The 144,179-nt window shown below is 40.1% G+C and overlaps 1 protein-coding gene across 2 annotated transcripts; it reads left to right on the plus strand.

Annotated features, from left to right (window-relative positions):
* Nucleotides 1-11,121: 11,121 nt before the first annotated feature.
* Nucleotides 11,122-106,729, plus strand: LOC136885341 (zinc finger protein OZF). Of its 2 annotated transcripts, none has more exons than XM_068230371.1 (5): nt 11,122-11,253; nt 17,651-17,780; nt 22,001-22,096; nt 41,484-41,566; nt 106,540-106,729. In XM_068230371.1, the coding sequence occupies exons 2-5, from the start codon at nt 17,703-17,705 to the stop codon at nt 106,547-106,549; spliced, it is 267 nt and encodes an 88-aa protein (XP_068086472.1). In that variant the 5' UTR covers nt 11,122-11,253; nt 17,651-17,702; the 3' UTR covers nt 106,550-106,729. The 2 variants fall into 2 exon arrangements, with proteins under 2 accessions (XP_068086472.1, XP_068086471.1); XM_068230370.1 differs by lacking the exons at nt 11,122-11,253; nt 106,540-106,729 and adding exons at nt 14,866-14,939; nt 62,499-63,283.
* The last annotated feature ends 37,450 nt before the right edge of the window (nt 106,730-144,179 follow it).

Below are 144,179 nucleotides of genomic sequence, written 5' to 3' on the forward strand. Positions count from 1 at the left end.
CAGGCACGCTACCTCTACGCCACGGGGCCGGCTGTTGAGCCTCCCACTACTTTAATTGTGAGGAAGTCATCCACACTACCAGGCCATATGAATTCAGTGGATACAGCATGAATTTGTAATTACCACTTCATATTATGATGTATGTTGTCCTACTTGATCGGTTTTCCCCATGCTCCTGTTGCAAGCGAATCTCACCTGTAACAAAGAAATTTGTATTCCACACTCTTCTTTCCTAGTATCTAGAACTACTCTGTGGTGGGGAGACAGGCATAGACTTGGATGCTATCCAACGATGTTATCACTTCCCTAAACATCATCACATGGTCGTTGAAGTTGTTGAAATCAAAGGTATCCCCTTCCTTCCTTTATATAGCAGCAATATCCACTACGGTGCATTTGGATATCCTGTCATCTAAAATTTTTGCTCAAGCCTTGATTTTGATGCTCCTTTTAGCTGTAGTATTAAAGGAACACTTGTACGAATATTCAAGAACGTGATAGCTTGCATTTGGGTTCAGACTTTTCAGGATACCTAAACATAGTAATAAAACACTACAACCAAGCCATATTCTTTTTTTCGCCATCATAAATTCTATGATATCAATATCTGGAGGTGAAAGGAATGCATCGTGATTAGGAAAAATGCCGTCATCTGTATGCTGACTTTCAGCTTTTCGAGGATTTCATCAGGATTAGTGGTTTCCATGTTTCGTACGCCCTCTGTTAAACACAGCAATTAAGACGTAGACTGATGTAATAAATGGTAGTAAGTATGACCTTCCTTGTATAAACCTACCATCCTAAATGTAGGTTGGCTCTGTTTGATTGCGCATCAAAGCTGCGTAATTATAAATAACTAACCTGTGAGTAACAGAATGTTACACTGTCATGATAACAATGTACAAATACAGTACACATGTTTGCGCGAGAGTAAATAATATTTAAACGATTTCGTATGGTTCAGCAGATCTTGCTGACTGTCAGAAAACAATGTTCTCAACTTTATTAATATCCGCTACGCTGAGATTGTCTCAAACAACCTCAACAACATGGGCTTTTACAAAAAACATTACTCGCGTGTTATAAACTGCAGAGTGGTTGCATGTGATCAAATCTCCAAATCATGTGCCTGTACGTAGAGGAACAGATATACACTAGTGGACATAATTTTGGACACTTTTTGTTATAGGTTGGATTCAACCATATGTCACAGAATAAATAATTACTGAGAGTATATGGCTGATTTTCTTCAGTTGTTTATGACATCGTACAACACACCTAGATTTAGAATGAGGTCGTTTTCCACATCCGCTAAACGCTGTACTTTCAAGATCATTACCGGCCTGTTTCGTTGGAGTATCTTCGTGCTTCTTATCCTCACGCTTCTTCTTTCTCTTGTTCTGGATAGAAACTTTTCCCATTTTCCTTGATCTTCCTCCGAGTCATTTGTCACTGGTGATGTCCTGGACAATTCCCTGTTCTCCGTGGTAGTTGTGAACAAACACATCTACCATGCAATGGAGCTTAAAATAACCATTTTTTTTTTCGGTAAGTACCTTCACAGTATAAACCCGCTTTCTTCAGCTGTCTTGTAGCTGCGAAGTTCACGCGTACATTCATGTCCAACAACATAATAATAATAATTATAATTGTTCCGGGGTTACCCGTGAAGCAGTAAGAGGTTAAAGAAGGTGCTGGGGTGAATGGGTCTAACTACAGTGTCAAAATTAATTAAAAGATTAAACTGAAGATTACATTTTCTGAACTCAAAATTTAACAATTTTTACAGATAAAATTAGCGAACATTAAACAAGTCTAGTAAAGACATGATTAGTGGTATTAACAGATAGTGGGCTTCAAGCCCTCACTTTACTGTTCCTGAGCTCCTAGCTCAAATTGACAAAAGTGTACAAATTTATACAAGAGCAGAAATCCCCTATGTCAAAGAGCACTTGCTCCCAAAATTACAATATCTAGCCTTCAGGAAGCATTCATTAATCTTACGAAAACTTTGAAAAGCGCTAACCGACTCTCAGTTTTCCAAGCCTACTCAAGGCAACATCAACTTACAGTTTCCGGCCCCTAAAGGCACAATTCACAACAGGAAAATGATTATACAGGGGTATTTAATACCCAACCTACCGGGCCTTCATGGAACAAGAATAACGGTTAAATAAATGGCCCGAACACAAAATGAATGGAGGCGAATATTTGCATTCCTAGATACTGCCCCTTCTTACCGGGCTTGCTCAGATGAGAACGAGAGTCTCGCGGGTGGACCGTTCGTTGTCTGGCTTTGCTTATTTTTGAAGGCAGGGAAAGGGACAAGGACTAGCGAAAATAATACAAAAAATATCAAAACAACAGGATTTTGACATTTATTATCAACTAGCACTCAAACAATAACAGATTAAATTAAACAAATCTTGACGGAAAAAATATTTTCTTCTCTGCCAGTTCATTCAAATACAGCATTGATTTCCTCCAATAGCCTTGACGCCATTAACTCTATAAATATGCAGATGGATATTAGCCTCCTTCTAACGAACAGAAGAAAAAGTGAACTTTTTATGGGATAATCTTCTCTCTCTCTGTTTTTAATATTTACAAGTTCAAATATATTTCAGTCTCAAAAAAGACTGTCTGATTCATACTAGTTTTACACGTCTAAATATCAGATCCATTCATGTCTACATTCTCCATCTCAAATGAAATTTATAGTACCGAATTAAATGTCTTCTCCATTAAATTGTAAAAATAAATAAGCAAATTTTTATCGGAAATATTATTATTATTATTATTATTATTATTATTATTATTATTATTATTATTATTATTATTATTATTATTATTATTATTATTATTATTATTATTATTATTATTATATTACTCAAAGAAGTCTCTATCTGACTTAATTTCACAAAACCGTGCTTGTAAAATAATTATTACTCTGAAACTTCTTTAATATTCGATTGAAGAAAACATGACGTCTTGAGGATTTCTAGCATTGTAAGCTTTACATAATAATGATAATGAATCTCGTCCACTGAAATAATTCTTTCTTATTCATTACTGTATGAAACTCTGAACCTTTCTCAACTTAATTTCAAACTCAAATTTACTAAAGGTTCAAATCTCAAAAAGTTAAATCAACTCAAACAACGATGCTGATAACCAGGACCCAATGTATCGAACACGTCGCCGGGTCAAAACCACAGTCAAAAGAAACATGTCACAATTCCCTAAAATTATTACCACACACACAGCATTCACACTAAGGCACACGAGAATTATTTACATCATTTACAACGAATTCTAGACTTTGAATATTATATTTTTATTTTTATCCTGGGCATATGGATTCTCTCGATGATGGCATCGGGTAAAGAAAAATCCATTCACGTCTCTCAGATATGTTATGAAGTCTGGATGATCACTTGCTCAAAGATGGAATTTACAACGTTGGTCATGATAACATCGGCGGTTGATATCCGGAAAAATTGTCGTCTACAGAAACGCACATAGTACAGGTCAAATATTAGCATTCGCTTTCATGGTTCATGAGTCACGACATTATTATTACTCAACTCCACTTCTATCAACTAACACGTGCTCACACTTGAAGAAATTACGTCATACCACACACGTATTCTTCAAATAAAATTCAATAAAATGAATTCACAAGTCAATAAAAATACAGTAAATGATCCGTCACGATTCTGCCATATTCCAGGCTCATATTCATCCTAATTGAGCACACGTTAACCTCTTACACACAAGATCAAGCAATGTTTAGACCTTTATCCATTCATTTAACCCGAGGTGAAAATGTATTATTATTATTATTATTATTATTATTATTATTATTATTATTATTATTATTATTAGATGTGCTAGATCTCAAATTCGCGTAAACTAGGGTTCGACAATATGCCAGTTGACACTAACACGCCTTAAATCATACTTGAAGAAATTTTTATATAGAAATCCGGCGTAACAAAACAAAATCTGTCCCACACGACTTCCAAAATAATTCAAAATTAAATTATTAATTATCGGTGAGGACAATGACTTTTAAATCACACTAGACTATTAAATGGGACAGTTAGAATAATCGTTGAAGACGTTCTAACTATTCGAATAGACACCAATAATCACTCACGCACCAATGACAATACTACCATATCCCATGTAAAAGAAGGATGAAAAATATTTAAAACTACTGCAAGACATATTACCACTAATGAATAAGTAAGCTTTATTTCTACAAAGATGAACAGATAAACATTAGAAAAATGGTACTTAAATGAATGATGAAACTGGATCTCTGCCGGTGATCTGAGATCTCTGGATTACATGTAGTGGATTATCTGCTTCCGTTCGCTATTTCTCCATGTCTGAAGTCGCCTACATTTTTAACACTCCACTGTAGCCGTGATGTTCAATGCAGAGTTGTGGTAGGTCTCCTCTTCAAGGAGTAGTAACATATTGAGGCACTCGAATCAACACGTGGTGATCTTGTTTCTTCTGATACAGTAGAAGCTGAAACCAACAAGCAATTTTAGAAGATATTCTGCACACCCACGCGGTGAGTTTTAAAGACGAATGACACGTAACATCGCGTATGAAAATCTGCCAGACTCATTGACTAAGGTGTTCATGAAGGTAGTTGATTTGCACTGCCGAATAAAATAATCCAAGTCCAATGACGGAGCTTCTGCGTCGTGAATCAGCGTACGGCGGAAGGAGGAGCAAATGTAGCTCGTAAGTAAGAGCGTAAGTTAGGAATATAAGAAAATAAGAGAGTGATTCTTCAGAAAACTAGGCTTTTTAAGCACTTCAGAATGAGGGCGTGTCACGACAATGGTTCGTAATTGGTCGTCGTCTTGCCCCTGATAGGCTATTACAGTTCTCGAAAGTACTTTCATTTGAGACTAGGACAGGCGTAATTCAGATCGGGGCGACCTTGGCTCCACTCAGTGGGTCACGAGGGGACAGCTGACAGCTCGATAAAAAAATCAATACTTCGCTCCCTCGCTTGCCAGAACGGCTCCGTACAAATGAGAGAGTCTTTATAACACAGGGTTGAAAAATATCGTCCGTACTAATGAAATAATAGCCTTGCACTCGCAGACACAATAAAATACTTATCGTAGGCCAAATATGAAGGGGACAATACTATACGCGCACTTTTTCTTGAGCCCGGAGCTCCCTAGTGCTGAATCGGTAGACCTCGGTTATCTTCGACATCCATATCGGCAACCTTTGAAACACAAACTATGAATCGCTTATTCATCGCTGTGCGACATCTGGCGTACACTTTGCAAACTAGTACTGTTGTTCTTTACACAGCAAAGCCAAACTACATAACTCATGCTAGTAACAAGGTTCGCATAGAGAAATGTTATATAATGTTAAATAATGTATGTGTGACACAATTGTTGACGTAAAATAATAAATGTTTAGAAAATTCATATCGATCGATCATATTATCGATTCAATTCAGATTTCATTTCCATCCAGTTGGCAGTATAACCGGAACTGGCAGCACTCCCTCCTTGCTCCTCACCCCGTAAAAATAGGGCTCAAGAAAAAGGGCGCGTATAGTACGAACACTTAAAACCTAAAGGGCACTAGACCGATGAAACAGGGGCTATTCCCAAACTACCGAGGTGACTCGTGTAAGGATAAATTAATGCATTACAAAACGTAGTCACCTCAAACCAAGACGAAGGGGAGCTCGAGAGGATAAATTACTCTCTATCCAAATTTATAGTTAAAGACTTTATGAAGTTATTATATTAGCCGGCAGAAAGTTACATTTTTATAAAAGAAGGTTACATGTTAACGATTCGGACCTTTCCCTCGGGTTAAACTGTGGAGCTAGCAAGAACTAAAGATGTTATGTGGCCATTCACTTGTCGATGTACTGCTGCCTGATGAAAGAGGCCGCCTGCCTCCTGCCTTGACACACACACTTAGAAAGATGACGATCAATTGGCCAAGAAACGTGAAAATCCGCAGTTTATAAACCCTCGGGGAAAGTTCGAGACCACTCAAGATTAAACTAGCCACACCCTCTCATGTTTATTGGTCAGTTTAAAAGTTACACTCAAAATCGAAGAAGAAGGCTGTGATAGATTGAAAATTAATTACAGAAAGTTGAGATTGGCTACATTCAAAACTGACGGAAATAAAAAGGAATTATTGCCAACCCAAAAATAAATGAACTTCAATAAGTAAAGAAACTTATGAATACAAAACTTCTTTGAAAAATAACTTCTTATACCTCGCACCAGGGTGCATGAACATAGTTTTTAGTGGTGTCCTCTGTGGAAGAATATCCAGACTTCTTGATGGATAGCAAACAAAACTAGTAGAAATACAGTCAGTTCAGGAAACTTTACAATAATAAAATTACATCATATTTTAGTGGTGATATCTTCTGAGTAAATTTCTAAGTTGGAGTAGTTTCAGTTTCACGGTTCTGCCAATAGAGGAGTTCTTTCAGGCGCTAATTTTGAATGCGCGGCATAGAGGTGTTCCTCACGGTACAATAATAATAATAATAATAATAATAATAATAATAATAATAATAATAATAATAATAATAATAATAATAATAATAATAATAATAATAATAATAATAATAATAATAATAATCTGCCTTTGCTGGCGGGACCGAGTGTTTCAGTACACTAAGTCTTCGGGTATAGGCTAGAGCAATTTTGTTACTTTCATAGATCTGTCTCTGTCTTATCCTTGGCTTTGACAATATGAAAGTGACTGAGGTATGAGCAATGCTAGTAATGTCATTCCTTATGCAGCTAGCCCTGCTATGAATGGTGTAAAAATGTTGCTCATAGGGTCGGTTGGTGCATTCATTTCAGTGGGCTTGGCAGACTGATACGAAATAGCAACTTCTGACCCGCTGAGGAAAGCAACGGGAAACTACCTCACTCCTCATTTCCCTAGTACGCCTCTTCAGTGATTCCTAGGCCATCTATGTCAGCTGATGGTGGAGCTGTTGAGGATCCAACCAGCCTTAGAGCTAATGACTGAACGTACATATAATAATAATAATAATAATAATAATAATAATAATAATAATAATAATAATAATAATAATAATAATAATAATAATAATAATAATTTGATTTCTACCATTCGGTAGAACAAGCTGAATTTAGAAAAGTATGTATCTGCACTGACAACTCCGAAATATACGACAATTATTGAAAAAGTACAGATACTGGGTGCAAACTCCCGCTATGTCTGTCCCAAAGAGGATCTAATTATTATTATTATTATTATTATTATTATTATTATTATTATTATTATTATTATTATTATTATTGAAGTTCAGTCATTTGATCTCTTCTTCCATGGCTGGGCACATTCGTTACGACTTATGGACCCACTGTCGTATTATTTTTCTCCCTTGAAGTATCTGATGAGTTTGTGTATTCCCATCTGTTTATACCCGAAGAGGTTTCTTCTCTATTATAGATCCTCTTTGGGACAGACATAGCGGGAGTTTGCACCCAGTATCTGTACTTTTTCAATAATTGTCGTATATTTCGGAGTTGTCAGTGCAGATACATACTTTTCTAAATTCAGCTTGTTCTACCGAATGGTAGAAATCAAATTTGTTCTTCAAACGTTTGTTTGAAATGATTAAACTACATTAAAATATCCGGTTTTGTTTTGAAGTGGTAGGTACTGTATGTTGTTATATATAAGACGCGTATTAACCAGCTGTACACCTTGAACCGTTAATTGTGTTACAGATTTTCTTCTTTGTGGAATTGTGATTTCTGCCATTTTACACTGTGTTTACGTCCCCTAACATATTGTCGGTAATGTTCAAGTTTCTTTTTTTCTTTTTTTTTTCTTTTGCCAAACTTATCGATCTCAATTGGCAACCGTAATAAGTTTTTATACTGATCTTTCTCAGTTTCCGCGTTCTGGCCTACATACTTTATATATTTAATGTTTTTAATTTTCTTTATTTTTATTTTTAGATGGTTGTTTGAGAAAGAACTTACAAGATGTGGCAGTGAGTTGCATGGATTCGAATTCCACAATCAGCAGCCCTGCACATCGTTACCATTGTTTCCCCATTTTCTCATTCATTAACCTTAATTAACGTCTTTATATTCATAATCCCAGCCCTTCAATCAATCAGTCAATCAATCAATCAATCAGCATTTTGGACAGTAGCCCAGGTGGCAGATTTCCTATCTGTTGTTTTCCTAGCCTTTCCTTAAATTGCAAATTTATTGAACATCTCCCTTGGTAAGTTATTCCAGTCCCTAACTGCCCTTCCAATAAACGTATATTTGTCCCCTTCAATTCCAACTTTATCTTCATATTGTGATCTTTCCTACACTTAAAGACACACCTCAGACTTATTCCTCTCCTGATTTCCTCCCTCGCCATCTCTCCACTGACAGAAATCTTTTTACACACCAATAATTATCCGGAAATATGGTACGAAAGAGAGGCAGCCTACTGTTATGGAAAACATGAGGACTAAATACTGGATATAGCTATTGTGGGGTAATGATGCGATACAGAAGAATCTCCATAACAACAATTATATACCAACATACTTAACATTTACCAACTGATGAGCCCAACTTGGCACACTGGGGCAAAACGCTGGCAACCAGGAATGAGTTGGCTGGAAAATTTATTATGTCCAGTAATGGACCAACTCTATTGGTATTATAAATTTTGTCATTCGGAACAAGTATTTCAGGTTCCCTATGGGAATGAACATTTTTATCAACATAACACTTCGTCGAGCAGCTTGTCTTCTTTCTCTCAGTTCTTCCCAGCCCAAACTTTGCAACATATTTGTAACGCTAGTCTTTTATCGGAAATCACCCGGAGCAAATCGAGCGGCTTTTCTTTGGATTTTTTCCAGTTCTTGAATCAAGTAATCCTGGTGAGGGTCCCATACACTGGAACCATACTCTAGTTGGGGTCTTACCAAAGACTTATAATGCCCTCTCCTTTATATCCGTACTACAACCTCTAAATACCGTCATAACCATGTGCAGAGATCTGTACCCTTTATTTAAAATCATATTTATGTGATTACCCCAATGAAGATCCTTCCTTATATTAAGACGTAGGTATTTACAATGATCCCCAAACGAGAATATTTTTGTTAGTTGCTTTACGTCGCACCGACACAGATATGTCTTATGGCGACGATAGGACAGGAAAGGGCTAGGAGTGGGAAGAAAGCGGCCGTGGCCTTAATTAAGGTACAGCCCCAGCATTTGCCTGGTGTGAACATGGGAAACCATGGAAAACCATTTTCAGTGGGTTCGAACCTACTATCTCCCGAATACTGGATACTGGCCACACTTAAGCGACTGCAGCTATCGAGCTCGGTAAAAGGAAACTCACCCCATCAATGCAGTAATTAAAACTGAGAGGGCTTGTCCTACTTTGTATTTGTGAAACTCACAACCTGACTTTTAACCCCATTTATTCATACCATTGCCTACTGTCCATCTCACAACATTATCAAGGTCATTTTGCAGTTGCTCACTGTCTTGTCACTTATTACTCTGTACAGAATAACATCATCTGTAAAATCTTTATCTCTGATTCCTCTTCTTTGAACATATCATTGATTGATATATATAAGAAAACATAAAGGTCCATAATACTGCCTTGAGGAATTCCTCTCTTAATTATTACAGGGACAGATGAAGCTTCGCCTACTTTAATTCTCTGAGTTCTGTTTTCTAGAAGCATAGTGACCCATTCAGACACTCTTTCGTCAAGTCCAGTTGCACTCATATATGGCAGTAGTCTGCCATGATCTATCCTATCAAATGCCTTAGACACATTAATCACGATACAGTCCAATTGACCTGAATCCAAGGTATCTGCTATATCTTGCTGAAATCCTACAAGTTGAGCTTCAGTGGAATAAGCTTTCCTAGACCCAAACTGCCTTCTATCAAACCAGTTCTTAATTTTACAAACATGTCTTGTATAATCAGAAAGAATTTATTCCCAAAGCTTACATGCAATGCATGTCAAACTGACTGGCCTGTAATTTTCAACTTTATGTCTATCACCCTTTCCTTTATACACATTGGCTACTATAGCAACTCTCTATTCATTTGGTATAGCTCCTTCATGCAAACAATAATCAAATAAGTTCTTCAGATATGGTGCTATATCCCAAACCATTGTCTTTAGTATATCCCCCACAACCTTATCAATTGCAGCTGCTTTTTCTAATTTTCACCTTTTGTATCTTACTGTAAATGTCATTGTTATCATAGGCAAATTTTAATACGTCTTTAGTATTAGTCACCTCCATTATCAGGGCATTATCCTTGCAACGGCTCTGGTAAAGAAGTAGGGGACCGGAAATATTAATAATCAACTTCAGACAGGTGAGGAAAGCATGGAATTTACAATGCAAAGCATGGATGTTACAACATAAAGCATGGAAGTTACAGTGCAAAGATGTTATTCTCATGACAGAGCTTGGTCTGGATTTTGCAAAGATAGGTTATAGCTACTAAATTTTTTTTGTTCTTGCCGTGCAGGCAGTATTCGCCGCGGCGATAGTTAAGAGCCTCTCGAAGGGAGTGTGGCCCCCAAAGGGGGCCACTGTTCTCATGACAGAGCCTGGTCTGGATTTTGCAAAGATAGGTTACAGCTACTCAGTTATTTTTTTTCTCTTGCCGTGCGGGCAGTATGCGCCGGGGCGATAGTTAAGAGCCTCTCGAAGGGGGCCCACTGTTCTCATGACAGAGCTTGGTCTGGATTTCGCAAAGATAGGTTACAGCTACTGAATTTTTTTTTTCCTTGCCGTGCGGGCAGTATGCGCCGCGGCGATAGTTAAGAGCCTCTCAAAGGGAGTGTGGTCCCCAAAGGGGGCCACTGTTTTAATTACAGAGCTTGGCCTGAATTTGCAAAGATAAGTTACAGCTACTAAATTAGAGGAGTTGTAACATCCATGCTTTATGTTGTAACATCCATGCTTTGCATTGTAACCTCCATGCTTTCCTCAACTATCTGAAGTTCCATGCTTTGCTGTAAAGTCAAAGTAACCAGTCTATACCATAACATCTCTGGAAACAAAGATGGCTATCATAATAAATATATCCTCCTACTTCTTTAAGTGCAATTATTACCAATATTATGCACAAAATCGCTAATAAAGCAACATTTCAGGACCTAATAATATTTAAAATGGAGTCCTAAACACAAGTGAGTAATTTTCAATGCAATAGTATTATTATTTCCAGTCGCCTACTTCTTTACCACTGCCCTTGCAACCTACAATCTTTACTTTTGCCTTTTGAAGATCCTCACATACGCACTCCCCTTTTTCATTAATGATTCCTAGAATATCCTTCTTGGAACCTGTTCTTGCCTTAAAATACCTATACATACTCTTCCCTTTTTCACTAATTTTTTTGGCTGCCAATTATGCTTGCCATCCTGTTATCCTTAGCTGTCTTCTTTGCTAGATTCAATTTCCTAGTACACCCGTCGGTTGGGTGGTTAAATTTAGATTCTCAGGGTGAATATGACAATTCCATTCATGAATATGGTTTAAAGTATCCGTAGGTTCCGCTGAAGAGTGAGCATAATCGCTTGTAAGCCAATCTAACTCCCAAGTGATGGCAGATAATCCAATATCTCTTATATCAATCATCTCATAAATTATTACTATAATCATATATCGTATCTTAATACTGCATATCATTACCTACTTTCAGAAAGAAAAACGCAGGAATTGCCCTAATACTAGTTTATTAGCATGCTAATGTGGTATAAAACAAAATTATCTTGATTTGGAAATCGTAGAGAAAAGAAAAACATATAATGTTACCTATTTCATTTCAAATACAGTATTTTCTCAATTAACATAATTGAAGTTGGGATTTCTTTCATCCATAACTTTCCGTTCATAACTTGTTAACTCATTACAATCCATGATTATTACACAAAAGAAGTTCAAGGGGGTAAATGAGGTTTGATCCTTTATTATAGGAGGGTAGGGTATTCTTCATATTTATGTTTGTTGGGTTTTTGTGTTAGCATTTCGGAATGCGAGATAGTTAAAAAGTTCCCTTTTATGTGGTATCAACTGACCTTCCACATTAAATTATTACATTCATAGTAATACCAAGCAAATATAGTCATTTTTATACATTTACGCCAGTGAAACTCAAATATCTTATCATTAAGTGCCATTAATAGAATTATCAATCAGTATAAATTATCAAATTCGTGCTGTATATTCACATATTCATGTGGTACTAACATAGAAGAACACAGATATTATTTACCTCTGTGCTGTTACTTGATTCTCATTCAATACCAATCTACCTTCTCATTGGAAAACAATCATTCAGTACGGCGATGTCTCTTACTGTCCCTACATCTACTCCGTTAAATGTGTGAGACTCATATAAGCTTTCGTAAACTTTCATAACATACTACCATTCAACATTAATTCACTTGGACTGTACCTACATACTCATATAAATATAACTTAACCTTGCGGCTAGTGCCTTATTTACCATACAACATTCATAATTGACTTATGAATCCGTAACAGCCACTTCCTGCCATTACTCACACGATAAAATATATCATCTTCCCATACCATCATTATTTCACATTTCTCTTATATCTCTTCTTATAACTTCATTCGCATTCATAATTCTCAACTCATTCCTTCTAAAATAACATCTCTGTTACGGTATTCAAATCTATCGACGTCATATTCTTCTTATTTAACTGCGAATTGTCAACATACAATCCATTTATTCTTACAGTACAGCCGTAATTACCTTGTCTGCCGATCTGGTCTCTTCAGTCTGTAGGTTTTAGACTGCAATGCAATTATTCCGATGCTAATCTCACCTAGTTCCACGCTGATGACCTTTCTGAGTAGATTGATACATAACCATCATCAATATACACATTCCGTACAAGCTTACAATAACCTAACTTCACATTATAACTATCATTCAAATTGACACATGTTTGCGATTCACTTCTGAAAATCTAGCATTGTGAATCACATAATGGCACATATACATTATCTGTAGGCAATTTCACACTCCTACTATTTCATTTCAATATTATGAATAATTTTAGAATGAAAATCTGGGAATCGTATTGCTCATCTTGATCCGATTGTGTCATCTGCTTGCTTCTGCTGGTTTCACGCCATCTCTGCACAATCAGCTGCCGACTCCATCTACTTCACAGCTTGGCAATGGTCTGGGCATCTCGGCTCGAGCTACGGCATCCAGAGCGGCCTTCCTCCTCCATTTTAAGCGTACATCATATCGCCGGTTTCCATGCAATAAGAAGATAATATTAGTTGGGGGAAATGAACAGTTAGATCTTCCATTATAAGTCTTCTAACATATATGAATGGTTTTTGGCATTCCTTAATGTTTCAGAAATGTTCTCCAAATATATATACAATAAGGCTTTTTTTCATAAAATATATCGTCAGCTGAGTGTTGACTAAGGCTCCTAACTAATATTTCTGTTGTTCTTGATGGTATTATGCCGCTTATTTCCTCAGCTTTATACTGGATCATATCCTTTTCTGTCTCCGATATCTTAACATGCGATGTATGCGTATTTCCTTATTCTCGGTTTATCTTGCATGCGTAAATGACTAAATCCAGCGCTAAGATGAATATTATCTCTCGGGTTCTTCTTTCCGTACGTTGACACAACTCTTCTTGATTTGCAGTACAATTTTACTATCCTTTCCAAACTCGATCATATCTTACAAAAGTACTTAAGAATAGCCTCAATTCAACTATTTTCTTTTGGACCATAGTTATTTCATCAAAGAACCTCTTTTCTCGCCGGTCTTCATAAGTCTACACCTTCTAATTACGGTCAACTCGCATCTTGGATTCATCTCATAGATGTTCGCACTGTTTGAAGCTACTCCGCGCCATTTTCTCCGCTACATCTGCATGTCAACGATCATCTCGATTGTAACGTAATGGTATGGTACACTAGTAAGTTCCTTCAATTTCTTCTTACTTTCACAGCCATTTTTAGCTCTATTTCTGTCCAATCTGCACCTCCTTCTTAGTCTGTTTTCTTCTGTACTATAATATAGTGGATCTTTACCATTCTTTACCACCTTTAAAGGTACAAATCTATTTTCACATTCCTCATCAACTGCTTTAAACCCATCCCAGAGTCTGTTTACATTCTTATTTACTGTTTTCCACCGATCATAGTCACGTGTTAAAAACTCCCTCATGCCTGTTTTATCAGACATATGGTACTTCCTAATAGTCGTAATTTTAATATCTTCCTTTCTGTCACATTTATTTTTAACTACCACACAAACAACTTGGTGATCACTAATACCATCTGTTACTTCAGTTTCTGTATAGAGCTCATCTGGCTTTACCATCACCACATCCAGAATATTTTCCCCCCTAGTTGGTTCCATCACTTTCTGGATCCGATGCCCTTCCCATATTAACTTGTTTGCCATTTGTTGGTCGTGCTTCTTGTCATTTGCACTGCCTTCCCAATTGACATTTGGTAAATTGAGATCACCCACTACAATCACGTTCCTTTCCTTATCGTTTCCCACATGGCTGATTATCTTATGAAATAATTCTGAATCGGCGTCTGCGCTACCCTTTCACGGTCTGTACACTCCAAAGACATCAAGTTGCCTATTATCTTATAGAGGATCCTTACACCTAGAATTTCATTTTTGTCACCTTTAACTTTTTCGTAGCTTACAAATTCTTCTTTCACCAGAATGAATACTTCCCCTCCTACTATTCCTATGCTATATCTATGGTACATTCTCCAGTTCCATGAGAAAACCTCTGCATCCATTATATCATTTCTCAGCCGTGATTCAGCTCCTATTACAATATCTGGTAAGTTTATATCTTTTAAATTACTTAATTCTATTCCTTTCTTTATGATACTTGTACAGTTGAGCACTACCATTTTTATATCATCCTTACTTGATTTCAAGTTCCCCGTTCCCTTATCACCACTCCCTAGGCCACCCCTTTCCCTGAATGTACCTCCCTATAACCCTTCTATACAAATTTTCTAACTTATAGGTAGCACTGTTGTTTAAGTGAAGGCCATCTGAGCATACATCCCTATCTCCTACCAATCCATTATTATCTAGAAATCTCACTCCCAATTTCCCACTTACCCACTCCATAGTCTCATTTAAATCCCAATCATCTTCCAATCACTATCCCTCCTACACAATATTCCACTGATAACATTCTCCGCTTCCTTAAACTGCACCCGTGCTGCATTTACCAGGTCCCACCCATCCCCAGCTATGTTGGTACTTATACCTGCTTGTCTTACATTGTTAGTACAATGTGAAACACTACTGCCTTCTCCTTTCCCTCCTCCTCTTCTACTTTCCTTTCCCTTCAATGTGTTAGTGCAATATTGAACTACTACCGAGAAAGGAAGAAAAATCTTCAGGAATAGAATCTGTCTCTGGAAACTGTAAAGGGTAGTTACTTGAAAGTAAAACCAATAATGTATTAATAGAATAACCGGTGATGCCCAGGGGAAGTGAACGTGACACACTCTATTATAGTCCCTTACATTGAAATATACAAAATGAAATTGACCATAGTTTCCAGAATAGATATGTTTTTACATAAAAATCTATTTCCTGGCAGTGAGTAAGAATCTACGCAATTAGCCACAGGAAATGTAGTATTCACTGTTTGTGCAGTAAGTTTACTTTTACAGTAGAATATCACAAAGTGACTAATGAGCACTGCTATTGGCTGAAATGCTATTTCTTTTGCTATTGGCTTTACTTCGCACTGACACAGATAGGTCTCATGGTGACGATGGGATGGGAAAGGCCTAGGAGCTGAAAGGAAGCAGCCATGATCTTAATTAAAGTACAGTCTGGTGTGAAAGTGGGATACCACGGAAAACCATATTTGGGGCTGCCAACAGTGGTTTTCAAACCCACTGTCTCTTTGGTGCAAGCTCACAGCCGCGCGCCTCTAACCACATGGCCAACTCGCCTGGTTGACTGAAATTAATTTAGTGAGGCACCACTCACAGTATTCAACACAGACAGGTTTTGTACCACCCAAGGAACATTAACACACTGCTAAACATTTAAACCAGTTGTACCGGGTTAATTTCTCTGGCACAGGGGCTCCGTGTATGTGTCATCTTTATCATCATTTCATGCTCATGCCGACGCGCAGGTCGCCTACGGGAGTCAAATCGAAAAAGACCTGCACCTGGCGAGCTTGTCCTCGGACAATCCTGGCATTAAAAGCCATACACTATTTCATTTACCACTACTATTGTACATTTCTCCACACTTATTTTCATTCCATATTCCACTATTTCCTGATTCCATACAGTAACATGTACTTCCATTTCATCTTCTGCATATCACAGTGTGATCTGTAAATAGTAAGGTGTTTGCCTGCTTGGTCCTCATTTTTTGTTGTATACTCTTGTGGATTTAATTCATGACTGTAATGAAAAGTAGAGGGGATAATACACATCCTTTTCGAAGTCCTGCTTTACTTTGAATAAGTTTGTTTGTCCTATTGTAGTCTTCATACTACTTACTCACTTTATGTTTTTGGCATTTATAATTGGTTCTTCTCCTCTCCCTGCCTTTTTTCTTATCAAGGCATCGAAGACCACTTGCTGTGGGTCACGGTCATATGCCTCCTCAATATCTATAAATGTCATCACTAAATCCTGCCTAAACTCCATCATGTTCTGTAGGTTCAGTGGATTCAAAAGCTTAAAAATTGTGTTTACACCGAGTGTGGAGTATGGCACTGTATTTGTGAAACATGAATAATAACTGGTGCCAAGAAAACCAGAGTTGAAGCCTTTGAAATGCCATGTTGTCAGAAGTTGTTGATGATCAGATGTGTAGAACATGTCTCAAATAAAGGGATAATGAATCAGTTTGATGAGAGGAAAACAGTTTGTGAGAATTTGGTCGTAGGAAGGAAGAGTTTGATGGAACAAACCTCATGGTACTCTGAACTTGTTCAGTTAGTTTTGAAGTAAAGCATAGAAGTAAAACACAGAAGACAAAGACAAAGTGCCAGGAGGATTCCAAGATACGGACTCAGGTGAACAGAATAATATGCAAATGGAATAGTCACTGAACTTTCAAGAAATTTAGTTCATCTTGATCACAATCAGTGTATGTTGGATTTTTAACAAGAAAAGTCATGTGGTGTCAATTCTGTATAAAACTGTATGTTTTATAGCTATGAATGTGATATAATGTTTCATGTAAAACTAGGGGTCCTTTGACTATGTTCTTGATATCTACAGATATGTTAAATTAAATATTGTTTGGAAGTTATCATTGTATTAGAAGTCGTGTAAAACTGGAGGATTTAGCTATGATCGTTGCATCAGTCATAGAAAACTTGAAGTCCTATAGGTTTGATCACGATATCAACAGTTATCTAAAAGTTTTTATTTTTTCTGTATGATCATAATATTTACAATCATATAACATTACAAGCTTGTTGCTTAGTCTGTTGACAAAAAACCTAAGTAGCAATGTCAGAAAAAAGGTTATATATTTTTCTGTCCCGTGTTTCAGTGTAAGGTCTTTGGAAGCAATCAGCAACCCCAGTACCTTCTAACTACTTCAGATGCAGTGTGAAATGGATCTGGACATAAAGATCAAAGAGGAACCAGCCTGGCTTAAAGAAACAACAAATTTATCACTTGTAAGTCTCATTCCAGATAGCTTTATAACCCTTAGTAGCTGAATAAGTTTGACAGGGGCAAAATATACTATGTGCTTACCAAATATTAACAGCAGCAGTCTTCATTTGCTAAATGGGCATCTAGGCGTGGTAATTCTCTGTTTTGTTTCTTTGTCTGGGAAAACGCCATCGTGTGCTAAACAAGGTTGCCAACTCTTAGGAACATAAACTACAGTATTGATGTACATCTATGGATTGAGCTAGTGACATAAACATTGTTCGTGAGAAAGGGACAGGGGTTCTGGTGGTGTAAGCCCCCAGATTTGGGCTACTGTGTGGTCAGTTGGCCTGTAGCATTGACTAAGGAGACAGCAGTTCAGTTCTGTTTTATAATGGTGAAAGCTGTATTAATGTTGTGGCTTGACAGCAAAGGAGCCTTGGTTAAGTCCAGCTTGTGACAAATTTGGGATAGGCAGTGTCTCAAGATCAAGGCTTCAGGGCATTTCATGTGTTAAGTAACCTTTCTTTATTATTGAAATGGATCTCTGGATTGTGTGCAGTTATGAATTTATTCTGCCTGGTTTGGAAATGGAATCTTTGTGGGATTGTCATCATTTTCTGTAGTATGTCAGCCAATTGCAGTGCTAGTAATTGCTGAAGTGATGGAAAATGGTGGGTGCTAGATTAGGTTATGGTCAGTTGGTCCCTGGCTTTCATTGTGAACATATTTTTTCTCGAGAAGAAATTCCAGGTGAGATTTGCATCATTTAAACGTGTTTACAGTGTTACTAATGTTGTGTGAGCATGTAGTAAAATTCTGCTTTGGCAGTTTGCTGTGAGCATAGCTCATCTAAAGCAAATACCCTGATGAAGGCGGAGATGCAGTGGAATATTTACGAAAAGAAACAAGATATTTTCATGATCTTTCCTTGCTCTGTCTGTTGCTACTCTAATCACACCCATTGCAATCTTCTGAGTGTGTGGCTCTCAGTTCAATGGCTCGTCTCCTGATAGCTCAGAAAGTAAAATGGTGACATGCTAATTTCATGTTGGCAAGTGTGATTCAGGTTCTGTCCAGAGTTATTTGAAGAAGCTGAATTATTGCAGTACATGTCTGTAGCTATACTGGCATGAAAAGGAACTCCTGAACATCAGTCTGGCAACTCAGAGTCTTTGAAAACCTTGAAAGTTGGAAGAGAGACGTTTAATGAATAACTGTGACTTGACAGTAATAATCTATTGCAAACACTGTGAACTGCTAAATTATAGATGATATATTGCCAAAGTTGATTAAAGCTAAAATTCTACAATTAATGCACACTGTTCTCAGAATAAATATGTACTTGTTGAGTTCTAATTTACAGGTACTAGAATACTAGAGTAGAGAATGTTGTCTGAACATATTCAAGATGTGAGCATACTGCTGTTCCAGATCTCTACCTTTAATATTTTTTATGTTCTTTGTCAAACTTGAACCTTTGATATTTCTTATAATGCTGCTGCATCAAACTTGTTCAAATATCAAAATTATGTTAATGATAAGTGTGCCAATATCAGAAACTGTTTGTGACTTTGTTAAGGTTGGGGTTGGATTAGTCTGTACTTTTTACTGTCAGTATCGAAATTACTTGAGTTACTCTGATTATAAAAGAGGATCATTGGCCTATTGTACTTTTTTAAAAATTCTAATATCCTCCAACACTACTGCAGTACCATTGGCACCACATGTTAATAATTATTGCTCCTATCTTTACTAGTGTAGAAGAGGATAAATCACAAATCATTCATCAGTGTTTTTGAGACTGGATACACCAGTCTGCTAAACAGGATGTCAATACAGGTTTGATTACCCTGGGTTACCCTCACATCCACAATCTGTTGGAAGATATGCATGTAAAGGAAAGAGCAGATTTGCCTATGGCATATGAGAGATAAATTAGCTCGAAGTCTGAATATAATTTCTCTCAAAGTAAGTATTTTGCTCAGATGTTGAATTCATTTAAAAAGGCAAAAGAGTGCTTAGCTCATTTTATTCCTCAAATATAGATCAGAGTCTATGTTACGTAGAGAACCATGTCTAAGGACTCTTAGAATACATGATTTCTGCACATATTTTCTTTAATATGCCCCTTCTTAGTGGGCTCTGACACTTTCAAGGACTTAAGGCACATTAGAAATTAACATTTTGTTCCTCTTTGTCATTAATTCCCTCTCCGTTTTGTGCATCTCTTTTCATCCTTTCCTTTGTTCGGTTAATGTTCTCTTTCTTCTATTCTGAATGCGTTAAGTCGGTATATCCTAGAATTTTATACTTTAATACAATTTTATTGGTGAATGGACTTACATTACAACATATGCTTTTAATTACAGTCCCTCCCCCACCCCTTTAATCAGATGAGGTTTTTATGAATTCAAGTTAGAAATTTAAAGGTGTCATAGTAGATCATGAAGGAGCTTCTGAAACTATAGATGTACACTCCAACTCTGCCGGCTCTCCACTGATTTTATTATCCCCACAGTTCTACACAGAACACTACATAACATCTTTGTAGTGGTACAACAATTAATTTGTAGTTACTTACATGATACTCTATAGGCTTTTGGGCTTATGCCTTGTCAAGAAAATAAGGTGAAATTCTTAACATTTTGCAGGGAACTGTGCTCTGCGTCCTCAGAAGAAATCCCGACTGTCCACGAGAAGGGCTTCTTAAACAATGACACTTTAAATTTGGAACTTTATAATGGAAGTGGGAAATGGTACGTTCATTCGCCACCAGATGGCCCCCAGGAGGTGGCAGCGCTAGTGTTCGAAGCGGAAGGTGACTAAACCATCACAATCAGTCTAAGCGGTTCACATAACATGTTTGCGTGACACATAACATTGGCAGGTGCATGGCATAGACACACACCTGAAATGAAACATCTGGCGACAAGGAACGTACGAATTTGGAAAACACTGAGATGAAATAAAAATAGTGAAGGGACCGGTCCCTTAAGGGCCATGTCTTTAAGTACGGGCTGTGAAAGCATTAATGACTACATTAATTTGTAGTTGTTTGAGTTTGGAATAAATCACACCTTTCCCTTCACTATTGTTATTTCGTCTCAGTGTTTTCCAAATTTGTATGTTCCTCGTTGCCAGAAGTTTCATTCCAGGCTTCTGTCTATGCCATACACCTGCCAATATCTTGTGTTATGCAAACACATTATGTGAACCGCTTAGACTGATTGTGATGGTTCGGTCAGCTTCCGCTTCGAACACTAGCGTTGCCACATCCTGGGGCCGATCTGGTGGTGAATGAACATAAAATTTTCCACTTCTATTATAATGTTCCAAATTTAAAGTGTCATTGTTTAAGAAGTTTTTCTCGTGGACAGTCCAGATTTCTTCTGAGGACGCAGTGCACAGTTCCCTCAAAATGTTAAAATTTCACCTTATTTTCTTGACACGGCGTAAGCCCAAAAGCCTGTACAGTATCACGTCTTTAAATACGGGCCGTGAAAGCATTAATGACAACATTAATTTGTTGTGGTTTGAGTTTGGACTACATCACATCTTTCCCTGGTATCTATCTGTGATAAGCCTGAGTTTGACTACATCACACCTTTCCCTGGTATCTGACTGTGATAAGCCTGCATCTTTCATGTTTTTTTTTTTAAATTTTGACACTTGGAACCATTCAAATATGCTGTTTGAAACAGAACTGTCTCAATGCAGTAAGTAGTCCCTGTGAGCTCGGCAAAATTAGAGTAGAGAATGCGATTCAAATATTTCAAGGTATTTTAATCAGTCTGTAAACAAATTCTATACTGAGAATAATAAAAGATTTAGAAGTTTTAGCACTTGGGATTGGTTCAAACAACCTCTAAGTAGATTGATATGTTTGGGCATATGAAAACAGTCCATACGATTTAGTGTTTAAGTCCATGGCAACTTCCTTCCTAATTCTGTGCGAGATGGCCCTAATTCCATCCCTGGTAGGATATCTTCTGTTATCGCTAGAAAATGTGACTCGTTTTTTTATTTGGTTCTCAGACTCATCCTTTCTCTTACATAAGAAGTGAGTAGTAGAGCTTTTGGTTTTAACAATCCTCTGCTGGTAGAAATCTTCTTTTAACATTAGTGAAATTTTGAAAGCAACTGTAATACTGGCAGGTAATGAATTATCATGCCCATTTGTTGGTGACTCTAGTTGTAGATGTGTGTTATGTGCATAATTAATATATATTATTTTCCACAGGAAAATATTAAACATGTATCAGAAGTGATAGCTCTGAAACAAGAAGCCAAATCAGAGTTAACAGAGCCAGGGCCAACACAGGAAAACTCTCTTGAGGTAATGTATATGATTTGATAAGCCTTCGTCAGGTAATAGAAATAGTTAGAAAATGGCTCAAAATATATCAGACATAATTTTAATGCAGGCGATTGATAGTCCTACGGAAAGTATACTTTATATCAGTGTGAATGTTTACTTACCTAATTTTAACTTTTCCTTGTAGTTTTTCCACGGTCACGCATTATGTATTGTGTAGCCATTACGATTGCTCCAAGGACCAATACGATGTATCATTTGGGAGCTGGTATCATTTCTACTAATACTTTTGACTTTGTTAATATTTTGAAACACAGAGTTGCTTTAAGTTACATTTTTTTTACTGTTACTGGATATTTTACTAGTTGCTTTCAAATGAAACACCTTTGTAATTGATTATTATGAAATGTACCTATGATTCGCTACGGCATTGTACATTGTATACGGATATTGAAGTAAATGACTGTACATGCAGTGAATAAGAGTTTTTTTAAATTGCATGTCTCTCAGTGTTATCCAGAAACATTGTTTCCAATGTAAAGTGTGATTAACGGAGTTGTGATGATAACAGCATCCTCACTTCCCTACTGCCATTCACAATTGAGTAGGTAAGTTTCCATTATAATAGGAGGCCTCATTACCTACTACACAGTCACAATCAATTTGGGGAGTTTTTGTTACAATTGCAGGTGCCCTTTCCTACTTCCAGACACATTGCAATTGAGGAGTTTTTTTATTTCAAGTTAAAAACTTCATGATCGTTCCGTATTGAATAGAGAAAAAAGAAGATGTACAATATTAGAAGGATCCACCTTTCAATACTTCTTTGTAAGTTGAACTAAAAAGAAGTCACAACTTGTTTATTGGGACCGGTTTCGACACAATACAAGTGTCATCATCAGCCAAATAGTAAAGTAGGGCAAGATATAAAGATCTTAAAACAACTAATACATTGAACACAGGCAAAAAATTAACATTGATTCATATTGTAGCAATTCAGTTAATGTCCAAAACACAATGATCGCAGTCAAGAGAGTAAACAGAACATCATTGTCTTGCGCCGAAAACAAAAATAGTTGAAGTTCACAAGCAGGTCAAGTATGCACTTATGTAGAGTCGTTGCTAGGCAGGTCTTGTAGGCATTTGTTTCTCAGGCCGAAGAATAAAAGGTGACGTAATTGAAGTCTTAGGATAACAGTGTAGGATTTAATTTCGTCAAATTCAAAGTAGATGTATAAGTTTGAGAATAATTTGAAACATAAAGCCAAATAAAATATATTAAAAATAGGAAGAAATAATAAAAGAAAATTGCAATGTGAGGTTCAACTCGAAACAACTTGCCGTAGTAATTGATAGATGAATGGGAGATGATAGATAGAGAAAAGGTTGGGGAACGTTTATTAGAGGGTGTTGGTGGTGGTGGAGGTGATTATTGCTATTAGAGGAAGTACAAATGGGTAAATATCTTCTATAAAACACTAAACCGAGGAAAAAAGAGGAAGAGGTCCGACACTTCGAAAAATGAAGATATCGGTAAAGGGAGACAAGGGCCCACGAAGGGCGTGAAAATGAAAAGCTCCCTAGCCCTCACAAACCTAATGGCGTCGGGGTCGGAAAAGAACAAGACCTCTTCCTCTTTTTTCCTCGGTTTAGTGTTTTATAGAAGATATTTACCCATTTGTACTTCCTCTAATAGCAATAATCACCTCCACCACCACCACCACCCTCTAACAAACGTTCCCCAACCTTTTCTCTATTTATCATCTCCCATTCATCTATCAATTACTACGGCAAGTTGTTTCGAGTTGAACCTCACATTGCAATTTTCTTTTATTATTTCTTCCTATTTTTAATATATTTTTATTTGGCTTTATGTTTTAAATTATTCTCAAACTTATATATCTACTTTGAATTTGACAAAGTTAAATCCTACACTGTTATCCTAAGACTTCAATTACGTCACCTTTTACTCTTCGGCCTGAGAAACAAATGCCTACAAGACCTGCCTAGCAATGACTCTACATAAGTGCATACTTGACCTGCTTGTGAACTTACACTATTTTTGTTTTCGGTGCAAGACAATGATGTTCTGTTTAGTCTCTTGACTGCGATCATTGTGTTTTGAACATTAACTGAATTGCTACAATATGAATCAATGTTAATTTTTTGCCTGTGTTCAATGTATTAGTTGTTTTAAGATCTTTATATCTTGCCCTACTTTACTATTTGGCTGATGATGACACCTGTATTGTGTCGAAACCGGTCCCAATAAACAAGTTCTGACTTCTTTTTAGTTCAACTTACAACGAAGTATTGAAAGGTGGATCCTTCTAATATTGAGTTTTTTTATATAATAGCAGCTACCTTCCTTACCGCAGTCAAAATTGAGTTGTGCTGTCATCATTATAAGTCAGGCTCCATTTTTAATGACAATAACACAGTTGGTTAGTTTCCATTATAATAGCAAAGCTGATATGCCTAATGCCAGTCACATTTTAGATGGGTAAATTTGTTTACAATGGCGGACACACTTGCCTACTCCCAAACACAATCGGTTATGGGAGTTTTGAACAGAATTACATACTCCCTTGATTTCTGCCAGTCAAATCAAGAAGGGAATTATTCATTAAAATGGTAGCTCCTCCTTACTAATGCCAGTAACACAGGAGTTGGAAAAGGATCCCATTCCTACTGCCAGTCAAAGTCAATGTGGAGAGTAATGATTATTTTAGCAGATGCCCTTCTGCTGAAAGTCACTATCAGTTTGTAAAATATTAGTTATAATGGCAGGCACACCCTTTCTACATTGCTACAAATAGACTTCAATAAATATATATAGATTGATAGCATGTATACAATATTACAACCCTTCATTTACAGAATAACTGTTGCTAAACAGTACATCATATCGAAAAACAGATTGTACCATAACATGCCTCATTTAGTGGTCTAAATGGCTGGTCTTAAGATATATTATCCTCTCTGATATATTTATGGGTAAAATTTGAATTAGAAACAGTGAACGGGGTGAAATTTGGATAAGATTTTCTCACAGTTCATTACCGTTGGGTACTAATGTGATAGCTACAAACATAGAATTTGGCTCACTTGATTGGGTGGGCCAATATTTGTGTCGAATTAGATGATTCTATCTTTTGTGTAAGTCATTCATACTGTGAACTACTATATGTACAAAGAGCAAAATGTAGGTATATTCAATAAATAAAGACAAATGTAACATATAAGGAATAGAGATATGACAAAACATCATATGACCAAAGTTGTAGATCACTCCAAATTGAATGGAAATTGTGCCATTCATTTTGTGATAGGATTTACTGTTTAGCCATGAAATGCCTTGAATAATTATCTGCACCATCATTAAAATTGCCTCCATATTTCGATATTCTTCGGGGATAAAGGGTGAAAAATTCAAAGATCTTGGAAATTCTCTGTCAGTTACAAGCTAAATGTATAATTTTGCATAATTTCAATTTTCTAGCTCACCCAGCAGATTGTGATGCAATCCTGACTTAGGGTGAGGGGGCAAAATTTAGGACTTTCAGGAAACTATAGCTAAAAAATTGAAGACAGTCATTATTACACCTGAAATGGTTAACTGTACAAAAATTTTGCCAAAATAGTCAATATACAGACATACTTCTGTTGGTGAAGGAGAAGATAGGAAGAATGTAGGACAATATGGTCTTGGAGTAAGAAATGACAGAGGACAATAACTAATAGACTTTTGTGAAGCAAAAGGACTTGTAATTAAAAACACCTCGTTCAAACAACCCAAGAGAAGAAGGTATACCTGGACAGCACCTGGAGATAAAGCGAGATACCGCCGGGCTGAGTGGCTCAGACGGTTAAGGCGCTGGCCTTCTAAGCCCAACTTGGCAGGTTCGATCCTGGCTCAGTCCGGTGGTATTTGAAGGTGCTCAAATTCGACAGCCCTGTGTCAGTAGATTTACTGGCACGTAAAAGAACTCCTGCGGGAATAAATTCCGGCACCTCGGCGTCTCCGAAGACCCTAAAAATTTAGTTAGTGGGACGTGAAACAAATAATATTATTATTATTATTATTATTAAAGCGAGATACCAAATAGATTATATTATAGTAAGGGAAAATACCGTAACCAAGTCAAACAATGCAAATGTTATCCAGGGTCTGATGTAGCGAGTGACCACAACCTAGTATTGTTAAAATCTGATTTAAGACTAAGGAAGAAGAGGAAGAATGGTGAAAAGTATTGCAGATATAATTTTAGGAAACTAAAACAAGACAGAAGCAAGGAAAACTATCAAACACTGGTAAAACAGAACATCGCAGAAATACCAAATGGTACAATAAATGAGAAATGGATGGGCCTTAAACACTCTATCATAGGAGCTGCAAATCAGGTAATAGGGAAAACGACGAAACAAGCACGAGAACCATGGGTTACAGATTATATGCTTGAACTTATAGAGGAAAAGAGGAAATTTTAAAACTCAAAGAGTGAAGAACGAATCAGACATTATAAGAGACTCCGAAACCTAGTCAACAGAGAAGCAAAGAAGGCTAAGGAAGAATATATAATGAGACAATGCAAAGAAATAGGAGAAAGAATAGAGAAAGGAAACTGCTTATGAATTGATTAAGAAACAATTTAGAACAGTCACTGGCCGTAGTAACAGCATATTAGGTGAAAATGGAAAACTGTTGTCTGAGAGCAAAGAAGTGGGAGAAAGATGGAAGCGATGCATAGAAACATTATATGAAGATCCTACTGACATATATGACCTTGAAAATTAAGACAACATAACAAGTGATCAACTGGGACCCTCTTTAACAAAAGAAGAATATCTTAAGGCTGTGAAAGAATTGAAACCTAATAAAGTGCCAGGATGTGTTAAAATAACTGGAGAAATGATACAGAGACTGGATGATGAAACACACGGATATATTTTTAAACTGATCATGGAAATATATGAAACCAGAGAAATTCCAGAAGATTTTAAAAAGTCCCTCATAATCCCTGTACCAAAGAAACCTGGAACTCTAAAATGTGAAGAACATTGCACCTTGAATCTATTGGCGCACATGTCGAAAATATTGACGAGAATAATACATAACCGAATAAGCAATAAAATTGAACCACATTTGGCTGAAGATCAGTTGGATTTAGGCGGAATGGAGGCATACGAGAAGCTATTCTAACGTTACAACAGGTTATAGACAAAATGCTAGACGTTAGAAAACCTTTGTTTATTGCATTCGTGGATTTAGAAAAAGCTTTTGATAATGTGAACTGGAATATTTTAATGAAGATTATGACTAGTGTTGGTCCAGATTTTAGAGATAGACGAACAGTATATGAACTCTATAACAACCAAAGGGGCATCATAAACATAAACGGTGCAGTATGGGAGGCTTATATAAAGAAAGGAGTATGACGGGGATGTAATTTGTCACCACTGCTGTTCAACCTATATATTGAGAAGTGCATTGAGGAATGTAAAGGGGGTATGGAAGGGATAAAGATAAATGGAATAGAAATCAAAATGGTAAGATTTGCTGATGACATAGTTGTCATAGAGGAGAACAAAGAGAAATCACAAAGTGCATTAATAAGAATGAGTAAGATTTTGGGAGATAAATATAACATGAAAATTAATGCAAGAAAGACCAAAATTGTGGTATGCAACCATCAGCATATTGCAGTCGACATCAGAATTAATGATATACAACTAAGGAAAGTAAATGTCTTTACCTATTTAGGAAGTGAAATCACTCCAGATGGCAAAAGTTCTGTCGACATAAAGAGCAGAATTTCCCAAGCAAAGATTGCTTTTTACCAGAAAAGGATACTACTTACATCAAATGTGGAGACCAAGAAGAGATTTATTAAGTGTTTTGTCTGGAGTGTGGCCTTGTATGGTTCAGAAACTTGGACTATTAGTGCAGGTGATAAGAATCGTCTGAAAGCATTTGAGATGTGGTGCTGGAGGAGGATAGGAAAGATCTCATGGGCAGCAAAACTCACCAATGAAGTAGTTCTAAGATGAATAGTTGAAAAAAGATCCTTTTTAGCAACAATAAGAGAAGAGACCAATTAATTGGCCATCTCTATAGGCACAATTGTTTCATAGTTAATGTCATGGAAGGAATGATTCAAGGTAAAAGAGGAAGACCAAGACTGCAATATTCAAGACAGATCAGAGATGACGTAGGAACAGGCTTATAGGTGGAAATGAAGAGATTAGCGGATTACAGGGAAGAGTGGAGAAGACCAATTGCTGCCAACCAATCTTAGTATTGAGAATTGAGAAGAAGACTGTCATTACGATTCTATTTATACAGATAAGGAATCTGCTCTATGCACACTCAAAATCTTTAGTATCTCATGGTCAGAAATATTCATTTCAGGCAAGAAATCGGTACAGACCTCAGAACCTCCCTCTACCTGTTTATACACTCTCTCTCATTGGTCACATCCATTAGATGCGTTAACACATGCACACATCTGAAGAGTGAGGGGAGGTGGAGAAAACGAAGTACGAGGATATCTATCATGCATGAATCACACGTGGAGGGGAAGTTACTTGCTTGCCCGCCTACCCACTTACGACTGGCTTGACAGTGAAGGGAGGAACCACGTGCCCCCTTTAAGACAGCAGACATAATGTGTGCATCATCTCACTGAGGGCCAAATTCCCCAGCTTCTTCATATTTCTCGTGTGTGAAGTCTGACTGAAGTGGTAGCAGTCTTGACTAATACTTCGTTATCAACTGGCATCCACTGTAAGAAAGAATGACCTTTTTTTGTCAATATAGGCCTTGTTAAGTAATAAAAATAATAATAATAATAATAATAATAATAATAATAATAATTGTCATCCTCAAAAACCAAAGTAAAAATAACCTGGCATTTAATAATTATGATTATCAGAGATGCAAGTGCATTTGGAGAACCGTTCCTATGAAGTTCTTATGAGCACGGATCAAAAAATGAAATGCCATATATTGGGGTGGGATTTCATCATGCACACTTCATTGCAATTAAATTACAATTAATAGTTTTCCTTGATTAGGAAAAGCTGGTATAGCCAGAATATTTAACCATAGAAACACCTTGATCAGTTCCCAAAAGCATGGAGTTGAGAGTGACCTCTGAGTGCACAACATCATAAGCCACACCTCCTGGAAGATGAACACATGTGACGTTGCCTTAGTTACCTCTCATTCATCCTCAGGCTAGGCCAAAATATTTGCCCATAACTTAAAAATCTTGGAGGTCTTCCATTGGCTATCAGCTATCAGCTAAAGTGCACAATCTTGAAATGGGCAAGGGAGGAAAATTTATGGCTTACATAAACTAAAGCTACAAAATATGCAGATGGTCATTATTACCCCTTAAATGGATAGCTGTATGAAATTTTTGCCAAAATAGTCAATCACAGACAAACGGTCTTTATGGTTTTATTTATATGTCTTGAAAAGAAGTCTGCTCCACATACATCTTTTGGGCTATGTCCGTTGGACCTCCCTTATTAATCCTTCTGTGAAAAAAATGCCCATGAGTTTTAGAAATGGAACTCCATCATATAAGGTCGATTTCCAGTCAGGTTGATCTTGTATATACTGTGGGAGAGTAAAATCACAATTTTGGTTCCCTTTAAACCCTCTCTCCATTCCAGTAATTTAAAACGTTATGGACCCTAAAACATACCAGGTAGATGCTAAATATGAAGTATCTTCAGTAGTTTTCAAGTTATAAGAAATAGGCTTTACACACACCCACTCTTGAGTTAAGTCTGGTGGGACTTGCACTAGAAAACGGTCCGTTAATGAAATCTTCCATATTAATCCTCGTATCGAAATAATGCACATGAGAAAGGAAGGTTTAGAAATTGATTTCCATTGAGGCAGGTAAATTTCAAATGAGTTTGTTTGAGTATATTTTGTGGGAATGCAAAATCATTGTTTCAGGTTTGTACAAATCCCCAGTCATTTCAGGGATTTAGAATGAATATTGGCCCTCAAGCCTACCCAAGGACAGTTGGATTCAAAATATAAAGTTTGGTGGAAAGATATTCAGTAGGTTTCAAGTTAACGTCAAACACACAGGCATGTAGGTGGTCATTATTACACCTGAAACGGATAACTGTAGGGAATTTTTGCCAAAAAGGTCAATGTGCAGACACGCAGTTGTTGCGATTTTATTTATGTGTATGAATTTCCAGATAATGTAATTATTTGTAGATACAAGTTGCAAGTGATATGATTGCTACTGTGTGCATTCAATTATATTCTACACATATTGTAGCCATCTTGTGGCAAGTGAGAAATATTCTTATTCTTCGATATGTTGTTTGCGGTGTTACTAGTCCATTGTGACCCATCATATTACTTAAATTTGCAATGAATAAATAAGCCCTTCAAGACTTATCTTGCCTTTCTGTTTCATACTTCGTAAGGGATAGTTTTAGTGAATAGATCTTGTATATTCACCATTACTCACTTGAACATTCATTACATGAATGCATTCATCACTAGCAGGATACACATTTGATCACTGCCATCATCCTCTGCATAGCATTTGTGTCGTCTTCTTTCAGTGTGACTATGTGGCTATGGGGCATTTAACTGCCTTTTTATTGAGATATTCATTTGACCACCATTTCCTGGAGTTCTGTGTTAGCTGTTGAATATATATTGCCATCTGGTTGATGGGAGGGGAATTATATTATTATCTGGGACTGTAGTCATAGGCTCTCTTATAACGAAATGGGATGCAGTTTGGTAAGGAGTGTCAAAAGGGTAATCTTTTGACTTTGGTGAGAGGATGTGTTGTATGAGTGGTCCATTCTTTGTTGGTGAAGCAGTAATAATCCATCAGTCTTCCGAGGTGATATATCAGGCTCTTGTCAGCTGCTTCCCAGATTTTGCCAATGTGTGGTGCTGCAGGAGGGATGAAATCGTATGTCAGTCACATGCCCACAGTTGCCGTGAAGAGTTGGTTTTTCTGAGCATTGATTTGCAGAAAGGCCTTGATTTCTTATGCTGCTCCGAAGAAGTTCGTGCCGTTATTGCTGTAAATATTCATGGGTTGACATCTATGAAAACTAAGTTGACAACATGTGGGGGAAATGTTGTTGTGGTGAGATCAGGTATCATGTCTATATAGGCAGCCATGGTAGCTAGGCAGTGTGATCTTGTTTGATCTCACACCATTTTTCATGAGAGTTGGGCCAGCATATCTATTCTAGTGTTATGGAATGGGTATGTCGGGGCTACATGCACCCTTTATGTATTTCACCTTAATTGTTCAGAAGTATCAGCATGCAATTTAGAACACTTGAGACATGCGTGAGTCTGGCTTCTTTCGCATCCACCTTGCTGATGGGATCCAAAACTTTTCTCTCAGAGAGTTGAGTGCCAGGATGAATTAGTCGAAGGTGTTCTGCCATCGTAATTAGATTTGTGCAGTGGTGATGTGGATACAGAATGTTGCATTGTTTTCCACACCACTAGAATTAGGGTATTGTGCAGTCTTCTGCCGACATAAAGATTGCCTTCTTGATCTATGATTGGATTTATAGCCTTAATATGAGTTGATAGTTTCCTACACAACATTAATGTAACATTTGTGAACAGGGTTCGACTCCAATACGAACAGTGGACTTGAATTTCATACCGTGAGTTGTTTAAAACAATCAGAGATAATTCGCAAGCAGTATGCAGCTACTCTCTGTACCTTGTTTAATCTTGAAAATTTTGTTATGTTTACTGTAGATCATCATGCATTAATGGCATTTTTTGAATTGGGAGATTAATTTTAACATCACTTTTTTCATTTTGACCCACTCAAGTGATCTTCATTCAACCACCTAGGACCATACCAACAAACTGTATTGTTGATGATCATGGACACTAAGTCAGCAAGTTTCTCTTTGGTCAGCACATGGTGCCACTTGTTTATATCTTCAGCAAGTTCATACTCAGAGCCTTTAATGTTTTCTTGAGTTGTCTTGTCAAGAGGTATGCTCCATAAATCTCAGACATTGAAAAGAGGTGGCTTTCTTTAGTTATGCTGCCTTGGATTTTACACAGAAGAACATTTATATCTATCAAATTTCTTTGCTAAATGATCTGACATACACACGTTAATGTTATTCATTGAGCCCGCAATCAGATGACTATAGAGAATTTATGTTCTTGAATAGATGGCCCTGCATGGTGGATGTAGTTGAGGCTTATACCATTGTCAGTATCAACCAAAGCATTGAAATTAACCAGGAGATGACCTGGAATTCTACTCAATTACACTGTGCAGATAAGAGTTGAAGATGAAACCTCTCCTCATGAGAAGGTTTAGTAGTCCGTCACAAACTATGATTGTTTCCTGTAATTCACCTATGCCAGAAATACAGTCATCTGCACAGAAGAATTGATTTATGATGTTTCCTGCATGAGGGGATCTGGTAGCTTTGTTGTATTTCTTCGTGCGTCTCGTTTCAAGGAATGCTATTCTGTAAGTTACCATTGTGCGTCCATATATTTTAATTGGCTTTTGTGGCCTCTCTTGCCAAAGAGTACAGAATGCATTGTAACTGTTAGATTTAATGTTCACTTGAAGATACATTTTCCTATGTCCACTGTAAATGCTGTTTTTTGAGCCTGCAGTCAGATGATTATAGAGAAGAGATATCCCTACTTGGTGGATGTAGTTGAGACTTATGCCCTTGTTTTTGTTGTTGAACTTGATTGGTTTATGACAGGGTGATGTGGAATTTAAAACTGACTTTTTTCCTGCGAGGGTTTCACATTAATTTCTTTCATGTCAAGTGACTCGAATTCTCACATGAATTTAATACATTCCTGGCAAAACTTCTCATTTCGTTTCAGCCTTTTCTTTCTAATGTCAGGACGTGCTGAATTGCCATTTGTTTAGATCTACCAAGTTTTACAAGTTTTTCTGAATACGGTATCTGCCTGACATGTCTGTCGTCATGTGCTGCTGGTGGTCTGATTCACACTTTTTCCATTGGTGTATTCCTCTTGCTTTATCCAAAATAGTTGAATTTTATTTTGTAGGTTGCGTAGGAATGGAGCTTGATGAGGCATAGGTTTTATCTTCCTTTCTTCTCAGTAGATAGCTACAACTGGCTCCTTTTTTACATGGTCCGCTCATCTCCACAGCATTGGTCATTTACCGCTGCTCTCTTCCCGGCATTTGATATTAGCACGCTATCACAGTTACGGGATTCGAAAATTCCTATTTTAATTTGTCCAATATCCTTCAGTTGCAATTAGAAATTTTCTACTGATTCATCCGTTATGATGGGCACATTTGAGCATGTTAATTTTTATCCATTATCAATATTCATAAACACTACTCCAGCGTTTATATTGAATGCAGTCATTCATCTTCCGTATTGATTCCCCGCTGTGCATGAGCGAATTGTTCTCCAACAAGCCTCACAACTCCGAGTGGTGTACTAAACATCGGGATCACATTTTTTTTTTGCATGGGGCGAGTTGGCCGTGCGGTTAGAGGCGCGCAGCTGTGAGCTTGCATCCGGGAGATAGTGGGTTCGAACCCCACTGTCAGCAGCCCTGATAATGATTTTCCGTGGTTTCCCATTTTCACACCAGGCAAATGCTGGGGCTGTACCTTAATTAAGGCCACGACCGCTTCCTACTCCTAGTCCTTTCCTATCCCATCATCGCCGTAAGACCTATCTTGTCGGTGTGACATAAAGCAAAATTGTAAAGAACTTCTTAGAAATAAATCTGAATAAATGATTGTTTAATTTTAATACTATGCACTGAAATAAAATAAGAATGTCATACTTCTCATACAGCGGTTTGCATCGAAGAAAGGGGGCAGTCAAACAAATGGTGGCCCAACACCGCAACCCAGGTCTTCGATTGCTAGCACGACCACCAAGAGATTGGAGGCAATCCCAGCGTGAAATCACGCCAACTACTTAGGGAAGGCCTCGATTAAAACACAAACACAGGATAGGGAAGTGATGGAATCTGGGCTATACCAATAGGTCAAGGACCATAACAGAGGGTGGAAAAATGTCAAAGTATAGAGCAATTCAACCGCAATAACACTCACCCTCACACTTAAGGAGCAAAAGTTAATACCATATTAAAAAGAGAAGTAGGGTGGCTGGACTAACAATAACAGTAGAATTCACAATTGATAAATATACTTTTGCCGGGCTGAGTGGCTCAGATGGTTAAGGCGCTAGCCTTCTAACCCCAACTTGGCAAGTTCGATCCTGGCTCAGTCCGGTGGTATTTGAAGGTGCTCAAATACGACAGCCCCGTGTCGGTAGATTTACTGGCACTTAAAAGAACTCCTGCGGGACTAAATTCCGGCACCTCGGCGTCTCCGAAGACCTTAAAAAAGTAGTTAGTGGGACGTAAAGCAAATAACATTATTAAATAAACTTTCTACCAAATAGAATAGAATGAACAAAGGTCAAAAAAAAATTTAAATTCAACCAGGTTGCAAGAAAATACAATATGTTGATTATGTTACCCTCCGAGCTCGGTATTAAACGAAAGTTTAGAATAATGAGTACTCTCAAAATGTATAAATAATGAGCACAATTCCTGGGTATGGCCGTCCCAAAATGTACCTAATTAACAAATTGGTATTTAGTTACACAACTTACAAAGTATTGGGATACTTCCAAATTTTTAAAAAACTTTAAATTGCCAACAGGCCCACGTGCTTGGTTTTTCAAAAGATACCTTAGTGAACACAGAAGCGTTTTAAAGTAACAAACTATCTGCATCCCAAAATCAGAATGATAATATGAAGAAGCAACATTAAGGTAAGCCAAATTTGAATGAGGTAAGATCCCATGTCAAAATAAATTGAACTTAATAAACCAGTCATAAGGTGACACAGTATATTAAAAGAAATAAACACTTTCCCGTGACCCAGTTCATCAGACCAACGGCATAAAATCATCACACAACAACCAGCATCGCAACATCCCATGCTTAATCACAACACCGACTCGCACTGCAACAATGCGCGCTAATCCAAACTTTTATCTAATCAACAAAAGAAGGAAGCATTCCACAACAATGCTATAAATGTGCATAGCTTCAGGAACAGAAACCACGAATACGAAATAATGACAATAAGAGGTAATAATAATAATACAGTAATTAATCATAATTCAAATTTATGAAAATCAAAAGAAGGCAACAGATAAATAGGAAAGTTAACTAGAAAGCACACTTCGGTATTCACCTTGGTACAGAATTATGAATCATTACATTTACAATCAACTATTAAGAAGTAATTTTGCTTAAAGGTGGTCAGCCTTACGAACAGACCTCTTGATTTGTAAAATAGAACCTAAATTGTCAGTTTTTACGCAGTTGTGAAACTTTTGATAACAATATTTCCTCCAGCATTCTGCAACCACTCAGAGACAGCGGCCTTCACCTCCTCATTGGTCTGGAAACGTCGACCACCGAGCTCCGTTTTGAGCTTACCGAGCAGATGAAAGTCACATGGCGCTAGGTCGGGACTGTAGGGTGGTTGTTGCCAGACCTCCCACTTGAAACACTGCACAGTCCTCTCGTTTGGCGGGCCTTGTGAGGTGTTGCGTTATCGTGCAACAAAATCACACCGGCGCTCAATTTCCCCCGGCGCTTCTCTTTAATCGCTTTACGCAGCCGGTGCAACGTTTGACAATACGAAGCGTTGATCGTTGGTCCTTTCGGCATGAATTCCACGTGCAGCAAACCCTCCATGTCAAAGAACACTGTCGCCATAACCTTATCGGCTGAAGGTTGAACTTTGGCCTTCTCTCGTTGTGGTGATGTGGGGTGCACCCATTCCATTGATGTTAGCTTCGTTTCGGGGGTGAAGTGGTTTCGTCGCCTGTGACGATTCACCGCAGAAACCCCAAGCCGTCTGCGGCATAGCGTTGCAAAAATGCTTACAGCTTACAATATCCAAGGTCCTCGTGAGCAATGGCGAACACACTGCCATATGATATGTTCAGCTGCGTCGCGATTTCTCTCAGTTTAATGCGCCGGTTCTGTCTAATGATCGCATTCACGCTGTTGACCTTTGCACGGGTCCTGGACGTTGCGGGCCTGCCTTTGCGATGGTTGTCCGTAATATCCGTGCGTCCAGCTTCGAACTGCTGTCACCACCTTACGATACCTTGCCGGGAAATGGCCCGCTCCCCATGCACAGCACTAATTTCACGATGAATGTTCATTCAGTTCTTCCATTTGGCCCATAGGAATCGGATTGTCGCACGCACCTCATATTTGGAGTGAACGTCTAGTTAACGCGCCATTGCATTTGGCCGCTATTCACACAATACTAGACAAGACACCACAGCGACCTGCCTAACAGACGTATGGGCTGTGTCCATGTTTGCGACACACAGCACGCTGCTGCGGCGCGTTAGTGCAACTAACCTTTTGATCCACCTACGTAGCAAATTTCCACCTAATTAAACTGTAGATATTTTGAATGCACACTTTGAATTTCACACCAGAGCATAATTTCCAACACCAAATGTTCACATCATTAAAAAAACTTTGCATACATTTTATTTTTTATTTTCTATTCCACCTATTCATAGAATTGATTTCGTGTTGTTAAAATTCATTTTACTGCAACACTACATTTAAACGAACATGTTTCGCTCGGGTTCCAAGCATTCTCAGCCTTTATAACTTATCTCAAGGTTAAGACCTGTCATTTTTAATATGCTTCTTGGGCTCGGATCGATATGCTCGATAAAATCTCCAGATATGCTCGAAAACCATGTGTTATATGCTCGATAGATATGCTCGAAGACCCATTATATGCTCCATGGATATGTTCGAAAAAACATTATATGCGCTTAAATATGCAGAATATGCTCAAAAACACCGTTAAAAACTATAGAAAGGAAAGTGAAACTAAAAAAACCAATAACATATCTTTATATACGAGCTTTATTTTCTAATTGTATGTATGATACACTGCGATATACTCGCATTCAAGTTTCAAGTATATATATGAGAAGTTTTCTTATAAAAGTTACGGTTTAAAAGTTCATTTACAAGATGTTCAGAATAAGGCGAGTCATTGAAGTAGATCTGCATTGCTCTGCACAACAAGAATTTTTTTCAGTTTTCAGTTTTGAATGATTTTCTTAAATCCGTCAATAAAAGTTTCAATGATGAGAACGATCTTTCGACGTCAACTGACAGGAGAGGTAAATACTTGAATGATGCTGCTTGTTGTGCAGAGTACTTCGGAAAATCCCCTGACGGTGCAGACTCGCCACGCAGCATCCTCTCCAAGTCCAACGCTGCACTCCAACCGGGATTTCGAGCCAGCACGAACTCCAATTTTTCTTTCACGGTTTTTCCCGTCTCTCCAGGCCACGAGTCGGCTTCTTGGATGACTCCTTGTATTTTAGCGACCACTTCATCTAACTCCATCCCTTGCGATTCCAACTTTAGGATGGCCTCAGGAATGACGCTCATGTAGGCTTTTATGAAAGTCAAGGATGGCATCAAGACCTTCATTTTAAAAGCAGCCTTAGCTTTCGCGATGTACTTGCTCTCCGCCTCATCAGACGTATTGATCACCTGGAAAAAAATATAAATGAGAAACATTAGCCGAGGAGAATAACTGAGAAAATTACAAAATTAGGCGCCGTATGATGGCGTAAAGATAAGAGATATGAAAAGAATGATAGAGAAAATCTCGAAAATGAGAAGATTTTAAACATTTCAACTAGTCTTACCTCTTCAATTGCCCTATGATTTTCAGCGTAATACAAGGCAGCCAATATCCAAGTTCCCCATCGCGTCAATATGGGCTCGGGAGGTAAAGGGAGCTCTGGATGCATCGTCTTGAAGGCACGGACGCGAGAAGGAGTCTTGACGAAAATTTTCTTCACTGAGGAAATGACGCTGTTCACGCTGCCCGATTTCATCAATTTCTTTCCCTCCAGATACCGGGATACAAATAGGAAGTTCTAAATATTCCTTAAGTTTGGCAGTATCTGCCACAACCGTGCCTCCAGATTGGACCTTCCTAATTAAGAGCTCATAGATTCATTCCTAATTGCGCAAGTACCCGGGTGCAAGGACTTCACGTGGGCCAGACATGTTGGTAACTTTTTTAACAATTTTGAAAATTTCCAGAAATCGAGAAACTTTTTAGTTTGATGTAGCTTTCTATATTTAGCCGCCAAAAGGGGCTTTGTTTGGACCCATTCAGCCACGCTTTGCTACCACTTGTTACGGCGTTTCCATGGCTGACAGAGGCGAAAGAACGTGCAGGGGTGAATGGGTCTATCTACAACAATCAAACGATTTATATAAAGCTTTATAAATCAAAGTTATATTTTTTGGGACTATTTTTAATATTTTTGTTTGTTCCAAAAACAGAAAATTAACACACAAGTCGCTCAGCGACGGAAAAAATTACAGTTATAAAAGGTTAGTTAGATAAGGTACAATGTAAGATTCAAAATATTTAACGAGTGATATATTAGGACATGAGCTTGCCGCCTTATAAATTAGCAGTTTCCAAGAGCACTGCGGCTCCTCTCTAACCCATGAAAAGAAATAGGTCTCCCAGTTTCCTTTACAAAAATTGTAAGAGCATCTGTGCTCTATGAACGTATCTAGGAGACTGCGCTCCGAACCTTATGCCTTACTACTTCAGTTTACGTTTACACTCGGAGCATCTTTGCTCACAAAAACTTTAAATTTTCCAGGCCTCTAGAGGCACAACCTACATTTAACAGTTCAAACAGAATACACTGTTTTTAACCACTCAACAGTTTACCCACTTGACACAAAATGACTGGGCCGTTGTAGGAAGAAAAAAAACCCCACAAAATTACTGACCCGAAATCAAGGTGCAGCGGAGGCAGACACTTACACTCCTTGAAGAGACACAAAACTTTAAAACCATATATGGGTTCACTGCCTGACGTTGCAGGGGCTAATCCCATTCTAGTCAGGTGACTAGATGGAGAAAAATTTAAATTAGAAAACTACAGAAGGAAAACGGTTACAATACATACTCACCTCAAAGACAAGTTGATAGGGAACTCGAGAGGGTGCCGCACTCTCTATTCCCAAATTTTAGCTATGTGCTTTTTCGGCTAGATTGGAATTTACATTAGAAATAGAAATTTACGTTTTAGAAAGTTAGAAATTTCAGGTTACATACTTAAAGATCGGAAACCTTCCTCTCGGGTCAGCTATATGAACCTATCACATAGTTATTAAATGACTGCCATTACCTTACTGAACTGGACTGCTCGATGAAGGGTGAAATACCCCCGCCTCCAATATTGACACACACACACTGGACGATCAAGAAGACGAGGCAGCTCGAAAATTGCGAGCTTTTATAACCGAGAGGAAGGTTCGAGAGAGATCTGGGCTAGAGCCCGACACACCCCTAATTTTCATGGTTAAACAAATATGAAGACAGATTTGATTGGATGAAAATTAAAAACATAAATTTTGCAATTGGTTAATTTTTAAGCTGGTGGAACAGATCGAATTGTTGACAACTTTAACCTACTAAGAAGAAAAGACAATCAACTCAGTGTAATAAGCCTACAAATACAAAATTACTCTATCACTATAATAGCGACATCTCATGACCAACGTCCAAACTTCTTGCACTAGTAGTTTCAAGTTTAGGTGTAAGATGTCGTTTTAAAAGGCACTTGATTTGAATGCAGTGGATTGGTGTACCACTCGGTACAGTAATAAATAAGTTTAAGGATTGTGAATGACTGCAAAAAGCTTCACAATAATTTGAGATGGACATCGGGCAATGGTATGATGGTAAACGGGGTGAAAAACCAGGTTGTGTGTTTCACAAATAGAAATAGTCCTTTCTGTTTCAATTATGGTGTTGATGGTGTGAAAGTTCCACATAGGGATGTCTGTAAATAGCTAGGTGTTCATAATAAGGAAAGGTCTTCATTGTGGTAAAAACATAAACAGGATTAAAAATAAAATTTTCATATCTTGTAATATGATTATGAGGTTAATTGGGGGTTGTATGTAAGTCTCCTGCATGGCCACAATTAGAGTATGGAACCGTCACCAGGATTACTTGATTAGAGAACAGGAAATAGTCCGCAGAAACAGCTCCATATGTTGTGGGTGATTTCTGACAAAAGTGTTGTGTTACAGAGATATTGCAAAATTTGGGCTGGGAAGACTTGGGGACAGGAGACAAGCTGTTTGACTAAGCAGTATATTCTGAGATATCATTGGAGAGATGGCTTGGAATTCAAGGGGACATATATTGGTTAATGTTCGCTTATACGAAGAGTATTTATTGATTAAAATAATTTACAAAGGGAGTTGTTTCATGAACTTCCACAAACGTTTTTCTATATGAACTACTGCTAAACACTGTGCTACCTGGGTGATAGCCCTAAACGCTGATCATTAATCATTGATGCATTTAATGGTTGATTGATTGATTGATTGATTGACTGATTGATTGATTCATTCATTAATTTTTTGTCATAATGTGATATACAGAGAAGTATAATATATATTTCTGTAGTAACGATTTAACTTGTTGGGAAAGTGACAGGAATAATGTGGGATTATTTGGTATTACCGTGAGGTGTTTTGGGAAAGAAAGTATATAGGAACATGGAATTGAACAAGGAGGCGACAGCCAAGTCGCGTATAGAACGAGGGGAACAGGAGAATGCGAATAGAAGGGGACAAAGGAAATAGCTAGTCATTGTGAAAATAGGGATTAGCTGAAATAGAACCAAGGATGTGTATTGGGTAAGGATTTGTAGATAGTATTTGTTCTTTCATATTCCTTCTTTTCTATTGCCAACTTGTCTGCTGATAACATATTGTGCGTTCCTTTTTATGTTCTTATCACTTGTCTGGTTAAGATGCAGGTTAGGTTCCAAAATTGGTAGAAAAATAAAATAAATGCAATGTATATTCAAATCTTGTAGCAGTTGTATAGTATTATTTAAAGTAATTCCACATACTGCATATGAGTTGATTATGTTTGTCAGTACAGATGATGTTATGAGTATAATTTTCTAAATAATTTAAGCATGAGCTGTGTGATTAATAACGAATTGTTAGTGTAAATTGTTTAATACTGTATTTTAGGAAAATGTCTTCTTGTCAAATTAAAATTTAGTGCTTGATAATAGTACCATTTGGACCACTTTTGCATTTAAAGTGATTTTCATTTGATTTGATTGTTCCTTTCCATTCTGAAATGTTTACATTGGGAGATAAATTAATTATATTCTTATTGTGCCTTATTGTTTCTTGTTTAGGCCTAAGTTATATATTTTTATTCCCTTACTTCTTTATTCTACTTTCCTTATTTCTTACTTACAGCCTTCCAAAGACATTAAGGGGGAAATATTCATAGACCAAGACACAGTTTGTCAGCTGATACCGTATATCAAAGAAGAAACAAGGTATGTACACCACAAACACTGTGCAATATGGAATATGCTGTACCTATTCACAGTTGTGTTGAGTATTGGGTGTTTTATCTCTGAAAAGGGGCCATTTTCATTAATTTAATCCTTTCTTTAAAATATTACATTTAAACACTAATATATTGGGTAAAATTATCTAAAATATTCATGAAATTTAAGATTATATTTAATGTTCCTTCATATAGTTTTATTGAATATATCTCTACAAAAAATCTCTGGTGTAGCTAGATATATCAGAAGTGTATTTGTTTATAATACCTTCAAGCAAACGTGAAATAAGTATTCTTCCTTTCACTGTCATTGCATCATTCGTTCATCACATTTTTCTTATCTGAAATGCCATCTGCAGCTATTACCTCCACATATTGTCAGTAATACATATGTTTATACCAACAGTGACACACATAAAAGGCATGATTGTAGATTATAAACTAAATCCTCAAATTCAATCTTTATATGTCCGTTGCAGAAAAAAAAAGATAATTTCAGACCAACATAATTTGATGAGGTCATCGCCCCACTAACATAATTTACCTTCATTAATCAATATATTGATGGTTCAGTTCAATAGTGCGGTAACTCAGAGAATGTCTTTCTTAAAGTTATTTATTTGGTTAGATTTCATTTTTATGGTCCATCCAGTTCCATTTTGTGTTAAGTCAAATTCATCCATTTGTGAAAAACCAGAGCAGATATTTATCATTAAGTTATACAAGGAGTATTTTATTATACAATGTGATCAGTACAATCCATTGTTGCATGATTAAATGAACATAGAGACTACCAAGTTTTAATGTAGATGTTTCACCCCTCTTTTATTGGGCATTATCAGCCTTATTCAGTCCTAAAGAAAATATTGTTCTGAGGACCTTACCCAGTTTATATAAGTTATGCTGTTAAACATTAATAATATTGACACTGTGGTTCCTTATATTTAATAAAGTGCAAGGATACCTAAAAACATAGAGTCACCTAAAAACAAAACAGAAAAAGTCCACTCCAGCACGTTTCGAGAAAATTGAAAAAACCACTACCACGAAATATAAGCATTAAATCAAAAAAATTCACTGATTACTAGAACAAGTAACAATACTCATAGTAGTATTATTATTTAGACTGTTATTGTTGTTTTAAAAGTGGACTATATTCATTTTGCCTGTTAGCAATATGGATTTTACTCGTTTTGCTACTATTTATTAAAGCACAACAAGACATAATATTCATGTTTCTATCACTATGGTTTAAGAGTGGCCTGGGTAGACATTTAAACTCACAGTTCAGAAACATCCTCTGTTACACTGCAAAGTTCATTATCAACATTTTCGTTGACATCTGACTTACGACTATCCCAGGAGTCAAAGAAGTCGACGTAGAATTTCAGTGATGAGCTTGACTTGCAATCAGAGCCAAAGGAGCCTTTTCACTTTGTTCTTGTTGACTGAACTAGTGTTCTTTCGGCTTATAGCCGACACATTCTTCTTAGTTTTCATCAGGGATCTGTAGGTTTCACTTCTATGATAGTAAAACGGCTCCCCATCCACAAGGACCATGAGATGAGATGTTTTTGATCGTCTGAAAAGTAGCGCTTGCAAGGTGCGAATTTTAAGTGCTGTTGTTGAATAGGTTTCATGCCCTCTGTTGTCTCTTGTTTCCAGTTAAATATATCCATATCAATGCCTGGTTGACGAAGGGTTGAAGATCTTTCAATGATGTTAATGTAGGTTTGTGGATCTTTGATTACTTCTCTCTTCTTGAATTCTTTTTCACTGAGACCGAATAACCAATCAGGGGGAATGAAGGAATGACCTACTACTGGAAAAATTAACTGTACCTCCTCTACGTTACGTCTCTTGGTGCTTCCAGGAGCCACTTCTGGAGCATAGCTATCTACGTTCTATTTTTATTTTGTCCCCCACATCCGTTAGCGAAAAGCTTTATCTTCTTAATGTTCGTTAAGTCCAAGTTCTGCGAGCAGTGATAAATGCAAGATGCCACCTGATTCGAACCTTTCGGGTAGGTCCCCTCAGTCCATATGTAGCTGAAACAGTTAACTGGTGTTTTTGTGCTCTTAGAATTTCCAACAACAATGGAGAATTTGAACAGGTGGAGTTGGCATCGATAGTAAGTTTCCTGATCAGGAATTTCAGGATATGGCAAATTCTTCTAACAATCAAAAGGCAGGGTTAGTGCACCTGGTTCACTTTCTCTGAGTAACGAAAAAAAAGTCTTGTTCCCTTTTCTTGTGAACTGCCATGCTAACTTCCAGTGAAGACGACTTAATAGGACCAGTTTCCCGCTTAATTCTCTCTGAAAGTTCAAGACAAGTGGAGCACACGTCGAGCGTGGGTGATCCAAATCCTAGGTTGAACTTACGATTAATGATATAACGAAAGTAGTTCTTCACTTTCACACTGTCATCAGCTTGGGCGTTTCAAGCACTAGCCAACTTGTGAATATTCAAATCAGAACTAAGGTAACTACTACGAGTGTTACTATGTCAGTAGTGGGATTCAAGGCACTTTAGTGAACTAATATACGCAACAATTGCTTTCTTTTTGTTGGTGTACTTCTGAGAGGTGTGATCACCACCTCTTTTCTCCCGGACGACATGTCCTGTTGTTGCGTACATGCAGAGAATATTCTGTATTCTGGAATATCTCACCCCTAAAATTCGGCAAAAAACCTGTCCACAAACTTGTAGGTCCTCCCTTGTATCAAAATTCCTCACAATGTATTTTCCTGTGAACTGTTCTTGTTGACGATTGCCGCATATTCTTTTCTTATGGCCACTGCAAGGAACCAGCACACAATGTTTCATGATGAGACTGTCTTGGTCACACTTCTTCTTTGTAGTATAGAAAGCGTCTCGAAATCTGGTGATAACTTGATCAGTCAACGTCTCACACTTGAGATTTGGCGTCTTCTTATGTGTACATTCTGGAACTAAGTTCCCTTCCTTAGAGTACCTGAAAACAATAAAAATGACAGTTCAAGTTCAGTACTTGGCAGAATTAGAGAATCAACTATGAATATACCAAGTGAGCATATATACAGCATTTACATTTTCAGAAATTATGTATTTTTATTGTCAACATTAGTGTGTTCTCTAGTACGAAATCAAGCTAGCTACTTCAATTCTTTCGCAACAGCTCTCTTAGTCACACTGAGAGTGACTCTTTCTTTCTTGCCTTTGATGGAGACACTACGGATGGTGATACTTCCATTTCCTAAACTGGAAAGCAAACAATCTCTGATATAAATCCATGAATAAAGCACTAGTAGAAAGCATGCAGCTTTTTGTATGTTGTTTTTTCGTGCCATAGAAGTTAGGTTCTGGTTGGTTGTAGCGTACTTTACTCATTTTGCTTTAAAAACGCAGTGGACTTTATCTGTTTTGCACCTAACCTGAGTTTTTAAAGGGGAAATACTTAAGGACTTCATGGCTTTCGCTAGTATATTACTTCATGCCTCAGTAGACCCACCTTTTACTGACATATTTTTACCAATATCTCATTTTTAATAAAAAAGTTGACTTTATCCATTTTGCTCTTAGGCGGCTCATATATACACACATTAAAATAAAATTTTAAAATATTGAAATGTTCGTCTAAAAGAATGTTGTATCATATTATCTCTTAAAAATATTCATATCTGAATGTGAAATGGATCTTCTTCTTAATTGCTTGAAAAATAGCAGCTCTTGGGGACCAGTGTGCTACACCCAAGGCTAGTAATGGAAGAGATCAGCATAACACAACGTGTGTGTTCGGTGTACGAGTAAGATCTGTTCTTTTAAAAAAATAAGGGTTAAAAATGCGGAGTCAAATTGAAAGTGATATGGACTAAGTTATCCTAAGATGTGATGTGTAGAAATCTTCGTTGATAACGAGTACTAGTAGACGTTGGAATGTTGGTCAGAATTGCTGCTAAAACTTTTCAAAAGAGTGAGATATGGCAACTTCGTGGAAATGTAGTGCCCCTTGTAGATGTAGACGACCGTAGAATGAAACGTGGATGTTCTGTAATGATAAAGAAATAGTACTTGATGGCTGGCGTGTGATGGAACGTGAAAGTTCACTGGAAATATTTTTATATATTAAAAATGGGTACTTACTCATTCACCAGACATTATGTACACTGAATGAGCAAATGTCATGGGATAGCGGAGCATGGTTGCGCAGGTGTGTTGTCTGCGCACTACATGCCCCCTGTGCCAGCGGCAGTTATGTACGAGACCTTGCGAGCAGTGGCTGTGTATGTGACAGGTGTAACATGGAACGTCGTCGTGAGCTGACACGGGGTATGGTGGTCGGTGCCCGACGGATGTGAACTGCGATTTCGGAAATGGTGCGGGAATTCGGCTTCACACGATCAGCAGTGTCCAGGGTGTATCGTGAATGGTTGAAAGCGGATGTCACCGTCCACAACAGACGAATGACCGGCCCTCCAGCCACACTTGATGACCGTGACCGGCGACATCAGAGACGGATTGTCAATACTGACAGACGGGCAACCGTGCAACAAATCACGGCTCAATTCAACACTGATCATGTTAGACACGTCTCCCAGTGGACAATCCATAGGAACAAGAGTTCTATGGGGTATGGGAGCCGGCGCCGCACACGGGTGCCACTGTTAACCCAACGTCATCGGGCACAACGATGCGCATTTATCGCCAGTCACCAGGGATGGACACTGGAGCAATGGCTTAACGTGATATGGTCGGACGAATCACGATTTCAACTGCACCGTGCCGATGGGAGGCACCCTGTATGGCGCAAACCACATGAAGCGATGGATCCCGCCTGCCTCGAAGGTGTGGTCCAGGGTGCTGGTGTCTCTGTTATGGTCTGGGGTGCATTTTTCTGGTATGGAATGGGTCCCTTAGTTGTTCTGGAAGAGACTTTGAATGGTACGCAGTATGTTGAACTGCTCAGAGTCCATCCCCACCCATTTTTTGCCTTCCAGCGCCCAGACGGTTCTGTGGTGTTTCAAGATGATAACGCGCCGCCACATCGCTCCCACGTCGCCCGGGAATGGTTCCAGGAAGATGCAGAGGAGGTCCAACGACTGCCACGGCCACCCAGGAGCACCGATATGAACCCTATCGAGCATATCTGGGATGTCCTGGAACGCAGGCTCCGTACCATGGATCTTGCACCCACGAACAGACCAGCATCGGCGACCGCTCTGCAAACGATTTGGTGTAAGCTGCGTCTAGAGGACTACCAGGGACTTGTCGACTCACCTCCATGAAGTTCGCAGGGCCAGAGGAGGCCCCACACGCTATTAGGTGACTGTCCCATGACATTTGCTAAGTTATAGTACGTCCTCATGTTTCAGCAGTGCTAGTTTGTCAGGTGTTCCTACTTCTAGTGTTGTAACGATGCAGTAGAGGCGGTGGGGAAAGCTGAGGGGCGGAGAAGATAGACGGAGATTAAAACTTCAGTCGTGTTCACGCAACATTAGTATCATCGTTACCACTTGCATCACCACTATCTATGCGTGGTTGGACGGTCGTGAGTTTATTTCCCGCAAATGACTCGCCGATGACGTGATCGAGCGAAGCACAATGCTGCCAACCACTCTACTTAGGAACTTAAGCGTCTAGTTACCTGAGGAAACACCATTGGTCTGCACTGGTTAGGGTAGGGACTGGACAAGACCATTGGTCTTGATTGGTTAGGGTAGTGAACCCTAGACCTGTATTTCCTTTTGTTCTCACCCTACTACACCAGCACATTCATCATTTACAAACTGGTTTCTCCTTTGTTATTCATTGCTCCACTTTCGGGTGATACTTGTGCTTTTTTACTTCGGTGGTAGGCAACGCTATGCGCTTCTAATCACTAATGGTAATGATGTAACAACGTTTTTTACGACAGCCAATAGCAATGCGCATAGGCATTCCAGCAATGGAAAATGGCGTGCGCTCCTCTTCGTTAGGTTATAAAAGTAAATGTACTTCTTGGGGTGGGTTGGAGGGTCCCTGGCCATGGCAATGGACACATCTCTTCTCTAAAAGTAATTCCATGTAAGTTTTGCATGCTTCATTCTACATCACCTTCTTATAAAACTTGCGTGAATACCTCTGAAGTGTTACAAGGAGGAGCTTTGCATGATGATCTCCATCTGAGGCCACGATGTTTACAGATATATTGTAGATGATATTATATCTATGGTCAGAATATTTGGGTACACATTTATCGCATCAAGAGAGCATATTGCTTGATTTGGTTATAGATTGAATTGAGCTAGAATCTCACAAACATCAGTTGAATTCTTTAAGGGATGCTTGGTATTAAATACGTAATGTTTCTCAAGAAAGCCATGAATGTATTTAGAAGCTTTATATGTCGGGTTGTAATGGCAGTTAATAATAGGACATATTGGAATATCGTTCTTGTGAACTTTAGGAAGGGCTCTTGTTACTTTGATGTTAGGATTCATAATTATGAGAGTCTGTTGAACCTGTTCATTATAAAAATTTGATTTCTTGATTTTTGTCTTTAAATTTATGCTTCACTTTTATCAATGGTCCTTTCTAACTACCAAGTAATTTTAATTGCTGAAATAGTCCTCTGTTTTCTGGATGTATACTTCCTTCTTCCTTAAAACTATTGATCCGCAATTTTCAGCTTTAGTCACCACAACGCTGTTGTCCTCTACGTTAGTTTTCAAATTTGGTATTAATGTGTGTTTATTGGGATCAGATTTAGTATTCAGATCCTCGGCTAACCTAGATGGTTTTTCTTTTTCGGATTTTATGTCATTCTGCACTTCATATGGGAGTTTAGAAACATTCGCCTCTGTCTCGTCCACTGTGTTGATAATGCCTACCTCTTTTTTCTTGCTGGGCCAATTATATTTAGGAACTTTATTCAAGAGCTCCATCCGGAAACTGTTCGTCCGTCAAATTCACAACCGTAGGAGTGTTGGTGTCTGTTGGGTTATTCTGTGTCCATCCATACTCTGTTTAGAATATTGTGTTTGAGGTACCCTTAATTGTGTTAGTTTTGTCGCATTGTTCCTATCTAGCAAGTGCATCAACTTGTTGTCCATGTGTTGTTGTAATGATTTCCATTCTAATGGGGCCAGTGTCTGGTCTACTATTAAATGTATCTTATATAGTTGTAAGTTCCATTGGGTTTCCTTTTTGATACAGTACCCTACTTTCATTCTTTATCCAAATGTCATTCACTTTATTTTGAATCATGTTAAAACTATAACTGTTTAAGTTCTTTCTTTGCATTTATTTCAGAACTTTCGGGATCAACTTCAGTTTCAGATATTGTTTTAGAATATTTATATCCTTAGTTAATTTGCATAGAATGTTTTAAGATTTAAAACCTATTTAACTGACATCTTGCCTGGTTGGCTACTACATTACAAGTCATTATTCTCACCAATGTTCCGTATTGAAAACAACTTTATCATTAAGTTATACGAGGAGTATTTTATTAAACCACCTATTCAGTACAATCCATTGTTGCGTGGTAAAAATGAACATAGAAACTACCAAATTTTAAGGTTCATGTTTCTCCCCTCTTTTACTGGGCATCTTCAGCCTTACTCAATACTAAAACAAACATTGGTCAGAGGACCTTATACAATTTATTTAAATTATGCTGTTAAAGGTTTAATAATATTGACACTGTGGTTTCTTATACTTAGAGTAAAAGGATACATATACAAAACATATATACGGTACACATGTTAAAATGTTCGCATAAAATTTTTTTAACACATTATTTCTTTTAAATATTCATGTCTGAGCCTGAAATTGATCTTCTTCATTATTGCTTTAACAATAAGCAACACTTGGGGACCAGTGTGCTACACCCACGTGTGTGTTGGGTGCACAAATAAGATCAGTTTTTAAAGGACATAAGTGTTAAAAATGCGGAGTCAAATTGAATGTGATGTGAAAATTCAATATTCATTGACATGCCCCACAACGGGCGACTTAAACGCACTCTACAGTGTGCTAGCAGCAGTGCCAGACCTGTAGCTCAGATCCTTTCATACAGAACAAAGATGGCCTAGGCCACCATAGCTTAATTGGTAGAGCAACTGACGCGAAATCGGGAGGTTGTGGGTTCGGATCGCACTGGTGTCCGGCTGGCCATTTTTGTTCTGTACTTAACATCTCTTCAACACGTACTACATGTACGTAACACGACCTAATACGTTGAAAGTCTGTTTCGATTACAATGCGGTCGTGAAAATTCAATATTCATTGTCCAGAAACAGTTTACACTTTCTCATTAGTCAGAGCAGAACCATGCACACAACTGAAGAATGCCCACATACGTCAACTTTTCGAGGTACAAATTCTGCTGTTTCGTAGTAATTCTTGTGTACACACAATGGGCTACAACAGAGATCAGTCTTGTAATATGACCATCAATAAAAATGTTGCTTATGAATACTTCTCACAGACAAAATGCTTATTACTATTTTTGGATGGAGTTTAATTTATCTTTGTTGTCCCTAATGGTATCTTGTGAAGAGGAACCAGTGAAGCGACAAGCCTTTTGTGTGTATTCTTTTTCCTTAGTATAGAAGGAAGAGGACAATATGTAGCTTAATCCATTGGATATCAGATGTTTTAGATGCTTCTGAAGGATTCAGTCGACCGGATCTTACTGTATCTACTGCTTTGCTTTTTTATTTCTCACATCTGGTGCTGTGTTATTCTGACTCTCATTTCAGCAGTCTACAAATATCATGCAGCAATTTAAATGACTTCATTCAAAATGTGTAAGAGATTTGCCATGTCACTTTGTTACTGAATTATATAAGAACAGGTTCTTCGGTGTCCATAGATTCCACGGGAAAATATGCCTAACCAACAGATTTCACACCCCAAACGAAGAATGTATCTGCCGTCTCTGCAGAATGACCTGTCCTAGGTACCACCTGATGCATCGGCACACTTGCCAAGGACTGGTAAAAAAACAACGAAGTGATGTACCAAAAGAAAATAATGACAAATTCTAACCTTTAGCACATATGTACACATTGTGTTTAATTTCAATAAATAAATGAAATTTCATAATTGCTAAAAAATTAGTGATGAGGTTACCTTCCACTTGTGGAAAGGGACATAGAGCTGAGCTAAACAGTTAGTAGTGAGGTTAACTTCCATTTGTGTAGAGCTACCAGCTACCAGTAACCAATTATTGCTTTGGTTTCCTTCCACTTGTAAAGTTTCGAGTGTCACATGATCTTCATGTTTATAGACTTGATCAGGGTGAACATAAATTGATTGATCTGATCGTCTGCTGTCTGTGACAGATGTAAGCAGAAATAGGAATTGCAAAATTCCATTCAGCCTAGAATACACTGACTTGTTTGTACTCATATAATTTCACTGGATATTCGAACTGTCACTCCTGATTAACACAGATAATCCTGAAATTTTTCTTTTGTTGAGTTATATATTTTTTTTGACACAATACATTTGAACACGATATCCAGAAGCGTTCTGTCATTCAAACACTATTTTTTGAAAATAAGTCATTTATAGGGAAGATGATTTGAACATATTAAGTTGAATGCTATGATGTGTAAAATATCTACTTTTTCCCATTTTTTTCAACAGAATATTTATCAATCTGCTTCCTTTTATTCCGCTTCTTTAGTGTTAGTCCTGCTTGGTGGCAGTGTCCGGTGTTGTGGTACGTTGTCTCCAGTTAGATCGGTCTCTGGCCACGCCTGTTTGTATTCTCACAGCTTTCAGGTCGTTTTGCAATGTATCTGTCCTTTGCTGTCTTGTTCGTCTCTTGCGCTTCTTTTCACTGACTTCCTGTGTATATGCTGACTTTCTGCTCGCAAGACTTGCCCAAACCAGCATACATGGACTTACTATTCTGTTTCTGGATCGGTGCAATGCCTAAACATTTCCTTATAACATCATTTGAAATATGACCCAGTCTAGTTATGCCAGGTTTCCACCTAAGCATCGTAGTATACATGACGCTCAGTTGGCGTTCTAAATCTTCTGTAGCTGGCCAGCATTCGTTGTGGTTGAGAACTACAGGATGGATAATAGTTCGGTAGATCTTAGATTTGAGATGGTCCTTCATCCGACGGTCGCAAGGGCACCTCTTTCCATTCTCCACTACAGCCAGGCTTTGTATATCCTGAAGATGACTTCATCAGTAAGTCGGCCATCATTGGGGATTGTAGAGCCAAGATACTTAAACTTCACCACTCGTGCTTTATATCTTCACCGTCAACATGGATGGTTCTAACTTCTGAACGATGTAATGTCATGTATTCTGTCTTGTTTCTGTTGGGGCCCGGGGATTACTGCGCTATTCGATTGTTCGAATCTTACATTTCGCGCTGCAGATCAAGCTTATTCTTTGTAGCTAAATGACATCATTTGCATAGAGAAGTGTCCATGATATTGGCTTGTTAAGGTCTGATGTAATGGTGTCTATCACAAGAATGGACAGCAGTGGTAATAAGGCAGGGCCACTTATTGCAGAAGTCACCAGGCGCTCCTGCTGCAGCTGAAACGTAACTGCTTGGTTCTACGTAGAGCAATTGTACCCTCTCAGCAAGGTTCTTTTGTGGCTCTGACAGATGTCATGAGGTACCATAGAAGGCTTTCTCAAGGTCCAGAAAGTCAAGATGGGGCCTCTTATTCTTTTCAGAGTCTCTGTCAACTAACAGCCGTGCAGCGTGGATTGCTACGGTTGTGCAACAATTTTACAGAAATAAACCTTGGTTCGTTGTAAGTTTGGCTAAATCGCTAATCGTATTGTCGAGGATTTGTTCGAAAACTGTCTTTGCATAGCTCAGAATTCTGTACGGGCGGTAATTATGAAACTCGGCAGGGCGTCCCTTACTTTAGAATTGATACTCCACCGCCAGTTTGTTCTTACTTGGCCGTCTTTGCGATCTGTTTCTAAAGCTCGTTTTAGCTGCAACTGCATTCCAACATGGTGCAAAACAAACTTTGCTCGAAATCATCGTTACCGATGGCTTCACCTGGTTCCATTTCCTTGAGCAGACCCTGGACTACAGTGGCGTCAGTTTCCTTCATCGGACCTTCAACAACGGAGGTGATTGGACCGGTAGATTCAGAAATTCCAAGATTAACATTTTGTCAAAACAGTTCTGCCAGAGCTCTCGCGCTTCCCGCCAGCCAAGTAGCAAATCGTCTGTTTCCTCAATGATGCCGTAAAAACGTTGGCTTTCTTCCGTTTCGCGATGCCTCGATATGTATAGCCGTTAAATATCCTGCTCGTATTTGCGCATGTCAAATTTCACGTATAGACCTGCATAGCTGTTGGTTTTGTTATGGCATTTTACTACTGGCTGCTTTGTAGGCATTCCAATGTTCAAAACATTTTATGGAACAGCTGTTCCTTCAACCTTGCTGCATCCTTAACAACGTCATTCCGCAGCCACGTGTCATTGTTAATCCTTCGTTCCAAAAGTAGGACGACGAACCTACTACGCTGGCGTAGCAGGGGGAGAGGTGATACTCACACGTAGCGCGTCCCAGCTGGTGGATAGGGGGGTCCTAACCGGCTTGCCGGCGGACTTGAAGGAAATAAAATATCTCTCGCGGACCAAACACACTACACCTGCGGGTGGGGGGCGCACATGTAGAATACACCTGCGGTATCTCCTGCCTGTCGGATGAGTCGACTAAAAGGGGCGACCTAGGCGCGGACATGGATTGCGGTTTGGTATAATATGTTGGACCTCCTGAGGATGAGAGGGGTTGAATACATTTACAGGTAAACCCTGCCTATCGTAAAAGGCGACTTAAAGGGTCATGTGGCCATGGTCCCCTCTTTACTTTTTTATTATTTTCCGAGGATCAGATGTAGACAATTTCAAAATTTTGATGTCCGTGCTGCCCGGAGATGGGCATCTTACGTCTGAGATTATGCCCCAAAGCCCGCAATTGCCCATCCAGGAATCTTGCGGGTGGGAGCGCCATGTACCTTGGCAGTAGCATCCACCTGACAACACAGGTCCCCGCACTGCCGAATGCCAGAAGGACATATTATTATTAATTTTTGAAATTTATTTTTCTCTCTATATTTAGTGCTCTGTACACGCTATGGGGTACATGCTGTGGGGGTGACTGGAGGAACGGAGTCCTAGTGCTCATTGCCTCAGTCATCCCGTATTAGGCATCGTCCAACATCGGACCCCGGGCAGGACCTGTTATGACCACGTGGGTATTGCCTTGGCTGCTTGGTGCGGCTACAGAGACCCCTGATCGGAGTGTGTGGCATTTGGAGAGGAAGTTTTCGGGCATGGCTTCCAAACGAAGTCACCCCTCTCAAGGTGGTCCCGCACCGGTCTTTAACATTTGCTTCCCTGAGATGTTCAACTCCCTGGGAACATGCGCAGCGTGAAGGAATGCGATCCAGCTTCCCTAGGTTTCTGGTCGCTACCAGAACCGATGGGCATGATTTTAAGCTGGTGAAATCGATCCTTTTTAGTAGGCACATTGAAGATGTCTACGGCGAACTTTAGGACCACAAGAAAATGCGCAACGGTAGTTTGCTTTTGAAGACTCGTACCGCACTGCAAGCTGATCAGTTGCTTAAGTGCGACCACTTTGGCGACATCCCCGTCAAAGTTGAGGAGCACAAGTCCTTGAATCTGGTTCGCGGTGTCATCTTTTAACAAGACCTTATTAACACTGACGACGAGTTGATGGAAGACATGAAGAACCGTGGCATGACAGATGTCCGGCGCATTACGCGCAAGATCAACGGTGAAGACGTTGCAACTGTTGCCTTCATTATCTCTTTCAAGTTGTCAGTGTTACCAGAGAAAGTGAAGGTAACAACTTTTCGTTGCGATGTGAGGCCGAACATCCCGCCTCCAATGCGATGCAATCAATGCCAGCGATTCGGACATATGGTATCTCGCTGTTCGAATCAGTCTGTATGTGGCACATGTGGACGAGTAGCTCACGGTGCGGAGGAGTGCACAACTCCGTATAAGTGCACTAACTGATCCTGTTTTCATTCTCCTCGGGATCGGAACTGTCCGACATATCTGAGTGAGAAGAAAATTCAGGAGATCAAGACTCTGGATGGTCTTTCCTACATGGAAACGCGCCGTAGGATTAATTCCATGAATACACCTGCCCGTACACTCGACTATAGCTTGATAGCTGAGAGTCTTCCAGGTTCGTCTTTCACGACATCGTTACCCGTGACGATCGCTGCCCCAAAGGTGACTGTTTCTCCTCATAGCAACGTCGCACAGAGTAAAAGCTCGAAGGGGGGATCACACCACCTTCAACCAACAAGAAGTCTGTGCCGGCTGGCAGTTCCCAGCCGGCACAGCAAGGGTGAAAGGCTGTCTCCCCTCCTAAGAGGTCAGCGAAAGCCATGCCCCAGCCGGCGCAGGCAGCATCGTCGACTAGGGCTGGGAAACCATCTCGCATCGCCCGTCTAAATAAGAACAGAAGGCGGCGAAGAAGAGCGCCCATGCTGAGCACTCTCGCACTTCCTCTGCGAAGGAGGAATCATACCCCTCATCTGGAGGGTATGAGTCTGCGCCAGGAGGTACTCCCGCTCCAAAACCTGAGCACTCTCCTCGTAGGGGACCTGGACGCCCCCGAAAAGCGTCAAAGTTCTGGGTGGCACCCCGCCGTTTGTTGATGACGGGATGGATATCGCGCTGTCATCTACATCTACGGATGTAGACGTTGATAGTCTTTAGGCTTGTGAGCATTTCCTCGCTCATAACCTAACAGTCCTTTCGTAGTCCACACTATGGCACTGTTACGGTGGAATTGTAACGGTTATGATAGTCATCTTGCTGAGCTACGGCAGCTCATTAGTGAGTACGCAGCGAGTATAGTCGGTATTGAGGAGACCAACTTCAGACCTGGTCATCATACAGTCATGAGAAATTTCAGACTATACTCGACGGAACGATATTATGCTCACCGAGCTTCCGGTGGCGTTGGCATTTTTGTACGATCCGATAACTACAGCGAAGAGGTTTCATTATGAACCCCGCTTGAGGCTGTCGCGTTCCGCTGCCTGTCATAGCAACAGTGTGTAATGTTATTTTCCACCAGGCGAGGCTCTTAACTTAAATGATGTCACTGATCTTATAGATCAGCTTCCACCTCCCTTCCTCTTATTGGGCGATTTTAGCGCCCAACACCCCATATGGGGCTCTGAGACGCCTTGCCCCTGGGGAAGAGAGCTGGAAACATTAGTAACAGAGCTGGATTTATGTAATGTGAACACAGGGGAACCTACTCACTTTAGTGTACGATACGGCACATATTCTCGTATAGACGTAAGTGTATGCAGCCGAACGTTGGTTCCGCTGTTTCGGTGAAATACACACGACGATCTTTGTGACAGTGACCATTTTCCCCTCATTCTTACTTTGATGAAAAAAATCCGTCGAGGCTCCCCATCGATGGATTCTTAAACATGCCGATTGACCAAAGTACACATCACTAGCTGTCTTTAACGACGGTATTCTGCGGACCGTCGACGAGGAAATAATTTACATCACCCACGTTTTTCTTCCTGCTGTTGAGGAGTCCATTACCTTCTTCTCGGGGACTTCTCGCCGGAAACTCGTTCCTTGGTGGAACGAAGAAATAGCAGCAGCTATCAAAGAACGCCGTCGCGCTCACAAACGTTACCGTAGACAGCCTACTGAGACCAACTTGGTAACATTTAAGAAACTCCGCGCTAAGGCGCGAGTTCTTACTCGCCAAAGTAAGAAGGCTTCATGGGAAAGATATGTGTCGTCTATGACGTCACATACTCCGTCATCTCAAGTATGGACTAAGCTTCGACGGATTTCGGGTATCCAAGGATCATCTATTGTACCGGGAATCTTCATTGCAGGCAGTGTCTTCACTGACCCTCTCACGATTGCAAACCATCTAGCTAGTCATTACGCGAATTACCATCCTGATTTCCTCGCTCTGAAGCGGGAGGCAGAACGTCATCACCTTAGTTTTGCCACTCAAGCTTCAGAGGTTTACAACGTGCCCTTTATGGAATGGGAACTCCGCAGCGCCTTAGCCCTTTGCAAGGACACGTATCCTGGACGGGACAACATCCATAACCTGATGTTGAAAACCTTAGTGATGACAGTCTACTATATCTCCTTCGTGTGCTCAACCGAATCTGGATAGAGGATGATTTTCCGTCTCATTGGTGAGAGGGCATAGTCATTCCTGTCCTCAAGGCTGACAAAGATCCTAAGTATGCTGGAAGTTACAGACCGATTTGTCTTACAAACTGCCTGTGTAAGCTATTTGAGAGGATGGTAAATCGCCGACTCGTGTGGTGTCTGGAGAAACAAGGACTCTTGTCCGAGTACCAGTGTGGTTTTCGAGCCGCTTGCACGACTACTGACCACTTGGTACGCTTGGAGCGCTCTATCCAGGATGCGTTTCTCCGCAAACAGCACTTGGCAGCTGCTTTCTTTGACTTAGAGAAGGCCTACGACACCACATGGCGATATGGTGTCCTGTCAGTCTTGCATCAATGGAGATTCCGAGGTAACTTGCCGGCATTTATTGCGAATGTTTTGTCCCTCCGTCTATTCCGTGTCCGAGTAGGGAGGGCATATTCGCAATACCACGTTCAAGAAAATGGCGTCCCACAGGGATCGGTCCTTAGTGTCACACTGTTCGCGATTGCCATAAACGGTATTGTTGCTGCTGCTGGTCCAGCAGTAATACCGTCGCTATATATGGACGATTTTGCTCTGCACTGTAGGTCGTGCAGTATGGCATTCGCAGAGTTACAATTACAGCAAGCTATTAGGAGGGTGGAGCAGTGGACCTTAGAACATGGTTTCCGGTTTTCTGCCGCAAAGACCTCTGTTGTCCACTTTTGTCGTCAACGTACGCTTCACCCCCATCCTGAGCTTTATTTAGGAAATGTCGTTCTTCCAGTTGTTGTCACTCACCGATTTCCTATGCTCCTTTTCTATAGTAAATTATCGTGGAAGTCACAAGTACGACAGCTAAAAGTGCAATGCACCAAGAGGCTTAATCTCATGAGGTTTCTTAGCAGCACTAATTGGGGAGTGGATCGCAGGGTGATCCTGCGATTCTCATGGGGCACCTATTTTATCCCGGTTAGACTACGGCAGTGCAGCATATGGCACAGCAAGGCCAAGTGTCCTTTCAAAGCTGAACAGTATCCACCACAGTGGGGTTTGGTTGGCGATGGGAGCCTTTCGAACAAGCACCTTTGCTACCCTGCTTGCAGAATCTTTTGTGCGCCTTTACACCTGAGGCGCCAGCAAATGCTTCCTTCCAATGCTGCTAATTTGCGACAGATGCCACTTCATCCAAGCTATCCTTGCGTTTTCAACAATGGCAACCACTTGTTGTACGCCGCTCGTCCTCGAGCAACGCGGCCGGTTGGAACACGCTTGGATAGCAGTTACAAATTGTTTGACGTTCCTTCGGTTCCTTGCCTTGCCAGACAACCAAGTGGGGTACCTCCGTGGGTCGTACGACGACCTGAAAGAATCCTGGATCTGCACACTGCCCCGAAGGAAAACACGGACCCTTCGATTTATCGGAGGCGCTTCCTGTCCGTTGTTGACCGCTATCCAGGTTCAGTCGTCGTCTACACGGATGGTTCAAGGACAGATACGAAGGTGGGCTGTGCGTTCGTTGTTGACAATGATATGTTTCTTTTTGCTCTCTCCGAATCCTGTAGTGTGTACACAGCAGAGCTCTATGCTATCTGTGCAGCTCTGCGGTACGCACTGTACAATGAGCGCCGACACTTTCTTGTGTGTACTTACTCCTTGAGTTCGCTTCAGTCTATTGACACCTGTTTCGCTCGGCACCCTCTGGTCCAGCTGATCCAGGACCTGCTGGCCCGGTATTCGGATGCCGGCATCAGAATCACGTTTCTGTGGCTCCCAAGCCAAGAGGGAAACGAGTTAGCAGATCAGGCTGCCATGGAGGCAGTTACACTGCCCCCGTTGCCTTTCAATGTTCCAGCAAGTGATATTCTCTCTCGGCTGAAACATCTGGTTATGTCCCATTCGGAGATGGAGTGGCAGGCCATTCCACTTCCCAATAAGCTGAGAGCGATAAAAGGAACAACGAAGGTATGGAAGACTTCCCTTCGGGCTTCGCGGCTGGAAGCCGTGGTATTATGTCGTCTTCGGATCGGCCATGGTATCGTGACTCACTCGCATATTTTGAAAGGTGAACCCCCTCCGGTGTGTACCTGCGGCGAGCATCTTACCGTGGTACACATCCTTACGGAGTGTATGGACCTGGTCGATCTTCGCCGTAGTCTTAACCTCCTGGGTACCATATCCCTTATTTTGCGAGATGACGAGCAGTCAGCAGACCTCGTCATCCGCTTTATGAAGGATAGTGGTCTGTTTTATCGTATGTAATGATGTCCTTTGTGCTCGTGTCTCTGTGTCAATTACGCTTTTATCCTGTTGACGTCATTTTAGTTTGTGCTGTGTATTTTACTGTGTTATTTTAACGTCTATGTATGTATGTATCTATGTATGTACGTGTATCTGTACTAGAAGGCAATGCCTTATTCCTTTGTCTCCTGTATTTTCTCTTATTTTATTACAAAATAAGGCATTGCGAATTAGATCCACTGATTATTTTAATCACATACTCATTTTTCATCACCATTTTTTAACTCTAGTCAGTGGATAGTTTTAAAATTTTAACTGTCATATATCATGTTGTCCATCTCATTCAATTAGGGACCGATGACCTTCGATGTTAGGCCTTTTTAAACAGCAAGCATCATCATCATCATCATCACCAAAACTAGGGCATTCAACGTCTTACAGTTTAGTCCGGCTCACTTCAACTATGTTGATTGTTGGCACTGTAATTTTTGCAATAACGTAGGCCTCCTTCTTCAGGTGGCACAATTTGATCCATTTTGGTCCATTTCCTGCAAGGTATTGGGTTCTTGGTACCTTTATCCGTAGCTTACAGATGACTGGTCGGTGATCTGTTGGTGCATAAATGGGGAATTATTTGGCCGTCGTCATCGTTCTTCTGTCCTATCCATGGCCGCAATGGGATGTGGTCTTTCCTTCGTTCGAGGTCCATTCACATCACCGGCAACAATAAGGTAGTCAACGTTCTTCTTGTCAAGCAGTGCCCAGAAGACATCTTTGGTTTCTGTGCCCAGGCAAGTTTGTGGAGCGTTACACTGAAGAATTGGATTTTCCTTCTATCACCATCGTAGAGAAGTTACAACAAGCGATTGTCATACATATGCCCCTCTGAAACTTAACAGTTCAAATTTTGCTGATATAGCAATGCCAACACAATTAGTTGTTCATCGATTTCCGTTGTAAACCAGTTAGTAACCACACCCCATTCGCTTGACTTTTCTCCACTCCATCTTTTTTCCTGCACCTCACATATGCCTGTATGCCTTCTCTCATGTGCTGTGGCTATTTCGCTACTTCGTCCGGACGTAGTTCAGTGATGCGATACAGAACGGGGGTACTCGCTTGTTTAGCCGTCACGACACGTGCGACAATAAAGCTTGCGTACTTTTTATGCTGACTGGGCCCTGCCAAGGTGCGTCCCTTCCAGGGGACGCCCTTTTCTTGGTTCCAGTTCCATGACACCTATTTTCATAAGAATGTGATGGTGTTCTTTTACGGTCGGCCTGTTATGAAGGCTCATGACATAGGTATTTACGAAGTTTCGGAAATGGAGATCAGACGACTTTTGTAGCCGCTCCTCTGGAGAAGGCACGCTACGCTCCTTTCTGCATTATCTTCCAGGAAGGTAGAGTACCTCTTCTGCCAACTCTTCCGAACCGAACGTGTCCGTCTCCGCCAAATTTTCCAATAAAAACATTGTGCGTGTTTTGTCCGCGAGAGCTATTATATTATGGTTTTCCGTGGTTTCCCATTTTCACACCAGGCAAATGCTGGGGCTGTACCTTAATTAAGGCCACGGCCGCTTCCTTCCCACTCCTAGCCCTTTCCTATGCCATCGTCGCCGTGAGACCTATCTGTGTCGGTGCGACGTAAAACAGCTAGCAAAAAAAGGCTATTATATTTTGCTCGAGTCAGCCGATAGGCCCGTGACGAATTCGTATCCGTTACCTGGTACCCGCCACGTGTTACGGCGGTGTAACTTGTCCTTAGAGAACATTCATCAATACAAAGTTAAATAGCATTTTACTGGTAAGCTGACTGAGAACTTGATAAATCATTTTTCATAAACATCACGTAATCACGTCAAGAGGAATTGCCACAAAACGTACGGCATACACACCACTGTCTTACTTTCTGTCCTCGGTTCCTTGTGGTGGCAAAATCAATACCTTGTGTGGTGATCAAGTGGTCTAGCCTGTCGTATCTGGAATCAATGTCTCCGTTTTATCTGTCCACTTATTTTCTCCTAAGAGTGCAGTAACTACACGTTGATGGGTCTCCCACTACTTTAATTGTGAGGAAGTTATGCATTCCACCGGGTCATGTTTATTAAGTGCATAGAGCATGAGTTGGGAAGTACCACTTCTTATTGTGATGCATTTAGACCTGCTTGATCGACTTTTCCCATGCTTCTTTTGCAAGTGAGTCTCACCTTTAACCAAGCAATTTGTATTTCTCGTTCTTCCTTCCTAGTATCTAGAACCACTCTGCAGTGGATAGACAGGCACAGACTTGGATGCTATCCAACGATGTATTCATTCTCCTAAAATAATCACTTGTTCCTTGAAGTTTTTGAAATATAACGTATCTCATTCCTTCCTTTGCATTGCAGCAATATCCGCTACGGTGCATTTGAATATCCTGTCATCTTGAATTTTGGCTCAAGCCTTGATTTTCCTGCTCATTTTAGCTGTAGTGTTAGAGGAACACTTGTACGAATATTCAATAACGTGATTGCTTGCATTTGGGTTCAAATATTTCAGGATATCAGAACATAGTAATAAAACACTACGGCCAAGACGTGTTCTTTGTCGCCACCAGAAGTCTATGAAATCAGTATATGGAGGTGAAACGAAAGCGTCTGGGTTAGGGAAAGAGCCGTCTTCGGTATCCTGCTTTTGATATTTTTCGAGTTTTCATCAGAATTAATGGTTTCCATGTTGCATTCGGCCTCTGTTAAAGACATCAATTAAGACGTAGACTGATGTAATACATGGTAGTACGTATGTCCTTTTTGTATAAATCTACCGTCCTATATGTAGGTCGGCTCTGTTTGATTGCACGTGAAAGCTGCGTTATTATAGATAACCAAACTATGACGTAATAGAATGCTACACTGTTGTGATTATAACGTATAAATACAGTGCGTTTGTTTACTGGACAGTAAATAATATTTTAAACTATTTCCCGTGGTTCAGCAGATCTCGCTGTCTGTCGGCAAACAATGTTCTGAACTTTATTAATATCTACAACACTGAGATTCTCCCGAACAGCCTCAACAATAAGGGCTTTTACAAATAATATTACTCACCTGCCGGAAAGTGCAGAGTGGTTGAACAAGTTCAAATCTCCGAATCATATGTAGTCCTTTACGTAGGGGAACAGGCATATACGGATTTCATAAGTTAAACGTTCGCCGGATTGAAGAGCTTGTAATTCACCTCTTATCCTCGACCACTTCATCCCATGCATTATTTAAATGAAGTTGCCTCCGAACTCTTACGTTCCTAAATCGTCAGGCGTTTCTCGCACATGATATCGTGATTAGAGGGAAAAGACGCAAGACGTCGTCGTAACTCTCTGAATTGGACTTCAGATGATATTTACTCTCAGTAATGCAATGTTCATGAGTAATGAGCTCTCTGCATTAGTGGAATGTTCAGTAGCTGATCCTTTTTTGTGAGAATTATAATGGAGTTTTGTTTTGAACTCTTGGTGAAATCGTTTCAATTTGTCAGTGTAGATCGGGACCAGAGGTGAGCTACATGGATCATCAGGTTCCAGAAGGTGGAGCACGTAGTTTCGGGTGCAATTTCTGTGGCAGATCCTTCAGGCAGAAAGTCCATCTAAAACAACACACGCGGACTCATACGGGCGAGAAACCGCACTGTTGCGATGTCTGTGGCAAATCTTTCACCAGGAGTGACTACCTAGCAGATCACAAACGGAGTCACACAGGCGAGAAGACGCACAAATGCAATTTCTGTGATAAATCCTTTGCTAAGAAAAGTACACTCTCGATACACATGCGTACTCATACGGGTGAGAAGCTATACTGGTGCAATGTCTGTGGTAAATCCTTCAGCCAGAAAGTGAATCTAACCTCCCACATGCGGATTCACACAGGCGAGAAGCCACATAATTGCAATATCTGTGGTAACAACTTCGCCATACGAAGTACACTCACGAAACATGTGAGGACTCATACGGTAGTGAAACCTTTCTGGTGCAATGTCTGTAGCAAATCCTACAGTCATAAAACAACATTTACTCATCACATGCGGACTCACACAAAAAAGAAGCCATTTTGTTGCAATGTGTGCGGTAACTCTTTTACCGATAGAGATGCACTGTCGAGACACAATAGACACATACAGACGAGAAGTCACACTGGTGAAATATCTGCGGTAAATCCTACAGCCAGAAAAGCACATTTTACATGAGGACTCACATTGGCGAGGAGCCACACTGTTGCATATCTGTGGCAAATCCTACATCAGACAAGCACGCTTAGATTTCAAATGCGGACTCACACAAGCGAGACACCATACTAATGCATTTTTGTGTCGTATCTTATAGACAGAATGTAATTCTTAAAGTTCATTTGCGAACTCACACTGGAGAAGCCATACTGCTGCAATGTCTGTGGCAAATCCTTCAGCTGGAAAGAACAACTATCGATTACATTCCGACTCACACGGGGAGCCATACTTTGTGTTGTCTGTAGTAACGTCTTTACCGAAGTAGTATGCTTACGGCACACGTGACGACTCATACAACAGTGAAGGCACTCTAGTGCAATATCTGCAGCAAATCCCCCAGTCAGAGAGCCACACATACAGTTCAAATTCGGACTGACACAGGCGAGAAGCCAGACTTTGCAATGTCTGTGGCATATATTTCAGACAGTCAATTTAAATTAGAATGCACACAGGTGTGAGAACAAACGCATGCTAAGTAATGCTGTAAAATGTTCAGAGAATCATGTAACATAAGCATGCAAAAGTGAACTACTCTGGTGAGATGACGAACTGCAGCGTGTTTTATAGAAAGTCATTCGCACGCTGTCGGTGCCCACGACCGTCACGTCACGCCGGGCTGAAGCCGCATGAGATTTAATAATGTTATTTTCCTTTTATATCCCACTAACTACTACACAGGGTTCGGATTCCCACAAGACCTTCTCTAATTTTGGAAATGTAGCCAGGCACATGCGATCGCACACAGCGTAGAAGTAATAAGTTCCCTAGCCAGTACAGCACCTTCTCTGTACACTCCATGATGTACACCGGAGAGCTGTCCAAGCCTATGTGTCATTTTATCTGAGATAGAATATCCCTCTCATGCATGAATTTAAGAAAAATTAAATTAAAAATATTGTAAAGGGGTTTTCCTGGTTAAAATGACCCTATTAGGTGATACAAACATAAAACACAAAACGACGTTGCCATACTTGGCGGGAATAGTGGAATAATGTCAACAAGTCATACATTTACTACTTTGGTTTATTGTACTAGTATTTACAAGAACTTTTTGCACCTGGGGCAAGTGCATGAGTACAGCAAAATTACACTGGTCCTACTGGGTTATTTATATGTAACTGATGTACTTCACATGTTCATATTTCAGGCAATGGTATGGAAACTCTGAAAGCACTCTGACATAGTGGTACATTACATTTTCCACAAATATACTGGGTTTACTAGCGCAGTTTTTGTCACGGCACCTGTTGGCATTTCTAGCCTCTGTTTTCTGCGGATAATGTACTACTCCATCCATCCTCTTTTCAGCAGGCACAGTATGTATAGCTTGTTTCTTGAGTGGTATTGTATTGTATTGTATTTATTCATGAACATAACAGGCGTTCAGCCCCAAATACAAGTTCATAATAAAATAATCCAACCTAAGCCACCACGTTCACAACAATAAATAAAATAATTGTAACACAAAAGAAAATAATAATAACTTAGAAACCAACTGGCCTACAGTTGATTCCCTCGAGGAACCGTTAGCCTTATCACATAAAAATATAAAATACCACTTTTCTTGACCCAATTCCTCATTGCTGGTCCCATACTACCCTACATAGAAAGGGAAAAGAAAAATCATACAATCAAATCTCAACACTGGTCTCCCTCCACACTTACCTTAAATACCACTTCTCTTACAACACATTAATACTGCTCGTATTGCAACTTATCCTTATTTACTCATGCTTGATCTCATTTAAAACCCAAGCCACGCTCAGCATTAAATTTGCTATCGCAACCATCACTCATTACGTGTCCTTGTGCATTCAGCACATACGTCATCTTCATTGTTCTCTACCTTACTCACTGTCCAAACCATAACAACCAACATTCTGCAATTGCATTCCGATCCACCATACATTACATTTACCAACCTGCATTTACTCTTACAAAATACACCTACTGTACCAAAAAGGTATAGAAAAATAATACAACACACGCCACCAAACCAAAATTTACAAAATGACACCACTTAATACAATCACCTCTCCAACTCCAAAAATTTCAGCAATAAATAAAACCTCTCAATACCAAACCATCTTCGTCTACAAAAACCAAACACTCATGTACCAACAGTTCTTCCACGCCACATTTCATTTCAATAGATAATAAAATCACCTCTACAACTCCAAACATTCATCAATACAACTACCATTTAATACCAACACATTACCTCATATACCACCTCTCATTCTCCCTAATTCAGTAATCAATGATCTGATTGCATCAACTTACTAATATCAAACACAAATACAATATTACCACTTCCCAACTCTAAAATAATTCAGCAATAAATAAACCATCTACCCATACCAACTCCCGGATTCAGATACCACCTCTTACCCACAATTTTCATTTCAGATCCACCTCATATACCTTCCACAATACACCACCAAATCAAAATTTACAAAATCTAAAATTTACAAAATAACACCACTTCTCACCACATTTCAACAATGGTCCTCAGTAACTTCAACCATTTTATACCACCACTTCTCCAACACCTCATTTCAGCAATATGACACATCATAACTTAATCATAACACATAATCATAAATACCAAGCCGTCAATAACTCTACATATCAGTTCTCCATCACCACATTTCAACCATCTTATACGACCACTTCTCCAATAGCACATTTCGGCAATAGCCCTCAATAACTTATCCATCTCCGCCCTTTCCAAGACCACATTTCAGCAATATAGCACCAGCCCACCTCATATACCACCTCTCCGTAAAAAATTCAGGAATAATCAGATTAAATACCAAACCGTCTTCACTTACAGCTTACTCATGAATACACCACCACTTCTCCATACTTCTCCAACACCACATTTCAACATATACCACCTCTACTTCTTCAACAATAACACTCAATTTCTGCCATCCACCATCTTATATCACCACTTCTCCAACACCACATTTCAACAATATAACACCTCCTCACTTAATCATAAATACCAAGCCCTCAATAACTTCCAACACCACATTTCAGCAATATAACACCAATTCCACCTCATATACCACCTCTACTTCTTCGACCATTACACTCACCTTCTGCCATCCACCATCTTATACCACCACTTCTCCAACACCACATTTCAGCCCTATAACACATCATAACTTACATACCACTTCTCCATCACCACATTTCAGCCTTCACAAATAAATACCATCATAACTTCCAACTCCACAAACACCACCTCCATCTCTTACTTCTTCGACAATCATGCCCTTAATTACTTACTCACTTTATTATTGGTTTTGCTTCTTGTTACAATACCCTCATTACTTTTCGTAACTCTCCACATGACCGTTAAGTCTCTATTTCTCCATCTGCTCCAACTCTGATCATAATTCTGCCAGAAACTCTGCCGGGTTACCTCTGACCTTACTTGTTTACCCTGATCTTGCCTTACTCCACTGTTTTCACTTCCCAGCCTTTGCGTTTCCCTTACTTCACTGCTTTCCCTTCCTTTCCTGTTCTCTTGACTGCTTATGGCACCTCTTCCTGCCTCTCTTCACACCGTACACTGATACTTTTGGTATTCACATCACTGCCTACCCCCTCTTCCTCCATATCACTACCTTTCACTTGCCTATCTTTCCCACTGATCGCTGCACTTCTCTCTGCTTCTTCGTCTTGTTTTATCTTCATTTCTAGGTCCATCAATTGTTTCACAGACCAGATCCTACTCCAGCTGTTGCTTGACACCACCAGCTCTTGTCCTCTGATAATCGCTCTCAGCCCTTGCAGTTTCTCTCGTATCATGTGTTTTCTAAGAATTCGCTCGTTCGTGATCGCTTCCATTCCCACGTCCCTCTTGATCCATATTTTTTCCCCTCCATATTACCCGCATTGCCTACCACAATATCCGCCATCAACGTAGAAAACAGTTGTACTTTGATCGGCCTTTTACCTCTCCTTCCCACTCTTTGCACGTCGTCTATATCCACTTGACTAAAATTAATTTTCATTTTCCCCTGTATTAGGTCCACCACCTTATAAATTGTAAGCACTTTGTCCTCTTTTTTCTCCTCAGGCACACCATATATAAATAAACATTTCTTCCTACGATGTAGAGTGTTGGCTTCCACTTCTGCTTTCAGTTTCAGCGTCTCCTCTTCTAATCGTCCTACTTTCTCCCTTAATGTTACAACTTCTTCGGCATGTTCCTCACTTGCGATGTTGTATCCTCTGCCCTTTCTCGGAACAATATCTTCATTTTCTCAAACTCCCTTGTTTGCTCTTGTATCACATTTTTGATTTGCTCAAAGGGGCAGACTTTTACAATCACCTCTTTTACCACTCTTCTGAATTCTTCGAAGTCTTCCCTGCTCTCATTTCCACTGTGGGTCGGACCTGGGTTCAGTTCGACCCCCGCAATCCATAATAATATTATAATCACCGCCGCTGATAGAATTAATTCACCTTTCTTTTCTGTTTCTATTATGCGCCCTCCTAGCTTCACTTCTTCTTTCTTCCCTGCCATCTTCCTATGGTCGCTCTATACTGCTCTACACCAATCATGGCCTGTAAGCTCCTCGCTACCTTCCTGCACTCAGCACTACCACTCCCTACTCCCGGGACCCTCCACTCAATACGTCTGCACTCGCCCGTGGCTTAAGCTGAACTGTTCTTGAGTGGTAGTTATGGGCCATTTGTGCATCGCCGTCCCCTCTTCCGTGGTGCTTCTTCTGCCTCACTACTGAAGTCCTGTTGCCACTCGACTCTTGAACTCGAGCAGGTGTATAGGGGTCTTACAGTCCATTTTCCATAGTAACCAAGCATTTACTAATTGGTATTTAGCACATGGTAACTATCCTGAGAAATACTGTGATAAGAGGCACGTCAGCTCAAATCTTACACTGAGGTTATGCAATCATTTCTCATAATAATTGCTGTTACAATTTTAATGGCCAGCCCCGTGGTGTAGGGGTAGTGTGCCTGCCTCTTACCCGGAGGAGCCGGGTTCGATTTCCGGCCAGGTCAGGGATTTTTACCTGGACCTGAGGGCTGGTTCGAGGTCCACTCAGCCTACGTGATTAGAATTAAGAAGCTATCTGACGGTGAGATAGCGCCCCCCGGTCTAGAAAGCCAGGAGTGGGAGCCGAGAGGATTCGTTGTGCTGACCACACACCACCTCGTAATCTGCAGGCCTTCGGGCTGAGCGGTGGTCGCTTGGTGGGCCCAGGCCCTTCAAGGGCTGTGGTGCCATGGGGTTTGGTTTGGATTTTTACAATTTGAATACATTCTTTAAAATTGTAAGTTGCAAACCTACCTGAGACATCTTCACAGTGAAACAGCTCAAAGTAAATATAGTATATTGCTTGACACTGGAGAAACACGAACACTGATTTTTTCATGCAATCAGTTAAATGCTGCTATCTGGTGGGAATGTAAACTACTATAATCTTGTCCTACAAACATCACTTGCTCATCTGATATTACAAACCATTTGGAGAATCCTGGAAAATAAATATTGGCTGAAGCAGTTGAGACTACAAGCTAACCTCAAAAAAACACATGGTAGTTTGTTGCATGATGTCCTCATATATGGACGCCCGTATTATACCAATATTGTGTAAAGACTATAAACCAGAATAAGCTAAATTATATTGGTAATGATAGTAGAATACACAAAATGAAGAATACACACTTACGTTGGGCATTTTCAAGATAGGAACAGCTCAAAACAATTGGAAACTGATGACTTCTCATAAAATGGCAAACCATGAATATCATGTTTTCAATTATGCCAATTAAATGCTGCCATCAACTGGTTGTTTATAAAACTGATGTTTTCCACTCTTAGCAACCTAAAATAATCTTTTAATAACTTTACCTCCGTCTTTGGAAACTCCAGGGAATAAATAATGCCTAAAAATTCGGATGTCCTCATATGAGGACACCATGCATGAGAGGGATATTAAAGTAGAAAAACGTCAGGTCCGTGTGTGAAAGGAGCAAAGGAAATTTCATGAGTTTTCTCCTGGTCAGTCTTAGATTTTTACATCCACTTGTTCTCAGCCCAGGGCGAACCGTTTTCTGCTTCTGGACATCAGTAGATGTGTGGTCAGTAACACTCATTGAGGGGCCATCTAGATGCGAGGATAAAAAGTAATCCGGGTGAATACGAAAGAATCATACGACAATGTAGTAAAATATTAGAGGCGAAGGAGAAAAATATTCAAACTTTTGAATAAACTTTCCAAGGGAATAAATAAGTGCCAAATCAAGTCATAATAGTGTATACAATTGAAGGAATTGTTGCTGATGACTGAGCACATCTGTGCTCTCCCCTGCTACACGCCACTAGCGTGTTCCGTTAATTATTAGTAGACCAGGAGCTCAAAACTGTACCTGCGTCCTCGGTTCTTGTACGAGAGCTTGTGTCTGTCAACCTGTTCTGAATGCAAATTGAAAGTTCAACTTCGTTGCCCCTAGCAATTCATGAAGGTCACGTCAGTGCAAGGGAACTTAGTTTTCGCGAGATCGGTGTGCACAACGTTACTCTCAAATGAAGAATTTCGCAGCGATGCTTTACTCGGAAGTTATATCAAGTCCTGGTGCGAAGTAGTAATCAGATACTAGCAGTCCACAGCCGACATTGGATGACTCTCTGTGTAGCGACCACGGTTCCCCTAGCTCAGTCTGCAACCTGCTCACAGTGTCCAGTTTGCGAGGCCTAGCGTGTTTTGCCGATACCTTCATTCTTGGAGGTGGTGGACCTCTACCACCATCACCAGTCCCGTATGTCAGAGACAAACAACCTGTGGCGAATATAGTGGAGGTTGATTAGGAAAGCTGAAAGCGAAGAGGCTGCCACAAACTAGTGGCCCTTTTAGTGATCCTGTACGACAGGCAGGGAACAGAACAGTTCACCACCACCCTTGTTTGTATATGTGCAGGTAATTGCACATCCTCAAGCTATATTTTGACAAACAGTTCTTTTCTTTTCCTCGGTCACAGGCTTGTGCGAATTTTCTTACCAGGTGTAATCCCACTGTGGGCACGGGGGATAGAATAACACACACGGTACCCCCTTCCTGTTGTAAGGTGCGATTCAAGGGGCCCCAGAGGGGCTCACAAATTGGGAGCGTGGGTTGGCAACCACGGGTCCTGATCTGAGTCCTGGCATTGCTTCCACACACTTGTGCCAGTCTCTTCACTTTCATCTACGATATCCGATCACCATTGGTCAGTTCTTTTTCTTTTACAAGTCTGACGTATTAGAACACTCAAGGCCTAGGGAGTCTTTGATTTTTGTGCCCTTTGTGGCCCTTGTCTTTCATAGGATGACGTCTGCGTGTTTTCAAATGTTGGACCCCTTCCCTTTTTTCCCCATTGATTAGTGTCATATAGAGGATGTTGTCTTTTACTACCTCTTAAAACAATAATCACCACCGCCACCTCTTACTAGATGTAAATATTGATTTCCTGATATTTGTTACTTATTAGTGCTAGGAAACAGTAGGCCTATTATTATTATTATTATTATTATTATTATTATTATTATTATTATTATTATTATTATTATTTACAATAATCCATGGCGTCAGACGTGCGGATGCTAGGTGAGCTCAGGAATGTCCGCTTTATGGGTACATACGACCAGGAAAGGAGAGAAGAAGGAGAATCCCAAAATCATACCTGACTTTTTGTTGATACCTCACTGTTTTTTGGGTATGAAAGAGGTTAGTGTCATGTTACATCCTGGATCCAATTATCCTATATCATTAATAACAATTATAAATAGTACTGGTCCAGAAGATTCCTGAGGAACTCCTAGTTTTATAGGTTTCAAAGATGTACATATTGTGTCCTGTGTTTAAAAACCATCTAAAAGCTATTCCACATATACCAATTTCGATTAGTTATACCATTAGAAACCCCTGGTTCACTGTATCAAGTTTGTTGTAATTAAGCCTACGGCTAGATAATCTTTATTTAAGGCACCTTGAAGCTGAATTACAATATCAACAGTTGCATTCATAGTTTTGTTATTTAGAAAACCGCACTGGTAGTCATAATATAATGCTTAGAATTTAAATTTAAGCCACTAAATTATCACTGGTTACCAGATTGTGTCATGCTGGTTGCCTACGGCGTCAAGTCGGAAAGACCTGCATCTGGCGAGCCGAACTTGTCCTCCGATACTCCCGGTACTGAAAGGCATTCACCATTATTATTAGATAAAGACAAACATTGAATAAAAGAGCCTCATTGTAGCTGTTAGATTTTTCAATTGGAGCGCATGCATGAATAATATATAAATGGCTATGTTTACTCGAAAGCCGAGTTTTGTGCCAGTCACCATATTGGGAAGCTCACCAGTGCCATTTAATTCCTCCAAGATGAGACATTTTCGTGTTTTTACCGAAGTGACGGATTAAAAGGGCATCTTAATCGTAAAGATACGCACTCAAGACTCCTGAACACTTTTTAAATCGCAATAGCTTAAAGATTCGGAATTATGGGACCAAATATACTATTATTATATCAAGTTTGATTTGCCTCATACGTATTGTAGATTTGCGAAATATAGCTAAAAATAACGTAATAAATTCTCAAAGCCATACGAAACAACATTGTCAACGTGTTGGTGTTAGTATACACAAATTATACCAAGCACAACAAAAATACACACAATAGGTCTACTTATATATAAAAAATTGCAAGGCCTATGTGAAAATTTCATATATCACACTAACACTACATAATTATGTACAATGTAATACAGAGAGATATGCAGACATCAGCAGATCGTCCGGCCACATGCTTGAATGGCCACCATCTTGGCCTTCGGGGCTTCAGGATGGAATCCCGGCCGCATCGATGTAAACAGATATTTTCCTTGCTCAGGGACTGCAAATTTATGCTATATTCAACATCCCTACTCCCTCTGTGGGTGGGGGCAGTAGAATAACACCCATGGTATCCCCTAGCTGTCGTAAGAGGCAACTAATAGGAGCCCTAGGGCTCTGTGCTTCCGTGCTTGTGTTGGAGACCACGGGGCCCTTAGCTGAATTCCGGCAACGCTTCCACTTGTGCTAGGCTCCTCACTTACGACGGGCAGGGGTACGGTGGGTGTTATTCTACCGCCCCCACCCACAGCAATACTCCCCCTCCTCTTGTTGTCACCCACTGGCCCATATTGTTCAGAATACATTTTCTGCGCTAGTTGGTAACTAAATCTGATTCCCTTTGTTTCTGGAAGTGTCATCGTACAGCATATACCAATGGCAGTGGTAGTGCCGCAGGAAATATGGAGGATGATGCGCTTACGTGCCGCCTGTTTTGGTGTACAAGTACTGGTTGAAACATACTCTGTGGCATAAGGATTGCCAAAGTATATTGTTAGCATATATCTGTATTTGTGTACTTTTGTATCATTATTTTACTTGGGGAGAAGCTACATTTATCGTGTAATATTTTCCTTTGTTTCAAGTGATAAAATTATGACGTTTATGCTATAGATACGATATAGAAGCAGCATAGTACTAGGGATTGTTCTGCGTCATAACTCTGTTCCAGTAGCGTAGCCAGGATTTCAGTTTGGGAAGGGGGGGGGGGCATTCATCCAGAATTTTATTTTGATAGGTGTCCAAAATTTCATAGTTTAGTTGGTGTAGAATACCGAAAAAGGAAATGGGTGTCCTTGGATCCAAGTAAGAGTGGTGGATTTGTGCGGATTCCGGAAGCTAATAGTAATCTTCTTCTTCTCCTTCTTCCCCCGCTTTTCCCACATCTGTGGGGTCGCGGGTGCGAACTGTGTAGCACATGTGGATTTGGCCCTGTTTTACGGCCGGATGTCCTTCCCGACGCCAACCCTATATAGAGGGATTTGATCAGCGTTGTGTGTTTCTTTGGTGGTTGGTAGTGTAGTATGTTGTTTGAATATGAATATGTTGGGACAAACACCTAATCCCCAGCCAGAAGAAATAATCAGACGTGATTAAAATCCCCAACTCAGCCGGGAATCGAACCCGGGACCGTCTGAACCGAAGGCCTCAACACTAATCATTCAGCCAATGAGTCGGACTCCGTAAGCTAATATTAATGTACATTATATATAAAATGCTCAATAAAAGTACATTCGTTAAAACTCCTGAGGTGTCTGGACTTCTTGGACGACAACCCCCGCACCCCCCGGCCCCGGGCTACCACTGTTACTCCCATCCCAACATAACTGCAGCATTTCATATATTCCGAGTACAAGTGAAATGAATGCAAGGATAAACAGTTTGAGTAAGGATGCAATATTCTGGTTTATAATAAATACGGTGATGTTATTATAATAATGGTCATGTGATAAGCAATAAAGAAGTGACATTTTATACAAATAATGCGGCAAAGATATACACACACATACGCCTCGAATACAGGTTTCTCGTTCTTCTTGTCCATGGCTAGATGATGAAGGCAAGAGAATGATGGCCCACCGTGACTCGTTATTTCGACATCATAAACAAACCCTAGATGGCACCGACTTCGAATCTAACCGCATCTTAAGAAATCGCACAAAGCAGTTAAGAAAAAATTTAAAAATGTATATATTTTCGGAATTTAGCTAACAACTTAAATTCTTATCTCGCACGGGACCAGTTTAGAGCTCTGGGAATAGGAAAACATCAACAGAGACAGACAACTCCTGACATTCCCCTTGACAAACTGAACGATTACTTTAGTAGAATAAATAATCAACCTACCCAAATTAACTTTTCCGACTCACCGCCCTCTCCTCCAGCCAATCCACCATTCACATTACACAGTGTCACAGAAAATCAGGTTAAAAAGCTTTGTACTCGATTAAATCAAAGACTACAGGTGTAGATGATATTCCTATTACTTTTATACATAACATTATGGGTGCTATCTCGCCTATACTGACACACATACTGAACTACTGTTTACTAAACGGAACTTTCCCTACTGTCTGGAAAACAGCCAATATTGTATCGGTACCTAAGAGTTTAGACCCACAATCACCCTCTGACTCTCGTCCTATGTCCGTACTCCCAGCGCTTTCTAAAAACTTTGAATGTTTAGTATACGAGGAAGTTCTGGAATACCCATAAAAATTCTCTTTTGTACCCTTTACAATCTGGATTTGAGAAGGGTCACAGTACCGCGACAGCAATTTTGAAGTTTACTGAAGACATTAGAAACGCTATGGACAAACGATTGCTCACTATACGTATCCTTCTTGACTTCAGTAGCGCCTTCGACACTATAGTAATTCCGACTATGATAAAGATAATGGAACTGCTTAATTTCGACCTGGCTGTGCTTAAGGTTTTTCGTTCTTATTTGAGTAACCGTCAACAGCATGTAACAGTAAACGATAAGGCCTCTAAATGAAAAATGAAACTTAGTGTTGCCCCACAGGGCAGTATTCTACGGCCCCTAATTTTGGGTATTTTATCAATGACATACCATCTGTGACAGGAGATAACACACGTGACCTCTGTGCTGACGATCTTCAAATATATCGACACTGCAAGACAAGATATTAACAGGGACCTCCGATGACTCAGTGTACTGTATATGCACAACGAAGCTCTCTTGTACTAAACTGCAAAAGAACTCAGACAATTATAATTGGATCACGAAAATTACTGAGTTGCTCAAACAATGTCGCAATCCCGCCTATCCTACTGAATTATTCCCTACAGTAAAACGGTTTAAAATTCCGGCGTAATGATGAATGAAGCAGTTGATTGGTCTGATCACGCGAAACAAATACTTAAATTTTTTTTGGAGTTCTTCACCCTCTTAAACGGCAGAGGGATGCATTTTCATTTGAGCTACAGGCCAAACGAATACAGACACTCATTCTCACTATTCTTGATTATTGTGACGTTGTTTTAGTTGACATGACGAGAGAAGAAACACTTAAACTTCAACGAGCACTGAATTCCTGGCTGCGATTTATTTACATTATCGGGTACGATGTTCATATCACCCCATACTATCAGGCTGTCTCATGGCTGATGTCTGATAAACGTCGGCAGCTACACACTTTAAAGATGGTGATCAGAGTGGTAGCTGAAAGTCAGCCACTGTATATTTCTTCTAAATTCATCTCTTTATCATCATTTCACAACTTAAATACACGTTCTAGATTCATTATTTCTATTTCACTGCACCGCAAAAATAACATTTATAGATAATTTGTGGTGACTGTTGACAGATTATGTAATTCCCTGCCAGTTCAGGTCAGAGAAACTAGCCTTTTTAAATCACGATTTAAGGTCACCTGCCCGAGACTACCTGCTGAGGACAGCTGACTGAATGGTTGAAGTATGAATGTGTGCGTTCCTGAGGATTAGCCATTTTTAAGAGTTTTTAATATTAATTAGTTCTAATATTAATTTAGTAAGTAATTTATTTAAATTTATTTTCAATTCTATTAATTTATGTAGTTTTAACTATTTTAAGTATCTCAGTATTTTATTTAAGATTCTGATTAGTATTTGGTTAAGTGTACGAGAAGGCCTGGAGCCCTAACTTCGCCACTGTACTGAAGGCACTAACAAACAAACAAACATATAATGTAAAGCGTATGGGTATAGATATTTTGTTAGTTGGTAAAGAAAAATACGCGTTACAACATATGTTATGTAGGGTTTACCTTGTCCTATTAGTTTCCAACGCGGTTAGGGCCACGCAGTTGTGAGCTTGCATCCGGGAGATAGTGGATTCGAACCCCACTGTCGGCCCGCTTCCTTCCCACTCCTAAGCCTTTCGTATCCCACCGTCGCCATAAGGCCTATCTGTGTCGGTGCGACGTAAAGTAAACTGTTAATTACTTTCCTCGCAAGCCTGGGATACAGAATATAGTAGTATAAAGTTAGAGTTTTGTGACGCTAATATTCGTATGTATAATTTTTATTAACGTGTCAGAAACCAACGGCACTGAGCTGTTGCCATTTCAACACCGTTTTAAGGGTTACCGATCCAAGCCGGGATTTGAACCTGGGAACTCGGACTCAGAAGAACAGAGACACAACCAACTGAGCCACATGAAAAGAAGGCGTTTGAAATTAAATGCAGTTAGTATTTTTACAAAGTTTTATGAGGAGCATTTATTAAGGCGTACGTTTTCTTACTGTCCTAAATGCACGAGGCCGGACGGAAGAACTAGCTGGAAGCTAAGGAGCCTTGTAGGGGTGTCGCTTCCTTCTCTGTTCACTTTTCCAAACTAAACTCCATGACGTAACAGCCCCGAAGCGCCATCGCCTACGCTGTTCAGCCCGGAGGCCTGCAGATTACGAGGTGTCGTGTGGTCAGCACGACGAATCCTCTCCACCATTATTCTTGACTTTCTAGACCGGGGCCACCATCTCACCGTCAGATAGCTCCTCAATTATAAACACGTGGGCTGAGTGTATCTCGAACCAGCCCTCAGATCCAGGTAAAAGTCCTTGACTTGGCCGGGAATCGAACCCGGGGCCTCCGGTAAGAGGCAGGCACGCTACCCCTACACCGTGAGGCCGGCTGGTTACTTTTCGGTCTCCTTATTTTCAATTTGTCTTAAGGCATCCTGCATTCGATTCCCGGCACTGACGGGGTTAAGAAATGCATGGGATGGGGAGGATACAACCTTGTTTTGGGGTGCAGTAGAGTTTTCCTTGAGTCTCCCGTAATCGAAATATCTATGGCCTGGAGGGTAGTCACCTTCACGGAGTGTAGTACCAAAGTGGGTCCTTTTTTAAGAAGACAAATTAAATAAACATTCTACTTCCTCACAAACGAAGAACGATATTATCAATTTTACGAACAGTTTCAATAATGCACCCGGTGTATGTACAAAAGCTATGATTGTACATGGTAACAATCAAAACCAACAATATCTACTGAAGATCCGTCACCGCACTAGGTAGGACCGGCTTTCTTTTTATATCCACCGGGGGAGTTGGTCGTGCGGTTAGGGGCGCACAGCTGTGTGCTTGCATCCGGAAGATAATGGGTTCAAACACCACTATCGGTAGCCCTAAGGATGGTTTTCTGTGGTTTCCCATTTTCACACGAGGCAAATGCTGGGGCTGTACCTTAATTAAGGCCACGGTCGCTTCTTCCCATTCTCAGCCCTTTCCTTTCCCATCGTCGTCATAAGACCTACGGTGCGACGTAAAGCGAATTCTAAATAAAAAATAAAAATCTTTTCACAACCCCTTCCAAGGAAAAGTTGTATCCACACTACTGGCCTGGACTTACACCATTTAAGGTACAAGGTAAGTCCGAAGAATGGTTGGATACTCAAAATAAGCCACCATAAATGATGCAGTTCTGGCTTAAAAGTGTAAGGAAGCGTAAGGGACGGGATCTAGTGTTTTAAGTAGAATCCGCATCAATAGAACGTGACTTCTCATTTTAAAAATGTTTCATGTATCGACTGCGATTCAAGCCTGGGCCGTCCTGATGAGAAGATAGAACCATTGGAACTGAGTTATCACGCCCGCCAATTACAAAATAGTTACCCGCACTTTAGATGGTGCCATTTGAGGTTCCAATCAATCCCCGGGAATTTGACAAAATATATAGGCCTACCTATCGAACTTAGGCACGACTCCGCGATTGTCTTGCTATTTTTAAAGTAAAAAAAACTTTTTCATAACTTACAGAGGATGCACAGTGACAAAACGGTCCATCTTCAAAAAAGTTACTTATATGGCAAAAAATGAGGAACTAACGTGCAGCTCTCAATCCTCTCACAGTCTACCCAATGCTGCAACTTAAACACAGCACATCTCTCAACCACGGCACAACCCGAGGACATTGTTGTTTCCTGGAACCGATATGCAAAAGCGGACACGATGTTGTAAGCTTGCAACTCTTTCTGGACGTGGCCCCCCCGTTATCTCGGTGGTCACGTTCCGGCCCCCTACTGAGTAATCCCTTGCTAATTGCCCCTTTCTTCATGTCTTGACATTTGTCAACACACGATAACATTCTCAATACTGAGGGCTCTACAGAGAAATATCCCCGCGCATCACAATCCTAAGTGTCTTCCTTTCATTCAAGCAGTACAAATATGGAGAATTATGTATGGCCCTATTGAGCCCTGCTAGTAGATTCTTGCCGCTACGTTAACTTAACAGTTTGGCGTACGTTTTTACGTTGTTCTTACCGTACGTAAAACAACGGCTGATCCTCGCTCTAGTTTCAGGAAATATTTTTTTTGGGGGGGGGGCGGCCCCACTGCTCCCCTCCCTTGGCTACGCCAGTGCTCTGTTCATAAGAGACTTCAGTATGCTAAACCTCTAAAAAAGCCTTTTATTTTTTACTTCATACTTTAAGGCAACCTTTAAAGTAATAATTTTTCTAGTACACGGTGATTACAAAGCATGTTGTGCAAACGCCGTTCTGAACACATTTAATTACGGATGTCCTTATATGAAAGACTACGCAGTACAGGAGTGTACGCCGCTATGTGTTGACGTCCTGGGCTAACATATACTTATCATGCATGCAGCGCTCTCTGTCAGCTTGACATGCGTGGCTTACATTGTGAAAGTAAATATACATCTTTGCGAGGTGAAGTGGTCCCTGGCATTCAAAGAGAACACATCCCTCCTGCAGAAGTAATACGAGGTAAGATTGCCGTTATTTACCTCTCGCTATAATGCCATTTGCGCTTAGAGAACCTTATTCGACCCCATATAAAATAAACAACAATTACTACTATGGCCATTAGACCGCCACCAGACAGACGTTAGATATGGAAGCCTCTAAATTGGCAACGTTCGTTGCTCCCTCTTGTGTTCTCAGCAGATTCTGGCGAGAGCTATGTGACCACTTCCCAGATCCAGAAGGCCTTTTTCTAGGCGAGCAGTCTTCACCGAGTCCCCGAAGAGACATCGATAGACTCTCGAAAGAAAGCACGTGACGGCCCCAAACGTCCTACTCCGAAGCCATCGCGATCGTTGGGAAAGGCAACAGAGATAAGGCCGGTTGTGCTTTCGTCGCCAAAAGACTAAGGGGTAAACCAGTGAGAAGATAAGAGTGGATCGCGTTAAGAGATGTTGCTCCTTCAAACATTACTACGTGACGGTCAACTGTTTGGTGCTGGTAGGTTGGTATTACCTCTGTTCGCTGATACTGTTAATATTCTTGTTAATTCTTATCTATATATTAAAAGAGTACTTAAACAGCTTTGCTTGATTCTGTTTTATTATCTCCGGAATTACTTGCCGGGGAATAATGATATAAGGATAGGTCCCTAAATTCAGCCAACTTTGAGTAATCAAAACAAAAAATTCTGAAACTTTATAATACATTAAATACCGTACATATAATTTGGATATATTTTTCATGAATCGAATCAACTTTGAATTGGCGTGTGATACTTTCCTATAATGCACATACTGTTGAATATTATCTCTGTTTTCTGTATGTTTTTTATTTCATTCTTCTAGTTGTTCTTTGATTTCTCTTCTATTTGAATTCACAGTTTTCAAATGACCTATAAATTAAACACTTTATTTTTCTTTTAGAATATTAGTTTGGATAATGTGTCATGTTTTATACTAAGACTGTATAACTGAATGTGTTACTTTGTGTTAGGCACCACTGTAAAATAATAATTATTAATGTAGTAACTGTATATTTTTATTGTATTACCAACTTTGTGTTGTTTGGGTAGTTCATTGTATTCTTTGTATTGTCTTTTTCATTTAATGTTTAGTAGTGTAACTATTAATTTTACTGTATATTGTGAACATTGTAATTGGGCAAAAAGCCTGTTATGTTCATCACTGAATAAATAAATAAATAAATAAATAAATAAATAAATAAATAAATAAATATCGGTGGTGATTAGGTTAATATTGATTCTTGTGTTCTTCTCTAGGGGTAATTTCATATATTTTTAGTTACCTATGCATTATGTTTATAGTTTGATGTGCTGTGTGCCTGGATGTAAGTAAGGGGTAGGGCATGACCTTCAGTGTTGCTGTTTCCAAAAGGTCCAGCATTAAGGCAAAAATGGGTTAAGGAAAACTTCGAACCAAGTGATAGATCTAATAATGTTGTGTGCATGAAACGAAATGTATTTTTAGGTAAGATATTATACATATAAGAGGCGGTGATCTAATTACAGTGCCGCGTAAAGTTCCCAAGTTAAAACTAGTGATGCCTACCCTAGCATTTCCACCTATCAGCAAACGTACCTTACGACAAAGAAAATGAAATCATTTCCGGGAAGTTCCGGGTCCATTTGTGGCGGGGTATAGGCGACTTTATCTGCAGTATACAGATGACTGGGCGGTGTTGCTACACAGCGATTTTGTAAGGAACAACTGTTGTATGTTAAGATTCCTTCTTCTCACAATGATGTAGTCAGTCTGAGTTGCATGGGAGCCACTGTAGTACATGACTAGATGAGGATCGTGCTTTTTGAAACATGTCTTGCTGATAATCAGTTTCTGCACAATCGGCAATTCGTTGGCCGTCGACGGTCTTCTCACCATATCCATGTCCGCCAGTTTCTGTGTGTTCTTCTTTCCTCCGACAAGTCCATTCAGGTCACCGGCAATGATAAGAGTCAGCCGTTGCCAGAAGATATATTTGGTTTCCGTGCACAGGCCAGTTTGTGGAACGTTAGCACTGAAAAAAATGGTTTTGTTTCTATCCTCAACATAGATGATTTTCAGCAAGCGATCGTCATTCTGTTGCACCTCGCCTAAAACCATCAAATTTTACTTATATAACAAATCCAATGACATTAGTTGTTCTTCAGGTTCCCTTGACATCAGTTTGTAATCACACCCATTGTCGCATGATTTTCCTCCACTCCTACATTTTTCTTGCCCCGCTCAGATACCTTGTGTCAAGTTCAGATATCTACCTAGTACCGTTTCCGACGTTCTGCAGCTAATACATTGCTGAGACCAGGCGTATTTCAGTGATGTGGTACAGAATGTGGGGAGTCGCTTGTTTAGCATCGGCCCCCGTGGGCGGTAACCCTTTCATACCTTTCTCAATGACTGGGTCCTGCTTACAGGGGATGCTCTAACCTTGGTTCCGATTCCATGAGACTTATTTTCATAAAGATATGACGGTGTAATTTTGCGGCTGGCTTGTCACGGCGCCTGCCACCAAGCTGCCAGCCAGCTCCTCACATTGAGAGCAGACGCGTTTTGCAGACGTTCCTCTGGAGAACAAAAGCTACGTTCCTTTCTGCATTAACTTACAGACAGGTAGAGTACATCATCATCCAACTGCACAGTACTCCGCCAAAGTTGTCGTTAAGGACTTTGTGTGTGTTTGGCCCGCGAGAGCTGAAGTCTGCCGGCAAATCAGTGGGAAACCCGTATTCGTCACGTATTACAGCTATAAATTCCAGTTTTGTTCCGTATTGAAGTGCAATTATAGGAAATAAATTGACGAGCCCTTTCCAATACAATATATCAAGTAAATAATATTATATCACTCTTGGGATTAGTTTCATCCACTCAGTGGCCATGTCATAACCAATACATGTGTACACCAGACAAAGACAATAATGGAGGATTAATTATAACATTAAAGTTATGGTTATGATCTTCTTGTCATATTACGATGTTTTATGTTGTCTTAGGACTCCATAAAGGGAAGTAAACATGGAAATGATAGCCAGAAGAAGGAATGAATAAATGCACAGAAAATCAATTAAAATGGAGAAAAATTATTTATGAGGCTCACCTCTAATGTCTGATGAAGAACAAGCACTGACTTGCTGGAAGCAGGCAGGCCATGTAAACAAAGGTGCAGGGATGGACGGAAGGGGGTAAAGAAGGAATGGGAAGGGAGGTGAGGCGAGGGGAAGGGAAGGAAGAAGTATAGAAGGGGTGTCTATGATCGGGCAGAAGGGTGTGGAATGAACTTAAAAATGTATTTAACACCATTCGTAGTGTAGCTAAATGTAATGGCTACAACAGCTCCTTTGTAGAGAAAACATTAACATCAAACTCCAACCACCTTTACAAAAGGAAAACTCAAAACAAATTTTTTTATCTACTTTTACGTTTAATAATAAGTAATTCTACCAAATCACGAACATATTTAGAAAGCATGACGTCAAAATAGCCTTGAAAACTTGTTAACAGGGACACAGGTATTTTACACAATAGGCCTACCAGTTCTATTAATCATAGCAACCCGGTGTTTATAGAATCTATTCTAATAATTGTGACGCACCTTGTCAGGAAAACAGGTAGGGGGTTCCATACAGGATACTTAGAGCATGTTAGCACCCTGAAATTTAATAGATTTTCGGCCATGGGACAGCACATAGGTAATATTAACCATAAGCTCACTAATATTAACCAAGACATGAAAATTCTCAAAGTTAAACACTTTTTTCCATCTGGAACCTTTTTCCAATCCTAACTTCAATCGAAATGAAATTTCAGAAAAATCGAACATTATTTTTACCTTTTAATTCCCATCTTTAGTAATTGTTGCCTCAGATAAGAATAATTCAATCTTTTATATTCTCCTTAAATTCCCCTCTGAGCAGCAGTCTTTATTTCTCTCTCCTTCTCCCCCTCCCCAACTTCTCTCCTCCCTCCTGAACGAAACCCGCCCCTTCCTTTCCCCCTCCCCACCCTTCTTTCCCCCTCCCCTCCTCTCGCTATCTACTCCTTTGTTTACATCACCTGCCTGGTTTCTCCAGCAAGGCAGTGCTTGTTCTACATCAGACATCAGAGGTGAATCTCATAAATAATTTTTGTCCATTTTATTTTTTGCGTGTTAATTCATTCCTAATTCTGGCTGTAACTCCCAGATATACTTCTTTTCTTGAGGTCCTAAGTTAACTGAAGACATCATATTATAACAAGAAGGTCATAACTGTAATTTGTGTTATTATATGTATTTTAATGTTATAATTATTCGAGAAACATCGTCCTTGCCTGGTATACATATGTATTAGTTATCACTTTACCTGTTTAATTTTGATTTGGCTGAAGATGGCCACTGAGTGGCTGAAACTAGTCCCAAGACTAATGTAACATTATTCACTTGATATATTGTATTGAAAAGTGGACCCTATCTACTCCTTTGTTTACATGGCCTGCCTGTTTTCTCCAGCAAGGCAGTGCTTGTTCTACGTCAGACATCAGAGGTGAATCTCATAAATAATATTTCTCCATTTTAATTTATTTCATACATGTTACGGCAGCGTAACAGGTTTGTGGAGAATATTCCTATCAATAAAATATGAAATACCATTTTACTTACAAACTAAGTGAGAACCTGAAAATCACTTGTCACAAAAATCATGTAATCACGTAAAGATGAATACATGCAGAGTATTACACATTTTCCTTGGTGTGTTACGCCACAAAACACACGACAAACAAACCAGTGTCATATTCTCTGATCCATGTTGTCTTGTGGTGGCAGTATCTTGTGTGATGATCTAGTGGTTTAGCCTGTAATACCTGCAATCAATGTCCCCCCTTTCATTTGTACACTTATTTTCTTCAAAGAGTGCATAACAACACGTGCTCGTGCCTCCCACAATGTTGCTAGTTAGGAAGTCATACATCCCGCCATGCCATGTAAATGCAGTGAATTAGTTGGGTAGGACCACTGCATGATACGATGTATGTTTTCCTCCATGATCGACTTCTCTCATGTGCCTGTTGCAAACGGATCCCATTTTTAACCAAGAGATTTGTATTCCTCTCTCTTCTTTCCTGGATATCTAGAACCACTCTGCATTGGGGACACAGACACAGACATTGATGCTACACTAACAATGTTCCTGTATGTATGTTCAGTCTTCAGCCCTAAGGCTGGTTGGATCCTCAACAGTTCTGCCATCAGCTGTCATAGATGGCCTAGGCATCACTGAAGAGGCGTACCAGGGAAATGAGGAGTGAGGTAGTTTCCCGTTGCTTTCCTCACCGAGCCAGAAGTTGCTATTACAATCAGTCTGCCAAGCCCACTGAAATTCATGCACCAACCGACCCTATGAGCAACATTTTCACACCATTCATAGCAGGGACTGGCTGCATAAGGAATGGCATTACTAGCATCTCTCATACCTCAGTCACTTTCACATTGTCAAAGTCAAGGATAAGACAGAGACAGATCTATGAAAGTAACAAAATTGCTCTAGCCCATACCAGAAGACATAGTGCACTGTAAACACTAGGTCCTGTTCCTATTCCACTAAAAAGTAATCAATTTGTCCGTAAAGTTTCTGAAGTAAAAGTAACCTCTTTCCTTCCGTACATAGCAGCAATATACTGCAGTGCAATTCAAAGTCCTGATGTCATGAATTTTGCTTCGAGTGTTGATTTTCACGCTCCTGTTAACTGTAGTGTCATAGAAACACTTGTAAGAAAATTCAACAATGTGATGTCCTGAATTTGGTTTCATTTATTTCAGGATATCATGCAAATTGTAATAAGACAGTACAAGGCAATCCATATTCTTTGTAGCTGTCGTAATATCTGGGACAGCGTTACCTGGATGTGAAGTGAAAGCGTCAAGGTTAGAGAAAGAGCCGTAATCTGCTCGTTATCTAACAGCTTCTCAAAGGTTTTATTAGGATTAGTAGTGTCCCTGTTGCATACGGCCCCTGTTAATGACAGTAATAAAGACGTATACTGATGCAATACATGAAGGTAAGTATGATCTCCTTTTTACAAAGCTATCGTCCTATAGGTATGACGGCTCTGTTTGATGGCACAAAAAGTTATGTAATTAGAAATTACCACATTTTGACACTGAAATGGTAACAATGTACAAATACAATACATACACGATGTTCTCAACTTCATTAATGTCTACTACAACACTGAGATTCTCTCAATCAAGTAATTCGAAATATATATTCAAAATACACTGACTGACAGTGACAATGCAACACCAAGGAGGAGTGGTTCGAAAGGGATGAAAGTTGGGGAAAAAACAGAGACGGCACGGATGAATAATTGATGTTTATTTCAAACCGATATGCAGGTTACACAATGCGCACAGCATCGACTCAGTAGGATGTAGGACCACCGCGAGCGGCGATGCACGCAGAAACACATCGAGGTACAGAGTCAATAAGGGTGCGGATGGTGTCCTGAGGGATGGTTCTCCATTCTCTGTCAACCATTTGCCACAGTTGGTCGTCCGTACGAGGCTGGGGCAGAGTTTGCAAACGGCGTCCAATGAGATCCCACACGTGTTCGATTGGTGAGAGATCCGGAGAGTACGCTGGCCACGGAAGCATCTGTACACCTCGTAGAGCCTGTTGGGAGATGCGAGCAGTGTGTGGGCGGGCATTATCCTGCTGAAACAGAGCATTGGGCAGCCCCTGAAGGTACGGGAGTGCCACCGGCCGCAGCACATGCTGCACGTAGCGGTGGGCATTTAACATGCCTTGAATACGCACTAGAGGTGACGTGGAATCATACGCAATAGCGCCCCAAACCATGATGCCGCGTTGTCTAGCGGTAGGGCGCTCCACAGTTACGGCCGGATTTGACCTTTCTCCACGCCGACGCCACACTCGTCTGCGGTGACTATCACTGACAGAACAGAAGCGTGACTCATCGGAGAACACGACGTTCCGCCATACCCTCATCCAAGTCGCTCTAGCCCGGCACCATGCCAGACGTGCACGTCTATGCTGTGGAGTCAATGGTAGTCTTCTGAGCGGACGCCGGGAGTGCAGGCCTCCTTCAACCAATCGACGGGAAATTGTTCTGGTCGATATTGGAACAGCCAGGGTGTGTTGCACATGCTGAAGAATGGCGGTTGACGTGGCGTGCGGGGCTGCCACCGCTTGGCGGCGGATGCGCCGATCCTCGCGTGCTGACGTCACTCGGGCTGCGCCTGGACCCCTCGCACGTGCCACATGTCCCTGCGCCAACCATCTTCGCCACAGGCGCTGCACCGTGGACACATCCCTATGGGTATCGGCTGCGATTTGACGAAGCGACCAACCTGCCCTTCTCAGCCCGATCACCATACCCCTCGTAAAGTCGTCTGTCTGCTGGAAATGCCTCCGTTGACGGCGGCCTGGCATTCTTAGCTATACACGTGTCCTGTGGCACACGACAACACGTTCTACAATGACTGTCGGCTGAGAAATCACGGTACGAAGTGGGCCATTCGCCAACGCCGTGTCCCATTTATCGTTCGCTACGTGCGCAGCACAGCGGCGCATTTCACATCATGAGCATACCTCAGTGACGTCAGTCTACCCTGCAATTGGCATAAAGTTCTGACCACTCCTTCTTGGTGTTGCATTTGCTCTGTCAGTCAGTGTAAATGCAACATAATAATCATACGAATATATACATATCATTTTTCAAACTACAAAATGAAATTTAGTGAAAATTAAATTTAAATTAATTTAATTACTATTAGCTAAATTACACACACACTCACCATCATCATTCACTCATCAAGATTGAACCATGTTTATCGCATGTTCCACGATTTGTCATTTAATTATGCAAATGGCTTCCTTCAGTTTTGTCTTTCATTGTTTACATATGTCAGTCTAATGACATCCAGTAGGGAGCAGCACACGCTATGTTTTTATCTGTGAGGTCGTTCGTTTCGCTGAGCGATAATTTTTACTCTGTGGAGTTCTTCTGCTGTTCTATGTGGGACGGTTAAGTTACTAACAATGGCTGCCGCTATGTTTGGTGTGGCATTTTTATGCTTTAAATATTCATTCAATGTGTTCAAGCCTGGATATTTCACGCTAACTGCTATTCGATTTTACCATTGATAATCACAGGTATGTGATAGTTGGTTTATGTTTAAATTTGGTGACGATTTATTCCCGTATGTTACGGTCGATGGCATACATCTTTCCGCTCCGTCATACGATGTGCTTTGAATGAATGTGTTTGTGGTCTTGTAGTGATAATTAAATAAGTCTCTCTCTGGTTATGATTTGGTGCACTGCGTGCTTTAATACTGCGTGATCCTCATGATGTGCCCCTTGTCTCGAGCGCAGCAGATACCAATCCAGGTTGTACAAGGCGCAACATGCCAGTGATGTGAATAAAGTAATGTCCAATTCTGACCTTATGTGTAATTGCACGCTGCACGCAAACATTTGAGTACGTGAGACCCACTGATAATGACCGTGGAGTCATAATTTATGGTTTGTATTTGACTACGAAATCTGAACGGCCGTTCGTGTTTATTTTCCCGATACCCTGATTGTGTATGCGTGAATGTGGTATGCATGGGAGTTTGGATGTGTGGGGGAGGAAAGGATGATATGTCGATCGACCTGTGTATTTATCTTTCAAATTCTGCGCCTTGTTTGGTTCTCAGCGCAGAGCTATATATTTTATTTATTATTCATGGCTGATGCTCAGCTTGAGTACCCGCCATGTTGGTTTCATATTTGCGCATGGGCGTACCTATTCTATTCTTTGATCTGTCTTGGCTTTCATTGGTCCATGGAGGCTGTGCTCAGTCTCGTCTATCGTTATTCTTATCTGCCTTTTGTTCTCCGGCACGGCTTATTGTTGTGCTAACGTTTCGCATTGTTAGTTGCCTTATGTAATATGTGGTGCAGTGCCTTGGATATTTGAATCTTGGTAAAACGGGCGACCTGGTTGAATAGTTTATGATGAAAGGAAGCTGCTGGTATTGTAATAGCGATGTGTCGAGGAGCAGTGAGTATTTTAGAGTACGTATCAATATTTTTGAAGAGTATTAGCTTGAGTTTTCACGCCATGTTTCAACTATGTGAAAAAGAACAAGGTATGTCCATGAGTATTACGATTCATTTCCTTATTCATTTTGTGTGATTTTCTTTTCTTGGTTTAATTTTTTCTCTCATATTTATTTAATAAATCCCCTGGTTTAAACAATTTCTTCTTTTATTTCAAATAGATGTAGTCTTGCCCTTGTTGCCTGATTACAAGGGGGCTTTTCAGCTCAGGGTTATGTATGTGCCTTGCCCAGTCGACACGATCCGGGCCTCAAATATTGTTCTCCATGAATATTTCACTAAGGTATTGCTTGGATCACTGATTTATGTAGTGATAGATGGGGAGGGTGTGGCTCAAGATTCACACCGTTGGTTTATGCATCTATGAAGTACTTTCAGTAGGAAGACTTTGATGTTTCTAATGAGGTAAAGCTGTAAATGTGATTTGGAACAGAGTTCCATAATGTAGTTTCCGTCGCAATAAATGAGCAATTATAGGTAGCTAACCTGCTAACGGGAATGGAAAGTGTACTAGCAGGGCGTGTATTATGCTGGTGAAAAGAGGAAAGGTATGCAGAGTTTTATGATAAATCCTTGGGAGTTCTCTCATTTACTTACTGATCTGAACATCAACGCTGCTGCAAGAAGATTTCTGAATTCTTGAAATTTTAGGAGGGAAAATTGCTTGTAATACGGTGTGCCTGGATGTCATAGCGTAATTAAATCATAAATATGATGAATTAATTCGTGTTCCTTTGTACCTTTCTAATTTGCTCCTTCGGTGCATCTATGAATACAGGATCAGAATAATAGAATATGGGGAGAACTAATGGATTTATAACACTGACTTTCAATTTTGACGGAGAAATGTTCAGTTGGTATTTCCGAGGATGGAGTGAGCATGTACTCGGTTAAAGATACGAGTGACGTGTTCGTTCCAATTTAGGTTTTCATTTATTACAACACCTAGATTATTTACCGAGGTTTCATATGGAATTTTGGTGCCAGCTGGAGTGAGTGAAGGCATGTCTGAAGCCTTTGTCATGTTTATTAATTTTGATTGTCCAAATGTAATGTCTTTTTTTCGTTTTAGGATTTATTAATACAGAGTTTTCACAAGCATATGACGGTATGCTTTATAGGTCAACATACATTCTATCAGTTGCTATACGAATATCTGTCACTTCTGTTTGAATATATATTTGGAAATCATCAACATATATATGGTAGTTGCAATATTTCAATAGGGGTGCCATACAGTTTATCTACAGAATAAAAAGCAATAGCCCAAGTGCTGGATCTTCAGGTTCTGCTGTGTCCTATTCTTTAAAAGGACTCGTCTGCACTTTGTAATATAAGAGCTGAAGAGTTAAAAAGCGGTCTGATTTAGATGAACGGATTTTAGTTTGGCCAGCAATATGTATGTGTTGACAGTGTCATATGCCCTATTAAAATTAAGAAGAGTAAGAAATATGACATCCTGTTCACTCATTGTGTATCTAATGTCATCTGTAACCTTCAGTAGAGTAGTGGTCATGCTGCGTCCCTTTCTAAATCCTGACTGTAATGGGTCAAACAAGGAATATTTGTTACGATAGCCCGTTAATTGCTTATGTATTTTCCGTTTGAAGGGTTTGGAGAGAGATGATAGTATACAGAGCGGTCGATAGTCTGACAGGGATAGGGCTGGGGACACTTTTGGTGCCAGATTTTTGATTGCATCATTCCATATCCTTGGAATTGTTCCAGAACTTAGGCATAAATTATATATGAGAGTAATTACGGGGCAAATAATATTTAGAATATATTTAATGATGATGACGGTGAGAGCTTCAACTCCAGTGGCATTTGACCTGACCGAATGTAGTTCACGTTTCACCTCACTTTCAGTAACAGTACGGAATTTGAACACTGGTCTAATTGGTGGTAGTTTAGTCTGTAATTTGTTAATTGTATGTGTTATAATCCGTGGTTGGTGCTTAATGTTAACGTTATAGAAGTGTTTATTAAAGTCGTCAAGTAGTACATCTGGGTATCAAAGGTTATACTGAATTGTCCCTACTTCCATGGAGTTAAACACTCGCCGTGTACGTCGTGCATTACAAGTAATGGCTTGAATTCCTTATTTCGTATCACAACCTTAATTTTGTTGCGCAGAAACCAATAGTGTTCAATTACATTAGGAGAGCTCGTTCGTATATATAGCAGATGCAGTGAATCTTGATGGTAGATAATGCGTTCAACGCCGTCAATTAGCCATGAGGAGGAAGTCTAGTTAGTTTTAACTCTCCGTTTCGGAGCAAGCTTGTCGAGCATACCAAGTAAGAGGGACTTGAGCATTTGAAAATTCATATCAACTTCATCTATGTTAGTTATGTCATTCCGAGGAGAATTAGAAGTATCCAGTTTAGAGTCGCGCACATAAATATGCTTAACATCTCTGAAAGTAATATGTTTAAGACTGCACTCTGTATTTGACTTCAAATAATATTCACCCTCAGGAATGTTATGTTCACTCTCTCTGCATGGGATAAAAGTGAGTTAAATGTTCAGTAGTAATTCCTCTGTGTGAGACTTGTAGTGGAGCTGATTGTTCTACTATTGGTCACTTGATATTAATTTGTCTCTGTGGATCGGGACGAGAGGTGAGCTACTCAGATCATCAAACTCCGGATTGCAGAGCAGCATGTTTCATGTGCGATATGTGCGATAAAGTCCTGGCAAGGAGATTGGGCCTCTTAAGACATCTCAAGAGCCACGAAACGGATCGTCCGTTCAAGTACGATCACTGCGGAAAGCTGTTCAGTATGAAAATGGACGGTCGGAGCACGTCATGGATCAGGCGTTCTACGTATGCAAAATTTGCCGTAGATCCTATATGAAAAGCTTCGCACTGATAGTGCGCATGCGGGTAGACACGGCGAGAAGCCATTATTCTTCAATATCTGTGGCAAGTCCTTTCGATTAAAACACATTCTAACCAAACACATGCGGTCGCACACAGAAGAGAAGCCATGTTACAACAATATGTGTGGCAACTCCTTTAGCCTGAAAAACGCTCCAACCAAATACATGCTTCACCGAGGAAGGCAAACTAACTAAACAGAAGCTGGCTTTCACGGGTGAGAAGCCGTATTCCTGCGATATCTATTGGAAGTACTCTAGCCGGAAATATTATCTAACTATAGACTTCAAGTGCTCACGTGAGAAGAGTCACACGTATGCCTTATCCGCTGTGTGTCCTTTACCTAGAAACGCACGCTGTCGAGAGATCTGCGGACCTACACGGGCCAAACGAGTGCTCAGGGCTGCTATATTAAGGATAGTTTTACGTGTCCTTGCACATGAGGACTTATACTGGTTAAGGGCCGTATTGTTGCGTGTGTTGGGGCAAATCCTTCGCACGCAGCACCGTACTGTCTGTTCACACGGGCGGCAGGGCTTACGAATGTCCACTACGTTTCCAATCACGCCTGGTTGAAACCGCACGAGTGGTAATTGTGGCAGAAAATCTGCAATTCTGGAGATCTGACCAGGCGCTTGAACACAGGACAGAAGTAGTAAGTTCTTCGCCAGAACAACACCCTCTAGGCACACCTCATTATGTACGCCGGCGAATAGCCCCCTTCTTTTGTGTAATTTCTCAGAGATACATCCTAGGGGAAGCAAGAAAGTAGTGAAAGGAGCAAAGGACATTTCATGAGTTATATCCTCACCATTCAGAGAATTTTTACACCCGCTTGTTCTCTTTCCACACTTCAGTACAAAGGTGGTCAGTAGCACAGATTGACGGCCCATCTAGTTGCGAGGAAGAGAAGAAATCCGGGTGAACACAGAAGAATCATACGACAAAGATGAATGAAATGAAATGGCGTATGGATTTCAGTGCCTGGAGTGTCCGAGGACATGTGCCAGGTGCAGGTTTTTTGATTTGACTCCCCTAGACGACCTGCACGTCGTGATGAGGATGAAATTATGATGAATACGACACACATACCCAGTCCCCGTGCCAGATAAATTAACCAATGAAGGTTAAAATTACCGACCCTGCCGGGAATCGAATCCGGGACACCTGTGACCAAAGGCCAGCACGCTAACCATTTAGCCATGGAGCCGGACAATGCTTGTGGTAAACTCTAGAAACGCAGTAGGAAAAGATTTAAAGGTTTCAATAAGCAATTTATGGGAGTAAATAAGTCCCGAATCAAATCATAATAGGGCATGATATTGTTGCCGAGTACTGAACACACCTGTGCTCCTCTTTCCTATATGTCTCTTGTGTTTCCTGTAATTTAGGAGAGTAACCAAAAACTCTACCTTTCCTCCTCAGCTCTTGTACGATAACATTGTGTCTGTCAATTGAAAGGTCAACTTCAGTGCCCGTAGCTATTCATGAAGATTACGTTGTGCTCGAGACTGCGTCTGTTAGTAAGGACTCGTATGTCAACAGCTGCAGTATACTCGCTCTTATTCTTCTCCATTTCTGTTTACCTGATGGCGGAGAAATAGCCACACTTTTTTCTCTAACGAAGCCGAGAATAACACATCGCAACATTGCAAGTGTCGAAGAGACATCCTGAGTACCGAATCGTTTCCGTCGTGTCCTAATAATGTTTACTTTTCCTTTGTCGTCAGCATGAATTGTTGATTCTTGTGTCTCAGGGGGTGTTATTGGCTCTTCATCATTTGCAGCAATGACTGACGGTTATCAAGGAAGACCTACTTACTTAAATCAAAAGCGTTTATAATCTGTTAATGGTTATTCAATCACGAAAATGAAATATTATAGCGGGTGTATTTACAAATATAGCCATAAAATGTGACCTGAGGTCAATGAACTTAATATAACCCGGCGGCTGAACGGTTTCAGGATGAAGGTAGTAATCCTCCAAGAGGAAGCCTGATGGGCTATTTACAGAAAACCACTTTGAGGTTATCATGAAAACAACTTGAATGTCCACCTGCTCGCTTCATAAACAAGTGTGGGTTAAGCTTCTCATTGAACCATGCTTGTTGCATGTTCATTTATTTGACACTCTTACGCAAATGGCTTCTATCAGCCTCATTTTCCCATATTCACTTATGTATGTCTAGTAATGTCCAGTAGAGAGCAGCACCTTCTGTGTTTAAACTGGGAGGTCGTTTGTTTTACGAGAGCGGTGACCTTTTTCTCTTTGAAGCTCATCTTCTCTGCGTGTATGTGGCAGGTAACAACAATGCAAGCCACGATGGTTGAGGTGGCGTTTTTGTGTCATAAATATTCATTTAACGTCTTCAAGATTGGATTATTTACGCTTATCCTTTCTTATTTTAACTATTGATAACTGCAGGTATGTTGGTACTTTTTCTAATATTTGTTTTGGGTGATGATTCATTCCCAACTGTCACGGTTGATTGGCATGCATCTTTTCCGCTCCGTCGTATGATGTGTTTCGTGTGGGTATGGCTGTGATCTTGTGATGACGGCAAAAGGGTCTCTGTGCGGCCTCTTTTGGTGCACTGCGTGCTTCCCTACTTCGTAATCCCAAAATATATATGCCTCTCGTCTCGACCAAGGAGCTACATCCAGGTCACACGAGACACGCCATGTTGATGGATGTGAATAAAGCGATGTTTCACCCCGACCTAATAATATAATTGCACGGTGCACGCAAAAACTTGGAATATGGGAGACCTGTTGATAATGACCGTGGGGTCATAAATTTATGATTTGCATTTGACTGTGTTATTTGAACGGCCGTTCACCTTTTTATTTCCCGATATCCTCATGTGTGCGTGCGAATGCTGGATGCGTATGTGTTGGTGAGTGGAGGAGTGAAAAAGGTGGTATGTCGGTCGACCTGCCTTTATTGTTTGTTGTATCTGTGCTCCTTTTTGTTCTCGGCACAGATCTGTAAATTTATTTTTAACCGTGGCTGATACTCGCTCGAGTAGCCGCCATGTTGGCTGTGTATTTATGCATTTGGCGTGCCTGTAGTATTCTTTGGATTTATTATTCTTTGTTTTGGTCTATGGAGGCTGTTTTTAGCCTCGCGCCGATATCCCCATTCTTGTTATCTGTCCTATGTTCTCCGTGATGGGCGGATTGTTGTGAGAGCTATTCATATTGTTGATTACATAATGGTGTAGTAAAGCAGCGTCGTGAATGTATGGCATCTTATCGTAAAACGGGCGACCTTATTAAGATGTGAATACGGTAATTACACTGCAAATGATATAATGAAGAAGTGCTTGACAGGCGCTGAGCATTTTAAAATGTGTAATAATGTATTCCAATGGGTGTTAGTCGTGAGCTCACGCCATGATTCAGAGATGTTTATTAATGCAAGGTACGTCCATATTTAGTATCTTTACCTTCTTTAGATTTCACGTACGAGTTATGTTTTCTGTCTTGATGTTTCATTTGAATTTTATTAATAAACCCTAGTTCTAAGTTATTTTTCTTTTATTGCTAGTAGTCATAGTCTTACCCCTTGTTCACCAATTACGAGGGGGTGTTTCCAGCTTGGGGCGGTATTTCAGCCTTTCCTAATCGATGATCCCGCGTCTCGAATTATTCCCTACGAACGTGTTAATGTCGATGTTTTATGGATTACTAGTATGTCTAGGGGTAGTTCAGGGGTCAGGGGGTTTGGCACAAATGGTAGCAGAGGCGTGCTCGATTAGGATAGCTCCTCTGAGGAGATAGCATACGGGGTAGAGCTGCAAACGCATTTTAAGTCAGTTTAATTTGTCCTCATGATACTATGAATTTCTGGGCTTAATCTTAAGTTTAATTTATAGTTTATGTGCATTGTTGTCACCATGCGTATGTGTCTTGTGTTTGATATCTCTGAAACTTGAGTTACGATATGGAGAATCAAAAGGCTTTAGAAATAAGTAATCGTACTGATAGTGTTACAGGAGACATTTCGAACCTGGAAAGTGAAATGAGGCAAGGTGCGAACGAGCTCGATGATTCCCTTGTGGGGAGTAGGAATAGTAATAAATGCCCTGATGATAATAATGCTGTTGCCTGTCGTAATTGTGCTCTTGGCGAGAATCGTGTGGATCAAATTTCCCCCATTTCTAGGCCTATTTCCGATCACCATGCTAACGTGAACCCTCTATTTGATGTTGTGAGAAAGTGGAGGCTAAATTTCTCAGGGGAAGGGAAAACTTCTAGTGTGATTGAATTCTTGGAACGGGTTGAAGATATCGCTGAGTGCAGCTCGTTCGTTACCTTCTTTATTTGTTCTTCCCTGTTATCCCGGGAATGCTAGAGGGGCCAGCTCTTAAATGGTTCAGGCTTATAAAAGGTAGCGTCCTGACGTGGGACGAGTTTGCTAGCCACATCAAACAGCGCTTTGGTGTGTCCGATATGGACTACTGCTTGAAGCAGGAAATCTTCTGGAGGACGCAAGGTGTAGGGGAAAGTATTGACGATTATGCCACCGGGATCCTAACTCTATTTAACCGCATGTGTGTTAAGGTGCCCGAAACTGAAATTTTCGACCAGTTCTACAGGAATCTAGCGCCCGAGTACAAACTGCACATTACACGATCTCAAGTCGAAAGCGTTGAGGACATATTGACCTAGGTCGCGAGTTCGAGTCCACTGTAAGTCAAAACAAACATTACCGTCCGCCTGATATTCCGTCCGATTGCTCATTTCCTGACGTTGCTTGCCGTGCACCCGTCAAATCCCTTATTTTTGGTACCCCTTCCTCTCCATCTCGTTCCGTCCGTAGCCCCGAACGCAAGCCCAGCTTTGGTACTCCGCACCGACATTACGTCAATGCAACCCAACCGTCCAACTCGATCACTGTAAATAGCGGTAAAGCCAGGTCGTGCTGGAATTGTGGCAAATTAGGTCATGTCTCGAAGAACTGTTGGTCTAAGTCCCCTGTTAAATGCTCTCAGTGCGGTCTTGGTGGTATCACTGTGCGTGTTTGTCCTAGTTGCAACCTTCAGCAGGGAAACTAGAGGCGTGCCGACGTGATGGCCCGCCGTTGGCGCCTGATGTTGGTGTAAATAAGAGGATCTGGTGCCTTCCCTCATCTGCCGCATGGGCCAAAGTTTATGATGGATCTCGTATATTGTATGCCATGTTAGATACCGGTTCGAGTATTTCCCTTGTTGATCAATCCCTTGTGCTTTTTATGAATTTAGAGTATCTCCCTGTGTGTGAAAGCCTGAGAAAGTACGTGTCTGTCGATGGGCATGAGGTATGTCCTGTAGGTCGGACCAAATGCCATATAAAACTTCAAGGTCTTTCGTGGGACTGGACGTTCAGTGTTGTACCTAACCTGTTCGCGTCGATCATGCTCGGGACTGATTTTATGCTAGCTATCGCTTTATCTATCGATTTCATCAATCGCACTTTCGTCTTAGGCTTTTAATCTGATGTCAGTCACCCATTTGAGCATCCCAATGTGTGCGCCTTGTCGAAATCTCCGCTTGCCATTGCCTCGTGTGAAATCACCGATAGCCAAACCTCATGTTGAACTGCTTGTTGGAGGAATTTCCTGATGTCTTGACTGATAGGCTTCGGTGTGCAAAAATTTCTCCTATTCCATTGAACTCGAAGATGATACGCCCGTAAGGTCCACTCCGTTCAGTTGTTCGCCCCAGAAATTTTCCGCTATGAGAGAATGTGTCAACGACCTGTCGGATAAGAAGGTCACCAGTCCCTACAAGTCTCCCTTTAGTTGCCCCCTTCCTAGTCCCTAAAAAGAGCGGTAAATTTAGGTTCGTTATAGACTATCGTAAGGTCAATAAGAACATTGTCCTTGACAGCTTCCCCTTACCCACCATTGAAAGTGCCTTCCAACATTTTCATGGCGCAAAATATTTCACCGTGTTTGACTTTAATTTGGCATATTAGCAGATTCCCTAAGATGTCCAAAGTCGTCCTTGTATTGCTTTCGCTACTCCGTTTGGATTATTCGAATTTAATAAAGTCCCGATGAGCATATCGATTGGAGGACAAGCGCTTAGCAGCGTGATGGATTCGATCTTCGGAGATCTCATATTTTCATGTGTCTTTAATTCTTTGGATGATCTGATTTTTTCACCGAGGTTTGACGACCACCTGGCTCACCTTCGTGAGGTTCTCAGTCGTTTTGCGCAAGCACGGTTTCACGATCAACCCTTTGTTCCAAATGTCTAAATTTCCTAGGTCACATCATATCCGATTCTGGAATCGCTGTAAACCCGGACAGGGTCAAGTGTATCAATGAGTTTCCTCAGCCAAAGAACGTTCGAGTTGTGAGAATATTTCTGGCTATGGTGAGTTTTTACAGCCGTTTCATCAAAAAATTCTCAGATTTACGCCCCCTTAAACCTGCTGAAAAAGAAAAGCTGTCGCTTTATCTGGAGCCAAGATCAAACCCATGCCTTCAAGCATTGGAATGCCTAGCCGTAGTTTTAGGTGTCGAGAAGTTTCGCTCCTATTTAGAACACCGCCATTTCTACGTCCACACGGACAATCAGGCCCTATCATGGATGAGCACTGATGTGAAAAGACTTGGTCGAACTGCTAGGTGGATTCTCCGGTTGTCCGCTTACAAATTCACGGTTGTACATGTTCGTGGGAAAGACAATGTTGTAGCCGACTGTCTGTCGCGCATGTTTGACGGGATAAAGGAGAGTGAGGTCGAACCCGAGGAAGACCGTGTTCTGATTGAAGAAGTTAACAGCATTAGCATTTTCCAAAATTACCCTTGATCCTTCACGGACATTTCCGACTCGGAGTCTCAAGAATTGTTGAAACGTATTGCGGATGGGTCTCTCGAAGACGAGTCGTATAGTGTCAAAAGAGGGTTGTTGTTCTGTAAGAATCGCAAAAACGGTAGAGACAAAATTTACGTGCCTCTCAAATCAAGGTCCATGCTGCTTCAGTTTTATCATGACTCCTATCTGGGTGCCCATCTGGGTCAATATAAAACCTTAAATCGCATCTCTCGTGACTTATTCTGCCCAACCTCAAAAAAGAAGTTCTGGAGTATATGAAAAGTTGCGACGTTTGCCAAAGAACTAAGCCCGCGCAGTCATCTCTTACTGGACTCCATTCTGCTGACGTAGCAACGTGCCCAGAAGAAAGGTTGTCTGTTGACTATTTTGTGCCGCTCACGAAGTCCAAGAACGGCAACGTTGGGATTCTGTCCGTCGTTGACGCATTTTCAAAATTCGTCTGATTGTTCCCTGTACGTAAAATTAATTCCAATAGCGTCGTACACCTTCTATCTCGGCATATTTTTGGAATTTATGGACCCCCTAAAGTGATAGTGACCGACAATGCGTCCACCTTTAGCTGCCGTAAACTCCGACATATGTGCTTTGGATGGGGAGTGAAGCATGTGTATCTGAGCCCCCATTACCCCAAACCCTCGCACGTTGAAAGATTGCCCCGAAACCTCAAAGCCTGTTTGACGGCATTCCAGAGCGCTGATCAGCGCAACTGGGACTGTAACTTGGATTTTTTGTTTTATCTTTCAACAGTGGTGTGCATGAGTCGCACCGGCAAGCCCCGCCAACTCTGTTTTTGGGAAGGAACCTCGTCGACCCGCTGCAGCTGAAGTGGCATATCGGGTATCTGTCCAAGCCGTCCAGGACAATGGATTTGGAGGCGAAATGGAAGGAAGCTGTGGCGCAATTAACCAGAGCCCGAAACCGCGTGGCAAAGAGGTACAATCAAGGCAGGAAAAAGCTAAACCTGCCAGTCGGAGACCTGGTCGTGGTAAAGACTTTCCCAATAAGCTCGGCGGCAAATCAGGTCGCGGCCATATTGTGTAATAAATGGACTCACCCCAACAGGATAATCAGGTTTTGGGGACCTGAGACGCTCGAACTGGAAGACGTCGTAAGTAAAAGGTGGAGTAAGCCTCACGTTTCGTTGGTAAAACCTTACCCTCAAAGGAGCTAGTAAACATTGAGTATTTTGATGATATTTCGTATCAGTAGTGATGCATATGAACCTTGCCCGTATCGAATTCCCCAATTTCTAAACTAGTTTCTCTTTCACGTAAAAATCATGTTTAACGAACGAGGACGGAAAGAAAAGAAGAGAGATCGGTTACCTGGAGATGAACTGAATGAAATTCCAAATCCCTGGTTACATGACAATAACAAGCCTCCATTCTTCTTATCTGCCTTTTGTTCTCCGTGCTGGGCGGATTGTTGTGAGAGCTATTCATATTGTTGATTACATAATGGTGTAGTAAAGCAGTGTCGTGAATGAATGGCATCTTATCGTAAAACGGGCGACCTTATTAAGATGTGAATACGGTAATTACACTGCAAATGATATAATGAAGGTGTGCTCGACAGGCGCTGAGCATTTTAAAATGTGTAATAATGTATTCCAATGGGTGTTAGTCGTGAGCTCACGCCACGATTAAGAGATGTTTATTAATGCAAGGTACGTCCATATTTAGTATCTTTACCCTTCTTTAGATTTCACTTATGAGTTCTGTTTTCTGTCTTGATGTTTCATTTGAATTTTATAATAAACCCTAGTTCTAAGTTATTTTTCTTTTATTGCTAGTAGTCATAGTCTTGTCCCTTGTTCACCAATTACGAGGGTGTGTTTCCAGCTTGGGGCGGTATTTCAGCCTTTCCTAATCGAAGATCCCGCGCCTCGAATTATTCCCTACGAACGTGTTAATGTCGATGTTGTATGGATTACTAGTATGTCTAGGGGTAGTTCAGGGATCAGGCGGTTTTGCACATCATTGCTAACATGTCTCAATATCAGGGACTGATCCGCAGACCTCCTTGTTAAGTATGGGTCTCCACTGTTAATCGGCGTAAGGCGATTTACCTGATCCCATAATGAATCTGTGTTACCTCCAATTCACATTACTGAACTATCATTATCATCCACTAAAATTGAAGTTTATGGTTAAGCAAACGTGGCTGATCATCATAGTAGCCCTTCACGGAGTTAATTGAGCGTGTATGATGACCAGGGTGAAGTAAATTGAACGTGGCTGATGACCAAAGTGACGCTGCACTGAAGTTAGGTTAAGTGAACGTGGCTGATGACCAAAGTGACCCTTCACTGAGGTTCGGTTCAGGGAACGTGAATATGACGTGACCCTTCAAAGCAAGAGGACTTCAATTGCAAATGTATTAATAATGTAATATAAATCTACACTGCATTTACAACACTAAGTGTTCAGACACAAGGACTATTACCTAAATTTGGTGAATGAAGTTAATTCACAAACCTAAACAACAACCATAACTTCCAGGTTAACGTAGAGTTTAATACTTGGCTTTAATTGATCACACGCTTGTCGATTCTAATTTAGGATAAAATACTGAATAACTATGCAACCTAACACCTGCTAGGTAAAGAAATATTATCCCGGATTAACTAATCCTTTTCAGAGTATTTGCTAACTCCCTATGACAGTTGATTAAATATAATATCTGTCGTCATACGCATTTTGTTAGGTTGAATCTGTTTATTGGAATAAATCCATGAAATCTTGTGAAACGAAATCCTGCCCTTAAAATAAAATAATGAACTAACCCTTAAATAATATCGGTCACAGAGTTCAAATACACCCGCTTAAATAGTCCTGGCAAAATATAAACATGCAGTATATTACAACTACTTTACTGTATGTACAACAATATGACCACAAATCATGGGTACCTCGTTGACTAATAGTAGAGCGCTACTACATCATTTGAATTCTCTATGGTACTGACTCCCTGTGTCAAACTAGGATACTCCCTTCTCATGTAAAATGTGTAGGATAGCCACATCATTTCCCTGAATGGACGGGGAATCCCAAGAGCCCCTTCCCTGCACTTCAATCACCAGCCTAATTTTCTACTCATGAACACACCATCGATCATTCATAATTACTAGCTGTAATACGATCATTGATCCTAAGTGTCTGAAGACATCCTCTTAACTGTAACTAAAATAGTTATTTAAATGCTCAACAGGAATGCGAACTATCACTTCTTAACATCGAAACTGGATTACTAAGTGAATTGTTCGGAACTGTTACTGAGAATCTACTCTATCATTTGCCTATGCAATAAGGGGTACATTTTTTTATTCTGCCCGAAGGCAGGTCCGAACCTCCGCAGAGTGGTTCCTGAGCCGGAGTTTACGTGCGGTAGGGTGGCCAGTTCCTTTCCGCTCCTCCATTCCCTTACCCCACCAACAGCGCGTGGCAACCCATCCAACTCCTGACCACGCCCAATGTTGCTTAACTTCGGAGATATCACGGGATCCGGTGTTTCAACACGGCTACGGCCGTTGGCATAATGCAATAAAGTGAAATGAAAATAACTCCTCGTTCATTCACGCCATTCTATATCTGAAGAGCGTCCGCTTCGTATAAATGTGAACACGTGTTATCATATCATAAAGCTTTACACCTGCTTCTCTCTCCTGGCTTACAAGTGAGCTAACAATTTCGCCACGGATGGTATTTTACTACAGCACAAATCTGCGTCCCAGTCTATGAATTACCTCACAATATATCAGTTAGCATTATTGCCATCATGAATGAAATTAAGTCTAATGAGATCTGCGTAAAATGATATGCATTTCACTGGTATTAATGGAGTTATTCAATTGTTTCTTTTTTATTGTTTGAAAGATTCCTATAGCTAAAGCTCGTATTGGGAATATACGTCAGAAAGCTGGCACAGTTACAATCAACGAGCTAGAAAGAGGACTATAGAGTGGCTAACACATCTGCTACAGCGCTCTAGGCGGTGCCAAGGCAAAATAGCGACGCCATATTATATCCGCCCTTGTTTTACGGTTTATTCTGGTTATGGTGTGTTCTTATCGTGGTTTATTGCACTGAATCTGATAAATTAACTGCATAAATTATGCCGTCTATATGTGCAGCAATCAACTGCACATTCCGTAGAGGCAGCTCAAAGGATATATTTCAGGTAAGTTTTTTTTAGTGAAGAATGCAAATTTTGGTCATTAGCAGAGTCTGTTTCCCCGTTGTCAGTGTTTGTAAATCAATCTATGCTTTTCTCTTGTAGGTTTCCTCTGAAAGATAAGGAACTCACGAAACAATGGGTAATAAATATGAAACGTGATAAATGGTTTCCGACAAGGCACAGTTTCTTGTGTTCACGACATTTTGAAGATAAATACATAGTAATGAACAATGATAGAAGACTCTTGCTGTCCAGATCCATCCCTACAGTTTTTGATTTTCCGAGTCTCCTTATGAAAATACGGCGTACTAGACCTCCACCTACGATACGAAACAATATGAGAGCCTCCAGTCCTACGCCGCCACTATTCGAATCTTCGTCCACAAATATGGAATTGAACAATTCGGGTAACTATGCGATTTAACATATTTGACATTAACACAATAATTATTTCAAATGGTTTAACGTACGAAGTGTTCGGTCTATTATTATTATCGCTATGGGATGGTTTGTTACAGTATTCGGGGTAAAACTTCCATAACCGGTGTGTGAAAGTGAGGTTAGAGATCCAGCATGCACATGTAACACTCGGCAGGCTTGCCAATTTACACAATCTTCCTGACAAGACCATTGAGCTCGATTTGTTAGATCCAGGGAGTGACAAGACCATTGGGCTGGATGGGTTACGTCCGAGGAGCGACAAAACCATTGGTCTGGATATGTTAGACGAAAATTTCAAGAAGTGAGAGTGAAATTGATGGTTCTCTCACTTTTAGCGAATATGGCAGCCCCGTACTTGCACACGATGTGAGCTCATCATTACTCCAGCCTGGTTGACAAAACTCTCACACCCACATAACGACTGTAGTTTGTTTACATGCTCTCGGCCTTCTCGGTAAGGTTGTGGTCAAGCGGTGCTCTGTTACTGTCAACCTCTGTACTTAGGAACTAATGAGTGAGTGGTGCTTCGATAGCTGGTGGTGGTGATTATTGTTGCACGATTGGTCTGGAGTGGTTCTTGCCGGTATATTTTCTTGCGCTTTTCTTGTGCTGGGGTTGGTAACGGATTATGATTAACATTATAGACGGGAGCGAAATCACGTGCTACTTTACATTGGCCAATAGGAATGCAAGTAACTGCTTCAGAAATGAAAATGGCGTACAATACTCTTCATTAGTTTATAAAATTAAATATACTTCTTGGGGCAGGATGGTGGGTTCCTGGACATCGCAATGAACACATCTCTCCTCCGAGACGCACTCCAAGTAAGATTTCATTAGTTTCCACTTATAACATAAGAAATATGTTTTAAACTGGGCTGGAGTAATACCACATGGTCTTGGTTTTAATTCTTCTATATAAGTAAGAATACTTCTAGGGGCGGGATGGTGGGTTTCTGACAAGCATGATAGAAGGATCTCTCCTTTCTGCTACTTAAGGTATCGTTGCACATAATTTTTATATGATTTTTATCATACCTAAGTGTGCACACCGGGTATGGAAGCGGTACCGTATTTGGTTTTTCATGTGTAGATATTCCCACAATATATGGATGTTAAGAGAGATTGGGTTAATTTTTAGTTTGAAAAGTTTCATTGCAGAGGCAAGGGGTAACTTGGATAAATGTATGTCCTGCATTGCTCTAGTAGCTTGAATTACCCTTTCTTTGACGTGGGTAGTGAAAAAGATTCACCGAGTTTGAAGAGTTATCCCTAGAGTTTTAAATTTATTGACATTTACTAGGTGAAATGTGTATCTGTACATTATCTCCTTCTGCCAATCTTCATCCTTTGCTGTGAAATTCAAGGGACTTAGTTTTCTGGAGGTCAATTTCCACTCAATTCATTGGTCATTGTCCACGCTGCAAGATGTTAAGAGATACTCCAGTTCTTCTTTTGATGTAGAAGGGTCATACGCATATGTGTAAATATTTACTTTTGTGGAATTGGCAGTGCAACTAATATCTCCTGTAACCATATTTTAAAAATGTGGCTTAGAGAACCCCCTTGTAGAACCAGATTGTTTGCTGAATTGGTTGTGATATAATAACTCTATCACAGGGCGAGTTGGCCATGCGGTTAGGGTTGCACAGTTGTGAGCTTGCATCCGGGAGATAATGGGTTCGAACCCCACTGTCAGCAGCCCTGAAGATGGTTTTCTGTGGTTTCCCATTTTCATACAAGGCAAATGCTGGGGCTCTACCTTAATTAAGACCATTGCCGCTTCCTTTCAACTCCTAGGCCTTCCTATCCCATTGTCGCCATGTATACCTGTGTCCATGTGACGTAAAACAAATAGTAAAAAATAACACTGTCATGAATTACTACGTTATTAATTTGTAGTATGCATGTACCGTATTTACTCGCGCATTAGGCCCTTTTTTCTCCACGTTTACAGCCAAAAAAAAGTAATGGGGGTCCAATATGCAATAACCTCAAATTTTGTGCAGTGAACACATGACTTCAAGGCCATAAAGAGCTATAATTTATTAAAGAACAGTGTAGAATGTTTACATGTACAAAACCTATGAATGTATTTGTGTTATACTGGCTATTTTCGTTCGAAGGCAGTATTTCTAAATGTTAAAAGTCAATAAATGGTGAACACTACTTTTAGGCCTACATATAAAATAAATATAATCTGTTTTAGTTACTCATATCACAATATTCGTTCCTCTGATGAGTTCGACGTCGGGAAGGGCCAGGCTAAAAAACTCGCTACAAAGATTTGTCTCACTTCATACTCGACCCCATGGAGAAAAGGGATAAAGGTACGCAATATTGATACAAAGTAACTCAATGTCCAGTCTTTTGTCTCCGTCAGTTGAGCAGAAGGCCTGCTACACAGTAAGCCTGATAACTGCTTTCATTGCAATTGTCTTGTACAGCTAACTTCCCTGCTACCGGCATGTCGTCATTCCAAGTGACGTCATCTTCACTGCTACCTCGTCAGCCATGCACTGCAACTGCAATCAAGACCGAGAGCATTGGAGGTCCTGTCTTTTTGAACCTTTTAAAAATAGTTTCGTTCCCGACTGTAGAGTGCAAACAGTGTGAAGCTATTCCCAAATGGTTTTGATATTCCCAGCTGGTGTATTTGTAGCAGAAGCCACTCTTTCTGAATAACGCCATGTTGAAAGCGTGCAAAAGCACCAGCTGATAACTGGGCTATGTTACGAGATTTATTTCCGAATGTTATACATAGTGACTGGAAACATTGTTTTGATAACTGCAGCTTTTGAAAGTCATACCCTTATTTTTAAGTATATTTCATGCCTATCTCTCTACATTTATCACATCAGGATTTACCTATACAGCTGTAAATGAGATAAGAGAGACCGCATTGTTTAGGTCAGGTATGGTATTGCCCGAATGGTGCTAAAAGTTCCAAGACTGAAAGAATAGAAATAAATGACAGGGAAGTTCGCCGGTTTAATGTATATCTACACGTGTGGCGGTAATGCATTTTATTATCATAATGTTTAATTTCGCGCGTTCGTTGTCTCCCATTTTTTATTAATGCATACCCTAGTATGTTTTTTTTGGCTTCTCCAAAAATAAGGAAAGTGGGGACATTAAAAAATTAATATTATTTTATGTTAGGTATGTTGGCGAGTAACAATTGTGATTGGATATTTTTTATTATGTTTTAAACCTATTTCTCTCCCAAGAAACCCTATATTCGCCCGAGTTACGAGACATTAAAAGATCACTTTGTTAATGATCTCGCCTGCCTATATTAATAGGCCTAGCAACAACCGTGAATATTTCTTAACTAAAGTAAATTTGTTTCTTAATACCGAGGTGGTGCAGCTCTTTTTTAGGCACGCTCCCAGTAGAAGGGAGTTGCATGTACCATTTTTACCGCAAATCAACTTTCCTGTCATTCGTAAATCTCTGACAATACGGTACGGGGAATCAATCTCAGCCTCCCGAGAACGGCAGCTAATTGTGCTAACAGTTACGCTGGCGGACATTCTTAACTGCAAAACACAGACATGTATACATGGCCGATGCATGCTTGCAATTCGCGGGTCAGACACGAAACTGTTCACCTATTTGTGCGACATCATCAGAGCTGCAGTAGGCCTATGCTACGGGGGCAGACATTTCTTAACTACAAAACGCAGATGTACCGCATGACTTCGACGCGTGTTTTCATTGCATGAGTCGTACGGACAAAACGATTCGCAAATTCATGTGATGTCATCAGAGCTGCGTAAAGCTTGTAGCTGCTTCAAAGCGGAGTAGTTCTTTGATGAATTACATTGGGGGGGTCTTGTATGTAAGTTTTATTTTTTCATCTTTTTCGTCTCGAAAAGCCAAGGGGGGGGGGTGTAATACACGAAGGGGTCTAATACGTGAGTAAATACGGTAGGCTAACTATTTTAGTAATTACCAATATGTGGTCATTTCCTATCATCATGGTTTTAACGTATTGTTGTCTGTTAATACCATCAAATGCTTTTGTTTAGTCTGAATACTGTATAGCTTTCCTTTAGCATGTCTCAAGTCATCAGAGATGTAGTCTCTCGGAATGCCGCTACATCCAGTAAACTGGCAATTTTTTCATTGTAGAAAGATCTAGTCCTTATTTGTCAATAGTAATGCTACCGGTAACAGTGGATTCGTTTGTTTCACTTTTACTTTCTTCCTCTTTTCAGGAATTGCTGAACTGAAGATCATAAGAAATGATCATGCATACTGTGTCCCTAGTCCACGCAAAATGAAAAGAATGTATGCCAATGCAATGGAAGAAAATGCCAATTTAAAGAAAAAATGAAATGTCTTCAACAGAACATTAATAGAAAAAGGAGTAAAATAATTAATTACCAGCAGCTAACTTTAGGACTTAATAAAAGACTGTGTGAATCTGGCTCTGAAATTTTGGGCAAATGTTTTACAGGTGTACTGAAGGAACATCTAGAACTTCAGATCAAGGGTTGTTGTCAGAATTATACTGAGGAGATAAGTAGATTTGCTTTGACGCTACATTTTTATTCCTTACGAGCCTATCAATTCCTCAGGAAACACGTTAAACTTAACATTTTTCATATGAGTATATTATGATTTGTTTCTTTATGTAATAAAGCAATTTTGTATTGTTACTGCTTTCTGAAAATACATTAGAGACTTAAGTGATTTTCTAATGAAGAAAATTGTGTACTGTTCATTTTTCCTGCACCCTGTGTCCTTGATCCATCACCACGCCCATTTGTTTTAGGTCCTTAAAATACTGGTGAGGCTGTGCGTGTGGATAGGTTGTCAACTGTTTCACATTGTCAGAATCAGGATTAAAGTTGATAACCTTCGTTCAGTAGATTCCAGTCATTTTACTACTGTCTTAATTCACATTTTATTTTGAAATAAGTTCACGGTCCAACTAACACTTCTCTTGGAATATTTTGCAATATGAATATATGTATATGAAGCAAGCAAATATCTTCCTCTTTCTGAAAAGTACTTTTTGCTTAGACATTGACTGTCTCTGTGACATTCTCTATGTAAAACTAGCAGTATGTTGTTGAAGTACTAGATAGGTGTACCAAATAAAACTGCATCTCTTCATTAATAATTATACATACATGCAGACAGATGTGTCAGTTATAAGAACACAAGCTGACTGACTTACTTTCTCCTTAATACATTACATTAAAAAGCATATTGATCAACACAGAAAATGTAAAAATTTCACAAGACACCAAATCTCATGATTTTAAGATCATCAAGGTATAGTTTCATTCAAAATCTTGCATGTTACTGGCTCAAGTTTTGAATGGCAGCTGCAAAGGTGAGTGAAAAACTTATGTCAAAACTGATCCAACAGGCACTGCTCATGTCCCTACAATAAACAGTAACAGTACAAAGCTGTAAAATATGAAATTATAAATATTATGTTACAATTATGGCCATCAGTCTGATGACTTCTGCTTAAGTGGTTTGGTATTTGCAGTTAACTAGGGTAAGTAGTAGGAAGGAAACAGTCATAATGTATTAGGAGATTATTATAAAGGCACCATGCTTTCACTGGAAATGAAATCGGAAATCATTCTAATCCATTACATGATGTTATGTGGTCTGGAGAGGCCAGAAGCAGGCAGGACTTTCTAGCTTATGCTCATGGGCGACTTGTGCATCTGCGTATGACGAAGGTAGGGAGAGGATGAAACCCGGTGGTGGCACTTACCTTACTCCTATCAAGGGGTCTCAGCAAGCCTGACATCCCCATCCAACAGATGAGTCGCCATCAGCAGAATCATATGCCCTCACTCCACATAGAAACTGCTCTAAATGCATATTAATGATGATTGATTGAAATTAAGGTCCCCACAGCTAGCACACCAGTAGGATTGGTTATCATGATCTGTATTGCATTGAAATAAATGTACCAAAAAGAACTATAGATGAAGGAATTTTTGTTCATGGCTCAAAACGGTTTTACGTTGATTTAACATGGTATATGTCATGGTACCTCAGACGTATTTACAGTATGTACTATAGGCCAATATCTGAGATACACTGAGAATCTAACCCCAGATCAGGTTTGATATTTGATCGATAGGCATTTGTCTTGTCCATCAGTTCAACATCATCGCTTGTAAGGTTGGTGGTATATAGACAGCATGTGTAGGACTTGGGTAAGCATGGCAAGAGTACCCATTTCTGCTACTGACCATATTCAAATTGTGACACGGATGTGAAAGTGTGTGTCGCTAGTGTTGGTGTGAGTGAGAGTGATTTCTCCAAAATTTTAAAAAGTTTCAGGGAGAAATAAACTGTTGCTGGTCGACAAAGTGAAACAACTCGCTGGAAGAATCGGTATTTGTTGCTTTCAGCATGTCATATTCCCAGGCTACTGCCACCTTATTCGATCAGGATCTTCAGAGATGCGCGTGAGCGAAGGTGTTAGATCGCCCAGGTGGCAGCTTCCTTATGAATAGTATACCTAACCATTTGTCCAATGTTTTCAAAAAACTTTGTAAATTTTTTGAACATTTCCCTTTCGCCCGAGTCCTAACGTGCCGCACATTTCACAACTATGAATGTATGAGCGACAGAAGGTTGCCTTTATAATAAACCTCCTAAACTATGATTAGGCAATTTACAATGTTTTAAAAGATAGGCCTATGTCCGTTCAAGAGATTTAAATATAAAACCATTTTTCTGGAGAACTTAAAACTGAACATGAAACGGCAGTTTTACTTACAAAGAAGAGAGTACATTCCATATTTTGTAAAATAAAAATAAAAATACATAAGCACGAGGTATAAAAAGGTGTCCTCTTTCTAAATCGTTGGACTGGCCTAATGTACATTTCATACCGGTAATAGGTTTATTGCGGGGCGCGCGGCTGTGAGCTTGTATCCGGGAGTAGTATAATTGGACAGTTCGGCCGCCGCCACCGCCACCGGGCTCCCAGAGGCCTCCTCCTCCACCGCCACCCAGGTGGCCTTCCCAGGGGTCCACTCCTCCTCCTCCTCCCGCGGGAAATTTGAATTGGTAAACAAAGCCACGTGCTTTTTAACAGCTATCATCGACAACAACGCATCGCTAACCTCAGTACTGCCATCTTGACGGGCCTAAACCTCAGTGGTACCAACTTAACCTAACTAGCGCGAGATTTGAATCGGTAAACAAATCCACGTGCTTTTTGACAGCCACGTGCTTCTTGACAGGCAACAACGTATCGCTAACCTCAGTGCTGCCATCTTGACGGGCCTAAACCTTAGTGCTGCCAACTTAAAATAACTAGCGCGAGATTTTAATCGGTAAACAAAGCCACGTGCAGCAGACATCCATCATCATTAATCATGAGAGCGCCGTGCTGCCCTCTTTCGTCAGCTGTCATCCGCCAACTTTAATCTATAGAGCACCGTGCTGCACTCTTTAGCTAGATACCTATGAAATGTGGTGGCGGCAAATTCCACGTGCTCTTGTTTGGAAACAAACCCATGCGCTTTTTTGAGAGCTATCATCCGCCATCTTCAATCCAGAGAGCACCGTGCTGCCCTCTTTAGCTACTTACCTTTGAAATGCGGTGGTGGAAAATTCCACGTGCTCTTCTTTGGAAACAAACCTACATGCTTTTTTGACAGCTGTCATCCGCCATCTTTAATCAAGAGAGCACCGTGCTGCACTCTTCAGCTACTTAGCTTTGAAATGCGGTGGCGACAAATTCCACGTGCTCTTGTTTGGAAACAAATCCACGTGTTTTCTTGACAGCTGTCATCCGCCATCTTTAATCAACAGAGCACCGTGCTGCACTCTTTAGTTGAAATGTGGTGGTGGCAAATTCCACATGCTCTTGTTTGGAAACAAATTCCAAGTGCTCTTCAGCTGTAATCCACCACCTTTAATCCAGAGAGCACCGTGCTGCTCTCTTTCGTCAGCTGTCATCCGCCATCTTTAATCCAGAGAGCACCGTGCTGCCCTCTTAATCAACAGAGCATTGTGCTGCTATCATGCGGGCAATTTCGTCAGCTGTCATCCGCCACATTTAAACTACAGAACACCGTGCTTCCCTCATGCAGGCAATTTCTATGTCACAGCTGTAATCCGTCATCTTTAATCTACAGAGCACCGTGCCGCACTCTTGCGGGCAATTTCGTCAGCTGTCATCCGCCATCTTTAAACTACAGAACACCGTGCTGCCCTCATGCGGACAATTTCGTCAGCTGTCATACGCAATCTTTAATCAACAGAGCACCGCGCTGCTCTCATGCGGGTAATTTCGTTAGCTGTTATCCGCCATCTTTAATCTACAGAGCACCGTGCCGCACTCTTGCGAGCAATTTCTCCCACTGTCGGCAGCCCTGAAAATGGTTTTCCGTGGTTTCCCATTTTCACACCAGGCAAATGCCGGGGCTGTACCTTAATTAAGGCCTCGGCCGCTTCCTTCCAACTCCTAGCCCTTTGCTATCCCATCGTCGCCATAAGTTCTATCTGTGTCGGTGCGACGTAAAGCCCATAGCGAGCAATTTCGTCAGCTGTCATCCACCATCTTTAATCGAGAGAGCGCAGTCTCGCACTCTTTGTGGTGGCGGCCCGCCGTCTTTAATCCAGAGAGCACCGTGCTGCCCTCTTGCGTCAGCTGTCATCCGCCATCTTTAAACTACAGAGCACCGTGCTTCCCTCTGTAGTAGCGGGCAATTTGGAAAGTTCTGTCAGCTATCATCCGCCATATTTAATCCAGAGAGCACCGTGCGGCCCTCTTGCGTTAGCTGTCATCCGCCATCTTGAATCTACAGAGCGCCGTGCTGCACTCTGTGGTGGCGGACAATTTGAAAAGCAGCCATCTTTAATCAAGAGAGCATCGAGTTGGCATCTTTATTTTTTGACATGTGGTGGCGGCAAATTCCATTTCCGCCATCTTTAATCTACAGAGCACCGTAGCAAACAATTAAAAAGAAATGTCAAGGAATACCTTTGTTCTAAGAGAAGATAAGACTAGTTCTGAACGGCTTGCGTAAGATAACGATTGTTATAACCTCCTTTCCCTGCGCTGTTAAGGTATAACTTTATCGAATACTTGAAGATTATATTACAAAAGAAGTGATTAAGAGTATAATCGAACACTGTACTCGATACAACATATGATCAGAACATTGATTGATGTGTTTGGGCTGCACCTTCGTTCTAAGAGAATCGAACCCGAGACTGCCGGGTGAGAGGCAAGCACACTAAACCAAACCGTAGGAGCCGGCATTTCTCTTTCTACATAATAATAATAATAATAATAATAATAATAATAATAATAATAATAATAATAATAATAATAATAATAATAACTTCGTGTGGCTATTTCTAGCCAAGTGCAGCCTAAAAATAAATTCTAGTCTTGTTACATCAGGAAGGGTAACTAGCTAAATCCTGGTCTTTCAGCGTCGGGAAGGGCATCTAGCCGTAAAACAGATTCTTGCGATTTAAAATATTACGTCAGGAGGGGGCACTCAGCTGTAAAACATATTTTTAATCCCGGTCCTGCTACGTTAGGAACCGCATCTAGCTGTAAAAAAGGACCTCCTAACATTTACAGTGTTAAGCCTTAGGAACAGGCTATGTGCTCACACCAGGTTACATCATTCGTTATTCGATTTTTTTCCGCTGCTTAGAACACTGTCTTTGAAGTTGTATCAGCACAGTCAGTCAGAGTGATGTGCGGAATGCATGCGTTGACTGAAATTGTACGCTAGTCTTCCGGCTGTAGTAACCTTCAGCGAGGACAGTGCGTGCATGATAAGCTACTTGTAACTCACGGAACATTTTCTTTATCGTGTTAGTTATTCCTTCTGGTGTAAATTCTTAAGATAAAATATTATGATTGTACGGAGAGGGTATAACCTAATGCTAGCACATAGCCTACTCCTATTGAAGGTGCCTGCACGGTACCGGCATATAGGCTACTCCTGTTGAAGGAGCCTGTACAAGGTTTGACGTCCCCATCAACAGCGTTATATACCCTTATTTAATGCTGGCTTTTTGCACACCCTCTGGTTATTCCAAACTGCCTAAGAATGTAATATACAATAGTAGGGAGAGGGTAAAACCAGGTGCCGGTACATAGCCTACTCCTACCGATGAAGCATGCACATAGTTTATCGCCTCCATCCGACAGATGAATCATCATCAACATCTTGTACTCACAATCATTTTCCAAGGAGTCTGCACAAAGTTTATCGTCCCATCAACAGCGTTATATACCCTTACTTAATGCTGGGTTTTTGCACACCCTCTGGTTATTCGAAACTGCCTAAGAATGTAATATAGTACAGTAGGGAAAGGGTAAAACCCGGTGCCGGCACATAGCCTACTCCTACCAAAGAAGCCTGCACATAGCTTATCGTCTCCATCCGACAAATGAATCACCATCAATATCTTGTACTCACAATCATTTTCGAAGGAGCCTGCACAAGGTTTAACGTCTCCATCAACAGCGTTATATACCCATACTTAATGCTGGCTTTTTGCACGCCCTCTGGTTATTCGAAACTACCTGAGAATGTAATATGCAACAGTAGGATCGCCTCCATCCGTCAGATGAATCACCCTCAACACTCTTGTACCCGCAATCATTCTCGCTACTTCGGGAGATAGCGGGTTCGAACCCCTACTGTCGGAAGCCGTAAAAACAGCAAATGCTAGGCGAGGGACCTGCGCGATCGTCATAATGTGTAATTACATGATCTAGCCGGATGCGGTCTTAGCTCAATACCTTTAAGTGCCTACAGGTAAGGAATACCGCGGATGTCGGCTTCTTGCTTAGCTTAGTACCCTCCCGTTTAAGTCCAGAGTTCGAGGATCGCGCGCTAACTTTCCAAGGCTCGATCCGCTGCAGAACTCTTAAATTCTGACACCTCGGCATTAACAGCATGATCGATCCCGGCTTAGTGCTTAAATACGTCAGCCTGCAGAACTCAGCGTAAGGCACTCAGGAGAGCTCTTGTTGCATAAACATTTCGTTCCAACTGTACTGCAAACATCTGCAACTTTCATATCCGCTTGGTGACAAGCAGCATATTTACTCGCTGCAGCCTGTGTCAAGCGCTGACAGTTCTCCGTGTGCGTTAATTGTGTGCACAACCTCTACTTTTTTACCGACTGTCTAATTACCGTCGGCTGTGAATATTATTATTCAGTTTGCAGCCTTCAACTTAAGGTAAGCCTAAACTGTTAGTGTTTGCAAAGCAATTTCTACGCTAGGTAATAAACATCTTTGAGTGAAAAATAGCCAGGCTAACTGACTTACCCTACACTACGTTCATATATTTTTGTTCTTTTTTAGGTTCAACTAGAATATTATCGTTCGAGTTACAGGCTTGAATGTACACATTTTATTCATCCGAGTAACAGTTTGCAGTTTGCAGCGCGTACATGTTAAGGTATGTTTCGAACGTTTTCTATTGATCTTATATGTTGACGTTGTTTTTAGCATTATAAGATAGGAGAATTAGAAGGCATAGGCATAGAAGAGGTTAATCTTGTAATTTCAAACTTACAACAATGTCTGACCTCTATAGGTTAAAACTTGGTTTATTCTAAACATCGCAAGTCTAGGCTAGCTGAGTTTCCCTTTCATATCCTATTATTACATTTGCTTTTACGTCAGGCAATAAAGGTCTTTGAGTTAAAGATAGCTAGGTTAGCTGTTAACAAACCAAGTAACTTTTATAACCTTCATTGTTTTTAGCATTTTACGATAGGAGGATTAGAAGGCGTAGACAAGGAAGAGGTTAATCTCATTACTTCGTCTGACCTCAATAGGTTGAAACTTGGTTTCTTCTAAACATCGCAATTCTAGGCTAGCTGTCTTATCCTTTTGATATCCTATTATTACATTTGCTTTTACGTCAGGCGATAAAGGTCTTTGAGTTAACGATAGCTAGGTTAGCTATTAACAAACCAAGTATCTTTTGCAACCTTCATTGTTTTAGCATTTTACGATAGGAGGATTAGAAGGTGTAGACAAGGAGGAGGTTAATCTCGTAACTTCAAAATCAGAACAATGTCTGACCTTTATAGGTTGAAACTTGGTTTCTTCCGTTTTTAGCATTCTAGGATAGGAGGATTAGAAGGCGTAGACAGGGAAGAGGTTAATCTTGTAACTTTAAACTCACAACAATGTCTGACCTCAATAGGTTGAAACTTGGTTTCTTCTAAACATCGCAACTCTAGGCTAGCTGACTTGTCCCTTCATATCCTATCATTACATTTGCTTTTACGCTAGGCAATAAAGGTCTTCGAGTTAAAAATAGCTCGGTTAGCTAAGTTGCCCTTTCATATCCTATCATCACTATGTGTGATACAAGTGCTCTGTGTGTAAACATGAGAATGTGCTTTCAGACAGTCACTGTTAGCATTCTAGGATAGGAGGATTAGAAGGCGTAGACAGGGAAGAGGTTAATCTTGTAACTTTGAACTCACAACAATGTCTGACCTAAATAGGTTGAAACTTGGTTTCTTCTAAACATCGCAACTCTAGGCTAGCAGACTTGTACATTCATATCCTTTTACGCTAGGCAATAAAGGTCTTCGAGTTAAAAATAGCTAGGTTAGCTAAGTTGCCCTTTCATATCCTATCATCACTATGTGTGATACAAGTGCTCTGTGTGTAAACATGAGAATGTGCTTTCAGACAGTTACTGTTAGCATTCTAGGATAGGAGGATTAGAAGGTGTAAACACGGAAGAGGTTAATATTGTTACTTCAAACTTACAATGTCTGACCTCTATAAGTTGAAACTTGGTTTCTTCCGAACATCGCAACTCTAAGCTAGCTGACTTGCCGTTTCATATCCTATCATCACAAGCGCTTTTACGTTAGGTAATAAACATCTTTAAGTTAAAGATAGCTAGGTTAGCTAACTTGGTCTTTCATATCCTATTATCACTATGTGTGATACAAGTGCTCTGTGTGTGTAAACATGAGAATGTACTAACGCTACTTTTAGTTAGACGACATTTATAACAGGCTAGTTGTTGACGAACCAAGTAACATTTGTAGCCCTTTCCTATCCAACATCACAAGTGCTCCTACACTAGGCAATAAACATCTTCGAGTTGCATGTTTGTAAAGATAGCTAGGCTAGCTGTTAACAAACCAAGTAACTTTTGTAACCCTTTCATATCCGATCATCACTGTGTGCGATGCAAGTGCTAACGCTACGTTCATATATTTTTGTTCTTTTCTAGGTACATCAAGAGTTATCGTCAACATTTATTCGAGTTACAGGCTTGAACGTGCACATTTTATTTATCCGAGTAACAGTTTGCAGTCTGCAGCGTGAACATTTTTAAGGTATGTTTCGATCGTTTTCAATTGATCTTATATGTTTACATTGTTTTTTAAAAATCTAAAAAATAGTATTCCGCTTTTTTTAGAAAAACTATGGAGAAGATTAACCAGATAGGTTATCTTTCAACTCCAACTACCAAGCCGCTGATAAGTCTACCGCTAAATGAGCAATTTAAAGTGATTTCTCTACGAGGATTTAAAACGAAATTTCGAGAAAGGATGTTATGCGTCTGCAAAGACGTTCAAGTTTTTTACCTAATAGATTTAGTATGCTAACTGATTTAGAAATAGAAGAACTAAATCAACGTTCTATTTGCATTATATATCGCGGAATATAGAAAAAATCTTGTGTTATTAGTTTTGTTGATGCATAAAAAATATTAGGAAACTACACTTGTTACACCTTGCAAAGCTCTTAATGTGTAAATTACACTAAGCACTTCGAGGTATTTCTACATATTAGTTATATGCACATAGAATTTTAATATAAACATACATCTATACCCCTACCGTTGTTAAAATGCAACAACTTTAGCTAACTTACACTCTTTAGTTAAAATGTTGTTCTATTGCACCAGCTTTAAAATATTGTCTTTCGAATGTTACACTACATTGCTCGCAGTATAACAGTAGGTGCCTGATGTTTTGATTTTAGATGGCGTGCAAGGCTATCTCGTCTTCCGAACGTTTTGTCACACTGCGAGCAGGGGAACATCTGAAAAGAGAACAACTATTTATCAATGGAGATTAGCCTAAAGTTGTAATGTTCGGAAGAAAAGAAGTTTTAACCTATAGAGGTCAGACATTGTCGTAAATTTAAAAAACAGATAGAGAGAGATGAATATTCTATACCTAACAAAGTAAAAGCACTCTTGCAGATAACGTTCGATAAGGGTGTTATTTAATGTCCTTCTCTCGAGTCGCAAGGTTAAAAACTAGAAAAAGCAGCTTTAAAGTATTGTAGTGTTGGAATTTCTTCTTGCAGGCGTTGTTTTCGATATTAGCTATGAAACATTCCACAGCTTGAAGTGTACATTAACTGTAGCATTAACAGATAGATATTGCATTAGTACAACCTTTTGCCAACGTCCTCGTCAGTGCACTCAAGTTTAGAGCTTTCTTTAGGACTTTTTAGTAGCCTTTTACGATTGTACAGCTTTAAAATAACAAACAATTTACAGTCTTTATTCTTAAGTGCTACCTTATTAATATACGTACACATACATCCTTAGTTTCTTAGTAAAACCCTAAATCTTCTTGAATTCCTTGTACTTTCTACTTCTCTAGTTGCTGAGCCTTTTGTAGTAAAGTAATAATAATACGACAGCTTCAGAGTTAAGAGTTTAGTTATAGATTTGTTCTCTGCAAAAGGGGAGACAGCTAGGATAGAAAACTGTAAAGAGTGTAGTACAAGTAGAATAGACATAAACATTGCAACAGTATGACCTCTTTCCTCTGTGACGATAGACATTGCAACAGTATGACTTCTTACCTCTATAACGATAGACATAGACATTGCAACAGTGTAATCTCTCACCTGTGTGACGATAGACATTGCAACAGTATAACGTCTTGCCTCTGTGATGATAGACATTGCACCAGTATGACTTCTTCCCTCTGTAATATTGCAACAGTATAACCCTTTACTTCTTACTTAGACATTGCACCAGTATGACTTCTTTCCTCCGTGACATTGCAACAGTATGACTTCTTTCCTCTGTAACATTGCAACAGTATAACCCTTTACTTCTATAATGATAGACATTGCAACAGTATGACTTATTTTCTCTATGACATTGCAACAGTATAACGTGTTACCTCTATGACGATAGACATTGCAACAGTATAACCTTTTACTTCTATAATGATAGACATTGCAACAGTGTAATCTCTCACCTCTGTGACGATAGACATTTGCAACAGTATAACGTCTTACCTCTGTGACGATAGACATTGCAACAGTATGACTTCTTTCCTCTGTGGCATTGCAACAGTATAACCCTTTACTTCTATAACGATAAACATTGCAACAGTATAAATTCTTTCTTCTGTGACATTGCAACGGTATGACTTCTTACCTCTATAACGAAAGACATTACAGCAGTATAGTCGTGTAAGCCCAGTGTTAACAAAGACTTTACTTTTAGTACTACATTAATTACAGGAATGTAAACGCTCCTTAGTATAAGTTAGCAGGTGTCGCTAAAGACGCGACTTCTAGAAAAAAATCTTAGGAGTGTAGATGCTCACTAGTATGTGTAAGCACGCGTTACCGAAGACTTAACTTCAAGTACTACATTAATTACAACAATGCATACGCTTACAAGTATATGAGTTTTTTATCGCTCGGTTTTTAGTTATAGCATTGTTTACTACAGCATAACATCAACTAAAACTCATACATACAAGAGTTGTGTTATTAATTGTAAGATAAAGCATGTACATATGAAAATTACATCGCGAAGTAAAAAGTACGTAAACATTAATTCAAGTAAAATCATTCAAGATAAAACTTGTACATACGAGATGTAAATAAATAATGTAGAATTAACATATTCTTTTATTTTAGATTAGGTATTACCTTTGCCTTCTCCCACTCCTTTCTCTTAAAAGTTTTGTTTATTACTTGGAGAAGAAGAGTAAGTATGCTAAGAAAGAAAGTGTTTAGCTAATTCGTAAGTATGTTTTCATCTTAGAAGAGCAGCACTGTTAGTATGTTGAGAAGAGATTTTTTTCTAAACAGTGTTTGATTCTAGTCTTGCAATGCAGTGTACTACGACATTGACCTATAGTATGTATATATGTTGTTGAACGGTAGTATGTGTTCAAGTCTAAACTTGCACACTCTCGCTTTTGCAAGGCATGTTCGATAAAGATGTACCTTGGCAGAGTAAGTAAAGGTAAAGGGAGTTATAAGAGTTGCTATCTTGCGTAAGCTGTTCAGAATTCCAGTCTAATTTCTTTCTTAGAACAAAGGTATACCCCAGACATGTTGTAAACACATCAACCGATGTTCTGATCATATGTTGTATCGAGTACAGTGTTCGATTCTAGTTTTGATCACTTATTTAGTGATCTGAACACATCAATTAATGTTCTGATCACATGCTAAAGTTAACAACACGAGTGCAGTGTTCGATTCTAGTCTTGTTATGTTTCAATCTGATTTTCTTAGAACAAAGGTACCCCCTAACATGTTCTAAATACATGCTGTATCGAGTACAGTGTTAGAATCCAGTCTTGACAACATTTTTAGTAATCTAAACACAGCAATCAATGTTCTAAACACATGTTGAAGTTAACGGTATCAATTCTAGTCTTGTTTTGTTTTAATCTGATTGTCTTACAACAAAGGTATCCCCTAACATGTCGTACAGTGTTCGAATCTAGTGTTGATCACTTATTTAGTGATCTGAACACATCAATCAATGTTCTGATCACATGTTAAAGTTAACAGCATCGAATCTAGTATTGTTATGTTTTAATCTGATTTTCTTAGGACAAAGGTATCCCTTGACATGTTCTAAACACATACTGTACCGTGTTTGATTCTAGTTAGTAATCTGAACACAGCAATTAATGTTCTAATTACGTCTTGAAGATATCAACATCGATTTTAGTCTTAATATGTTTCGCAAGTCTAAACATACACAATAATGTTATCGCTGCACACTCTTACCTTCGCGTTGTATGTTCGATAAGGCTATGCCTTGATAGAGTAGGGAAAAAGGAGGTTATAACAATCGCTATCTTACGCAAGCCGTTCAGAACTGTAATTTATTCTTCTCTTAGAACAAAGATATCCCTTGACATGTTCTTTTAAATTGTCCGCTACTACGATCAAGAGCGCAGCACGGTGCTCTGTAGATTAAAGATGGCTGATGTGGAATTTGCCGCCACCACATGTCGAAGAATAAAGATGCCAACACGTTGCTCTCTTGATTAAAGATGGATGCTTTTCAAATTGTCCGCCACCACAGAGTGCAGCACGGCGCTCTGTAGATTAAAGATGGCGGATGACAGCTAACGCAAGAGGGCAGCACGGTGCTCTTTGGATTAAAGATGGCGGATGATAGCTGACAGAACTTTCCAAATTGCCCGCTACTACAGAGGGTAGCACGGTGCTCTGTAGTTTAAAGATGGCGGATGACAGCTGACGCAAGAGGGCAGCACGGTGCTCTCTGGATTAAAGATGACGGGCCGCCACCACAAAGAGTGCGGGACTCCGCTCTCTTGATTAAAGATTGCGGATGACAGCTGACGAAATTGCCCGCAAGAGTGCGGCACGGAGCTCTGTAGATTAAAGATGGCGGATGACAGCTAACGAAACTACCCGCATGATAGCAGCACGGTGCTCTGTTGATTAAAGATGGTGTATGGCAGCTGACGAAATTGTCCGCATGAGGGCAGAACGGTGTTCTCTAGTTTAAAGATGGCGGATGACAGCTGACAAAATTGCCCGCAAGAGTGCGGCACGGTGCTCTGTAGGTTAAAGATGGCGGATGACAGCTGTGACGTAGAAATTGCCTGCATGAGGGCAGCACGGTGTTCCGTAGTTTAAAGATGGCGGATGACAGCTGACGAAATTGCCCGCATGATTGCAGCACGGTGCTCTGTTGATTAAGAGGGTAGCAGGGTGCTCTCTGGATTAAAGATGGCAGATGACAGCTGACGAAAGAGAGCAGCACGGTGCTCTCTGGATTAAATATGGTGGATGACAGCTGAAGAGCACGTGGAATTTGTTTCCAAACAAGAGCATGTAGAATTCGCCGCCAGCACATTTCAACTAAAGAGTGCAGCACGGTGCTCTGTTGATTAAAGATGGCGGATGACAGCTGTCAAAAAAGCGCGTGGATTTTTTCCAAACAAGAGCACGTAGAATTTGCCGCCACCACATTTCAAAGGTAAGTAGCTGAAGAGTGCAGCACGGTGCTCTCTTGATTAAAGATGGCGGATGACAGCTGTCAAAAAAGCATGTAGGTTTGCTTCCAAACAAGAGCACGTTGAATTTGCCACCACCACATTTCAAAGGTAAGTAGCTGAAGAGTGCAGCACGGTGCTCTCTTGATTAAAGATGGCAGATGACAGCTGTCAGGAAAGCGCATGGGTTTGTTTCCAAACAAGAGCACGTGGAATTTACCACCACCAAATTTCAAAGGTAAGTAGCTAAAGAGGGCAGCACGGTGCTCTCTGGATTAAAGATGGCGGATGATAGCTGTCAAAAAGGCGCATGGTTTGTTTCCAAACAAGAGCACGTGGAATTTGCCGCCACCACATTTCAAAGGTATCTAGCTAAAGAGTGCAGCACGGTGCTCTGTAGATTAAAGATGGCGGATGACAGCTGACGAAAGAGGGCAGCACGGCGCTTTCTTGATTAAAGATGATGGATGGCAGCTGCACGTGGCTTTGTTTACCGATTCAAATCTCTCGTTAGTTAGGTTAAGTTGGCAGCACTAAGGTTTAGGCCCGTCAAGATGGCAGCACTGAGGTTAGCGATACGTTGTTGTCAAAAAGCACGTGGATTTGTTTACCGATTCAAATCTCGCGCTAGTTAGGTTAAGTTGGTACCACTGAAGTTTAGGCCCGTCAAGATGGCAGTACTGACGGTAGCGATGCGTTGTTGTCGAATATAGCTGTCAAAAAGCACGTGGCTTTGATTACCAATTCAAATTTCCCGCGGGAGAAGGAGCAGGCCCCTGGCAAGGCTCCCGGGAGTAGGAGGAGGAGGAGTAGGCCCCTGGGAAGGCCACCCGGATGGCGGTGGAGGAGGAGGCCTCTGGGAGCCCGGTGGCTTTGGCCGAACTGTCCAATTATACTACTTCCGGGAGATAGTGAGTTCGAATCCCACTGTCAGCAGCCCAGAAGATGGTTTTCCATGTTCACACCAGGCAAATGCTGGGGCTGTACCTGAATTAAGGCCATGGGCGCTTCCTTCCAATTCCTAGGCCTTTCCTATCCCATCGTCGCCGTAAGACCTGTCTGTGTCGGTGCGACGTAAAGCCACTAGCAATTTTTTTTTTTTTATTACAGCTAATGTACATTTAGAGTGTATGTATTTCGTACCTTCAGTGATTTCTGTTTGATTATGTTCAATCTCCATGTGTTGTAATGCTTAATGAGAGTGTAGGCCTAATCTGATTCCTTTTGTAATTATGGAACCGTACTGGAAATTCGTTGATTTCCCTTCTTTGTTTAATACGTAATAATGTACGCACTTGCAGAATACACTATACTGCTTTGAGTACTTTCGCAATGAAGAAAATGTGACGATTATTTTTCGTGCACTTTGTGTTCTCAATCACCAACGAGTTGTAGCTCGATCGCTAATAGTAAGGCGGACGCGGCGTTCAAAAGAGACGAATATGGCGGTAGAATAGCCACTCTATAGTCCTCTTTCTAGGTCGTTGGGGAATCCTTAGGCATGTGTAGGGATCGCACGTTACGAGCTGCTAGAAGAGAAAATCATGACGTTGCATGATTTATTGCAGTACTTGAGACAGGCACTGGCCAACAGTAGTAAAAACTCAAGATTAAACCAACACACTAGCAGAACCAAGCATGCTATTGAAAGAAAGAAAGAAAGAAAGAAAGAAAGAAAGAAAGATACGGAATCAATCAATCAATCAATCAATCAATCAATCAATCAATCAATCAATCAATCAATCAATCAATCAATCAATAAATGAATGTCACCCCTATAGCCCTCAAAAGGTAATTTCCCCCCTAAAATTCCTCCTGACTCTTCTATCCCCGAACTTTCCCTCTGGGACGAATAAAACCCCTAAATTTAAGTGTAAAACTCCTAAGTTGTCAGCGCTGCAGGAGAGGTTCATTTTCTGTTATAGATCCTCTTTGGGCCAGACATAGCGAGTCAATACACCTAGTGCTCTTTTCAATTCGTGCCGTATACTTCGGAGTCGTCAGTGGTAATAAATCCTTTTCTAAATTCAGTCTATTGTACTGAATGATAGAAATAAAATTTGTTCTTCAAGCTTTTGTTTTAAGTCATTTAACTACATTAAAATATCCGTTTTGTTTCGAAGTGGGAGCTATGTTGTTAAACAAGTCGCGTGTTAGCAAGTTGTACAGCTTATTCCGTTAATTGCGTTACAGATGTTCTTTATTGAGGAATTGTTATTTCTATCAGTTTACACTGTGTCCACAAGCTCTTAACATATTGTTGGTAATGTTCAAGTTTCAATAATTTACTTTTGTCAAACTTATAGATCTGAATTGAGAACTGTAAAAAGTGAATACTAATCTTTCTCCGTTTCAGTTTTCTAGCCTAGCCTCCTTATTTTTTATATTTCATGTTTTTAATTTTCTATAATGTTATTTTTAGTTCAGCATTAAAAATGTATGCCTATATAATAGCTTTCTTTTTGAAAACTCCTAACCTTTGCGTTACAATTGTTTAATAATAGGCTGCCCCTCTTTCATAACATACTGGTATTTGCTGATTATTATTGGTGTGCACAATGTTTTTTTCAGGGGCGGGTGGTGGTGAGTTTGCATGGGTTCAAATTCCACGATGGGCAGCCCTGAAAATCATATCCGTAGTTTCCGCATTTTCTCATTAATTAATCTTAATTAACGCCCCTGTCTTCCTAATCCTAACCCTTCCCTTCGATATATGTTAGAGCAACATTTAACCACTATCAAGAATGAAAGAAAAATGTTCAGGACTAAATTCATGCTCTGGAAGCTGTGCAAGGCAGTTACTTGCTAGTAAGACCAATAATATATTAATAGAATAACCAGTGATGGCCAGAACAAGTAAATGTGGCACTCTTTAGTAGTGTCCACTAAGTTGAAATATACAAAGTACAATTGATCATAGTTTCCTGAATAGACATGTTTTTACATAGAAATATTTTTCCTGGCAAAGAGTTAGAACATATGCATTGGCCACAGGAATGAAGTTTGTATTACGTGTGTGAAAAATTGTAGTATTAAATGTTTGTGCAGAATGTTTACTTTTACAGTAAAATATCATTGACTAACAAACACTTCTGTTGGCTGAAATGAATTTTGTGAGGCTTCACTCAGGGTATTCAACACAGGCAATGTTCTTACCACCTGGGGAACAATAAAAACTGCTAAATATTAAAGCCAATTGTTTGATGCACAACTCCTTTCAAGGGGCACTCTGGTAAGCAACCCTTAGTTGTGTCATAAGACATGACATGCACAGACAAATAAAGAAAGGACACTTACGTAAAGGTTTGTGGTATTGTTTGATGAAATGAGCTGATAGCAGTGTTGTATACATTTTTGTCTTCAGTTGAACAGATTCTTCTTGATTTTCCATTTCAAGTCTTCTGGGTAGATTTATGAATCAAGGACCTCCTCAGTTTTCTATCTCTCCACCACTCCTTTCCTTCCTCCAATATTTTGTCCACTTCTACTCCTATCTTCTCTGTGCTCTCCTTCACTATATCAATCCACCTCCTTGTGGGCATTCCCTGATGTCATTCTCCTATTTTCTCTGTAAGTACTCACTTTGGAACACTATCCTCTTACTTTCTCATCATGTGTCCATACCATTTCAGTATACTGGTCTATATCTTGTCTTGCAGTTTAGGTATTCCAATTCTCTCCCTGATTTCTACATTTCTGATTTTTTCCCTTCAAGTCTTCCTTATTATTCATCTCAGGAATTTCATGTGGGCCTCTTGGATTCTGCTTTCATCATGTTTTGTGGATGTGCCTGTTGCTTATGTCATAATTGGTGTGTAATGCATAGGGTACAAACTGTCTTGCATTCCTCTGGGGCGTCCCAGTTCCAGACTATACACCTCACACATTGGTAAAACCCATTGGCTTATTGAATTTTCTTTCCAATTTCCTATTTTTTTTTCCATCTTCTGCAATTATTCTCCCCAAGTAATTAAAGCATTTCACAACATCTTATGGTCTTCCATTTACTTCAATATTTCCACTTTCTTCTCTGTTACCTCTCGTCTCCACTATTATCGTCAACTTCTCCACACTTATTTTCATTCCATATACCTCTATCTCCTGACTCGATACAGTAACTTGTTCTTGTACTTCCATTTCACCTTCTCCCCATATTTTAATGCCATCTGCAAAGAGTAATGCTTTTGCCTCCTTAGTTCGCATTTTTGTTTGTATAGTCTTGCCAATTACATCATTGACTGTAATGAAGAGTAGAAGGGATAATGTACATCCTTGCTGAAGTCCTGTTGCTACTTTGAACCAGTTTGTTTGTCCTATAGTAGTCTTTATATTACTTTCTCATTTTTTTAATTTTTTTTTTTTGCTTTTATAATTACTTCTATCCCTGACTTATTTTTTTTATCAGTGAATCAAAGACCTCTTGTCATGGTACACTGTCATATGCCTCCTCAATATCTATAAATGTTGCCACTATATTGTGCCTAAACCTCCCATCTTTTCTCCATCATGTTATTTAGATTCAGTGGATTGAAAAACTTATGCTTGCACTGAGTGTTGAGTACAGCACTGCATGGAAGTGAAACATGAATAATAACTGATGCCAAGAAAAGCAGAGCTGAAGCCTTTCAAGTGCAGTGTTATCAGAAGTTGTTGTAGATCAGATGGGTAGAACATGTCTCAAATAAAGATATAGTTAATCTGCTTGGTGAGAGGAGAATGGTTTTTGGGAATTTGAACCTAGGAAGGAAGTGTTTGATAGAACAAATCTCATGGCACCTTGAACTTGTTGAGTTAGATTTGAAGCAAAGTTCAGAAAATAAAAATGGTAGGACGATTCCAAGATATGGACCTGGGTGATCAGAGTGGTATGCTAATGAAATAGTTTCTGAATTTTCAAGAAATTTTGTGCATTTTGAACACAATCAATGTACAATGGATTTTTAGAAAGAAAAGCCATTTTGCTGTGGTTTCAGTTCCATACAAATCTCTATGTTATATAGATATTAATAACATAAGTTGTAATGTAAAACTAGAAGTCCTTTGACTGTGATCTCGATATTGACACATATGTTAAAATACATATCCTATGGAGGTGCTCACTGTATTAGAAGTCGTGTAAAGCTGAAGGTCCTTAGCTGTGGTTGTAGTATTGGTCATAGAAAACTTATAATCCTATAGGTGTGATCACTATATCAACAGTCACGTAAAATTTCAGGTCTTTCCAGTATGATCTTAATATTGACAGTCATATAAAATTACAAGCTTTTTTTATTAGGGTTGTTTATAGTCGCTTTAACTCCAAGGTCTTATCGCGACTCTCACATATGCTTACAGAATTATAGTAATAATAATAATATTGTAATTATAAAAATGTAAAGGAAAAGTAAATACCACGAACCTACTATGCTGGTGTAGCAGGGGGAGAGGTGATACTCCCACATGGTGCATCCCCGGTGGTGGATAGGGGGGTCCTAACTGGCTTGCCAGTGGACTTGAGGGAAATAAAATACCTCTCGCGGACCAAACACACTACCTCCTGCAGGTGGGGGATGCACATGTACAATACACCCGCGGTACCCTCTGCCTGTTGTAAGAGGCGACGAAAAGGGGCCCAAGGGGCTCTCAACTTGGGAGTGTGGATGGCGACCATGGGGCCCTTAGTTGAGTCTTGGCATTGCTTCCACTTACTTGTGCCAGGCTCCTCACTTTCCTCTATCCTGTTCGACCTCCCTTTGTCAACTCTTGTTCTTTTCCGACCCCGACTGTATTAGAGCATTCGAGGCCTAGGGACTCTTTCATTTTGACGCCCTTCATGGCCCTTGCCTTTCTTCGTCCGTTACTTCATCTATCAAAGTAACGGATCCCTTCTTTCTTCTCCTTTTTTCTCTCCTTTTACCCCCTGTGGGTGGGGGACACATACGAAAAATACACCCATGGTATCCCCTGCCTGTTGTGAGAAGCGACTAAAAGTGGCGACCAAGGGATGATTGAATTAGAACCATAAAACTACTTTTGATTCATACCATCACACGTGGTACACTATGGGTTGCCTGTACTTGCGAATAGTATCACTATCTTAGGTACGAAGTAGGTTTGTGATTAGTAGCAGCAAAGAGTGGGTTCTCCTGTGGGTTTCTAGTACCCATGCGTTGTATCCCTGTGAGCAACACCATGGGTCTGGGCATTGCCTGTGGTTAGTACACCTAGGTGAGGAACCTCATCGGTTTGCGTTGGCTATGAGTGGCACCATTGTGTGAGAAATACCATGGGTCTGCGTTACCTGTACGATGTACAATACTTGTGAATAGTACCGTTATGCATGGACCACCGTGAATCTTTGCTACTTTTGATTAGTACCCAACATGACAAATACCATTGTTCTACTTTACTAGTGATAAGTACCATTCTGAGGGGCCTTAGACCTGGATTTTGGACCCCTTTAGGCATTAGGCATCCTTGTTCCAGGATTGTCTTTATAAGTAGTCCCTTGGTCGGTAATACTCTTATTTTTGATCTTTTGTTGATTTGGATCCACTGTTCATTGTTTGTTTGTTTGTTTCTTTGTTGGTTGGTTGATTGGTTGGTTGGTTGGTTGGTAGGTTGGTTGGTTGGTTGGTTTATTCCGGGTTCATGTCCATCCATTCATTTTTCATGACATTTTTTAAAAATTTTGGTCAGTGGATGGTTTTTTTTTAAATTTTTGGTTGACATTTCATTTCGTACCATTAGGGACCGATGACCTCGAACTTAGGCCCCTTTAAACAACAAGCATCATCACCATCACAAAAGGTTAATAAGTATAATGTAATTATATTTTGGAGTGCAAGCCAGTGTCCTTGAGGAAGTTGATGACTTGATGACTCGGTGCTGGAGAAGCCATTGTCAGTTCCATTTCCTTAGCTATGTTGTGATGTTGGCGCTTGCCGGTGAGAGAGGAGGTGGGAGGTTGTTTCTTTTCTAGGAGATAGTTGTGGGTGATCTTCGGGTGTCCTATCCTTAGCCGGGAGATTAAGACTTGTTCATGTCTGGTGAGGTTTTGGAGAGGATATGTTCTCGTAGATATTTTAATTTTTTGGAGGTTGCTAGTGGAAGTTTTAAGCAAGTTCATTTTCCATTGTTTGTGTAGTTTGATTTTGATATAAGCGATGATATCAGAATGTGGCGTGACAATTTGATGGTCGTTGATTGGAAGACTAGTAGCCTCTTTTGCTGCTTGATCAGCTGATTCTTTGCCTGGTATTCCTTTGTGAGATGGTATCCACATAAAAATAACATTTTTTCCTGCAGTTTTGATCGTGTGGTGCTGCATTTGAATTTCTTTAACAAGGAGGTGTGTTGTTGATGGATTTTGTATTGAAGTTAATGCACTTTTGGAATCAGAGAATATTATGAATGAGTTATTGTAGCTTGCTTTTGAAATACGTATCATGGCCTGTTTAAGAGCATACAGTTCACTTGTGAAAACTGTGAAAAGATCTGGTAATCTGTATAGCTTACTATAATCTTTATATTTAACCACACAACCATTTCTCTCATTGAATTTTGATCCATCAGTATAAATTGTACTATATGATGAGTATCTATTGCAAATTTCGTGAAATAACTATTGGGATTTCGCTGTGTCAGTTAGAGCTTTAAGATTGTTGTTCAATTCCCATTTGATTGGAGGCAAATGAGCATTCCATGGAGGGGTATCTAGTGAGTTGTGTGGAAATAAAATGGGTGGAAGGCTGATGTTTAGTTATTTGATATTAAAGGGTTGGGGTTGAGATCCAGTTAGTTTTCCTTTATGTCTCTTTGAAAGTAGGTGTTTTTTAGTATTGATTACTTGTGCCAGCTATCTTGAGTGTGTATGTCAAACTCAGCTGTTTACATCTGATTTCAAGTGGTTTTTCGTTGGCTTCAATCTCTATACTAGCTATGGGGCTGGCTCCTAGGGCAATTCGAAGAGCTGAAGATTGGATGGTATCAAGGACCTTATGAGTGGTCTGGCAGAAAAATATACTATACTGCCATAATCCAGATTGGCTCTTATTGTGGCTCTGTATGTGTTCATCAGGACATGGTAGTCTGCTCCCCAGTTTTTTGCTGAGAGAATTTTCATGATATTCATTCTTCTTTGACACTCGTCTTTAAGAATTGTAAGGTATGGGGTCTAGGTGAGCTTGTTATCAAATAGAAGTCCTAGAATTTTAATAGATTTAACTGATTCAATTTTATGATCTTCCACATATAATTCAGGGTTAGGGGTGGTATGTTTATTTTTGGAGAAAAGAATACATTTGGTTTTAGTTTTAGAAAATTTGAACCCTGTGGTTTTAGACCAGTTTTGAACGCTTACAATTGATTCTTGTAATAGGAGTTGAGTCGTAATGTTTTCCCCTGCGCAGAAGATTATCAAATCGTCAGCAAAAGGGCAACACTTAACTGGTGATTGGATGTTAATGGGTGTTAATTGCCACAAGAAACAGTGTTACACTGATAACTGATCCTTGTGGGACTCCATTGTTGATTACTACTTCCTTTGACAGCATTCCATTTACTCTAACTTGAATTTGGCACATTTGGAGAAAATTATAAATGAAATATAGGATATTTCCAGATATTTTATTTGTCATTAGTACTTTGATTACATAGTCTCTCCATACCATGTCATATGCCTTATTAATAGCTCAACTGACTGCTATTAGGTGTTGGTTATTGAGGAACGCTTCCTTTATTTCAGATTCCAGACTTATCAAAGTGTCTGTTGTGGAGTGTGCTTTACGGAACCCGTTTTGCACATGACTGAAGAAATTTATGTGCTTGAGATAGCAGTGTAATTTTTGTTGACTATTTTCTGCATGTGTTTACACATCGTATTAGTTAAAGCAATAGGGCAATAATTTTCTGCAATTGATTTGTCTTTCCCTGGTTTGGGTATTGGAACTACAGTGGCATTTTGCCATTGATCAGGAAAAGTCTTAGATCTCCATATGTGGTTGAAAATGGCCAGAAGATAATTTATTGCATTTAGTGGGAGCTGATTTAGAAATTCATAAGGGACCATATCTGGGCCAGGACTAGATTTGCCACATTTGTCAAGTTCAGTAATTATTTCCTGTAGTTGAAAAGCCTGGTTTAGATTATAGTTGGGGTCAGAGATGACTTTCCTTAATCAACGGATTCACTGGATTTCTTTGTATGGAGAAATTCGGGATCATAATTTTTGTCACTAGAGATCTCAGCGAATGTGTGGGCTAAAGTATCAGCAATGTTTTGAGGTTTGTTTATGAAAGTTCCATCAACAGAGTTTCTGAGGGAAGTAATGTAGAAGTGATTGTATTTGCCATTTATTCTTTGAAGTTTATTCCACATTTCCTTTTGTGGGGTTTGGGAACTTAGCAAGGAGACAAATGAAAGCCATGAAGTCCTTTTGCTGAGTTTAATTTCTTTTCGAGCGATTGCTCTACATTTCTGAAGTTGGGCAATTTTTTTCAGGTGTGGGTTTTCTTTTGTAGAGGTAGAAAGCGTGATTCTTATTCTTAATAGCCTCCTTACAAGTGTTGTTCCACCAAGGTACTGTTTTCTTAAAGGAATTTGAGATTACTTTTGGAACACTCATGTCCGCAGATTTAACAAGAACTTCTTTGAAATCTTGAACAATAGTATTTATGTGCTTCGAAGGGAAATCATTTGGAGGTGTTATGTCTTTTAAGTGATTATTGATTATCTGCCTAAATTTCGTCCAATCTGCCTTATTTAAGTTCCATTTAGGGTTGTTAATAAATGAGGAGTTGACAGAAGAATTTTCATTATTGATTAGTATCGGGAAGTGGTCACTATTTCCTTGGAGTGTTGAATAAACAGACCACTTGAAAAGGGTTGCTATGTCCGGCGTGCCGATGGTTAGGTCTATACTACTACAGGAGCCGTGGGCTATGTCAAAGCGAGTTGGAGCAGTAGAGTTAATTAGAATGAAATCAAATTCAACAAGTATCTTTTCTATCCCGTTTCCTCTTGCATCAGAACTATGACTACCCCATAACATGTTGTGGCTGTTGAAGTCACCTACTAGGATGAATGGTTTAGGTAGTTGGTAGATAAGGTTTCATATATTGTCACCTTGAAACAAATAACTGTTTGGAAGATAAACATTGCAGATACATAGAGAAGGTGGTAGATGGACTGAAATTTGCTACAGCTTCCAAATTAGTGTTAACAGTAATTTCTTTGGCATAGATATTGTTTTTGATGTAAGTAGCTACTCCTCCACTCGCATGATTCACATTAGTTCTATTTTTGTGGTAGACACTGTAGATTCTTAGATTGGCAGCAAAGTCGTTCTGAAAGTTTGTTTCTTGGAGACAGATAACAGATGGTTGCTGTTTATTTATTAAGAGTTGTAGGCCAAGGCCCTTCAAGGGCTGTAGTGCCATGGGGTTTGGTTGTAGATATTCTAACTGTGATCAGTAACTGTTAAGATTCCATTGGAGTAATGTTGTCATAATAATGATCAAAAGCAGAACGAGGTTTATCTCCATTATTATACAGGGAAGGAATAGTCATCACTGGAATAGTCTGGCGTTACATTGATATGCGTTGGGTCTTCACTCTGACTGGTGGATTTCAGTAGTCCTTTTACTATTCGAGTGCTTTTTGTTTTTTATGCTTTTATCGGTATAGTAAGGATAGAGTTTTTGTAGGGCTTTAGCAAGACCTTCTATGTCTTGTGTGTAGTTTGAAGCAATTGCTGATATGTCATTGGCACCAACTGTATTTTCGAAGGATTGGAACTGTAGGTAGCTGAGGGGGAATAGTCATGGGTCGGCTTCTGGAACTTGTTTTACTGGCAGGAACATATCACTTATTGATTTTTGCGTGTCTGTCTTGGGTTTCTTGGAAGTGTGATTTATCTTACAGTTTTCCATTTGTTCAGGAGAGGCCATTACAAGCTTGTTGCTTAGTCCATTGACAAATACCCTATGTAGCAATGACAACAATAAGGTAATACATTTTTTTGTCTGGCCTGTGTTTCAGTGTAAGGCCATTGAAAGTAATCAACAACCCCAGTACTTTCTAACTACTTCAGTTGCAGTGCGAAATGGACCTGGAAATAAACATCAAAGAAGAACCAGCCTGGCTTGAAGGAACAACGAATGCATCACTTGTAAGTCTCATTCCAAATAACTTTACAGAGATCAGAATTTGATCCTTAGTACCTGAATAAGTTTGGCAAGGGCAAAGTTTACTGTGTGTTTACCCAGTGTTAACACCAGTTGTCACCATTTGCTGCATCGGCATCTAGGCTTGGTATGTCTCTGTTTTGTAGCTTTTCCTGGGAATACGCCACACCATGCCACGGAAAGCTGCCGACACTTAGGCACTACAAACAACCTTATTGATTAACATCTAAGTGTCCAGCTAGTGACAAAAACATTGCTCAAGGGACAAGGAAGGTGGTTCTGGTGGCATAAGCCCCCAGATTAGGGCCGCTGGGTGGACAATTGGCCTCTAGCATGTACTAGGGGATGGCAGTACATTCTTTGTTTGATAGTGGAAAAAAAGCTGAAATATGCTGTGGGCTTGATAGTGAAGGAGCCTTGGTACCCATTGACTGACTGTCTCTTGTTAATTATTTACATTTGTTGCTTAATGAAATTGATTTCTGGAGGGTGTGTGGTTATGTATTTATTCTGCATGGTTTGGTAATGGAATCTTTGTGTGATTGACATAATTTCCTATCATATGTCAGCCAATTTCAGTGCTAGTAGTTGCTGAAGTGATGGAGAATGGAGGGTGCTAGTTTGAATTAGGTGCCTCTGTCTCTCATGGTGAACATACGAGGCCACTCAGCCATTGCCCATGGTTCACGAACTAGCACGTGACTACAGTAACCCACACCATTTGGAGGAGTTGGGAGTCACGATAACAGTTGCTATGGAATGGGTGTGGGCATCTCGGACATATTCTGAGTCATGGCCCTCCTTGTGCTTAGCCGGCTCGGGCTATACAATCCACCGGTGGTCCATAACATGTTAGAGGAAGGATCCTCACTTGGACTATGTGTAAGTAGGGTAGCATCCTGCTTCATGAATTTACCGAGCTCGAAACATTTTAAGCAAGCCTCGGACCTATGGGAGTAACAGAGTCCCACTCCCATTTGACAGGCGAGGGACTCCTTGGAGACAACTTGGCGAACGAAATGGAATTTGATGGGGAGCTATCAATATTAATGGGGCTTATGGAAGAAAGAAAGTAGAACTGGCTGAGACAGCAAAGGGGATGCATCTGGATGTGCTAGGAGTAAGTGATATTCAGGTAAGGGGAGATAACAAGGAAGAGATAGGAGATTGTAAAGTGTACTTGATGGGTGTTAGAAATTGGAGGGCAGAGTATGGGTTAGGGCTGTTTATCAGGAATACCACTGCACGCAACATAGTTTCTGTTTGTCACGTAAATGAGCGAATGATGTGGGTAGATTTGTCAGTTGGGGGAATTAGGATGAGAATTGTCTCAGTGTATTCACCATGTGAGGGTGCAGATGAGGATGAAGTTGACAAGTATTATGAAGCATTGACTGAAATGATGGTCAGGGTCAACAGCAAGGATAGAATGGTGCTAATGGACGATTTCAATGTAGGAGTTTGAAATAGAACTGAGGGATACAAAAGGGTGATTGGTAAATGTGGGGAAAATATGGAAGCTAATGGGAATGGGAAGCATTTGCTTGACTTCTGTGATAGTATGTGTTTAGCTGTTATGAATACATTCTTCAAGCATAAGGCTATTCACCGCTACACATGGGGGCTAATCGGGAACTCTATTTTTGATATTTATTATAATGTTACTGCATTAAACTTGTACAGATCTCAAAATTATGTTAAATAGATGTGTGCTAATATCGGAAACTGTTAGCGAGTGTGTTGATGTTGTGGTTGGATTAGTCTGTACTTTTTACTGTCAGTATTGAAAATACTTTAGTTTACAGGTAGCAGTTCTTCTATTTTCCCCATCTGATTAAAATAGAGGATGCTTGGCCCATTGTACTTTTTTTAAAGGGTATTATCCTCCAGCACTACTGCGCCACGATTAGGACAACATGTAAAAAATTCTTACTCCTATCTTAATTAGTGTTGGAGAAGTTAAATCACAAATCTTTGGTCATTGTTTTTGAATCTGGATGCACCAGTCTGCTAAAAAGAATTAAACACTAGTGTCATTAGTCTGGGTTACCCTCACATCCACAATCAGCTGGAAGATGTGTGTTAAGGTGAGAGCAGGCTTGCCTATGGCATACAAGAGATATAATAGCTCAAAATCTGAATGTAATTTCTCTCAAAATAAATGTTTTGGTCAGACGTTGAATTAGTTTTTAAAGGCAGAACAGTGATTAGGCCATTTTATTCCTCATATACAAGTCAGTGTCTATGTCATATAGTGAACAATATTAAGGACTCTAGAGTGCATAATTTCTGAGAAAATTTTCTTTAATTTTCTTACTGGGCTCTGACAGCTTGGGGACTTACAGCACTTGAAAAATTAACTTCTCCTTGCATTATTTCTGTCTCCATTTTTTGCATATTTTTTCACCCTTTCCTTAGTTCGACTACTGTTCTCTTTCTTCTATATTGAATGGGTTAAGTTGGTATAATTTAGAAGTTTATACTTTAATTCACTTTTATTAATATATTAACTTATATTAGAATGTAAGCTTCGATTACAGTCCCTCCCTCACCCCTTCAGTACCAACGAGGCTTTATGAATCCAAGTGGGAACATGAACAAGCTTCTGAAACTGCAGATGTACACTGACTGAGCAGATGTCATGGGATAGCAGAGCACTGATGCGCAGGTGTATTGTCTGCGCACCACACGCCCCCTGTGCCAGCGACAGTTTTATAGGAGACCTTGTGAGCAGTGGCTGTGCATGTGATGTGTGGAACATGGAACGTCATCATGAGCTGAAAGCGTTTGAATGGGGTATGGTGGTCGGTGCCCGGCGGATGGGAAGTGTGATTTCTGAAGTAGTGCAGGAATTCGGATTCACACGATCAACCGTGTCCAGGGTGTATCGTGAATTGTTGAATGCGGGTATCACCGTCCACAGCAGACGAACGACCGGCCATATGAGAAAGATTGTCAGTAGTGACAGACGGGTAACCGTGCAACAAATCACGGCTCAATTCAACACAGGTTGTGCTAGACACGTCTGCCAGTGGACAATCGATAGGAACATGGGTTCTATGGGGTAAGGGAGCCGGCGCCGCACACAGGTGCCACTGTTAACCCAATGTCATCGGGCACGACGACGCGCATTTGTCGCCAATCACTAGGGATGGACACTGGAACAATGGCGTAACGTGATATGGTCAGATGAATCATGATTTCGAGTGCACTGTGCCAATGGGAGGTACCGTGTATGGCGCAGACCACATGAAGCGATGGATCCCGCCTGCCTTGAAGGTGTGGTCTAGGGCACTGATGTCTCTGTTATGGTCTGGGGTGAATTTTCCTGGTACGGAATGGGCCCCCTAGTTGTTCTGGAAGTAACTTTCAATGGTATGTGATATGTTGTACTGCTCAGAGACCATCTTCACCCATTTTTGGCCTTCCAGCGCCCAGACGGTTCTGCGGTGTTTCAAGATGATAATGCGCCGCTATATCGCTCCCACGTCATCCGGGAATGGTTCCAGGAACATGCAGCAGAGGTCCAATGACTGCCATGGCCACCCAGGAACCCCGATATGAACTCTATCGAGCATATCCAGGATGTCCTGGAACGCAGGCTCCGTGCCATGGGTCCTGCACCCGCGAACAGACCAGCATTGGCGGCTGCTCTGCAAACAGTTTGGTGTCAGCTGCGTCCAGAGGACTACCAGGGACTTGTCGACTCACTTCCACGGCATCTCACTGCAGTTCGCAGGGCCAGAGGAGGCTTGTCGACTCACTTCCACGGCATCTCACTGCATTTCGCAGGGCCAGAGGAGGCCCCACACGCTATTAGGTGACTATCACATTACATTTGCTAAGTCAGTGTACACTGCAATGCTGCTGACCCTCCACTGATGGTGTTCTCATCCCCCCAGTTCCTTACAAAACACTACATAACATACTTGCAGTAGTGATAAGCTTTCTTCTTCCATATTTGTTTTATATTTTCTCACTTGTAAGCATTGAAATATGCTGTTTGAAACAGAACTGTCTCAATGCAGTATGTATCCCCTGTGAGCTCAGCAATACCACAGAAGGGAATGTGATTCAGGTATTTCAAGGTGTTTTAATCTGTCTCTAAACAAACTCTATGTTGAGAAGAAAGAAAGATTTAGAAAAGTTTTAACACTTGGAAGAGTTTCAAACAACCTCTAAGATTTTTCATTGATATTGTTACGAAGATTCCGTGGTAGACAGAGTTGAAAGCAGTTGCGGGCATGAATGGGTATATCAACTACAATCAAAAGATTGATTGAAAGTTTTAAAATTAGACTTATATTTCTTTCGGGCTGTTTTTTTTCTTTTCAAATGCAAAGTATAAACCAACAAGTCGCTCAGCGATGGAACAAGATGTAAGTTACCGTAGCGTAAATACAAAGGAGGAGAAATCAGAAATTCAACAAAATTTGTCAGTTAATTATCTGAGCTTGAAGCTCCTAATATTAGAAATATTAATTGAGCACTATTGCTCTGTACACTCACTACTCCAGGAGACAGATCTCCCCACTTTCTTTCACAAGGTATTTGCATGATACGATTCTTCCAGAAGCACCTTCGCTCCACCACAATTTTACCACCCTGCAAAAGGTATCATTAACCATCGAAAGGCAAAGAGCGTCTGCTCTATAAAACTTGACAGCACCTAGTTTTAGAAGGATCCAGGCCTATGAAAGGAACCCCCTACATATTACAATTCAAACATTATTTACTGTCTTAGACACACAATGATATGACTACTTAACCTAAAAGAAATTGAATTATGCAGGGGTATCAAATACCCATTCTACCGCGCCTTTGTGGAAAACAAAATGCAGGTTGGAATTACTGGGCCAAAATTCAAAATGGTGCTGAGGCGGACACTTGCACTCCTTGAAATATATACTTAGATGTTTAAAACCCTAGTTGGGCTCACTGCCCGGCGTTACATAATCTAGTCCTATGCTACAGATGTGGCTAGATGGAGAAAATTTAAGTTACAAAAGCTACAGACAGAAAATGGTTATAAAATCATAGTCAGCTTGAAATTAAGTTGATAGGGAACTCAAGAGTGTGTTACACTCTCTGTTCCAGAATTTCAGCTAAGTGCCTTTTCGGCTCGTTTGAAATTTACATTAGAAATGGAAATTTACATTTAAAAGATGGGTAATTAAATGGCTGCAATTACCTTAATTTGCTGGAAAACTCTATGAAGGGCGAGATGCCCCTGCCTCCACTATTAGCACACACTCAGTAAACTGAACGATCAGGAAGACAAGGCAGCTCAAAAAATTGCTTTTGTACCAAAGAGGAAGGTTCTAGAGGGTTCTGGGCTAAAGCCTGATACACCACCAATTTTTATTGGATAATTTATGTGTACAAGAAGACGATGATTGGTTGAAAATCAAATACATTAAATTTTTGATTGGCCAACATCACAAGTTGGTGGAAAGAGCAAAAGGTGTTGTAAACTCTTCAAAATCAAAACAGAACACAATCGACTCAGTTTATGAAGCCCAGAAATACAAAATTGCTTTTTCACTTGAGTAGCAACATCTGTTGACCAAAGTCCAAACTTTTTGCGCTAGTTGATTCAAGTTTTAAGTACAAGGCAGGGACAGGGTTGGTGTACCTCTCAGTACAGGTATGATTGGACATATGAAAACAGCACATACGATTTAGTGTTATGTCCATGGCAGCTCTCTTCTTAATTCTGTTGAGATGGCCCCAATTCCATCTCTGGTAGGATATCTTCTGATATTCCTTTCGACCGTGTACACACAATTGTGCTGGTTCATATTTTATTTATCTCTGAGCTTATTTTATGTTTCCTTGGTGCTAGACCGGATTGCAGTGCCTGTGCGGGACACGTAGCATGTACTTCAGTTGTTTTTATTTAGAGCTTGACCTCCGGGGGGGCAGGAAGGAGAGTTTAAAAATACAGTTCATCGGCAAGATGGCGGGAAGCAGTAATGCCTAAAATTAAGTATGTATTTATTGCATTCATATTAATCTAGAAGCTCTACTGAATATCAGAATATAATCAATGAAGTGTGTAAATTGTTTAGCGAATGTAAATTGTGAACTTACAACATCGTGCGTGATACCATGAGGTTTTGAATGTTGATATGCACAAGTGTGCGGGCTAGGTTTCCCTGCAAGCAATGCATGCAAGAGTGCTGGGTGCTGCCACCAAAAGGCTGTGAAGGCAGAACTCGTACTCTATGTGAGAAATGTAATGTACCGAGCTCGATAGCTGCAGTCGCTTAAGTGCGGCCAGTATCCAGTATTCGGGAGATAGTGGGTTCGAACCCCACTGTCGGCAGCCCTGAAAATGGTTTTCCGTGGTTTCCCATTTTCACACCAGGCTCTACCTTAATTAAGGCCATGGCCGCTTCCTTCCCACTCGTAGCCCTTTCCTGTCCCATCGTCGCCGTAAGACCTGTCTGTGTCGGTGCAATGATAAACAACTAGCAAAAAAATGTAATGTATAAGATTTTAATTGTTTAAAATACATTATTCCACACTGTAAAATAGAACATTTGATCATGTACATATGTATATTCACATGCATTGAGGTAATTTTTCGTTTTTGTACATAGTGAATTAAGTCCTGACATGCACAATTGTGTGGGTGCTTTTTCTCAGATGTTAATTTTTATTTTGTAAAATAAACTAAAAATATATGTATTTAAGAGCATTTTAGTCAGTTTTTGACGTACAAATAAAAATTCACACCACCAGTTTTCTAGAAAATGTATCTCATTTTCTATTTGGTTTTCAGTCTCATCCTCTCTCTGATATAAGGAGTGAGCAAAACTTATAACACTATAATCAGTACTGCCTTTGGTTCTGACAATCCTCTGCAGGTAGAAATCTTTAAACATTAGTGAAATTTTGAAGGTAACTCTAATACTGGCAGGTAATGAATTATCATGTTCATTTGTAGGTGACTATATTTGTTGATGTGTGTTTAGTGCATACCTAATATATCTTATTTTCCACAGGATAATATTGAACATAAATCAGAAGAGATAGTTCTGAAAAAAGAAGTTAAATCAGAGTTAGCAGAGCCAGAACTCACACAGGAAAACACTCTTGAGGTAATGTACATAATTTGATAAGCCATTGTTAGGTAATAAAAATAGTTAGAAAATGGCTCAACAGATATCAGTGGTTGATCCTTCATTTCAATGCATACGATTGATAGTCCTATGGAAAATATACTTTTTTATGAGATTGACTGTTTGCTTACCTAGTTTTCACTTTTCTTTCAAGTTGTTCCATGTTCTTGATTTATGTATTGTGTTGCATTTAGGATTGCTCCAAGGGCCTCTACTGTATATCATTTAGGAGCTGGTATCATTGCTACTAATAATTTTGACTTCTTAAATATTTTTGAACACAGGTTTGCTATAAGATACATTTTATTGTTACTGTTACTGGATATTTTTCTAGTTGCATCCAAATGAAACACTTTTTAATCTTATTGATTTCTAGATAATACAATTATTTGTAGGTACTAGTTGCAGGGGATATGCTTGCTTACTGTGAGCTATCATTTATATACTACACACATCGTAGGCATCTCGTGGCAAGCAAAAAATATTCTTATTCTTTGTAATGTGGTCTGTGGTGTTACTGGACTATTGTGATTTATAATATTACTTAAACTTTGCAGTGAATAAATGAACTAAAGAATGATCTTGCCTTTTTGTTTCATACTTCGTAAGGGATAGTGTTTGTGAATAGGCCTTTTATGTTGACCGTAATTCACCTGAACATTCGTTACATGAATGAATCTATCACTACCAGGGTACACAATTGATCACTGCCATTGTCAACTGCATAGCATATACTTCGTCTTCTTTTGGTATGACTGTTGTTATGGGGTATTTCATTGCCGATTTATTGAGATATTAATTTGACCACGTCCTCCAGGAGTTCTGGGTTAGCTGTTGAACATATAGCCATCTGGGTTTTGGGAGAGGAAATATATTCATGATCAGGGAGTGTAGTAATTGGCCCTGCTGTAAGGAGATAGGAAGTAGGTAGTTAGTTAGAAAGTATCAAAAGTGTTATCATTTAACTTTGGTTTAGGGATGTGAGTCTGTGTTGTACACGTGGTCCATTCTTTGTTGTTGAAGTGATAAGAATCCATCACTCTCCTGAGGTGATATATCAGGCTCTTGACAGCTCCTTTCCAGATTCGTTCAAAGTGTGGTATTGCAGGAGGGATGAAATGCCATGTCAGTCCCATGCCTGCAGTTGCTGTGAAGAGTTTTTTTTTCTGAGGGTCGTTCTGCAGAAAGGTCTTTATTCGTTTTTCCACTCTGAAGAAGTTTGTGCCACTATAGCTGTAAATGTTCAGGGATTGACCTCTTTGAGAAACAAATCAACAAAGAGAGGTGAGAAATGTAGTTGTGGTGAGATCAGGTATCATGTCTATGTAGACAGCATTGGTAGCTAGGCCGTCTGGTCTTGTTCCATATCACACATGATTTTATGAGATTTGGGATAGAGTAGTCTGTTCTAGTTTTAAGGAATGGGTATGTCGGGGTTACGTGCACCCTTTGTGTATTCCGCATTATATTTTCAGAAGTATCTGCATTCAACTTAGAACCTTTGGTACATGCCGAAGTCTTGATTTATGATATTTCTGTATGAGGAGAGCTTGTACCTTCGATGAATTTCTTTGTGAGTCTAATTTCAAGGAATGCTATTCTGTAGGTACCATTGTGAGTCCGTATGTTTTAATTGGCTATTGTGGCCTATCTTGCCAGAGTTTTACATTTTAAATGTTATTTTTTTATTTTAACCTGAAGATAAATGCTATTTGTTGAGTCTCAAGCAGATGATTATAGGGAAGAAATGTCATTGAATACATGGCCCTACATGTTGGATGTAGTTGAGTCTTATGCCATTCTCAGTCTTGACAGAAGCATTGAAAACAACAAGTGTTTTTGCTGTTGAATTTCACAGATTTATGACATCGTGATGTGGAATTTAATAGTGAGTAACATAAATTAAGAGTGTTTTTACACAATTAAAATTGTCCTATTCTATCTAACTTGAAGATATGTCCAAAGCTAAAATGGATCTTCTTCCCCTTGTAAATATTTGCTACCCATAATTGTACAAATGAACACGAAATACATTTCTAACTTTTGAATCGAATGTGAAATACAAGCACAAACAGATTCATTGTGCTATTCAGCAGTTTCACTGCTAACTGGAAAGCAAAACTGAGCGTTTCTGTGGCTAAGGGCTTGCTCCCTGAAGGTGCAATTTATCCTGTGAACTTCAAGAATTCAAGGCCTTTTCCAATTACCATGCAACTGTGGCGAGGGCTCTTACCGGAGTTCAAAATCACGTTCCTTCCACAAAGGATGACAAATAACATTTTCAGGGCTAGGAAAAATGTGATCGTACTAAGGGGTAATAGCGAAAATTCGCACGTGATAAGTGAGGTATTTTTTTATGTAGATTTAATACGATGAGCATTGGGTCTTCAAATGTTGAGCGAGAAAAGATGTTAATGTGGAACGCACTAACGAGGTTTCACTGTAATACGTTGCTTCAGATCCATTATTATAACTACTGGAATTACGGAGGTTATCATTTTTGCCTCCAGTAAGTCTTAAAGATCTTAGAAACCTTTTTGTATATGTCACGTCCATGTAAGTGAGACACCCCTTCTTTGAGAGGATGGTTATGTAGTTGTACTTCCCGTAAAGAAATCATTCACTACTACTACTACAACCCTTATTTTAAAGCATTAAGTTTAACGTTCCTCAGAAACGTAGTTATTAAATGAATATTCTCGTTTTCTTCAAGTAGTTCCTATGTCTTTCACAGCGTACTGTAGTGCACCGCTAGGTGGTGTGTGACATCTGGCTTTGTTCCAAGGCCATACAACAGCCTACATTCTTCCATGATTCTTTGCAATATACATAACATGTGGACGTTTGTATCATTGCTACTTGCGATATATAGCTGTAATTGCCCATTTCAAGCAGTGGCATGCTAGCTTATTATTAAGACAGTAGTATGAATTTTGTACAAATTATTTCAGGATTTGCTGTTATACGAATTGAGGGAGTTTTCTTTATTACATAAAATTTCTGTACTGAAGGGTACATACGAGAGCAAGGAACATCTTGGGTGGGACCAGACGGAATGCAATGGAAACTTCTAGGATTATCATTGAAGACAGTAATCCTACAAGAATTTAGAAGTAATGGCTTTTAACTGTAACCTGGAGTATCAAAGATATCGATTGTATTAAAACTACTGAGCGAGTTGGCTGTCCGGATAGAGGTGCACAGCTGTGAGCTTGCATCCGGGAGATAGTGGGTTCGAGCCCTAATGTTGGCAGCTCTGAAGGTGGTTTTTCGTGGTTTCCCGTTTCCACACCAGGCAAATGGTGGGTCTGTACCTTAATTAATGCCACTGCCACTTCCTTCTCACTCCTAGGCCTTTCCTATCCCATCGCCGCCATAAGACCTTTCTGTGTAGGTGGAATGTAAAACAAATTGTAAAAAAATATTAAAACGCAGTAAGCTGCTCAGTGGAGGCATCTAGACATCACCTAACCCCTGTAATTGTTACACAGTTGTCCACAGCATGAAGATTTTTAACACTCTTTGTGTTGTTTGTACTAATGAAATGTTATCTTAATACCTTGCATGTATGTATTGTCCCCTTTCCCGGGGTCGCTCAGTTGGCGGAGCAAAACTCCCATGGATGGAACATTCACAGGGCCGATTTAGCTATTTCAGAACAGTTCTTTTAAAATTTATTTTTCGCAGGGCATAGGTGATTGGATGGGTGACACTAGCACAATAAAATACATAACACAATAACAATAACAATTTTTTTAAACACAAGAAAACTATATGAGTACACCTGGACTCTTCCCAATGAATGTGAAAAACTCATCTAAAAAGTGTTCCTTTTAACGTAAATAAATAAATGAATACTGGATTAAAGCCACTATGTTTATTTAATGAAGCCGAGCTTCCAGCCAATATGCATTGGCCTTCATCAGGTCAAATTAAATTATGCTTCCGTCAGTGAACAAAGAGATGTGGAAGTCTTGACCATACTATCCACAGCCTACCCCACTAATAGGACTTAATTCACCACTCTCTGACGACGGTTTCATGAGCGTGTCCCGTTGTTCCGTGGTAGTGTTATGCATGTATTTCTGCAGTACAGGTCTCCATGTATTTGATAATTTGAAGCAGTCTTCCCTGTTGATAGTATTTGGGCGCATCTCTATCTCTATGGCTTTCCTTACCAGTCGAGCATAGAAGTCTTTTACAGGCGCGACGACCTTCCCCTGGTCAAAGAGGATTTCATGGTTTGTACTGTAGAAATGTTCTGCTATGGCAGACTGGCTTATGGCGTTCTCCGTGGAGGATGAAATAGCGACATTCTTTACCGATCTAATGTGTTCCTTTTGCCTTCTTAAGTTACAGTTTGAGTATTTGTCGTATATGCTCGTCATTTTCAATGCTCCTTGCATCAATGTTGATTCAATATGACTGCAACATCAAAAAAATTAAACTGACATTAGTGAAACATGTGGACTGCAATTGGATAATGGGTATCCAAACGTCCATTTTTCCATAACAGATCACCTTTATTGATCATTCAGCTCTTCTTTTAAGTAATTCTCTCCACCAAGTATAATCTCAATCATTTTTCCTATTAATTAATTTATTTAATTTCAAATGTTTATTTATTTTTTATTTATACATACATACATACATACATTATCATTATAGACTGTTATGCCTTTCAGCATTCAGTCTGCAAGCCTCTGTGAATTTACTAAATGTCACCACAATCCTCGATTTGCAACTAGTGTTGTGGCCTCATTTAGTTCTATACCTCTTATCTTTAAATTGTTAGAAACCGAGTCTAACCATCGCCGTCTTGGTCTACCTCTACTTCTCTTACCCTCAATAGCAGAGTCCTTTATTCTCCTAGGTAACCTATCCTCCTCCATTCGCCTCACATGACCCCACCACCGAAGCCGGTTTATCCGTACAGCTTTATCCATCGAGTTCATTCCTAAATTAGACTTTATCTCCTCATTCCGAGTACCATCCTGCTATTGTTCCCACCTGTTTATACCAGCAATCATTCTTGCTACTTTCATGTCTGTTACTTCTAACTTATCAATAAGATATCCTGAGTCCACCCAGCTTTCGCTCCCGTAAAGCAAAGTTAGTCTGAAAATAGACTGATGTAAAGATAGTTTCATCAGGGAGCTGACTTCCTTCTTACAGAATACTGATGATCGCAACTGAGAGCTCACTGCATTAGCTTTACAACACCTTGATTCAATCTCACTTACTATATTACCATCCTGAAAAATACTTGAAAATATCGACCTGTTCTAGCTTTGTATCACT

The sequence above is a fragment of the Anabrus simplex genome, chromosome 14 (genome assembly GCF_040414725.1).
Source record: "Anabrus simplex isolate iqAnaSimp1 chromosome 14, ASM4041472v1, whole genome shotgun sequence".
Classification (NCBI taxonomy): Eukaryota; Metazoa; Arthropoda; class Insecta; order Orthoptera; family Tettigoniidae; genus Anabrus; species Anabrus simplex.

Coding starts and splice junctions, on each gene's coding strand:
- LOC136885341 (XM_068230370.1), top strand. CDS start 17,703: ATGCAGTGTGAAATGGATCTGGACATAAAGATCAAAGAGGAACCAGCC. Junction 22,097..41,483: donor CACAGGAAAACTCTCTTGAG/GTAATGTATATG, acceptor TCTTACTTACAG/CCTTCCAAAGACATTAAGGG. Junction 41,567..62,498: donor TATATCAAAGAAGAAACAAG/GTATGTACACCA, acceptor TTGTCAGTGTAG/ATCGGGACCAGAGGTGAGCT.